This window comes from Chiloscyllium plagiosum, unplaced genomic scaffold (assembly GCF_037043375.1).
Source record: "Chiloscyllium plagiosum isolate Xiang-an unplaced genomic scaffold, Cpla_swu_hap1 HiC_scaffold_1, whole genome shotgun sequence".
In the NCBI taxonomy this organism is placed as follows: Eukaryota; Metazoa; Chordata; class Chondrichthyes; order Orectolobiformes; family Hemiscylliidae; genus Chiloscyllium; species Chiloscyllium plagiosum.
This window is the reverse complement of record NW_028270139.1, coordinates 92,915,215-93,037,110: the sequence shown is the minus strand read 5'-3', so window position 1 is coordinate 93,037,110 and position 121,896 is coordinate 92,915,215. Positions and strand designations below refer to the sequence as shown.

General features: G+C 39.9%; 2 protein-coding genes across 8 annotated transcripts; one reads left to right on the top strand and one right to left on the bottom strand.

Moving 5' to 3' along the window:
- The first annotated feature begins 917 nt into the window (after positions 1–917).
- setd9 (SET domain containing 9) lies at positions 918–27,262 on the top strand. The gene is made up of 6 exons (XM_043689064.2): positions 918–1,279; positions 7,873–8,240; positions 11,839–11,962; positions 13,225–13,340; positions 15,236–15,341; positions 26,605–27,262. The coding sequence occupies exons 1-6, from the start codon at positions 1,194–1,196 to the stop codon at positions 26,690–26,692; spliced, it is 888 nt and encodes a 295-aa protein (XP_043544999.1). The 5' UTR covers positions 918–1,193; the 3' UTR covers positions 26,693–27,262.
- Positions 27,263–34,938: 7,676 nt separating this feature from the next.
- LOC122549366 (mesoderm induction early response protein 3-like) lies at positions 34,939–113,510 on the bottom strand. 7 transcript variants are annotated; one of them, XM_043689098.2, is made up of 13 exons: positions 113,396–113,510; positions 103,281–103,305; positions 86,285–86,430; positions 81,433–81,561; positions 81,191–81,311; positions 69,780–69,862; positions 67,285–67,357; positions 59,908–60,059; positions 55,351–55,432; positions 54,550–54,644; positions 50,646–50,773; positions 47,431–47,573; positions 34,939–39,086 (listed from the first exon to the last, which is right to left on the bottom strand). In XM_043689098.2, the coding sequence occupies exons 1-13, from the start codon at positions 113,402–113,404 to the stop codon at positions 38,626–38,628; spliced, it is 1,647 nt and encodes a 548-aa protein (XP_043545033.1). In that variant the 5' UTR covers positions 113,405–113,510; the 3' UTR covers positions 34,939–38,625. The 7 variants fall into 7 exon arrangements, with proteins under 7 accessions (XP_043545033.1, XP_087845068.1, XP_043545040.1 ...); XM_087988942.1 differs by lacking the exon at positions 113,396–113,510 and adding an exon at positions 113,221–113,253; XM_043689105.2 differs by lacking the exon at positions 113,396–113,510 and adding an exon at positions 107,646–107,772.
- Between the last annotated feature and the right edge of the window lie 8,386 nt (positions 113,511–121,896).

The window sequence follows — 121,896 nt, the reverse complement described above, 5'->3', positions numbered from 1 at the left end:
GAAGAATGGTAGGAACCTGGGTTAAACAGACCTTAGTGTGCATGTCCACTGGTGTCTCAAGATTGTGGGATAGGTAGATGAACGGTTAAGAAGGCATATGGAGTACTTGCCTTTGTTAGTCAAGGCATAGCGTTAAAGAGCAGGGAGGTCATGCTGGAGCTATAATAAAAGGTTGCTTATGTCACAGTTTACATGTTGTGTAATTTTCTGGAATCCACAATATAGGGAGGAATGTGATTGCACTGGAGAGGGTACAGAGGAGATTTACCAGGATTTTGCTAGGTTGGAGAGTTTTAGTTACGAAAAGAAATTTATGAAGAGAAAGCTCAGCAGGTCTGGCAGTATCTGTGCAGCAAAATCAGGTCTGGTGACCCTGAAAGGGTTTTGTTTCTGATTTACAGCATCTGCAGTTCTTTTGGTTTTTATTGAATCAACTGGTGGCGTTTTCCTTGGAATATGGGGTTAATGGAGGGATGCGCAACATGATTGATATGTATAAAATTGAGGGACAAAGGGTAGACAGGAAGAAACTTTTCCCCTTTGCTGGAGGGATTGATGATGTGATGGGGTGGGGCGGGCGAGCGAGCTCGATTTATGGTAAGGGACAGGAGATTTAGGGGAGATGTGAGGGTAAAAAATGTTTTTTTTAACCATAAAGTGGTGGGAATCTGAAACTTTTTGTGAGGGTGATAGCTTCATAACATTTACGAAGTATTTAAATGTCCACTTGTGATGCAAAGGTATAGAATGCTATACTCCAAATGCTGCAAAGTGGAATTAGAATAGTTAGGGGCTTGTATTTGAGCAGCACAGACGTGATAGGCCAGAGAGCCTTTTTCTGTGCTGTAGATTTCAGAGAACGGAGGGGGAGGGGATTGGAAGAGAGTCCAGGCCTGGGAGAAGCAAAGACCGTGAGAGCTGGGCAATGAGAGCGAAGAGACAGTGATGGAATAAGAGCTGCGTGTGCTTTGAGGGTGGGAGGGAGGTCTCAGGAGACACACACTGATAGAGGAATGGCTTGGGAGGGGTGAGAGACAGACAACAAGGACAGAGGGGGAGGAGAGAGATACAGAGACAGCACGGGAGAGAGAGGGAGTGAGAGCAGAGACAGAGTGAAGGAGAAAGGGAACGAGCGAGTGGGACTTGTCCCCGTCCCGGGGCCGGCAGCGGGCCCTCGGTATCGGCCCGCGGCGATGTTGCAGAAACTGGTGTCTCGCTGGAATCGCTATAAGTACCGCCTGGTGCCTTGGATCGCCCTGAACCTGTGGAAAAACCAGAGGTAATACCGAGTGATCAACCTATCAATTCATAATTGAGAAGAATATTAAATACTGCCTGATTAAAACTAACATCTACACATCGCCATTGTAATAAGGCAACGCGACACTAAAATCCAGGAAATAGATAAACTACCCAATAAATACAGCCAGTCTAAAACACAAACAGCAAGATATGAAGTGCATTAAATATAACACCGTATGGTAACATTAAATATTGAAAAATGCACCAACTAATTAGATAAATATTAAACTAAATTATAATAAATATTTGAACAGTGTAAAAATGGCATTATGTTCAGATCCTGTGGACTGACTCCACATGAAGTGAATCTCAATAACAGGTCAAACCTGGTTAGAATAAAACTGGCAAGCAGCTTAACAGTGTAGCATTTGGTTTCCACACTTGAAACTCAAAGACTTTGTGTCATTTTTACACCTACATTTTTTAAAATTATGTAACTGAAGAAGAAACAGCCAGGTTTTTGCCAACTGTCATATTTTGAAAATCCCAATTTAATGTTTTTTGAAATTAATTCACGAGCTGAGAGCATCACTGACTGGGCCAGCATTAATTGCCCATCTCTAATTGCTCAGAGGGTATTTAAAAGTTAATTATATTGTGGTGGGTCAGGAGTCACATGTAGACCAGACCAGTTAAGGATGGCAGTTTCCTTCACTAAAGGCATTAGGGAATCAAATGGGGTTTTCCAACAAAAACCAATGGTTTCGTGGTCATCATTAAACTCATTCTTAATTCCAGATTTTTATTGAATTCAAATTCCTACATCCCTCTATGACTCTACCTGCCATTCCAGGATTTGAACCTGGATCCCTGGAATACTACCTGGATCCCTGGAATACTACCTGGATCAGCGGAATACTACCTGGATCAGCAGTCCAGCAATAAAATCATGAGGCCATTGTCTCCCCTCACTGTGGTTATGAGCATTTTAATTTTTACACTTGAAGAGTTGGACAGACTTTGTAGCTACATATCTGTTAATGCTGGTATTCCAATGAAACAAAATAATTCCAAAATGGCATTTAGCACAGTTAAGTGAGAGACTATGGCCTTTTAAAATGTTGATTGTCTTTGTTTGTAGAGGTGAGATAACGTACTTTCAATGAATAACGATGAACTGAATAGAATTATCAGATGATTGATACACAACTTGGTGGAGTTTTGGATAATGAGAAAGGTTGTCAGAGGATACGTACAGCAGGATGTCGATCAGTTGGAAAGTTGGACAGAGAAATGGCAGATGGAGTTTAATCCAGACAAGTGTGAGGTGATGTGTTTTGGGAGGTCAAATGCAAGAGGAAAGTACATGATAAAGGAAGGACCATTCGGAACATTAATATACAGAGGATCTTGGGATGCAAATCCATATATCCGTGCAAGTGGCAAGACAAATAGAAAAGTAGGCATATGGCATGTTCACCTTCGGTCAGGGCATTGAGTCTAAAAGATGGCAAGCCATGTTGCAGCTGTATAAAACTTTAGGCCACTTTTAGAATATTGTGTACAGTTCTGGCCACCACACTATAAAACTGTAAGGTATAGAAGCAGAATTAAGCTATTCAGCCCATTGAGTCTGCTCCACCATTCAATTACGGCTGATATGTTTCTCAACTCCATTTTCTTAGCTTCTCCCCATAACCCTTGATCCCCTTACCAATTAAAAACCTGTCTATCTCTGTTTTAAATACATACAATGACATGGTCTCTACAGCTCTTGATTACAATGAGTTCCACAGGTTAATCAACCTCTGAAGAAATTCCTCCTCATCTCAGTTCTAAAGAACTTTGTCCTGAGATTGTATCCTCTGGTCCTCGTCCCTAATACTAGTAAAAACATCATCTACATGTGGACTCTATCCAGGCCTCGCAGTATTCTGTACGTTTCATTGAGGTCCCCCTCATCTTTCTAAGCTCCATTAAGTACAGTTCCAGAGTCTTACCCTCCTCATATGTGACCAACCCTTCATTCCTAGGGTCATTCTTGAAAGCCTCCCCTGGACCATCTCCAAGGCCAGCACATCCTTCCTTAGGTACAGGACTCAAAACTGTTCACAATACAGCCTCAGCAGTACAACCTCACTCTTGTAGTCTAGCCCTCTTGAAATTAATGCAAACGTTACATTTGCCTTCCTAACTGCCAACTGAACCTGCATGTTAATCCTGAACAACTGCGTTCCTTTATGGTCCAGATTTCTGAAGTCTTTCCCTACTTAGAAAATTGTCTACATCTCTATTCTTCCTCCCAGAGTGATAACCTCACACTTTCATTTCTTGTATTCCATCTGCCACTCCTTTGCCCACCCTCCTAGCCAGCCCAAGTCCTTCAACAGTCTCCCCACTTCCTCAACACTATCTGTCCCTTCACCTATCTTTGTATCATCTGCAAACATCACAACGATGTTTCAGTTCCTTCATCCAGATTGTAAATATTTAACGTGAATGGTACTGGTCCCAACACTGATCCCGGAGGAACCCCACTAGTCACCAGCTGCCATCCTGAAAAACACCACTTTATCCCCATTGTCTACCTTCTGCCAGTCAGCCAATCCTCTATTCATGCCAATATCATGCTCCTAATTTTCTATATTGGAATTTAGTAGCCTTTTGTGTGGAACTTTGTCACAGGCCTTCTGGAAATCTAAATAGATCATGTCCACTTGCTCCCCTTTGTCGAATTTGCTCATTACATCCTCAAAACATTCTGACAGATTTGTTAGGCATGACCTCCCCTTGTTGAAGCCATGCTGACTCTGCCCTATTTTACTGTGCATTTCCAAGTACCGTGCAATCTTGTTCTTATTAATGAACTCTAAAATCTTACCAACAACTGAGGTCAGGCTAACCAGCCTATTGTTTCCTGTCACCTGCCCCTCTCTCTTCTTAAACAGGAGTTTTACATTAGCAATTTTCCAGTTCTCTGGGACCCTCCCTGACTCAGTGATTCCTGACAGATCACCATCAGTGCATCTACATTCTCCTCAGCTATCTCCTTCAGAACTCTGGGGTGTGGTCCATCTGGTCCAGATGATTTATCCACCTTCAAACCTTTCAGCTTCCCCAGTACCTTCTCCTCAGTGATGGTCACTACATTCACTTCTGCCCCCCTGACTGTCTTGAAGTTCTGGTAAGCTGCCAGTGTCTTTCACTGTGAAAACTGATGGAAAATACTAATTCAGATCCTTCACCGTTTCTTTGTTCCCCATTATTACTATTCCAGCCTTATTTTCCAGTGGGCCAAATGTGTACTCATAGCTCTTTCTTACCTTTTACACATCTAAAATAAACTCTTGGAATCTTCTTTTATATTACGAGCTAGCTTACTCTCCTATTTCATCTTCTCCCCAACTTATTGCTTTTTTAGTTAGCCTGCTATTTTTAAAGGCTTTGCAATCCTCTGTCTTCCCACTAATCTTTGTTGTACTGCATGCTTTTCTTTTGCTTTTCTGCTGTCCCTGACTTCCCTTGTCAGCCATGGCTGCCTCATCCTCCCCTTACTATATGTCCTCTTCCTTGGGATGAATTTCTGCTGTGTCTCCTGAAATGTGTCCAGAAACCCCTGTTATTGCTGCTCCACCATCTTCCCTGCTAGGCTCCCCTCCCAATCAACTCTGGCCAGCTCCTCCCTCATGTCTTTGTAGATACCTTTACTCATTTGTAATGCCGTGAGATCTGGTCCAGTCTTCTCCTTCTCAAACTGCAGGATGAATTCTCCCTAATCAGGTCTACCTCGTTACACATCACCAAACCCAGAAATACCTGTTCCTTAGTGGGCTCTACCACCAGCTGCTCCAAAAAAAGCATCTCATGGACATCCACAAGTCCGTTTGTTTGAGATCCTCTACGAACCTGATTTTCCCAATCCACCTGCCAATTGAAGTCCCCCATGATTATTGTACTGCCTTTCTTACGTGCCTTTTCTATCCCCTGATTTTCTTCCCCACGTCATGACTCCTACTGAGAGACCTGTACACAGCTCACATCTGGATTTTTTTTCCCTTTGCAGTTCCTCGACTCTACCCACACAGATTCTACACTTCTGACTCTATATCACTCCTTGCTACTGATTTAATTTCATTTTTTTTACTAACAAAGCAACCACGTTTCCTGTGCCCATCTGCCTGTCCTTTCAGTAGAATGTGTTTCCTTGGATATTTAGGCCCAGCTCTGACCTCCTCTCAGCCATGCCTCCGTGACATCCACAACATTGTACCTGCTAATTTCAAATGGTGCTACAAGCTCATTTACTTGGTTTCATTTACTGTGTGCATTTATAGAGTCATAGAGATGTACAGTATGGAAACAGACCCTTCGGTCCAACCCGTACATGCCGACCAGATAACCCAAACTAATCTAGTCTCACCTGCCAGCACCCGACCCCTATCCCTCCTAACGTTTCCTATTCATATACCCATCCAGATGCCTTTTAAATGTTGCAATTGTACCAACCTCCACCACTTCCTCTGGCAGCTCATTCCATACACGTACCACCCTCTGCATGAAAAAGTTGTCCCTTAGGTCCCTTTTATATCTTTCCCCTCTCACCCTAAACCTGTGTCCTCTAGTTTTGGACTCCCCCACCGCAGGGAAAAGACTTTGTCTATTTATCCTATCTATGCCCCTCATAATTTTGTAAACCTCTATAAGGTCACCCCCTCAGCCTCCGATGCTCCAGGGAAAACAGCCCCAGCCTGTTCAACCTCTCCCCATAGCTGAAATCCTCCAACCCTGGCAAAATCCTTGTAAATCTTTTATGAGCCCTTTCAAGTTTCACAACATCTTTCCAATAGGAAGGAGACCAGAATTGCATGCAATATTCCAACTTTGGCCTAACCAATGTCCTGTACAGCCGCAACATGACCTCCCAACTCCTGTACTCAATACTCTGATCAATAAAGGAAAGCATACCAAACGCCTTCTTCACTATCCTATCTACCTGCAACTCCACTTTCAAGGAGCTATGAACCTACACTCCAAGGTCTCTTTGTTCAGCCACACTCCCTAGGACCTTACCATTGTATAAGTCCTGCTAAGATTTGCTTTCCCAAAACGCAGCACCTCGCATTTATCTGAATTAAACTCCATCTGCCACTTCTCAGCCCATTGGCCCATCTGATCAAGATCCTATTGTAATCTGAGTTAACCTTCTTCGCTGTCCACTACACCTCCAAATTTGGTGTCATCTGCAAACTTACTAACTGTACGTCTTATGCTTGCATCCAAATCATTTATATAAATGACAAAAAGTAGAGGACCCAGCACCGATCCTTGTGGCACTCCACTGGTCACAGGTCTCCAGTCTGAAAAACAACCCTCCACCACCACCCTCTGTCTTCTACCTTTGAGCCAGTTCTGTACCCAAATGGCTAGTTCTCCCTGTATTCCGTGAGATCTAACCCTGCTAACCAGTTTCCCATGGGGAACCTTGTTGAACACCTTACTGAAGTCCATATAGATCACATCTACCGATTTGTCCTCATTAATCGTCTTTGTTACTTCTTCAAAAAACTCAATCAAGTTTATGAGCAACATCCTCCATCCTGCATTGACTGACCTTTTCTCATAGATGTCCCCTTATTTGCTGTGCCTGAATTTAGATTCCATAGTCTTGAGGCTTTGGGCAGGGACTAAAAGAGGTTTAGCTGGATGTCACCTGAATTGGAGTGTATTAACTATATTAAGAAGTTGGACAAACTTTGAGCGTCAGAGGTTGAAGGGCGACTTTGTAGAAAGATATGAAATTATGAGAGGCACAGTGAATAGTCAGATTCTTTTTTTCCCAGGATGGAATATTAAATACTGGGGACCATAGGTTTAAGTTGAGAGAGGGACCTTTTAAAGGAGAAATGCAAGGTTCGATGGTGTCTGGAATGACCTTGGGTGGAAGCATATACGATAGCAACATTTAAGAGGCATTTTGACCCACTCCCAGATAGGCAGGAAATAGAGGGATAACAGACCATGTGCAGACAGATGGGATTATTTTAGAATGGCATCGTGGTGGGCACAGACACATTATTCTGCTCTATATTCTACAGTGTCTGTTTTTGCTTACACAATGTTAAATCTGTGTCCGCTCCTTATTGATCTTTCTACTGTTGACAATCATTTTACTTTATTCATTCTGCCAGAAATCATTCATGGTTATCAATACCTCAATCAAATCTCTTATTAATCAGTGTCACCTCCGCTGAGTTGGGAGCCCCTCAGATTTGGGGATTAAATCCCATTCCACGTCTTTAGTTGAATAACCAAATGCCTGAACTGCTGTGCTCTTCCAGCACCACTAATCCAGAATCTGGTTTCCAGCATCTGCAGTCATTGTTTTTACCTAACCAAACCTGATAGTCCAGTGCAGTAATAGTACACTGACAATCAATTTAAGGTGATCAGTCAAGCTCATCGTGTGGCTCGTTTACACTTGTTTGAAATGGCACCTATTTGAATGTAGGACCTGTTTTCTGCAAATAAAAGGAAGATATTCAAATTCTGTGCCTTTGTAAAATCACCAGGGAACATGATGCAAGACATTTCAAAGTATGTGACTAATTTTTTTATTATTGATTATTGCAGGACAGTACGATTGGTTGCAGAAGATTCTTTGGATAAAGTTATTTCTGATCAAGTGGTTGAGGCGTCATTACTGAAGCTATTTCATGCTTTGTTCTTGAGTGATTTGAGCAATCAAGCTGAATTTCTTAATCTGCTGCCAGGAAATATCCAATCAAAATACAATGAAATGTTTACTCATTTTCAATCAACTAAACAAATTGAGAAAAAATCAAAAGGAAGCGAAATGGATTTGAACCCTAATGAGACAATATTTAAAACATTTGGATTCATTATCAATCGTGCAACTAGTTCACTTTTCTTTGCGGGAAGAGGGGTGTTTGTTACCACAGGCAGAGTGCCGAAAGGAGCCATTGTTTGCATGTACCCTGGTACAGAAGTCATTTTTCTTTTTACAACTTTAATATCCTGCAATTCTTTGTTAGCATTTTATACATGTTTTGTTAAGACATTGTTTATGTCAGTGTGACTGCTTTCTTTATTTTGTAAATTAATACCAGGCCACTTTACATTCTGTTTGCTGAAACCATTTGTACTGGTTGCTATGAGTGTGCTTTTCTCTTCTGGCATCTCTATCTTCCTTTGTCTCTATGTCTGGCTATTCACCTGGTCCTGCCTTGTTGCCTGCTCACTTGAGCCTTCCCTGTGTCTTTACATTCTCTCCTTTCTGGTTGACCTGCCCCAACATTCCCATCTCTTCCCTTCCATGCTCTTCCTCCTTTCACTCAATGTACAGCCGTCCCTTGCTCATTTATCCTGATCCCTTCCCCCCTCCTCATTCCCACTCCCTTTTCCCAACCTCGCCTTCACATCTCTTCCTGCCCCAGGGTCAGGAGGGCTTTCATTCAGAACAAAACCAATGATTAGTTAGGGAGGGGCACAGATGAGCTTCAGCACTATGCTCAAAGTAACTATCACAAGCGAGGCTGCCAGGGTTTAGTGATGCTCGGTTAAGAGGATTGTTGTGCCTGCCACACACACAGCATGTTTAACTTATGTCTAGCAAAGAAACTACGAGTCGATTCTTAATAATAGTAAACAATTTTATTTATTTATTTAACACAATTAATGCTAGAACAACAAAATACACCAGAAACTAACAATTTACACTTTAAATCTAATCAACTATCTTATGCTTAACTTAACTCTGGATGATCATATCCCACCACACTCGATCTTGGCCTAGATCTACGTGGTGATGACCATCTGGTCATCTTCTCTCCGTAGCCCCAGGGGTGTCATCTCTTCTCGTTGGTTGGTCTCGAGTTACCGCTCCAGAGGATGATGTTGCAACAATTCTTAGAGTTAGTAGATGCTCCAGTCCTTTTGGGAGGGCCTTTAGTGTCTTCCAGTGGATCGATCAGGGATTGGTCATCCTGATTGACAGACCCCAACAAGGCATTGATCTGTCGATGTCAGGGTTGTCCTTGGGCATTTATTCCTGGGGGTGTTAGGTGCATACAGATCAGGTAGCCCTCTCCAAAAAAGGGTGTGAGGCACCCCTATGTCTGACAAACAACTCAAAGTTCCAATTGTCCTGGGGATAGCAATCCGGTTGATTCTATTCAATTCAAATTCGAGTGTATATTGTCTGCAGCTGCGGGGTTAATTACATTCTGTCTGTAGCTGCAGCCTGTCTGGATTCTGGAACATGTTTATTAGCACAGTCACCTTGGCCAAGGCTTGCCTCAGTTTCCCAGCATGCTCATTTATTGTCAATGTTTTTGTAAATCCATCATTTTGAGTGGCCCATCCGGCCACAGGGTAATGGGGACGGGGTGGGAGTTGGAGGAGATGTGGTTCCAGGGCTGCCATTTGTTAATGGAAGATTGATTGGGAAGGTAAAGCAGCAGTGCCTAAACAGTGTCAAAAGGAAAAACAAGATGTCACTATTGTTGGATTGGCTATAATATCCTGCACTACTTTGGGAACACAGGGCGGCATTGGTGAAGACTCACAGTGAAGACTGGGTGGCTTTTGAGGGGAATTGAAAATTGACATTTTCTTATGGAACCATGGCACGCTGCCTCACAGTGCCAGAAACCCAGGTTCGATTCCACCCTAAGTGACTCTCATGTTCTCTCCTTGTCTGTGTGGGTTTCCTCTGGGTGCTCTGGTTTCCTCTTGCAATCCAAAGATGTGCAGGTTAGGTGGATTGGCCACGCTAAATTATCCATTGTGTTCAGGAGTATGCAGGTTAGGTGTGTTAGCCATGGGAAAAGGCAGGAATAGAGTTACAGGGATAGTGTGTCTGGGTAGGGTACTCTTTGGAGGGTTAGTGTTAACTTGTTAGGCCGAATGGCCTGCTACCACTTTGTAGGGAGTCTATGGTTTCCATGGTCTTCAGATACATGGGTGGGATGTGTGATCAGAGTTGACACTTCTGCAGAAGAAATGTAATTCCAAGTTCAGTATCTGATTGAGAGTCTAAGGAATTGGTGACTTTTAGATGCTGGGTGGTTTCAAATATCTCTGCAAAGTAGTTCTACACTGCTACCCAGTGGAATTTTAGTGGAGCTGCATGCTGCTGGCTTGAAGACCAACAATACAAATGAATGTGCTTAGTTTGAAGCAATTGCTAATATTAAGATTAAATTCTTTGATATTTAAAGTGGAAATCATAGTATAAACAGACAGAAGAGATAATGTAGGTAAATGTTGACAGTTTAAACATGGGATTCCTATTGACAAAGCTAGAAGGAAGTTTCACTTTAATTTGAAATTAACCATTGCATGTCACTCTGTATTTTCTGTGGGTGAACATGCATATATTATATGTTAATATTTTTGTACTGTAGTTTACTTATTTATACAGGGAAAATTTTTGCCTATTGCTAATGCTTTTGCTATTAACAGGTCTTATAATGAATATAGTAGAAATATTACAAATAGAATTCATGTCTAATTGACTTTAGATTATAACTTATTAGTTATGAATTATGGGTATGACCTTATGTGAGTTAAATGGACCATCCTGATGTTGGTGTTTACTATGAAATTGGTTGATGCAACACAAGTGTGTTAAAATTCTGCTTTCTGTTGTCTGCGATTCTCAACAGCTGTTTCTTTCAGGGTTTTAACTCTGTTTATACATTTTGAGTTAGTTGTCTGAATGTTTACACTTTGCATAAAAGTAATGGATTCCCAGTGACTTTAGGACTGTAAAGTCATTTTGGATGTTAGTTTGTTGTTATAAATTACATAGACTTCTGAAGCCATCACTCATATCCTTGTTTCATTTGATCTTGATTACACCAATCTGCTGCTGCTGTCCCACTACCTGACACCATCTGAAAGACTGAACTTGTCCACATCTGCTGCCTGTATTCGAATGCAGACTAAATGCTGTTAACCCATTGGCCCCATGCTTGGTGATCTGTATTAGCATACTGATGACACATTAGTTTGATAATTATTTACAAATCCTCAGCCATCCTCAACTGTACAACTATTTGCAGTTCTGGGGGTTCAACCAGTTTTGACGTCTTGCACATTCGGAGTCTTCATCACGCTACCAAAGGCAGCTGTGTGCCTTCTCCTTACAAAAAAGCATCTCCTTGACAATCGGTCCCTGCTGAGTTGCACTCATACTGGAAAGAAGCTTGTTCTAACGAAGGGCTTGTATCAAATTGGAGCAGTATTGTATATCATTGTATAAGAAGTAGTTGTTTCCCCTAAGTTAACAACATTTGGCTAGAAAATGAGTTCAATTCAATCAATAAAATAAAGCAGATTGCTTGGATTACAAGTCTTAGGATGTAGAACAGTACAGCATAGGAATGGTATTTGTAAGTGTAGGTCATCGAACAAAGCCATTGACTAAATTTGAAAACCTTATAGTGTCATTCCCCATTGAATAAATTGGCCAAACTTCCCTTCTCCTCAACAGGTACGTGTGTGTATTTGTGCATCTGTAAAATCTAATGATATTATTTGTATTTAACTAATGGTCTTTTTATGAGCTAACAGGTACTATCTATCAGCAATATGAACCTATCTTTTTCCAGTCAATGGGCAACCCATTTATTTTTCGATGTATTGATGGTGTGTTGATTGATGGGAACGATAAAGGAATATCTAAAGTTATTTATAAGTGAGTTTTAGTCACCTTTTAAATCGATTTGTGAGGTCAGATACTGCACTTATAATTTTGTGAAATTTGTCTTTGTGTGAAGTTATAACTGAATTCAATGACTTGCCCTTTCTTGCTCTGTATCTTCCACTAGCGTACGTCTCTCCCAATATCTGAACTTCTCCAGTTTGGATCTCCTCTATCTTCATTATTCCACCAAACCTTTGGTCACCTGTCCTAATGTCGTCTTATGCAACATGGGATCAAATATTATTTGAACCCTTCTTGAAGGAGGGTGTCTTTTTTAAAATCAAGTTAAATGTACTATATTTTTGTTGTACTGTCAGCCCAATGAAGAACTGTCAGTATTAGTTGTATAATTTGCTTATTATTGGAAGATTCCAAGCTTTTAAAGAATTTCTCATTAATATATAATTAATCTTTTAGTACCTAGTTCTAGATCAGAACTTCAGTATTGTGGGAATGACTGCACTGATTCATTAGAGCTTTACTGTTATGTTAGGCATGCATTTTCATGTTGCTAGTAACTAAAGAATTAAGAGAAAATTTAAAATAATTAATGAACTCTTCATCCTTTGAGCATTGCCCATTATTTCTACTAAAGGTTTGCTGATTGGTTTGAGCATCTAAGTGAGTTATATCACACTCTTGAAATGGGTGTTTATCATGTGAATGTCCAGAGATACATTTAAGCATTCATTTTTAAAAAGTGCTAGTTTTATTGCTCTTAACTTTGGTTGAATCTGGTATTGTACCACACCTGGAGTGTTTAACAATTTGTTCATGTCAACTGTTCCTCTCCTGATTGAAGTATATGATGTTTGTAGCCTTGTTGTCTCCCTTCTCCCTAGTTGTCTTTAGATACTGCCCATGGTCAAGATGAGGAGCAGATTACTTGATCTTGAATCTCTTCTTGATGAAACTTGGTGCTTTGTACAAAAAACATAAGACAAATTCACTGTGACTTATCTGCCAGTTCCCTTCCTTGGTTTCACTCAGCTCCTGCCCATAATGATATACCTGCAACTGGGAATTCTGGGTGTGGATAATTGGAGGTTCACGCTCAACTCAGATGTTTGTGGTACAGTGTGTTAAAACTGAGACATTGCAGTATGAGACCACAAAATTGTTATTTAATGGAACACTGCAAACCTTACTAGGAACGTTTTTTTTAAATGTAGAAGGTTTATCCTCTGCACAGTTTATCAAAATAAATATGTTTGCATGCATTGCTTTGTTTAAATTTCTCTGACCACTTTCAGATCATGCTGTGGGCGGGACAGGCTTGGCCCTTATAAAACAAATGATGTCTCTTGGCTGACAGAAATCCCAGTTAATCCGTTAGCTGTGGGTCAGTACGTCAACAACTGTTCTAATGGTATGTTGTTTTCATTTTAGGGTCTTTGTAAAACTTGTTGTTGTGCATGGCATTGGTATAATTAATGAAGCTGCAATTCACCAGCAAGAAAACTGAGACACTTGAAGACAGTATTAACAATTAAGAAGTTATGGGAGTGCCATCTGAGTTCAGAAGAGATTGTCTTGCTTTCATTATTAACATAGTCAACTAAAAATAGATCCAAAAGTGTATCTTGACTAGTACGCTAGATACTTGAGCTCAGCATCAAAGGCCTGCCAAAAGTGAACTGTGCCTACAGGCAGTTTATGACTCCACACATCTTATGCATCAGTAATTGTAACATTAAAATAAATGACACTGTCACTGTATTCAGACTTGCTATGTGCCCTTATGATCTCACATGATCTCTTTGACTTCAACAGACAACAAACTAGGTGTTTGGTTTGGACAATGAAGTACAATACCAATCCAAATATTTGGCAATACATAAACAAATAAACAGCCTATTTTGATGATACACACAACGTAGCTAGCTATTCTTTTTTCTGGTACTTGAAGCCCAGAAGAAAGATAAAAGCAAATGTAAAACTCTCACCTTGTTGACCTTCATGTTGTCCAGACTCAATAACTTTCACTCACTTCTCTCTCACTCAACCTTCAGGTTAAAATAGCAACTGAGGCTGCAATTACATCAATAGCATCCTGTCTGTATATTTGAAGCTGACAGGGTCAGCTTGATGGTTCACTTTACTAGATGGTAATAATAACACCAAACACACAGATTCATTCCAGTTGAAGTGGATTGGACACCATCTTCATTGTACACTCTGCCTCTGAAACAGAAGAACTGAGTTCAAGTCCTATCTGTCCTAGATGTGTGTTATAATATGTCCAAACAGATTGATAAAGGATAATTCCCCTGGCAGCTGCACACAGGCATACTTGCTGCCTGTAACTTAAACTTGCAATAAGCTTAATTGGAGCAGAAGGTAGTGGATAAGTCCCCTGCTCTATTGTAACTGGAAACTGGTTCAATCACTAATGTTTCTACACAAACATTCATCTATCCTGCATGGATAACCCTTATTTGAACTTAAGTACAAATGAACATTAATAAGAAAGGACCAAATGTGATGAATGTTAAATTTTGAATTTTGTTACAATTACAAGAAATTAGTGATGACCATTTGAGACGTGGGGGCACTTATTACCTTTCAGTTGATGAATGAGAGACCTTATCAATGGTGGCAAATGTACAAGTTGCAGATATAATTGGTGGCATTGAGATGTGAAAGAAATTGACAAATGCAGAGAAATAAATTTTTTGCATTTGTATAATGTTTGTCACTGTGTTAAGGCATCCACGTCTTTTTAAAACTAATAAAGTTTTTAGTTTGAAAATACAACAGTTAATTTATAAGTAGATAGGTAATTATGTTGTTGAGGGATACATATTGCCTAGGACACTGATGAGAACATCTTTACTGTTAGGAAAATAGATGATGAATGTAGGAGGTTATTGATGTTAAAGGAACACTGCCCTTAGCAAACTCAGTTAAAGATTTATTACAGAGAAGAAACATTTGAAGGGAAGCGAATTATAACTGTAAATTTGATGGAGGGCCATACAACAGAATTTTCTTTAAAAGTGAACCGTGTCAGACTCAAATCAGAAGTTTTGGCAATGGTCAACTAAACAATCATCATTACATTCAGGAATAGAATCTCAGGACAAGACCAGTGAAACGACCAGAAAATATCTTTGCTAAAGTTTGTATATTAAGCTAGAATTTGAAAGTTGGTAGCATGCTTCAAGTACAGTAATAAACAATTAAAGAATTATGGGAGAAAACTCTGCAAAGTTTGTTCATATGTTTAAGTAAAGACTAATCTAGTATGTTTTTTTGTTTCAGAGAAAGCAGCCAATGTGTGCTATCAGGAGTTTGATGTTCCTGCAACATTTCCTATAGAGCTCCGTCAGTACATTCCTAATGTTAATTATGGTCAAAATGTGGAAAGGTTGGTCCCAATTATATTTGAGCTAAGATTTATTATTTTATCATTAAACATCAGCATCACAAAGTCATAGAGTCCAACAGAACGGAGACAGGCCCTTTGGCCCAAATGGTCCATGCCGACCAAAATGTCCATCCACGCTCACCCCATTGCCCTGCACTTGGCCCATATCCTTCTAAATCTTTCCTATCCATGTATTTGTCCAAATGCCTTTTAAATGTTAATGTACCTACCTCAACCACTTCTGCTCACAGCTCATTCCATATCCGTACATATGGAATGTAAAAAAGCTGCTCTCAAGTTCCCTTTTATTCTTTCCCCTCTAACCTTAAACTGATGTCATCTAGTCCACAATTCCCCACTCTGGGAAAAAGACAATGCATTCACTCTATCCATGCCTCTCATGATCTTATGCACTTCTACAAGATCCCCCCTCAGTCTCCTATTCTCTAAAGAGAAAAGTCCTAGCTTGTCCAACCTCTCCCTATAACTTAGATTGTTGAGTCCAGGCAACATCCATGTAAATTCCTTCTGCGCTCTTTCCAGTTTAATAACATCTTTCCTATAGCAAGGTGACCAAAACTGAACACAATACTCCGAGTGCAGCCTCACCAGCATCCTGTCTAACTGCACATAACTTCCCAACTTCCCAACTAATGAAGGTCAGTGTTCCAAAAGCCTCTTTCACTGTCCTGTCCACCTGTGACTCCACTTTCAAGAGAACCATGCACCTGAACTCCAGTGCCCCTCTATTCCACTACACTCCTTAAGGTCTGACCATTCACAATGAACTCCTACCTTGATTTGACTTTCCAAAATGCAACATCTTACACTTATTTATATCAAACTCCATTTGCCATTTCTTGGCCCACTTCCCCAGCTGATCAAGGTCCTGCTGCAATTTTTGATAACATTCCTCACTGTCCCCATTTTCCCAATTTTAATGTCATTTGCAAACTTACTAATCATGCGTTGTACGTTCTCATCCAAATAATTGATATTAATCAAAATGTATTGAATAAAATGCTTTATGCATGTCTGTCTAAAGCCTTGTTCAGCTGAGAGATTTAACTAGTCATCACATATACAATGTGTAGAAGTAATACTACAGACTTAATCTGTTCATATTTGTCATTGTTTGATATTTATATTTATACAAAGTGTTTAATGGAAATCATTCAATTCTGTAATTAATAAGACTGCCAAAGGGTCTCTCAGAATGTGATGGAGCACAAAATACAACTGCACAACAACTTGCATTTTTATAGCATCCCTAAGTTACTGTATAGAAAAAGAGGGAAGTATGTTCTTTGATGGAAGAGTCTGAAATAACCTTAAAATTAGAGTGAACATGTGTGGGGTTATGGGTTAATTTCAGAAAATACATTTTCTCACAATATATATTAGAAATCTAGAAATATGCTTTGCTCCATAAACTGCTGTGCTTAAATTAATTGAAAATCTGAGAACAGATTAATGGATTTTTGTTTGGCAAAGTTATCAAGAGTTACAGGTGAAGGTAGTTAAGATCCAGGCCAGTTGTGATCTAATTTTATGGCAAAACAGACTTGTGGGATGAAAGTTGTTCCACTGTTCCTATGGTAAACCGATACCGAGATGTAATTGAACCAAAGATGATCAAAGAAATAGGAAAAGGTAGGACCAGTATGAAATTTTTAAAAATCATATTAGGAACGAAGTAAATAAAATGGAGGTGCAAGGCCAGGGGTGTTAGTTGCTTAAGGAACTCTGGCTCAGAGTTGATGAACTGGAATCTGAGCTCTGAAAACTCCGACACATCAGGAAAGGGGAGAGTTACATAGACACTGTGTTGCAGGAGGTAGTCACATCCCTTAGATTAACTACCTCCAATTCAGTCAGTGGTCAGGGATGGGAGGCTGTGACTACCTGTGAGGCAGGTAGAGGGATCCAGGAGATAGTACTGAAGGAGCCTCAGCCCTTGAGCTTGTCTAACAGGTTTGAGATTCTTGCTCCCTGTGTGGATAAGAACGGGGATGGAGGGAAGATAAGCAAACTGACCATAAGACGGAGATACAGGGAGCCATGCGAGAAGGGAGAGAAGAGAGAAATTTATTTGTAATTAGGGATAGTGTGGTCAAGGGAATAGACACTTTTCTCTCTGGCCAGGTTGAGAGTTTGAGAAGGTTGGAATTCAGATTAGTTATGGAGTTGATTATTGTCAGAAAATGAAAGGAAAAGACAGCATGTGTGAATGTCATATTGTACCAAGGAACCACAAAAATGGAGGGGAATTCAATAATAGAACAAACTTAAAAGTTTTCTGTCTTAATACATAAAGCTCTTGGAATAAGGTAGATAAACTGACAGTGCAGTCGAGGTAAATGAACATGATCTCAAAGCCATTATGGAAACATGGATACAAGTAGACCAAAACTGAGAACTTAACATTCAGGCATATTAGATCTTTTGGAAAAACAAAAGGAATGGGTAAGATGGCGGGTAGCACTGTTAGTAAGAGATTAAATGAGGACAGTTGTGAGAGATGATCCAGGCTCGGTGATGTAAACTCCATTTGGATGGTGGTAAAGGGAAGGAACTCATCGGTAGGAGTAGGGTACAAACCACCCAAACAGTAGCCACTCTGTGGGAAAAGCTATAAATAAACAACTAATAAGAACATGAAAAAAGCATAGAGGAAAAATTGTAGGTGACTTTAATCTTCATGTTAATTGAATTAATCAAATTGGAAAAGGTTGCTACGGCAATGAATTCGGAGATGCATTATAGATAGTTTTCTAGAGCATTAGGTCATGGACGTAACCAAGGAGCAGGTTACCTTGGATCTGGTAATGGGTAATGAAGCAGGTGTAATAAATGAATGAAAAATCCCTTCAATTGAAGTAGTATTTACAACATGATAGAATTTAACATTCAGTTTGAGATTGAGGAACTTGGGACAAAAACAACTGTGTTTAACTTAAATAAAGGGAATTACAATGAAATGACAGTAGAGTTAGCTAAAGTAAACTGGGCAGATAGATGAGCAGGAATGACTGTAAGCAAACAATGGCAGATATTTAAGGAGGCCATTCTTGACTCACAGCAAAAATAAATCCCTGTAAGGAGGAAGAAGTCTAGGAGAGGGATAAACTAACCATGGCTGACCAAGGAAATTAACAAGAGCATTGAGTTGAAAGGAGTAGCATATGAGGAAGCCAAAATTGGCGATCGCTCATAATGCTGGGATAAATTCAGAATCCAGCAAAGAAGAGGTATAAAGAGAATAAAGACAGAAAATAAGTTACAAACGAAAACTATGGAGAAATATAAAAACTGACAATAAAAAGGAAAAGAGAGGTCAAAGTAAATATAGAAAATGAATCTAGGGAGATGGCTTTTGGGAACAAGAAAATGGCAGAGGAGTTAAACAAATATTTATGGTGAAAGATTCTTTAAACATCCCATTAATGCTAAAGACAATGGAGGGGGAGTTAGGTAGTACCACCACTACTAAATAATTAGTAATAGACAAATTAGTGAGACAAAAGGTAGATAGATCCTTAGGCCCTGGTAACTCACATCCTAGGATCCTAAAAGAGGTACCTACATATACAGTGGATGCATTGGTTTTAATTTACCAACGTTTATTAGACTCTGGAGAAGTACCAGAGGATTAGAAAACTATTGATGTGACACCCCAATTCAGAAATGGAGGGAGGCAAAAAGCAGGTAACTACAAGTTGATTAGTCCAAAGTTAATGTCTAATGAGTCTGTTGGAAAGGTATCGGAATCAATTAAGAAAGTTGTAGCAGAATAATTAAAAAATCGTAACCTAATCCAGCAGATTCAGTATGGCTTCATGAAAGGGAAATAGTGTCTGACTAATTTATTAGAGTTTTTTTCAGGAAGTTTCAACCAGAGTGGATAGAGGGGAACCAGTAGCTGTGTTGCATTTGAACTTCTAGAAGGCATTTACTAAGGTTCCCACAAAAGATTAAGACATAAGAGCCCACGGTGTGAGAGGTAGCATTTTGGCAGGAGTAGAGAATGAGCTCATGGGCAGGAACCGGCGGGTCGGCAACCCCTGACCAGTGGGATTCTGCAGGGGTTAGTGCTGGGACCACAACCGCCTTACAATATATTATTGACTTGAAGAAAGGAACATAATGGACTGTTGCCAAAATTTGCAGATGACACAAAAATAAGTGGAAAGGCAGGTTGCAAGAGGGGTACAAACAGATACAGAGAGATATTGATAAGAAGTTGTCAAATGGATAATGATGTGGGCAAGTGCAATGTTGTTCACTTTGAAAGGGAGAACAAAAGTACAGAAAATTATTTAAATGGAGAAAACTTGCAGGACTTTGGAGTACTTGTGCATGAAACACTGAAAGCTACCACAGGTGCAGCAGATAATCAGAAAGGCTAATGGAATGTTGGATCTTATTTCAAGTAGATTGGAGTATAAGAATAGGATGTCTTGCTGAAAATGGTGAGACCACCTCTGGAGTATTGTGAACAGTTTTGGTCTCCTTATTTGAGGAAATTTATTTGATAGAGGATTGGCTGACTGGGAGAGGCAGAGAGTGGGGATAAAGGAGCCTTTTTCAGGATGGCAGCTGGTGTCTAGTGGAGCTCCACAAGACTCCATGTTGGGACCGCCTATTCATGTTATAGGTAAACAATCTGGACCAAGAAAGTGATGGCATTGTTGCTAAGTTTGCGGATGACACAAAGGTAGGTGGAGGACAAGTAGTGTTGAGGAAGTGGGGAGACTGAAGAAAAACTTGGACAGGTTAGGAGAGTGGCCAAAGAAGTGGAATATGAATTACAATGTGGAAAAGAGTGAGGTTATGCACTTGGAGAAAGAATAAAGGCATGGACTATTTTCTAAATGGGGAAAGGATTTGGAAATCTGAAATATAAAGTGTTTCGGGAGTCCTAGTTCAGGATTCTCTTCAGGTTAACAAAACCGATTTAGTTGGTGGTTAGGAAGGCAAATGCAATGTTAGCATTCATTTCGAGGGGACAAGAATACAAGAGCAGAGACGTATTGCTGGGGCTGTATAAGGCTCTGGTCAGACCGCATCTGGAATTCTGTGAACTGTTTTGGGTCCCGTATCTAAGGAAGGATGTGCTGGTGTTGGAGGGGTCCAGAGGAGGTTTACAAGAATGATTCTGGGGATGATGGGCTTGTTACATAAAGAGCCACACAACACCAGCTTATAGTGCAACAGGTTTATTTGAAATCACAAACTTTCCGAGTGTGCTACTTTATTGTCAAGTGATGAAGGAGAAGCATTCCGAAAGCTTGTGATTTCAAGTAAGTCTGTTGGATCATAACCTGAGTTTGTCCACCCCAGTCCAAAGCCAGCACCTGCATATCATATAAGGAGTGGTTGAGGACTCAGGTCTGTACTCTTTGGTGTTTAAAATAATGAGAAGTGATCTCATTGAAACATATAAGATTCTTAAGGAGTTTGACAGGGTAAATGCTGAGAGGATGTTTCCTCTCATGGGACAGTCTAGGACCAGAGGGCATAGTCTCAGAATAAAGAGGTAATAATTTAAGACGGAGATGGGGAGGAATTTCTTCTCTCAGATGGTTGAGTTATTGGAACTGCTTGCCACAGAGAGCTGCGGGGGAAGAGTCCTTGTGTATATTCAAGGCTGAAATAGAATCTTGATCAGCCGGGGAATCAAGGGTTATGAGGAAAGGGCAGGAAAGTGGATACAAGGAATGTCGGATCAGCAATAATCCCGTTGAATAGTGGAGCAGGTGCGGGGGCTGGACAGTCTGCTCCTGTTCCTATTTCTTATGGTTTAAGTAGTGAAGCAGAGATGTAAGGAAGGAAACCAGTGCATATCCATGGTGGCTGAAAACTCCCACCACAGGAAGCAGCAGTGGATAAGCTTTCAAATAGTATAGGCTTGGGTGCAACCCTTCAGGTAATTGCTACAGTAGAGTGAGGTAAGGCAATGAAGGAAATTGTAAACAAGGCCAAGATTTTGAATTCAACTCATTGGAAAGATAGACAAGAGGTGGTACAGATATAAAGCATTGGATATGGAGGTTGGAAATTTGAATTTTCGTTTTGAATGAAGCTCAAAGGAGAAGTATAAATAACCAGGTAATCTTGGAAGAAAGTGGTCTTTATAAAGCATCTTGTGTAGTTTTGAAGCAGTTAATAGTTCAGTATAGCTAAGTAATATGCCTGCCCATTTAACATTCACATCCAAAGTTCAATGCGGGGTGCATGTATAGATGCAGTTATAGTTTTTGGTAGAAACCACTTCTTTTGGAAGAAGTTGTAGTTTTAAGAATTTAGATTGGTGCTGCAGAATCAAAGCTAGTTCTTTTTGCAGACAGATGGAAAATTGTCAGTACATGTTGTCTCTGAGGGGCACGAATTAAAATAGTTATAAGCAATTAGAACAATAAGATTATAGATGTGAAGAAAAATATTGGTAAAAAGGCAGAAAGGTGAAGAATTTGTCACTTGTTTATTTAATTCTGTTAGTTAATAGTGGTGTTAGCACTATGTACAGGGATGATCTAAATGCAGGAAACTAACTGTGGAAAGAGTTTGGGTAAAGATGAGCAATGATAAGGGCAGGATGTCACTTGTTGGAGTGGTGTACAGATCCCCTAACAGGAACCACGTGGTGGGATAGATGTAAAGTATTGCCACAAAAGCACCACAGTAATCATGGGGGATTTTGATCTACATATAGACTAGAAAAGGCCATATAAAGAAGCAGGCCATTCAGCTAATTGAGTCTGTTCCACTGGTTAGTGAGATCATGGCTGATTTGATAATCTTCAAACCCACTTTCCTGCCTTGAATCCATAATGTTTGATTCTTTTACTGATTAAAAATCTGTCTATCCCAGCCTTTAATATACTTGATGACCCAACCTTGGCAGCCCTCCAATAAAGAACTCCATAAATACACTCTACCCTGAGAAAAGAAATTCCTCCTCATCACTGTCTTAAATGGGTGACCGCTTCTTCTGAGATTATGCTTTCTAGTTTTATACTCTCCCACCAGAGAAAAGAACCTGTCCACATCTACCTTGTCAAGTCCACTAAAAATCTTATATGTTTGATAAGGTTGCCTCTCATTCTTCTAATGAGTACAACGTAACCTACTCGACTTCTCATAAGATAGCCACTCCGTACCTAGGATCAGCGTAGTGAACCATATCTGGACTGCCTCTAATGCCAGCATATCTTCCTTCTGATAAGGGGCCCAAAACAGTTCAGTGTTTCTAGCTGTGATCAGACTAATGCCTTGTATCATTTTAGCAAATCCTCTGTACTATTCTGTTCTATTCCCTTTGAAATAAAGGCCAACATTCCAAATACCTTCCCTCTTACCTTCTGAATTTGGGTGAAACTTTTTATGAATTACGCACAAGGACTCAAATTTTTTCTGTTCTATAGCTTTTTGCAATTTTTCTCCAATTACATAATATTCATATCCTCAGATTTTCAAACACTATATTCCATCTACCAAGGCTTTGCCTACTCACTGAAACTGCCGAAATTCCTCTGCAGACCTTTTGTGTCATCCTCACCACTTGCCTTTCCAATATTTTTGTTTAATTTGCAAACTTGACCATAGCACATTCAATTTCCTCCTCCAAGTCATTAATATATATTGTAAATAAAATTGAGGCAGCCCTGGTATTGATCTCTGTGGGACTCCATAGTTACAGGTCACCATCCTGAAAATACCCCTTATCTCAACTCTCTGTCTTCTATTAGTTAGCCAATGCTCTATCTGTGCTGATATCTACCTCCAGCACCTTTGGCTCATCTTGTTAAGGAGTCTAATGTGTGATGCCTTATCAAATACTTTGAAAATCCAAATATATTACATTCACTTTATCTATCCTGCTTGTTACCACCTCAAAACATTTTATAGTAAATTTGTCAAGTATGATTTTCCCTTCATGAAACCATATTGATTTTGTTTGATTATATATTTCTAAATGCTTTGTTATTACATATTCAAAATTGACTGCAACATTTTCCCAATGATAGTTGTAAATCTAACTGGCCTTTAGTTATGTTTCTTATCTCATTTCCTTTTTAAATAAAGATGTTACCATAGCAGATTTCCAATCCTCTGGCAAGTCACGTATGCGAAATCTCCTTGGTGAAGAATTGTTTTCAGGATGGTTTCTTAGCACAGCATGTTCTGGATCTAACCAGAGAACAGGCTATAGTGAGACTGGACAATTAGTACAGAAAAATAAGGACCTAATCACCCCTCACCATTCTGACTTAGAAATTTTTTTATTCACGGGATGTGAGTGGTGCTGACTGGGCCGTCACTTATTGCTTATCCCGAATTTCCCTCAAGAAGGTGGTGGTGAACTGCCTTCATGAACTGCTTCAGTCCACTTGGAGTATGTATACCCACAGTACTAGTTCCAGGGGTTTGACGTGGTGAGTCGCTTGAAGGAGAACTTGAGGTGGAGGATGTATCTGCTGCTCCTGCCCTTCTAGATCGAAATAGTCGTGGGTTTGGAAGGTGCTGTCTGAATATCTTTGGTGAGTTTCTCCAATGTATCTTATAGATAGTACAAACTGCTGCTACTGAGCGTCAGTGGTGGAGAGAGTGGATGCTTGTGGGTGTGGTGCCAATCCAGTGGGCTGCTTTGTCCTGGATGGTGTCAAGCTTCTTGAGTGTTGTTGGAGCTGCACCCATCCAGGCAAGTGGGGAGTATTCCATCACGCTCCTCACTTGTACTTTGTGGAAGTCAAAAGACAAGCTACTTGCTGTAAGATTCCTAGCATCTGATCTGCTTTTGTAGCCACAGCAATTATATTACTAGTAATTTCAATTACAAATCAATAGTAAGGTCCAGGCTTGTTGACAGTGGGCAATTGAGCAATAGTAATAGAAAATTGCATGGGGTAGGCCATTCGGTCCTTCGAATCTGCTCCATCATCCAGTCCAATCATGGTCAATCCTCTGTCTCAATGCCATATTCTCACATTCTCTCCACACCCTGGATGACTTTAAAATAAAATGTATCTATCTCTTCATTGAATGTATTCAGTGACTTGGCCTCCACAGCCTATGAGGTTAAAAAATCCACAGGTTCACTCATCTTTGTATCCTCCTGTCATTTCTGCACACACCAACCAGTGAAATCAGCTCCCCGGCATCAAGTCTGTCCAACACTGTTAAAATTTTGCATGTTTCAATCAGATCCCCCTCAGCTGTCTAAGTTCTAGTGAATACAGACTCAGTCCAACCAAGTTCTCCTTGCTGGACAGATTGATTATCCCCAGTATCAAGCCCAGTGAACCGCCACTGCACTCTTTCTAGAGCAAGAATATCCACTCTTGGGTAGGAAGACCAACACTACTCTCGGCTTAGCCTTGCCAAGACCCTGTAGAACTGCATGGTACATCCCCACTTCTGAACTCCAATCACCTTGCAATGAAGACCAATTTGCTTTCTGCAGCAGCCAGCCTACTTTCATTGACTGGTGTACAGGACATCCAGAACCCCGTGTACATCCATGCTTCCCAATATATCTCCATTTAAATAATACTCTTCCTATCTGTTTTTGACACCAAACGTGTATATCTTCACATTTAGCCACATTGTACCGCATCTGCCATGTTTGCCCACTCATTCAACTGCCCCATTTTTGTGTCTTCAGCAAATGTGAAAATATTGCATTTAGTTTCCTCATTCAGGTCATTTACATATATGCTGTGAATAGCTGGGACCCAAACACTGGTCCTTGAGGGCCCCCACTAGTCACAGCTAGCCACTCAGAAGATCCTTGCCATGTTTTCCTGTCAACCAATTTTGGATTGATTTGGCTGGCTTTGTTCACTCCCCTTAATATTTCCCAAATGTTCTGTTATCACATTTTTGTTAATAGTAGACTCTAGCAGTTTTCCCATTACTGATGTTATTCTAACTGATCTGTAATGTTTTTAATCCCCTCCTTTTTGAAATAGTTGGGTTACCTTTGCCATCCTCCAATCCATACGAACTGCCTCAGACTTTATGGAATTTTGGAAGATGCCCATGAATGTATCTAATATTTCCAGGGCCACTTCCTTTATTACTCGCTCTGGGATGAAGATGATTAGGCCTTGTTAGGTTGTGAGACTTTAACCCTGTTAATTTCCCCAGCACAATTTTCTGACTAATACTGATGTCCTTCAATTCCACCCTCTCACTAGACCCTTTGGTTCCCTAATATTCCTGGGAGGTTATTTGTGTCATCCTTGTGAAGACAGAACCGAAGTATGGTTCAATTGTTTGCCCATTTCTTTATCCCCCATTATAATTTTCTGGATTTCATTTTTTTCTCTTTACATAGTTATAGAAGCTTTTAAGGTTCAGTTTCTGTATTCTCTTCACTCTATCCCCCCTCCTCCCAATCAAACCTGTTTTTCACTCTTTTATTGAATTTGCATTATCATTGAGTATTAAGAGTGATAGTTTCTGTTGGAGATGGGCAGTGCCTGGAACTTAGTGGCACCCTTCCTTCAGTGTTACTGGATCAAAATCCTAGAACTCCCACTGTAACAGCATTGTGGTTATACCTACAGTAAATGGACTGCAGTTGTTCAAGAAGGCAACTCTTAACCACCACCTTCTCAAGGACAGCTCGATATGGGCAATAAATGCTGGCCTCACCCATGATAGCTAAATTCCATGAATGAATAATAAAGAAAACAGATGGATCGAAACCTCCAATATATTTAGATCGTCATGCAGTAGGGTAAAGTGGTTAGAAAAAAAATCAGTGCAAAACTAATGGAAAAGAGGTTAATATGAATTCATTTAAAACATGCTTGATTGAGAGGGTACAACAGAATTATGAGGGAATACTTGACAATGTTACATTATTCAGATTTACGAAGGATTTCAGAGAGTAAGGAGTGAAATATTATTTCTGCTTATTAGTGAATTGGTAACATTTTGGATTAGTATTGAGAATGAAAATGGAAGTTGCATTAAGCCTTTTTCTTACAATAATAGTGAAAAAATATTGTTTAAGAAAATGATATTACTGTTTAAAGGTGAGTTGGTTAAACACTTGAATACAAAGCTCAAATGTTACAGTGAAAATCCAGGAAAACACAAAACTACTAACTTGAAAGCTAACACAAGGAATAAGGATTGAAATAGCTTCCTGGTGCACTTCCACGAAGATTTATGATACTCACAGATTTTGTAATCTATGTTTCATCTGTTTTTGTCCTTAAAATTTCTTATAATTTGATTTGTTTTGCAGGCCTTTGCGATGCGTGGTTCTCGTAGCACTCCGAGACATAGAAAAGGGAGAAGAGTTATTCTCTAATTACTACACAATAGTACATTGAAAGACTAGGACATGAATTACACCCAGAGCTTCATCCTAAGCAACATGGAGTTTCACATTTTAAATGTTGATTCAATGGAGAATTTGATTTTGTTTTGATGATGAGTATTATATGAGGAGGGAGTGATGCCAATGACTGCTAGTGTCCTCGTCTGCCTGCTAAGGCAGGAGGTCCGACTTGGTCTGAAGTTGTAGAGGATAGCCATTAATAAGAGTCTTTGTCTTAAACAAGACATAGTAATTGCACAGTAGCAATCTGGTGCAAAGAAAGACCTTTGGGCAACTCAGAATAACAGGTCTGTCCCTTTTGAGATCCAATGATGTTCTGCTTTTCTGTATCACATAATTAGGAAATGATCAGATTGTGTAAAAATTAATGCAGACACCAGATTAACCTTTCAAAACAATTGTTGCATAAGTTTGAGTTTTTTTTGTGAAATCTTATCTGGTTTTCAGACAAAATATAGACAGATGAACAGGCACGAGTGCACAGTCAGCTTCCATATGAGAGAGAGCTGTGATACTGTTTGAACAATGTAAAAGTTAATTAAATAAATATGCTTCTTTCTTGGCCTGTTACAAATATTCATTGGAGCAAAAGGACTGGGTGAATTGGGATAAATTGAACTGGCTAAGCTTCTGTAGACTTGATTTTCATCTTAATTGCAGTCCATTGGTGCTGCTTCTGAAAAGATGCAAGCGAACCTTTTTGCCAAGTTTGCAATTTATTTATTCATCATGTGCGCTGCTGCTCGAGTTGTGCAGCAATCCAGATATTGAACCCAAAACAAATTAAATTATAATGAGCTGTAACTTCTTTAAATCAGTTTATTACTAGTTTTAAATTCATTCATGGGACGTGGGTATTGCTGGCTAAGGCAGCATTTATTGCCCATCTCTACTTGAGAGCTAAGAGTCAACCACATTACTTGTGACTCTGGAGTCACATGGTGGCCAGACCAAGTAAGGATGGCCGCTTCATTTGCTAAATGATATTAGTGAACAAGATGGGTTTTTCCAACACTTGACAACAGTTCCTGGTCATTACTAAAAGATTGATCCAGATTTTTGTTGCATTCAAATTCCATAACCCATCAAGACAGCACCCCAGAATATTACCAGAGTCAGCCGATTAATATAAAACAAAGAACTGTGAAGAAAGCAGAGTTTTGAGTTTTACCTTTTTACTTTCATCAGGTACAACCTGGTGTTTATAACTGAGGCGGGGTGGGCAGGGGAGGATGTGGCAGTAAAGAGGGGAGAGGTGAGCCGGAGAACACAAAGCGATAGAGATGAAAGAGGTAGGTAAACAAGGAGATAATGGATAACAAGCCAGGACAGAAGAAAAGCTGAATGAGGTTATAAGAGCTAACAATGAAAATGTGGGTTAGCTGTGCTAAATGCAAGCCATATAATGTGATGATGAGCCAATGCGTATATCGGAACAGGTGACTGTGCTAAAAGCAACTCATGTCATAACAGGACCTAATGTGAGGTGGGTTAAAAAAAACATGAAAGGATGAAATCAGGCTCTATAGATATTGAACTTGATGTTGAAACCTAGAGACTGCAGGGTCCTCAAGTGGAAAATGAAATGACCTTTGACGTTGTGCCAAGCTTTACTGGAGCACTGCAGCAAGCCTGAGACAGTTGTTGGCCAGGGAACACAATCATGGCAGGCAACTGGAAACACATGATCAACTTTGCAGAACATAAATGTTCTGCAAAGCTGTCACCCAGCCTATGTTTCACCTCCCCAATGCAGAGGAGAGCACATTGTGAACAGTGAATACAGATAATGTGAAGAACAGGTAAATTGCAGCCTAATCTGGAAGGTATGTCTGGGGCCTTGGATAATGAGGAGGGAGGAAGTATACACTCCCGTGATTACATGGGAAAGGGTGTTGCGGGAGTGAGAGGAGATGTTAGGAATTGGAGTGTAAGAGTGTCCACTTCTTCCTGCTAGGCCAAATTCATCCTCACTTGGAACAACTACTCATTTAACTCCTCCCTCCTCACTGTCCAAGCTCACTGCTCACAATGTGGTGTCCTCCATACTGAAGAGAAGAAATGCAAGCTGGGTGATCATTGTGGAAATGCCTGCCATTCAACACACAACCATGTTCCCACACCAACATTTCAGTCTCAGGCTTGCTGCAGTGTTCCAGCAGGCCTCAAAAGTGAATATTTCAAGGTAATTCTTGGTTATGTGCAAGAAGTTGCTTAATAAATAACAATTGTTTTCTACTCTTTAAGTGAGTTAGATTGTGTCTAGGCTAGGAACTTAAGAAAGGAGAAAGTGAGGACTGCAGCTGCTGGAGATGAGAGTTGAAAATGTGTTGTTGGAAAAGCGCAGCAGGTCAGGCAGCATCCAAGGAGCAGGAGAATCGATGTTTCGGGCATGAGGAAGGGCTTATGCCCGAAACGTCGATTCTCCTGTTCCTTGGGTGCTGCCTGACCTGCTGTGCTTTTCTAGCAACACATTTTCAGCTAGGAACTTAAGAACACAAGACAAAGGAACTGGAGGCCAAACAGCCCCATTATTCAACGAGATCATGGCTGATCAGCCCAAGCCTCAAATCCTCTTTTGTGCCAGATCAGCATAACCATCATTTACAGCACAGGAACTGATCCTTCAAGCCTGCGCTGACACATTTTGCCTTTTCATATTAAAACTGTTTCATTTACACGATCTGTATCACTCCCTTCCCTTCCTATTCACGTTTTCATCCAGGTGTTTCTTGAATGCTGCTATTGTGTTTGCTTCCACAACCTCTTCTGGCAGCACGTTCCAGGCACTCACCACCCTTTGTGTGAAAAACTTGCCCCGTTGCACCTTGAATTGGTGTCCCCTAGTAATTAACCACTCCACACTGGAAAAAAGCTTCATACTTTCCTCTCCATCCATACCATTCACGATCTTATAAACTTCTTTCAGGGTCACCCCTCAACCTCCTGCGTTCCAGTGAGAACAAACCCAGTCTATTCAACCTTTATAGCTAAAATCTCCTTTATCAGGCAGCAATCTGGTAAACCTTTTCTGTACCCTCTCCAAAGCATCCTCATCCTTCCGATAGTGTGGGGACTAGAAATGTATGCAATATTCAGTGTGGTCTTGTCTATACTGAATGCTCCCATGATGATTCTGCTCCTTTAACAAGGTTTTGCAGTCCTTTGCTGTTCCCCCACTACCTTTTGTCTCCTTCGACTAAGCCAGTTCTGTATCCATCCTGCCTGATGCTATGTGACTTCACTTTTTGTATCAGTCTGGCAATGAGGGAGCTTACCAAAAGCTTTACTGAAGTCTGTGTCGAGAATATTAGCCACTTTTCCCTCAATCATCTTGATCACCTCTTCAAAAAACACAATCAAGTTGGTGAGGCACAACCTCCCTCACACAAAACCATGTTGTTTATCGCTGAATTAGACTATTTGCTTCTAAATGCTTATACATCTTGTCCCTAAGAATCTTTTCCAGTAATTCCCCTACTGTTGACGTGAGGTTCACAGGTCTGTAATTTCCTGGATTATCCCTGTTACTCTTTTTAATCCAGTCCTGTGGGACCTCACCTGTGGCCAACGTAGGTATCAAGATACCTGTCAATGCTCCAGCAATTTATTCTCTCGCCTCTCTCAATATTCTGGGATACGTTCCACCAAGGACCTGGGGACTTCTCCAACTTAATACTTTTTAAGAGACAACTCTTTCTTTCTAATAGCAATATTTCAACAATCTGCATATCTCCTTTAAATACTGTAATTCAGAATTCACAATTCAGGTATAAGACAATTACTACCCTGAGAGAAGATATTCCTTTTTTAAATGAGATTCTGTAACACCCCTTAGTTCAAGTTAGCGTTACAGGTGCACAATCCTTTATCCAAAATACTCAGGACAAGCTGGTTTTCAGAATTTTTCGAATTTCAGAATGAGAGTTTGATGGTGAAATTTTTAAAAATCATACCAGAGGAGCATGACTCACTGAGTAAAATGGACCCTGAAACAGAATTGAGACCTGCTGGTGCTAGGCTACGCCCCCGCACCGCATGTGCGTGACATGCATCGAGTGATTGTGGAGTTGGGTTAACTGCACGCAAAACAACCTTGTTAAATGAGGAAAAAAAATTTCCCAAAAAAGCCCTTCAGATTTTGGAGCTTTTTGGGTTTCGGATGAATGGTTGTCTACCTTTACTAGCAGAAACATTTTATCACCTAACTTTGGCAAGCCCCCTCAGAATCTCATATGTTTCAATAGGATCACCCCTCATTCTTCTCCACTCTCATGAATAAAGACCTAACCTATTTAGCCATTCTTGACAAGTCATCTCTTTCATCCTAGAAAGGAACCTAGTGAATCATTTTGAACACTCCAATGTTGTTATATCCTTTTTTACATACGAGGATCAAAACTGTACAGAATCCCAATGTAGCCTCACTAACACCTAAACAGTTGTAATAAGACATTTATCTTTTTACCTTATAGCAAAAAAGCCCAGATTCCATTCTTCTTAATTGTTTGCTGTACCATGTTTTTGTGTTTCATACACAAGAACACCCAAATCCCTAAATGCTGCACTTGTTTGGAATCTCTCCCTATTTCATAGTCTATCGTTGATCTTTCCTACATTAATTTTCATCTGCCAAGTTTTTGCCCACTATCAACCCATCTATATCCCTTGCAGATCCTTTAGTTTCTCATTGCAACTCTCACTTATTTTTATATTAGCAGCAAATTTGGATACATTAGAGTCTGCTCCCTCAGAGTCATTAACATAGATAATAAATAATTGAGGCCCTAGGATTGACCCTGGAGACTGCTCTCCACCAGTTGCCTCTTCCCAACCTGAAAAAGATCCATTAATTACAATTCATTACAATAACAAATCCTCAATCCATGCTAATTACCCCAATACAATAAGACACCCTGGTGTTCTACTAACAATGTTTGGATCACCAGACTTTACACATTGGGCAATTTTACAAGGCAGTGGAAGTCTGCAGCCAGTCCAGAAACTAAAGAATCAAGTGAGATAAAATATTCCAAATGTTAGAATAATACAATTGCTTAATGTCATCTGCTAAGGTAATGAACAGAAAAGGTAAAAGGAGCAACACATGAATGGAGTAAGTGTGGAGTGAAGAATTATCACTTTAGGAGTCATACCAGGCTCAAAACATTAACTTTTCTTCTCTCTTCACAGATGCTGCCAGACTTGCTGAGTTTCTCCAGCACAGCTTGTTTCAGATTTCCACCATCTACAGTATTTTGCCTTTGACTGCAGTAAATCTGACTGCATCCAACCAATGCAGAATAGCGATTAAAGCAGAGTGCATATTGTGCTCAAACAGTAGAATACACATCAAAGGAAGTGATGATCAAACTGGGTGGTGCTCTAATCAGCCTACATATTAAGGGCTGTTCGTGGTTCTGCTCACTGCAACGTTAGGGAGATATTCAAACACTGAAGGCAGTGTAAGGAAGAAGACTGCTCATACCTTCAAAGATCCAAGTTATGAGCAAAGACTGAAGAAACTTGACCCCCCCAGCATTGAAAGATGGTGATTCTTGGAGGCGTATGTAATTGCAAAGTATGAAAAATTATATTTAAGAGGAGGCAAATGTAGACTTTATGTTAAGATCTTTACATTGGATTCTGTGTGGATGGCAGTTTAGTTTATTGCAGGCAAAGAGCTCATCTTTTAAGAATCAAGTAGACATTGCCAACTATTTTGCTATTAAACCAATTAAAAAGGTGCCCAAACTACGGCCTGCAAAGACATCACAAACTCATCTTTCTTGAATCAGTATATTTTGCCATTACTATTTTCAGTTATAGGCCACTGTTTCCCACTTGAAATCACATTTATTTCAAACAACTCCTACATTGATACAAATTGAAGCTCAAGAAAACTTGTGGTGTGAGCAAATGCTAAAATTGCCTGCAGTTCCAATAAAGATTAAAATTAACTAGAAATTTTCATCTTTAAAATCAAGCTTGTATTGTTCGAAGTACAAGGTGAAAATCCTGGACAACACTTTTTTTCAGCTCCTACATGGTACTAGATTATTAATGGAAGACAGGTGAGGTGTATCCATCCTTTTTACAACACTAAGTACCACATTTGGGTAAATTTACATGAAAAGTATAAGGAGGTGACGTTCACAAAGTCACAGGGAGTAAAGATGAGAGCAGGTAATGTGCGTAAAGAGCTTGTTGTTAAATGAGTAGCTTGCAAGATTCTTGAATGGGTTTGTGGGTCAGATCAGGAAGGCAGTCATAACATCAATGTGAATGATTAGGGGATCAATTATATAGAGTCAGAGAGATGCGCAGCATGGAAACAGACCCTTCGGTCCAACCCGTCCATGCCGACCAGATATCCCAACCCAATCTAGTCCCACCTCCCAGCACCTGGCCCAAATCCCTCCAAACCCTTCCTATTCATATACCCATCCAAATGCCTCTTAAATGCTGCAATTGTACCAGACTCCACCACATCCTCTGGCAGCTCATTCCATACACGTACCACCCTCTGTGAAAACATAGCCTCATACGTCTCTTTCATATCTTTCCCCTCTCACCCTAAACCTATGCCCTCGAGTTCTGAACTCCCCTACCTCCAGGAAGAGACTTTGTCTATTTATCCTATCCAGGCCCCTGATTGTGTAAACCTCCATAAGGTCACCCCTCAGCCTCCAACGCTCCAGGGAAAACAGCCCCAGCCTGTTCAGCCTCTCCTATAGCTCAAATCCTCCAACCCTGGCAACATCCTTGTAAATCTTTTCTGAACCCTTTCAGGTTTCACAACATCTTTCCGATAGGAAGGAGACCAGAATTGCACGCAATATTCCAACAGTGGCCTAACCAATGTCCTGCACAGCCGCAACATGACCTCCCAACTCCTGTACTCAATACTCTGACCAATAAAGGAAAGCATACCAAACGCCTTCTTCACTATCCTATCTACCTGTGACTCCACTTTCAAGGAGCTATGAACCTGCACTCCAAGGTCTCTTTGTTCAGCCACACTGCCTAGGACCCTACCATTAAGTGTATAAGTCCTGCTAAGATTTGCTTTCCCAAAATACAGCACCTCGCATTTTTCGGAATTAAACTCTCAACTTCTGAACTCACTTCTCAACCCATTGACCCATCTGGTCCAGATCCTGTTGTAATCTGAGGTAACCCGCTTCGCTGTCCACTACACCTCCAATTTTGGTGTCAACTGCAAACTTACTAATTGTACCTTTTATACTCACATCCAAATCATTTATGTAAATGACAAAAAGTAGAGGGCCCAGCACCAATCCTTGTGGCACTCCACTGGTCACAGGCCTCCAGTCTGAAAAACCCCCCACCACCACCCTCTGTCTTCTACCTTTGAGCCAGTTCTATCTCCATGGTTAACTAGGAGTTGCACCTTTTTCTTTCTTAATATCCAGACACATTAAGTCAAAACCTCTGATCTCTCTGACTCTAAGTTAATTGGGAGACTTCTTTGGAAACAGGGGAATTACGGATCAGAACTTCAAACTTTCCAGACAAACTTCCAAGGTTTCCCACATTGCATCTTTCAGGGTATGTCCTGTCTCCAATTATCCACAGGCTGAAAGATGTGGATCAATATTTCTGAAAGACATAATATAATGGGTGGGTTCTCCTTTAAACTGTTTAAATGGCTACAGAACATCAAAGTTAAGTAGGACATTAATTTCAACTACCAGCGAGCCAAGGGACTAAGCTCCTTGGCCACAAAAATGTATTTCTGGTGCAAAACCATTGAAAATTGCAAATATTGCCTTGCAATAGCCATTCAATAGGTCCATCAATTAATGCATTAAATTGGTTTAAAAAGAGGTTGAATAGTTTATAGATACAGCTTTTAAAAATATCACAACTTCAGACCCAAGCCTTCAAATATATTAGGAAATATGGTTCTGGTTGTAAAGGTGATAAGACCATGTTACCCTAAGACTATGAAGTAACACTCGGCATTTCAATGGAGCTCTCTGTGTTAGTGAGAGCCCACCATCTTGTAATAGCGGCAATGAACTGTAATACTTAATAGTTCATATTCTCTGGTGATCAAGCAGATTTTTCTACTACATTTCTGATCAAAAACATCAGATTTTGCTTGGGTTTCTTAAATGTAATTTAGAACATTACATCATATTCCTGTGGGTAAGTTTTAAAACACTGTATTCCTCATATCAACTTTGAAGTTACACTTGATTAAAATAAAGATGAGACTTCCAGACCTTTTATTTCTGGAATGGTGTACACCACATATCAAGATACAACACAAGTACAAAATAATGCTGAACAAAAACCTTCAATGTTTATATACAAATATTAAAACCAAATGCAACATTAGAATATTCCCCTTGAATACCTTCAAAACTAAATGCTGTCTTGATTGTCACTAATTAGCCCATATTCTTTCACTGGCAGTTCTACTAACTCTGAAACAATATAGAAGAGGAGCTGTAGCACCATTTCTTCAAAACAGCATTGCTGGTGTTTTTATTTTACCAAAACATTTTCATCAGTATAGATCACCAATACCATGTTGTTCACAATTTTTTCACATTGTACAACCGCACTTTTGTGTTAATGTATTAATTTTTCAGATGTCTGTTACAATTGCAATAGTTAGAATGTCAATTAGTCACTATTTGTCATTCAATAAGTAATTTTAATTCAGACTACAGACTTCAGTTAAAAATAAATATTACGAAGCTTGAAATATTTGCAATAGTTATCTATCCTCAGCCAATAAGAAAAATTGCACAATTTTAAATGACCTAATTGTATGTACGTTGCTATCCTTAAGCCATATTCAGCTTTCAATTAAATGGAATTTATATCAGGAAACCAATTATTTAGACTAGTGAGAAAAAGCTTCACCTTCATTGTGAAGTATTGCTATATTCTTTACAGTACCTGTTACACTTCCAAACAAATTAGTATATGAACTGACTTCTCAACATGGAAATGGAACACACAATCTTTGGCCAGCACTTTAAACAAACCCAACAATAAACAGCAAGATCTGCTAAACCCCAGTGGTTTAAAATGATGAGATCGTCATTTAGAAAGAATAAACTAAACAATGTTTCATGGCACTAAATATTGGGGACTTTGTCTATTATATGATGAAATTGAACATAATTATATTCTCAAATTATGGTCCTCTTTAGTATGAACACAAGAAATTTACAAAATTCTAAAATAGCATTTCCCAACAAGTATTTGGTTTTAATTTTGGTAAGTTGCCAGTATCATACACATCGCAATGATCTTGGTTTAGCATATGTTGATGAACGTTTTGCTGAACATGTCAAACACAATTCTGAAAAAAAGTAAGAATTAAGTTGATAGCAAATAATCAATAATAGACCTGACTAAATGGTTAAAAAGTAGTTTAAATTTCAGTCTATTTGGCAAAAACACCAAACAATGCTTTTAAACAAATTGCATTATTCAGTCAGAAGAGTTAATCAATACAATTGGCAAGACAATACATACCCAATAAGGATTTGTGGCTCTTTATTTTTTTTAAAAATCACAAGCAAATCAGTTCTAGGAAATTTTAAATTAAACCCTGTAATAAAATCACACACTTCTGTTTACCAAGGGAACTTACAAAGTCTGAATGCATAGTTAAATTCTGTATTTATAATGCACTAGGAATGGTTTTCAAAATTTCAGAAAGTGCAACTGATGTGAGTGATCAGTCATAAACCTGTGTGAACATTACTACAGACTAGCCTTTGCAAATCCACAGTCACACAAATATATAAATGAAGGGATATGTATAGCATTTCCACAAATACATGACTAGTTCAGTTAACATTAAGAAAAAAACTCACAAAAGACAAATGCATAGATCAGCACATAAACACAGCTACAAGAAGCTGATGACTTGGATTACAATTCCACGCAATACTGGCAAGAGTCAAGGCTACCCGTTACTTCTGTGTCTTGTACCTTTATGCCATTCTGTATCATCTCAGAACCTAAAGCTTTGTCTATCATACAAGATTCCTGCATTAAAAAACTGAAAGACCATTAGATTATGGCTGTACAGTTAAACACATCTACATAGAAAAATCAACCAATCTCTCAAACCATAGTATCTATTCTTTAGCATTTAGAATGCTAACTTGGCCAACCTTCAAAATAATTAGATACAAATTCATTTTTTTAAAAAGAGATTGCGAAAGGTATGGGTGGGATAAAGAGGATAGATACTCTTTTCAGACAGAATATAAATATTTACAATAAATGAAAGCAGTTCATCATGTTGTGTATCCAAATTACTTGGCCTCCTTCACATCTTCATTCCCTTGCACAAATCAGTAAAACTTTTCTCAAATACGATACAGTAAAACCCTGGAATTTTAACAATACTAAATAAATCTAAAGGTAACTATCTGACAGGGATTAATATCTTGATATAGCCATAACTGCATTTTTCAATAGTGTCAAATCCAGAGACCCACAGAACAAGTTTAATTTTGGACAATAATGGCCTACAATGTAAATTAGAAACTTGAGGAAGAGGAGGTGTGCAGATAATAGAAAAAGTTACACTATGAAATATGACTGCATGTACTGTAAATATGTAAAAAATACTTGTATATTTAAGGATGCTAAGCTTTTCCTACTTCTAAATAAGACAAACTTCCCAAGGTGCCTTAATCAGCAGCTGCCAATTTCCAGCAATTTTACACACAAATGCACCTACTTCAGGATTTGTAAAAATGGATACTAAGTATCTCTAATCAGTACTAATTACTATAATCCAACATTGAACAGTTGCTTCTTGCTTCAGTCTAACAAGTGTTTTATTTCAAAACCTTTATCTTCACAGTCACATTTAGAACAGACTAAAAAAAATGGAATGCACTGGGGAGGAGATAACTTCAATCTGGTTCATCAAGGTTTTGCTGTATTATATAGATATGGACACATTATTTTGTACAAAACACAATGAACTGCTGCAGAAATTTGGCTAGACTGTCAAATTAGAATTGTGTTTAAAAGTGGCAAGTCCCAAGCGGTGTGAAAACAGTTTCAGCTGCCCCAGGAAATCTCATAAGATATACAATGCACTGCGCAGTTTGAGATACACTATAATACAATCTTTAAAGTCTTTAAAAAAAATAAACATCCATATACAATTATCACAAAATTCAATATTTAATCTAATCAATAAAAGCTTGAAGAGTTTTTAAGCACACAGAAATCTGGCAGTAGTTGCAACCCGTTTACAGATGGCAGCCATGCCCAACTCTTGCGAGACAATTGCATGTCTGTAGGCTTCCTCCCACTTGTACATCATCCAGCAATCTTCGTCCAAAGGATGCACTCACGGCACTGTAAACTGAAGTGCTCTGCTTTAAGTCAATGGATGAGAGAAGGCTCTATTCATGCAGGTCTTTGCACTGATAGGCGCAGTTCACTTCTAAAATGCTACATTAGCCAGGGACAAGGCTAGGTACCTGTAAACATTAGTATTCCTCTGTACCCACTACTGTCACAGTAGTGTGGACTCATGGAAGCCATTTCTGTTGTTTCAGATTCCCAATGTTGGTTTCAGGAGGTGAAATGCTTCCTTTGTCTACTGGCTACAAAGGAGATGCAATGGCTTGAGACTTCAAGACTGCATCATAAAGTTCAATTTTAAGTCCCCAATTCTGCTATGTGAACATAATCTCTGAAATTTCTATGTTATTAGGGACTGAAAATAAATGGCTATTTAACTCTTGAGAAATCAAGATTAGGTTCAATAAGTAAAAAGACATCACTGATGTCATAGTAAAAAAATTCAAACTTCCAGTGAATGACTGAACAAACTTGATGGCTCACCCACCAAGTTCACTGTTACTGCATACCACCATTCCAGAAGAAGTTTCAATGCAGAAGTCACTCTGATTGTAGAGCTGTGTGCTGGTGTAGTGCATGAGGATTGATGAAGCCATTTGCTTCACTACCAGACAAGCTGCTAAAATCTGCAACGGAAACAGACATTTTGGCACTAGTGATGTGATGCGTACGATTCTCGAAATCCACACCCAGGTTATTTACAGAAACGTCATTGATAAAAGATTCTTGAACAGCAATCCCCATTTTCAATCTCTTTGCAGGTCTTTCAGATTCGTCGTTGCACATGCTTATCTGGTTTAAATCAGAATGGTAGAATCCAGTCTCAAATAAATTTAGACAGTCTGTGTCACCATTTGTAGGCAAACCAAGTGACTCTTCTATTAAAACAGGCACATGGGTAGTTGGTCCCTTTGAGTGTAAACTGTCCAATGGAGGAAAATTATAGGAATCCAAACAGTTTACTTCTGCCACACTGCATGCTGTATCAACACTGGTCAGTGCTAAAAGAGAAATAAAATATTAATTTCCGTCAAATTCATAAATATGATCTAAAATAGCTTCATAGTTTAATAATTTTAATCTGTAAAAATAGAAACAAAGAATACAAGAGCTACTCGAATCTACATGTACTGATATGCATGGACCTGTTCCCGACAGACAGACAGAACATATACCATTATGCCTCTTTCAATTTAAGAAAACAGCTGACAATTACTTTCCGGTTCATTTCCCAGGGAAATACTTTGAAAAATGATCTATGAGGATTTAAATCTAAACAAAGCTCAACAGTTAAGTGTCAGTCATCATTTAATTGGTGCATTCAACATGGTAATGCTTCTACCAATCCACTTGCCATTCAATCAGCAATCTCGTCTCACGCAGTATAAAAATGTTACTTTCCCTTTATACTGGAATTTTTTGCAAACTATCCTGAGAAACACAAGGCAGAAAAGCATTGACAAAACGTGTTTTGCAAACAGTACCATTTACAGAACAGTCATAACATTAAACACCTTAACTGGAGTATGATGTCTCGTTCTGTTTTAGGAAGGGTGTGATAACATTCGTGAGAGTCAGAAAACAAGGATGAGGTTCTGCTTCTTGGCCTAAGCAACTTTAATTACTAAGACAGATTTGAGAAGTTGAGGCTGTTTTCTTTGTAAAGGAGTGAAAGTTGATTTGATAGATATATTCAAAATCATTAGGATTTGAACAGAACAAAAGAGAGAAAAATTGTTCCCAATGGCGTTCAACAAGGTTATCCATGGGAGACTGGTTAGCAAGGTTAGATCTCATGGAATACAGGGAGAACTAGCCATTTGGATACAGAACTGGCTCAAAGATAGAAGACCGAGGGTGGTGGTGGAGGGTTGTTGTTCAGATTGGAGGAGGCCTGTGACCAGTGGAGTGCCACAAGGATCGGTGCAGAGTACACTACCTTTCATCATTTACATAAATGATCTAGATGTGAGCATAAGAGGTACAGGTAGTAAGTTTGCAGATGTCAGCAAAATTGGAGATGTAGTGGACAGCAAAGAAGGTTACCTCAGAATACAACAGGATCTGGACCAGATGGACCAATGGGCTGAGAAGTGGCAGATGGAGTTTAATTTAAATAAGTGTGAAGTGCTGCATTTTGGGAAAGCAAATCTTAACAGGACTTATACACTTAATGGTAAGATCCTAGGGAGTGTTGCTGAACAAAGAGACCTTGGAGGTTCATAGCTCCTTGAAAATGGAGTCACCGGTAGATGGGATAGTGAAGAAGGTGTTTGGTATGCTCTCCTTTCTTGGTCAGAGCATTGAGTACAGGAGTTGGGAGGTAATGTTGCGGCTGTACAGGACATTGATTAGATTAGATTAGATTACTTACAGTGTGTAAACAGGCCCTTCGGCCCAACAAGTCCACACCGACCCGCCGAAGCGTAACCCACCCATACCCCTACATTTACCCCTTTACCTAACACTACGGGCAATTTAGCATGGCCAATTCACCTGACCTGCACATCTTTGGACTGTGGGAGGAAACCGGAGCCCCCGGAGGAAACCCACGCAGACACGGGGAGAACGTGCAAACTCCACACAGTCAGTCGCCTGAGTCGGGAATTGAACCCGGGTCTCTGGCGCTGCGAGGCAGCAGTGCTAACCACTGTGCCACCGTGCCGCCCACGGTTAGGCCACTGTTGGAATATTGCATGCAATTCTGGTCTCCCTCCTATCGGAAGGATATTGTGAAACTTGAAAGGGTTCGGAAAGAATTTACAAGGATGTTGCCAGGGTTGGAGGATTTGAGCTAGAGGGAGAGGTTGCATAGGCTGGGGCTGTTTTGCCTGGAGAGTTGGAGGCCGAGGGGTGACCTTATAGAGGATTATAAAATCTTGAGGGGCCTGGATAGGATAAATCGACAAAGTCTCTTCCTGGAGGTAGGGGAGTCCAGAACTAGAGGGCATAGGTTTAGGGTGAGAGGGGAAAGATATGAAAGAGACCTAAGGGGCAACATTTTCACACAGAGGATTGTATATGTGTGGAATGAGCTGCCAGAGAAAGTGGTGGAGGCCAGTACAATTACGACATTTAAAAGGTATCTGGATGGATATATGAATAGGAAGGGTTTGGAGGGTTATGGGCCGGGTACTGGCAGGTGAGATAGATTGGGTTGGGATATCTAGTTGGCATGGACATATTGGACCGAAGGGTTTGTTTCCGTGCTGTACATCTATGGTCAAAGGATCGAAACAGGAGAACATAAATTTAAGGTAACTGGCAGAAGATAAAACACAGACAGAAGGAGCAATCTTTTCATGCAGCAAGTGGTTAGGACCTAGAATGCATTAGGTTCAAGCACGGTTTCTCACAGAATTATTATTTGAAAAGATAGAATGCGCAGGGTTAAGGGAAGGAAAAGTATTACTGAGGCAAAGACATTTTGTCAAAGTTTTGCACTCATCAGGACAATTCACAAGAAATTCAAAGAGAAAACCAATGTTTACATTGCATGAAAGAAGAGTACTATTTAAACACACTGTCCTCTAATGCAGAATTTATGTTGGCTTTTTCTTTCACTTTTCACTTAATTCACAAAACTACAAGAAAAAGTTTCAACAATAATGTTTTTTTCATGAATACTCAAATTCAATACAACTAAACAAATATTTGGCAGAAAATGTGGGGGTATGCACAAAATTCATGGTTCTTCCAATATGCTGAATGACCTTCAAGGTCTATCCCTCAAGGAATAGAAGCCTGATGTACTAATCGCCTCTCAATCTCACCCTTGGATGCAAGAAGCACAATGTGTAATGCAAACTTTCCATGCCCAGATCCAAAGACATATGCCACAAGTCATAGAAATGTACAGCACAGAAACAGACCCTTTGGTCCAACCCGTCCATGCCCACCAGATATCCCAACACAATCGAGTTCCACCTGCCAGCATCCGGTCCATATCCCTCCAAACTCTTCCTAATCATATACCCATCCAAATGCCTCTTAAATGCTGCAATTGTACCAGCCTCCACCACTTCCTCTGGCAGCTCATTCCACACACGTACCAACCTCTGCGTGAAAAAGTTGCCCCTTAGGTCTCTTTTATATCTTTCTCCACTCACCCTAAACCTCCTCCCTCTCGTTCTGGACTCCCCCAACCCAGGGAAAAGATTTTGTCTATTTATTCTATCCATGCCCCTCATAATTTTGTAAAACTCTATAAGGTCACCCCTCAGCCTTTGACACTCCAGAGAAAACAGCCCCTAGCTTATTCAACCTCTCCCTATAACTCAAATCCTCCAAACCTGGCAACATCCTTGTAAATCTTTTCTGAACCCTTTCAAGTTTCACAACATCTTTCCGATAGGAGGGGGACCAGAACTGCACACAATATTCCAACAGTGGCCTAACCAATGTCCTATACAGCCACAACATGACCTCCCAACTCCTGTACTCAATACTCTGACCAATAAAGGAAAGCATACCAAACGCCTTCTTCACTATCCTATCTACCTGCGACTCCACTTTCCAAGAGCTATGAACCTGCACTCCAAGATCTCTTTGTTCAGCAACACTCCCCAGGACCTTACCATGAAGTGCATAAGTCCTGCTAAGATTTGCTTTTTTTTGGGAGCAAATTTTTCTATATATTCTAGCCTTCTTGTTATAGCCTAACATTTCATAGTTTTTAATTTTTTTGCATCTGACAACTAGAGTTTACCGTATTTTATAAATGTTACTATCCCTAATCTAGCATAACACTGTGGAACACAAATGTCAGTCATACATATGTGTATTTTTAATGTGTGTTCTGGACATAAATTCAATTATCAATTAAAAAAATTAAATAATATGTTCTTCTGCCAATTCAGTTTAGAAACATAGTATTTAGGCCACACAGGCCTGCTCTGCCATTCAATATAATGACTGATCACGCAACTCAGTACCCTGTTCCTGCTTTCACCCCTTTAGTCTGAAAATGTGTATTTATAACTTTCTTGAAAGTATTCAATATTTTGGCCTCAACAGTTCCCTCTGGCAGAAGTCCACAGGCTCACAACTTTCCGAGTGAAGAAATTTGTCATCTCTGTTCTAAAAGGCTTACTCCTTATCCTTAGAAGTTGACCCTTTGTTCTGGACTCCCCAACCTTCATGCATCCTGAAGAAGGGCTTATGCCCGAAACGTCAATTCTCCTGCTCCTCGGATGCTGCCTGGCCTGCTGTGTTTTTCCAGCATCACATTTTTCAACTTCATGCATCCACCCTATCTCATCCTGTTAGAATGTTACAGATTGCTATGAAATGCCCCTTCATTCTTCTAAACTCTAGTGAAGATACTCCTAACTGATATACAATCGCACTCGGTACACCAGCCTTGCCATCCCGTGAACCAATCTGGTAAACCTGCTTTGCTCTCCCCCAATAGCCAGAACATTGTTCCTCAGATAAGGAGACCAAAACTGCACACAATATTCCAGACGTGGTCTTACCAATGCCCGTACAGTTGTAACAAGACATCCCTGCTCCTGTACTCAACATTGTTTTGCTATGAAGGCCAATATATAAGGCGAGTTTTTTTTCCACTGCCTGTGGCATCTTCACACTTACTTTCAGCAAGGACACCCAGGTCTTGTCACATCTCCCTATCTTAGTCTGTCACCACTTAGATAATAATCTGTCTGCTTATTTTTGCTACCAAACTGGATAATCTCATATTTATCCATATTGTACTGCACCTGCATATGACGGATTCTAGTATCTTCCCAATTCCAATATTGAGCGAATTCCATCATTCCATAATTCACTATTTTCTCTCTGCCTCCCTTCTTAAATAATGGGATTAGGTTAGCTACCCTTCAATCCATTGGAACTGTTCCAGAGTCTACAGAACTTTGGAAGGTGACCACTAGCACATCTACCTCACCTGAAGCCAATTCCTTAAGTACTCAGGGATAAAGGTTTTCAGCTCCTTGGGATATATCAGCTTTTATTCCTGCTAGTTTCCCCAATACCATTTTTCCACAAATACAATTTTTTCTTTCAAATCCTTCTCCCTATTAGACAGAGTTCCCCATATTTCTGGAATGTTATTTGTATTTTCCTTTGTGAAGACAGAACTAAAGTGCGAATTTAATTGGTCTGCATCTCTTCATTCTTGACTATGAATTACCATGTTTCAGACTGTATGGACTTCGTACCATCATAATTTCCTTTATTTAAATTGAGGAGCCTAGTCTAAGAAACATCATTCTCCATCTGTGAAGAATTCAATACAATTGTGGTCACTCATCCCTAATGGCCCAATTAGATTGTCAATTATTCCTTCCTCATTACACAATACCCAGTCAAGAATGGCCTTTTCTCTGGTTTGTTTCTCAACACATTGATCCATAAAACCATAATTTATACACTCCATGAATTCCTCTTCTATTGCTACAGATTTGATTTGCCTAATTACATGCAGATTGAAGTCACCCATAATAGCTGGATCTTTCTGATTTTTATCTCTAATTTCCTTTTTAACGTCTTTGCCAATATTACTACAATTTGGGTCTATATACAAACCCTATATTTTTTTCTGCCCCTATGTTTCTAAGCTGAGTCCCTTCTAGATTCTACTTCAGAGCCGATATCCCCTATCACAGTCACTTCTTTTTAAATCAACAGTACTACACCATCTCCTTTTCCTTTTTTGTCACTCCTTTCTAAAACCTGAAACCCCTTGAAATTCAGTTCCCATTCCGGGTCACCCTGGAGCCACATCTCTCTAACCTTCACTATATCATACCCACTTAGAGATCGGAGAGATCTGGGAGAGAGTTTATAGTGAACAAGTTAATTCAAAGGATTCTTGCCAGTGTTTTGCATTTCAATTATTGGTCTTTTCACATTTTAGGCTTTGCTAAAATACTTTTCACAAACACTAGTGATATCCCATTGTACTATCTGCAGAACAGGATTTAATTCAAAAAGCTAAATTACTATTTTAATGCTGTCACCTAAAACTGCAGCATTGTCACATCATTTCAAAATTCCAATGTATTAAATGTTGTGCAACTGCTAAAAAAAAGGCTTTCTGGATTTATGGGAACAGGCTTTTTTCAGAGTAAAATGCACCAGACAACTTTAAAAACAACGGTCATACAAACTGTAGCAAGTGTAAAGTGCTCAGAAAACCAACAATTCTACAAAGAAATAAAACCATGGGGATGAAAGTGGTTCATCAATAAAAAAGTCTAAAATTTTTGTGCAAAAAGGTTTGTACATATTATAGTGCAAAGTGACAAAGACACTGTAGTGCAAGGGGTCAAAGAACTCTCCAACAACTTTCAAAAATCTGTGTTGACATGCAAATATTTCTGTGACACATCAAATGGTTACGTGAGGTGGAGGGGAGAAGGAAAGATGGTGGGACGACAAAGGATAGGCAACAAGGGCAGCAAAGCAGCAGGTTTCATTGCACTTTTCCCTCTCTCAATTTATAACTTGTCAGATAAAAGTCTGCCTTCCTGCTTTTGCGACCAAAGTGGATAGTCTCACATTTTTCTACATTATACTGCTATGTATTAGCCCACTTAGCTAGTTCAAATGAAGAATCTCTGCATCCAGTTTTGGGTCATCTACAAATCTGGAGATATTACAATTAGTTCCTTCATCTAACTCATTATATATTGTGAATAGTTGGGGTGTGGTACCGATTCCTGCGGTACCCCCAGTCAATACTTGCTATTCAAAAAAAAAAGACCTGTTTACTCCTACTGTTTCCTGTCTGCCAACCAGTTTTCTACACATCTCAACATACTACCTCCAATCCACGTGTTTTCATTTTCCACTCTGATTTCTAATGTAGGACTCTTGTCAAAAGCTTTCTGTAAGTCAAATAAACAATATTCACTAGTTTCCCCTCATCAAATTCTACTAGTTACATCCCTCAAAAGAACTCCGGTAGATAATGTCAAGCACGATTTCCATTTTGTAGATTCATGCAGGCTGTCTCATCCTGCCACTGTTTTCCAAATACACAGCTACTAAATCTTTGAAATGATCTCTAGCATTTGCCCCATTACTGATGGCAGGCTGAGTGATCTATAATTCCCTGCTTACTCGCTACACCCCTTACTAAACAGAGCTACCCTCCAAGTTATAGGAACTGTTCCAGAGTCTATAGATTCATTGAAAATGACCACCAGTGAATCCACTATTTCTATGCCCACTGGGATATGGATTATCTGGCCCTGGGGAGTTTTTCAGCCTTCAATTCCATCAATTTCCCCAAAACCATTTCTTTATCAATACTGCTTTTCTTCACTTATTCCTGCTAAAGTCTGCATTCCCCAACATTTCTGGTACGTTATTTATATTGTCCTTTGTAAACACAGAACCAAAGTATGTATTTAGTTGGTCAGGCATTTCTTTGCTCCCCATTGTAAATGTGGAGAAGTATAAAATTATTCACTTTGGTGAGAAATATAAAACAATTCTTCAACATTGAGAAGTGACAAGTGTTGCACTTCAAAGGGATTTTCATGTTCATATGTCACTGGAAGCTAACATGCAGGTTCAGCAAGTAATTGAGAAACCAAGTGGTATGTAGGCCTTTGTTAAAAGAGCATTTTAGTATAGGAATAAAAATGCTTTATTGTAATTATATAAAGCTTTGGTGAAACCACACAAAGTAATGTGCGCAGTTTTGGCTCCGTGGTTAGCACTGCTGCCTCACAGTGCCAGGGACCCAGGTTTGATTCCCGCCTCAGACGTCTGCCTGTGTGGAGTTTGCACATTCTCCCGTACCTGCGTAGGTTTCCTCTGGGTGCTACGGTTTCTTCTCACAATCCAAAGATGTGCAGGTCAGGTGAATTGGTCATGCTAAATTGCCCATTGTGTTAGGTGCATTAGTCAGGGGTAAATATAGGGTAGGGAAATGGGTCTGGGTTGGTTACTCTTCGGCAGGTTGTTGTGGACTTGTTGGGTCAAATGGCCTGTTTCCATACTGTAGGGAATCTAATCTTTCCAATCTTGAGGGCAGGAGGGACTGTTTGATTTTCAATGCCCCTATCTTTCCAGGTAAAATGTTTAAAAAGGTTATTTTGTCCTACTGCATAAATCCACTTACTTTCTGAGTTTAAGGGATTGGCCTGGATTGAGATCTCACAATTTAATAAATTCTGAACCGAAACATCAATATTCTTTCATTATCATCAAATTGTTACCATGTATATCCACAAAGACAAAATCTTGATCATTAGGTGTACTAGGTCTTCTCCCATTTACATAATAAAATCTCTCAGTTACACTTTTAAGTATTTTGAATCCTCAGCCTTGAATTTTATGAAAACACTAAATGTGAACAGCTCTTACCAGCAAACTCATGTCCAGAGCTCATTATATTGTGATCAGAAATGGTTTCAGGTCTGTTGACTGAAGAACAGATAGATGGAGAATGCACTGATCGACTTAACATTCCCATTTCAGCCTCATCTACCAGACGATCCATGTAATCCCTGAAAAGAGATATCTTATTGTTAAACAGGGCGCTGTAGTTTAAAGTGTATTGAAATACAGACTTGATAATTCCTGAATACAAGGACATAATGGACTCACTGAACTGACAGATGGTATTTAGAACTACACTGCAAAGTGGGACACAATTAATCAGCCTGCACTGCATTTCCAGGCAATACATTCCATAATAGATCAAAGCATGATCAATACTTATTGTTCTGAGTTGGGTGGTGAGCCAAAAGTACCAAAAAGAATGTTTATTCTTTTAGTTTGCCCCCTCATTTTATAAAGTCCATCCTTGTGAAGGTCTGTATAAGAATATTTTATTGATTTAGGAGACATCAAGACAATATTTGACTGAGTCCAGAGCATCAAAGAGCTCTAGCAAAATTGAAGTCACCAGAACTGGAGGAGGTAGGGAGATAAAATTCTCCCACTTGGTAGTGTCAAACCTAATACATACAAAACTAGTTGCACTTGTGAGAAGCCAGTCTTTTTAATACCAGATCATCACTGCTGGACTTTCTAGTGTCCAAACAAGTGACCTCCACCACTTAAAATGGACAACAGACGCATGAGAACACACCCGCAAAAAAACCCAAAAACTGCGGATGCTGAAAATCTAAAACAAGAGAACGCTGGAGAAACTCAACAAGTCTGGCAGCATCCGCAGAGGGAGAATCAGAATTAACTTTTCAAGTCCAGTATAATTCTTCTTCAAAACTGCCACCTGCATTAACCTCTCCAAGTCATTCAGTATCCTGAATTGGAAGGGCAATGTCTTCCCCACACAGTCACTTGGTCAAAACTTTGGAACACCTTTCCTAGCAGCATAATAGTGGCTCACCACCCAACTCAGAACAATAAGTATTGATCATGCTTTGATCTATTATGGAATGTATTGCCTGGAAATGCAGTGCAGGCTGATTCAATTGAGATAGTAAGGAGGTCATTGTCATAGAGCGTAACAGCACGGAAACAGACCCTTCAGTCCAACTTGCCCATACAGACCATATATCTTAAATTAATTAATTGTGTCCCACTTGTGAGTATTTGGCCCATATCCCACTAAACCCTGCCTGTGCATGTACCCATCCGGATATCCCTCAACCAAGTAGCCATTCAAATATAAACTTTAGTACTGAATGTCAATTGGCTATTCAACATAGATGGATATTCACAGCACAGGTTGAAGGTTCACAATAGATGTTTAACCACAAACTTTCAACTTGTGTCACTTGATGTTACTAGGGTGACGCAACCATGACTGGTCTTACCTTTCTGAAATTCTGCTATATGAAGACATTTAATGTTTGGGATATTTTATTACATTGAAGCAATCTATGCAAATTGTTGTTTCTTCTACTAAGGATTGGGAGGCCAAGATCACTTTACCCATTATACTCTAGCTGACATTTACCAGTACAAGAGAGATTTCACATAGCTCACATACCCCATCTCAAATGGTGCTACGTTGCACTGAGCTGCATTTTTAGCCAGTGTTATCATGGAAGTGCACCTTTTTGGAATCAAAGTTTACAAACAAAGATACTTGATGATCATCTTGAGAAAAAAGAATGTGCAAAGGTATGGGGAGAAAGCTGGAGACTGGCTCAAGGTAATGATGCTCTTTTGGTCAGCAGTTGCTGACACAATGGGCCAGATGGCTTCCTTCTGTAACGTAACAATTCTATGATGCCAGTGAAGTTCAGATTCCAAGATGAAGGTATTGTCTTAGGAAGAAATACTGAACAGACTGAAGTTTAGGGAAATGAGATGTGATCTTATTCAACTATAAGGATTCACTTAACAGCTAAAGAATTAAGCGGATGCTTTGAGATCCACCACCGTAATGAAAAAAAATGATTCAAATTGACACTCTTCTCAATTTTCCAGGACCACGGGAGTCTATTGTGCTGTGTGTGCATGCATGCTTGCAAAAAGTTGGGGGGGGGGGGGGGGGGGGGGGGGGAGAAGAGAGAAGCAGTGCCCAGACCTCAGGGACACAGTTGATAAACTACAGGTTCTCCCATTTAAGATGGAGATGGGGAGAAGTTTCTCTTTCAGAAGATCATTGTCTGTAGAATCCTCTTCAAAGAGTGCGGTGCTGGAAAAGCACAGCCAGTCAGGCAGCATCCGAGGAGCAGGAGAATCGTCGTTTTGAGCACCAGCTCTTCATCAAGAATTCTCTTCCCCAAAGATGAGTAGGGGCTGTTCATCTGAATATGTTCAAGGTCTTGCTTGGGAGATTTTTAACTGACAAGGTGCTCACACAGGAAAGCAGAGTTAAAGCAGTGGTCAGAATTCCATTGTTTTTTTAAAAACAGAATGGCAGAGCAGGCTTGAGGGGTATAATAAGCTACACCTACTCCAAATTCGTGTCATGTGCTCTACAGTTCCCCATTACAGTGCCTCAGCCAATTTGACCTTTTCTGGCAGATTGCCCATAGTTTTAACCTCCAGATTTAAAGAAAAATGTAATCACATTGGAGGCATACAGCAAAGATTCATGAGACTGATAACCAAAATAAAATGATAGTTCTAAAATGAGGGACTAAGTAAATTGCAGATGTCTTCACGCAATCTCTTGAAGCACTCAAGATTTTGAAGGGGCTTCACAAAATTGCACATAGATTGCTTCGCCCTGGCCAGGGAAGCCACAAAACAGGGGTGTGGCACAATCTCAGGAAAAGAAAACAATTTATCATTTGGGGAGAAAATAAAGAGATATTTGTTCAAGTGCGTGCAAATCTTTAGAACTATCTAACCAAAAAAGTTGAGGACACTTTCACTGAGTAAAATTAAGACAGAGATATGACAACGGGTGTTAGAGTTGGTCAGGAAAGGTAGATCAATTCTGGTCACATTCAATAGTGACAGAACAAGCCTGAGTCGCCAGATAATCTACTCCTGTTCTTTTTCTTATGTTTGGACACAGTAAAAATGTGAATTAACTTGGCTAAAGTACTTCAGAGTAAAAACGTACTAATATTATTTGGAGTCACTCAACACCATTCAGCTCCATCTTAAACCATCTTGTCCAGTAGCACAAACAACTGTTGTCTACTTACGTAACTCCAGGATGAAGATTGTACCTCTTCTTCCCAAACCTAGTTTGCTGTGCAAAGTAATCATATCTTTCTGATTTCTTCCACATATAGTAAAAAGCCACACACTCGCCCACCGTTCGACTCTTGACCTAAGAACAGAAACAAATACCTTAAATAGAGATGGAAACCGAAGATACGTTCAGAACAAGGCTCTTTTTCCAAAACTATCTTCATACTTCAACAAATGAAATGCAAATAAATCTCAGTTAAAAGATGTTAAATTTAAAAGTTGTCACATTTCATCCACCACCCAAAATATTTTTGAATAGGTGGGCAATAAGGACAGTTTATATCGATTTCCTTCATGTGTGTAATTCAGTACATCAGCCATGGCAGAATTCTTGTTTTTCAGTCATAAGATCATGGGTTTATGTCTCACTCTATCACAAAGCTGACACTTACAGTATACCATGAGTGAAGGAGTACTGGACTGTTAGAGATGCCACCTTGCAGATGTAATATTAAACCAAGTCCAAACTGCTATCCCAGATGGATGTAGAGAATCGAATCATACTATAAAAAAGTAGAGTAGGCTATTCCTGCCCAGGCCAATATTTAGGCATTAAACACAACTGCAAGAAAACACATCTGCTCATTACCACATTGCTATTAATGCAAAATTTCTGCATTCAAACCTTGACTTTCTAGATCTGAAATGGCTGTGTCTAAATACAGGAACAGTTACCTCGGAAATCAGCAAGCTGCTTCAAGTTAAGAATTTCCTTTGTTTACTATTTATATTAAAGTTTGGAGGGGAAAGTCTTAAAAGGAACTACTTTCCTTACATGTTTGTTCACACAATCAGGAAAAAAAATTAGTCTGTGTGGCATCATTTTTAGTGGGTGGAGAAGCTGGTTTTATGGTGTGCCTGGTTGATTGCTGTGGATTTACCTCATGGAATACAGGGAGAACTTGCCACTTGGATACAGAACTGACTCAAAGGCAGAAGACACAGGGTGGTGATGGTGGAGGGTTGTCTTTCAGACTGGAGGCCTGTGACCAGTGGAGTGCAACAAGGATCAGTGCTGGGTCCTCTACTTTTTGTCATTTATATAAATGATTTGGATGCAAGCATAAGAGGTATAGTTACTGAGTTTGCAGATGACACCAAAATTGGAGGTGCAGTGGACAGCGAAGAAGGTTATCTCAGATTACAACAGGATTTTGAGCAGATGGGCGAATGGGCTGAGACGTGGCAGATGGAGTTTAATTCAGATAAATGGGAGGTGCTGCATTTTGGCAAAGCAAATCTTAGCAGGACTTATACACTTAATGGTAAGGTCCTGAACAAAGAGACCTTGAAGTGCAGGTAGATAGGATAGTGAAGAAGGCGTTTGGTATGCTTTCCTTTATTGGTCAGAGTATTGAGTACAGGAGTTGGGAGGTCATGTTGCAGCTGTACAGGATATTGGTTAGGCCACTGTTGGAATATTGCGTGCAATTCTGGTCTCCTTCCTATCAGAAAGATGTTGTGAATCTTGAAAGGGTTCAGAAAAGATTTACAAGGATGTTGCCAGGGTTGGAGGATTTGAGCTATAGGGAGGGGTTGAATAGGCTAGGGCTAATTTCCCTGGAGCATCAGAAGCTGAGGGGTAACCTTATAGAGGTTTATAAAATCATGAGGGGCATGGACAGGTTAAATAGACATGATCTTTTTCCTGTGGTGGGGAAATCCAGAACTGGAGGGCATAGGTTTAGGATGAGAGGGGAAAGATATAAAAGGAACCTAAGGGGAAAGCTTTTCACTCAGAGGGCGATGGATATGGAATGCGCTGCGAGAGGAAGTGGTAGAGGCTGGTACAATTGCAACATTTAAAAGGCATCTGGATAGGTATATGAATTGGAAGGGTTTGGAGGGATATGGTCCAGGTGCTGGCAGGTGGGACTAGATTGGGTTGGGATATCTGGTCAGCATGGACGAGTTGGACCAAAGGGTCTGTTTCTGAGCTGTACATCTCTATGACTATGACTCTAATGACAAGAGACTTTGCCTTTTGGATTTCTCCACATTTCTTCACTGGCAAAACATAGGAGTCCAACTTACAGGCTCTGAGATTGGGTTTCAGATTATTTTTGTAACAGAGTTTGGGGACATCCAATGATGAAAATACCTGTGCTCAGCTTGCTGTAGAACACCACTTTTGTCACAGGCAAATATTCTATGTGAATAACACAGTCAACCAAATGAAGTTGAGCTGAAGTAAACATGAATTAGACACCAGGTATGCAACACAAGAACTTGGGCATTAGGGATTGTGTCCTTCTCCTTTCCCTTCATACTGCACATAGATCTTAAGCAGCAATGGTGGAACAATTCTGGTTGTATCATGGAACACTGCAAGATTGCCCATTTCTCAATCGGAGAAGTCACAAGAGGTCATCATTTGGAACAAACTCCCTGCTCTTTCCAAAGCCTGTGGGGAAGTCTGCTAAATGTTCAGCTTAGTTTCACCCAAGAATGGGAAACTTCATCATCCAATAGGCTATTGTAGCAGAGGATATTGCCAAGATAGTAGAACCTATGAACTGACTGGAGGTGTATCGATTGTCACTTGTAAAATGTTGTCTTGGCATTTTAAGCCAGCAGAATGTTGGTAAAATTGACTTTTTTTTCAGACACAATTGTATGGCTGATGTATATGGAGGCTTGGACAAAGAAATCAACAAGCAACCGGATGTCTTTCAGCATGTGCGATATAAAAGCAGAGTCATCAGCAAACAAGGGTTCACTTCGCAGCTGTCTGTGATTTTTTTTTCCCCCCCACAAGCCAAGGGCCTTTGCAGATTGAAGAGTTTGCTGACTGTCCTGAACGGAGTGCAAGGGATATCACGTCTCATAAACTAGATTGAATCTAGTACGGAAGTAACCAAAAAGATGGATGAGGGCAGAGCGGTAAACATTATATACACAGACTTTAGTAAAGCCTTTGACAAAGTTAGATTACATGGGACGGTGACAGAGGTTGTTTTTCGGACTGGAGGCTTGTGACGAATGGTGTTTCACAGGGATCAGTACTGGGTCCACTTCTGTTAGTCATTCAAATGAACGATTTGGATGAGGATACAGGAGGCGTGGTTAGTAAGTTTGCAGATGACACCAAAATTGGTGGAATAGTGGACAGAGAAGAGTTGGGTCAATGGACTAAAGAGTGGCAAATGGAGTTTAATGTGGATAAATGCGAGACTTATTTTGATAAAACAAACACGGGCAAGACTTATACAGTTAATGGTGGCCCTGGGTAATGTTGGAGAACATACAGGCTCCTCCACAATATTATGAATACCCCAATCAAATCTTTCAGACTCCTCTCCTCCATACCCTGAGGAAGTCTTGCAGAGATCTCCTGCAGCAAAGAAAACTGACTTATAATTAACACAACCATTTTCCTTTGTGTCAGGTACAACTCCAATCAGAAAGATTTCCCAAATTCCCACTGATTACAGCTTTCATAAGTCATCTTGATGTCATACTCAGTCAAATACTGCCTTGTTCACCAAGGTCAGTTCACCCTCACTTCCCTTCTTCAGTTCAACTTTTTATCCATGTTTGGACCAAGAATGTAATGAAGCCAGGGGCTGAGTGGGTCTAGTAGAAGTCAAACTGAGCCTTGATGAGCAAGTTATTGTTGAATTATGTATTACTTGGTCATGCTATTGGTGACCCTTTCACTACTTTGCTGATAAGTCAGAATGGACTTATGAGCAATAACTGGGTAGATTGATTGGTCTTACTTCTTGTGAACAGGATATACTTAGACAAATTTCTACACTGCCAGGTCAATGCCAGTATTGTAACTGGCAGCAGATCTAATTAAATAATCATAAACACAATTTAAGCTCTAATATACTCACAAATCTATCTTACCTTATTTGCCTGTATTTGGTGAAAATCTTTACCGTAGAGTCGAAGTGCAAGTTCAAAGTTTCTGCACTCCTCTTCTGTCCAAGCAGACCGTTCATCTACGGATTATGTGAACCGGAATTAGGATCATGGAATACAACATGCCACAAGTGCTACATTCTTAAGTTCCAAGCAGGTTACTATTGGGCTGGATTTTGTGTTCAACTCCAACAATTCAACAATTTAGCATTTATAGCTGGTTTTCAAGAGAGCTGTGCACAAAGTTACAGCAACCTCTGTGGCATTTATATTCCCGTGTGGATCATAGTTTAATATAGTGCCGTGGCAAGAATTTTTCCAAGGGTCCAGAAACAGGGATAAAAACACAGAATAAGCAGCCAATTACATCGAAGTATTTTCACTGACAAAGCCAGGGAAATAAAACAATTAATTAAATAGCTTAACTTCAAAATTTCACGCACTGATTACTTAATTACAAAACTAAAATATTAATTTTTAAAATGTGCGCATTTGTTAAAAATAATTACAATAGTTTAGCTTTTCAAGAAGTTTAGGCACAAATAAAGAATTATCAGTTACTATGAACCAAGTTAGATCTCATTCAACAAGGTGGACCTTTACAATTTTTTTAAATTGGGATTTTTATAAAGCAAAGAGGAATTTTTATTAATTCCAGTTGTTTAGGAATTGAACTCAGAACGTTAAAATGCATCCTACAGAAGAACACAGAATTAGTGACAACTGCTTATGGATTTCATATATAGGTATGAACTCCCACAACTGCTGTTGCTTTTGGGCCCTTACCTCGTGTTGCCTTTATATTTGAGTGGTAACTTCCAAGTGCCTCCTTAACAACATAGTTACATTTTAGAAGTTCATACAGTGCCTGGAAAGAGTTAAAATAAAAGTATTAAATCCACATACAAAACAACTTACTATTAACCTGGAGCAACAATGGCAGAAGTTTCTGGGTGTAATTGAGGACACAGTTCAATCCAAAGAAAAGAAAGATTATCCGGGGAGGGCTTAATACAGCCATGGTTGACAAAAGAAGTCAGGAAATGTATCAAAGAAAAAGAGAGAACCTATAAAGTGGCCAAGAGCACTGGGAAATCAGAAGATTGTGAAGTCTACACAAACAGAGGATAACAATGAGAGAAATAAGTAAATAGAGGATCAAATACGAAGGTAAGCTAGCCAGTAATATTAGAAATGACAGTACAAGTTTCTTTCAATACGTAAGAAGCAAAGGAGAGGCAAAAGTAGAAATTGGGCTGCTCCAAATTGATGTTGGAAGGCTAGTGCTGGGAGATAAGGAAATAGCTGAAGAACTTAACAAACGCTGTGTCAGTCTTCACAGTGGAAGACATGAGTAACATCCCAACAATTAAGGAGAGTCGAGGGCAGAGTTGAGTATGGTAGCCATTACAAAAGAGAAAGTGCAATAAAATATAAAGCTCTAAAAATCGATAGATCTCCTGGCCCCAATGGGGCTATACCATAGAATTCTGAGAGAGGTGGCTGAGGAAATAGCGAAGGTGCTGACTGTGATCTATCAAAAATTACTGGAATCAGGGAAAGTCCCAGATGACTGGAAAATCGCTGTTGTAACCCCCTTGTTCAAGAAAGGATTAAGACAAAAGATGGAAAATTATAGGCCAATTAGCCTAACCTCAGCTGCAGGTAGAATTCACCATTACGGATGAGATTTCTAAATTCTTGGAAGTGCAGGGTCAGATTAGAACAAGTCAGCATGGATTTAGTAAGGGGAGGTCGTGCCTGACTAACCTGATAGAATTCTTTGAAGAGGTAACAAGTAGGTTAGACCAGGGAAACCCAGTGGATGTCATCTATCTGGACTTTCAAAAGGCCTTTGATAAGCTGCCTCACAAGAGGCTGCTGAGTAAGGTGCTCGAGGTGAGCTGCTGGCATGGATTTGGGATTGGCTGTCTTACAGAAGGCAGAGAGTTGGGATAAAAGGTTCTTTTTTGGAATGGTATCTGGTGACAAATGGGGTCCTACAGGGTTCAGTGTTGGGCCGCAGCTGTTCACTTTATATAGTAATGACCTGGATTAAGGGACAGGGGCATTCTGGCGAAGTTCATGATGATACAAAGTTAGGCAGACAGGCAGGGTGTACTGAGGAAGTGGGGAAGCTGCAGAAAAATTTAGAGTTTCGAAAAGTGATCCAGGAAATGGTTGATGAAATTCATCGTGAGCAAGTGCGATGTCTTGCACTTTGGTAAAAAGAATACAGGCATGGATTATTTTTTAAATTGTGAGAGAATTCATAAAGTCAAAGTACAAAGGGATCTGGGAGTGCTAGTCCAGGATTCTCTAAAGGTTGATTTGCAGGTTGAGTCTGTGATTAAGAAAGCAAATGTAATGTTGTCATTTATCTCAAGAGGGTTGGGATATAAAAGCAGCGATGTGCGACTGAGACTTTATAAAGCTCTAGTTAGACCCCATTTAGAATACTGTCCAATTTTGGGCCCCACACCTCAGGAAGGACATACTGGTACTGGAGCATGTCCAGCGGAGATTCACACAGATGACCCCTGGAACAGTAGGCCTAACATATGATGATCCTGGGATTGTATTCATTAGAGTTTAGAAGGTTGAGGGGAGATCAAACAGCAACTCTCAAGATAATGCATAGCTTACAAAGGGTGGACGCTGGGAAGTTGTTTCCATTCCAACGGGGAGACGAGGACCTGTGGGCATAGCCTTAAAATTAGTGGAGGGTCAATTTAGAACAGAAATGAGGAGACATTTCTTCAGCCAAAGAGTGGCAGGCCCGTGGAATTCATTGCCAAGGAGTGCAGTGAAGGCAGGGACGTTGGGTGCCTTCAAGGCAGAGATTGATAAATTCTTGATCTCGCAAGGAATTAAGGCCGGTAAGTGGAATTGAAACAACCATCAGCCATGATTAAATAGCGGAGTGGAGTTGATGGGCCGAATGGCCTTGCTTCCACTCCTATATCTTATGGTCTAACTTAACAACGGAAGGTGATTACCTCTTAGAAATGCACCAGAAACAAAAGATTACCATTTTAGAAACAATTACGTTTCTTCCAATATTGAACAATTCTAAAATAAAACCGACTTGGAGATATTCCTCAAAGCGGTTGCGTTTACTGGCTGATGTTGAAAGCTTCCTCAGATAGCTAATATTCTCTGGTTCACTGCTTACATGTAAATTAACACATCATTTTGTTTTATAATATTCTCTATTTTTCACAAATCTCCTCCAATAATATCAGTGATGACTGCCTATTCATTGAATACTCATTTTTTAACAAAAATAGTTTGTATCACATATTTTGGACTGCATTGAATTGTGAATAAATTAATAAAACAGAAAGTGTTTTAAGGGCTACTAACAAAATTCCTCACTACAAACAATACCAAATGAAAAAATACATTCTGTTAGCTTGTGTGAGGCTCAAGATAATTTGCACCAGTGTCTAACGATACAATTCAAAAACAAAGTTTCTGACCTTCTTGACTCAGGTACTATAGAAAGGTTTTTATTATATGGATCCCCTTGCTGAGAGCAGCTTTTATATGCCAGGCTTCCAGAAGTTGAGGAAGCCCAGATGACAAGCTAATACCAGAAACATGCAACCTCCTTAAAAGGCTTTAAATGACAAGTTGCCTCCTAAAAATTGAATGATAGTCCTCATTACAAGTCCCTCTTCCATACCAACCCCACAAAATTAGCTATGAGCAGCTTATAGGAGCATTGGCTTTTGGTTAGATTTTAGTATTTTAACTAATCCAAAAAGCTGCATGTATTGATTTTAAAACTAAGGATCTCTTGATTTTAAGAAAACAGCCCTCTCAATTTGTCCTCCCACCTCCAAAAGGTGTATGTACAAAAAAATTACAGTTTTAGCAAAAAATTTAATCATGAGGTCAGCATTGTTGATTGGGCTGGCATTTACTGGCCATCTCTTGTTGCCCTAGTGCCAAGGGGTGAACTGACTTTTTTGACCGCTGCAGTCAATTTAGAGTATGTAGATCCACAAAACAATTAGAGACAAAGTTCCAGGACTTTGATGCTGACCCAGAAGCATTGAAAGAATGGCATATAATGGCATATATCACTGTGCAGTGTTAGAGAGACTGAGAGGGCACAAGGTTGCAGATTGTACTGGGAATACAATACTGCACACAGTGCCTCACGGATGCCTTGTGTTGAGGAGTTGCTGGATTTGTTTGAGGCCTATCCCATTTCACAGTGATAATGCAATACAACACTATTAAGGGTAACCTCAAAGTGAAGATAGGACTTAGTCTCCACAAAGATTGTGCAGCGGTCACTCATACTGATACAATCAATGCAAAGAGGCACCTGCAATAGATAGTATGGTGAGGATGAGGTCAAATATCTTTGTCACTCACTGGTAAGGAGGAATGTGCAGGATTGACAGAGCAACATTTGCCATTGTTGTTTCTGATACCTTCATCCTTGCCCAGCTGGTCTCTGTCTTTTTTCAAAAGCTTCCTAATGGTCGATACGATTGAATTTCTTGCTGGACCAATTCACAAGACAAGACATTTCAGACCCTGGAATTTTACCAGGGTCTCTGGATTACTAGATTTGCCACAATACTACAGTGCCATCACTTCTCTTTGAAATAATATAGGGAGACTGATTTCTCTATTCCTGCATCCCAATGAATGTCTTTTATTGAGTTTTCTTATCAAAATGCAATAGTCGATACACTTCCCTACATTAAATTTATAATTGCACATTTACTGAGTTATCTTTGTTCTCACTGAAATGAGCTTTCCTCCAACTGGGCATTTAGTGTTGAACTGTTAATTGCCCTTTAACTAAAGGTTAGAAAAGATTCAGCTATCTTCTTCCCCATTGGGCTGGAAACAATCAAGAATTATCTCTTCTGTACATTTCATAAATTTCTCCTGCTCTGTGAGATTCACTGTTATTTTCTGAATCTATATTATTAAGATAATAATGCATCTCATTATTATGCTTTGTAGATTTTGTATCTTCTGACACTCCTCTATCTTTTTCCATTATTTGGTGGACTACACTATACAACCTAAAGTGTAATAGATCCCCTTTTTTTAATTCTACTATATTTTTCTCTTTACTGTTGAGGACATGTTGCCTTCTGTGTGTTATAACAGTATCTCTGATCATTACTTTTGACAACCATCCAACAGTTCCTATTCCTTTCTCTTTTCTATTTTGCCTTATAGTCAGAAACAAAAGTGGCAAGCCTCCAAATTGAGACAAAATCTATTATGGAAAATAAACTACCACACAGTCTCTAGTGGACTTTATTCAGGTCAGTCATATATCAGATCTGTAATCAAGCATATATTCACCTGTTCATTGTCCCTTACATGTGTCCCTTCAGGTATACCACCAATGCCTTTCTCATCTGCAGATCTCTTAGCTGCTTCATGCAAGAACTCCTTTACCGTACTTTCAGGAAGCAAATAGGGAGTCCAAAGTAATTGGTCCTCATTTTCATAGACTAGAAATAAAATAAAGAAACAAACTTACTAATAAGATTTCATGTAACGAGTATTTTCAATCCATGAAATTAAAAATACAAAATACATTGAACACAAGTGTGAACCTGTCAGTAAGAGCTCTAATGCAAGTATTTCTCCAGTACCTAGCTTATATAAATTTACCATACAGTATTTTATCTGGTTTATTTTAGAATTTTGATTTTTTATGTTAAGTCATGAGAAAGACAGACACTCAATTCACTTTCTGGTCAGAGATCACCTGAACATCTACAGAAACTCTGTTCTGGGTCCACTGCTTTTTATCATTTACATAAATAATTTGAATGTGAATATAGGAGGTATGGTTAGTAAGTTGATAGGCGGTGTAGTAGACAGTGAAGGAAGTTATCTCAGAATACAACCAGACCATGATCAAATGGGCCAACAGGCCGAGAAGTGGCAGATAGCATCTAATTTAATAAGTGTGAGGGGTTGCATTTTGCTAAGACAAAAGGACTTGCACAGTTAATGGTAGAGCCTACGGAGTGTTGCCAAACATGATGTGGAGGTGCAGGTGTGTAGTTCCTTGAAAGCAGAGTTACAAGCAGACAGGGTGAAGGCTGTAATGTTTGGTATGCTTGCCTTCATTTGGTCAGTGCGTTGAGTGTTGTAGCTGGAATGTCATGTTCCAGCTGTACATGACATTGGTGAGGCCACTTTTAAGAATACTGCATATAATTCTCGTCACCTTCGATAAGAGTGTCATGAAACTGGAAAGGGTACAGAAAAGATTCACAAGGACTTTGCAGGGACTGGAGGGTTTGAGTTATAGGGAGAGGCTGAATAGGCTGGGACTTTTCTTCCCTGGAATGTCAGAGGCTTAGGGGTGACCTGAGAGAGGTTTATAAAATCATGTGGGGCATGGATAGAGTGAACAGCTAAGGTTTTCTTTCTTAGGATGGGGGAATCCAAAATTAGATAACATAGGTTTATGGTGAGAGGGGAAATATTTAAAGAGGACCTGAGAGTAACATTTTCACACAGAGGGTGATGGGTGTATGGAATTAGCTTTTAGTAGTATTGGTGGAGGCAGGTACAATTTAAAAGGCATCTGGATGGATACATCGTAGTTGTGGATATGTTTGCTGAGCTGAGAAGTTGCAGATGTTTCATCCCCTGTCTAAGTGACATCTTCAGTGCTGTGGAGCATCCTGTGAAGCGCTGCTGTACTGTCTCTTCTGGAATTTATTTAGTTTTGTTCCTGCTGCTTCCAGTTGCTCATTGTAGTGGCTGATATATTGCATCGAGGTTGATTGTGTTTGTTGATAAAGTCTGTGTATGAGTCCCATGCTTCTAGAAATTCTCTGGCTGCCCTCTGTTTGGCTTTTCCTATTACTGTTGTGTTGTCCCACTCAAATTTGTGGTCCTTATCATGTGTGTGTATGGCTACTAGGGACAGTTGGTGTTCGTAGATGCGGATTGCTAGTTATTAGCTAGCTTATTCTATATAGCGTTTTGTTCAATCCTTGCATGGAATCTTGTAAATTAAGTTTGTCTTGCACATGATGGGGATAGGGACTTTTGTTCCAGCAAGTTGTTGTCGGAGTGTGGCTGTGATGAATCCCAGTGGTCAGAGAAGTCTGGCTCAGTTCTGAGACATTTTTTATGTAAGGTAGCGTGGCTAGTGAGTTAGGTCGTGGTATGTCCTTGCCGTGTTCTTTGTCTGTTAGGCATCTGCAGATGAAGTTGTGAGGACATCCGTTCTTGGTGAATACTCTGTCAAGGTGTTCATTCATAGGTTGAGTGCTGCAACGCATTGTAGCCCTTTTGAACAGGGGCCGAATGCAGCTTCACTTGTGTGTGTTGAGGTGATTGCTGTTGTAGTTCAGGACCTGGTCGGTGTGTGTGTGTGTGGGGCTTTCCTGTACACTTTAGTGGTACATTCACCATTCTGTGTTCTTTCATCCATCATAAATGACGGTTATCATGGACAAGACTGAATATATTCACAAAACAGAGTAACTACTTGCAGATACTGACACTTACCTACAGAGAGACTGTGACCCCACTCCACAGCTAACCAAGAGAATAAACAGCACACGGGTGAAAACAATGACTGCAGATGCCGGAAACCAGAGTCGAGATTAGAGTGATGCTGGAAAAGCACAGCAGTTTAGGCAGCATCCGAGGAGCAGTAAAATCGACGTTTCAGGCAAAAGCCCTTCATCAGGAATACAGGCAGAGAGCCTGAAGGGGGGAGAGATAAGTGAGAGGAGGGTGGGGGTGGGGAGAAAGTGGCATTGAGTACAATAGATGAGTGCGGGAGGGGATGCAAGTGATAGGTTCGGGGGGAGTGGATAGGGAAAAAAGAAGATAGGCAAGTAGGACAAGTCATGGGGACAGTGTTGAGCTGGAAGTTTGGAACTGGGGTGAGGTGGGGGAAGGGGAAATGAGGAAACTGTTGAAGTCCACATTGATGCCCTGGGGTTGAAGTGTTCCGAGGCGGAAAATGAGGCGTTCTTCCTCCAGGCGTCTGGTGGTGAGGGAGCAGGGGTGAAGGAGGCCCAGGACCTCCATGTCCTCGGCAGAGTGGGAGGGGGAGTTGAAATGTTGGGCCACAGGGCGGTGTGGTTGATTGGTGCAGGTGTCCCTGAGATGTTCCCTAAAGCGTTCTGCTAGGAGGCATCCAGTTTCCCCAATGTTGAGGAGACCGCATCGGGAGCAACGGATACAATAAATGATATTGGTGGATGTGCAGGTAAAACCTTGATGTGATGGATGTGGAAGGCTCCTTTAGGGCCTTGGATGGAGGTGAGGGAGGAGGTGTGGGCACAGGTTTTGCAATTCCTGCGGTGGCAGGGGAAGGTGCCAGGATGGGAGGGTGGGTTGTAGGGGGACATAGACCTGACCTGGTAGTCACGGAGGGAACGGTCTTCCGCAAAGACCGTCACGTTCGAGACACCACCCACGCCTTCCATCTCCTCCAAGACTTCCGTTTCCCCAGCCTCCAATGCCTCATCTTCACCATGCATACCCAATAACCTCTACACCTCCATCTGCCATGACCAGGGCCTCCAAGCCCTCAGTTTCTTCCTCTCCCAATGTCCCCAACAGTACCCTTCCACCGACACACTCATTCGTCTGGCCGAACTGGTCCTCACCCTTAACAATTTCTCCTTTGAATCCTCCAGACCAAAGAGGTAGCCATGGGCACCCGTATGGGCCCCAGCTATGCCTGTCTCTTTGTTGGCTACGTAGAACAGTCCATCTTCCATAATTACACCAGCACCACTCCCCACCTCTTCCTCCGCTACATTGACGCCACCTCGTGCTCCCGCGAGGAGGTTGAGCAATTCATCAACTTCACCAACACGTTCCACCCTGACCTTAAATTTACCTGGACCATCTCTGACACCTCCCTCCCCTTCCTGGACCTCTCCATCTCCATTAATGACAACCAACTTGACACCGAGATTTTTTTTTTTACAAACCCATAGACTCCCACAGCTACCTGGATTACACCACTTCCCACCCTACCTCCTGCAAAAATGCCATCCCGTATTCCCAATTCCTCCGCCGTATCTGTTCCCAGGAGGACCAGTTCCACCTCAGAACACACCAGATGGCCTCCTTCTTTAGAGACCGCAATTTCCCTTCCCACGTGGTTAAAAATGCCCTCCAATGCATCTCGTCCACATCCCGCACCTCCGCCCTCAGACCACACCCCTCCAACCGTAACAAGGATAGAACGCCCTAGTGCTCACATTCCAACCTACCAACCTTCGCATAAACCAAATCATCGGCCGACATTTCCGCCACCTACAAAAAGACCCCACCACCAGGGATATATTTCCCTCTCCACCCCTTTCCACCTTCCGCAAAGACCGTTCCCTCCGTGACTACCTGGTCAGGTCGACGCCCCCCTACAACCCACCCTCCCATCCTGGCACCTTCTCCGGCCACCGCAGGAATTGTGAAACCTGCGCCCACACCTCCTCCCTCACCTCCATCCAAGGCCCTAAAGCAGTCTTCCACATCCAAAGTTTTACCTACTCATCCACCAATATCATTTATTGTATCTGTTACATTGGGGAGACTGGATGCCTCTTAGCAGAGCACTTTAGGGAACATCTCTGGGACACCCGCACCAATCAACCACAACACCCTGTGGCCCAACATCTCAACTCCCCCTCCCACTCTGCTGAGGACATGCAGGTCCTGGGCCTCCTTCACCGCCGCTCCCTCACCACCAGACGCCTCGAGGAAGAACGCCCCATCTTCCGCCTTGGAACTCTTCAACCCCAGAGCATCAATGTGGACTTCAACAGTTTCCTCATTTCCCCTTCCCCCACCTCACCCCAGTTCCAAACTTCCAGCTCAGCACTGTCCCCATGACTTGTTCTACCTGCCTATCTTCTTTTCCACCTATCCACTCCCCCCTCCCCCCCCACCCCAACCTATCACCTTCATCCCCTCCCCCACTCACCTATTGTACTCTATGCTACTTTTTCAACACCCCCACCTTCCTCTCACTTATCTCTTCACCCTTCAGGCTCTCTGCCTGTATTCCTGATGAAGGGCTTTTGCCCGAAACGTCGATTTTACTGCTCCTCAGATGCTGCCTGAACTGCTGTGCTTTTCCAGCACCACTCTAATCTAGAAATAAACAGCACACTATGGAACCTACAAAAAAAATGGACTAATAACCAGGATTCACCTACAAAGGAATGAAAAAAGAAAGCAACAACACCCCAAGATTATACAGATTACGCAAAGTACACAAACCAGACATCACTTAGACCCACTGTGGCACTCCCTGGAACTCCATCGCATAAACTTGAACAAAAACAAAAACTAAAACATCTAATCAGCTGATCGAAAAACTCCATGGACATAGACAAGGATGAAACAACAATTTCATCTGTTATAGTAGCACTGTTCACTTCAATTGACAAAACTCTAGCCAGAGAGACAACAGCCAACCTCCTGGACAGGCAGAACAGACAACACTACAGGGAACCTATCAATTAGGACTGCATATTCAAAATCCTAGACCTGTGCTTGACGACACACTTTACGTTCAACAATAATATACCTACAGGCTCACCCATCTCTGGGATCATAGCAGAAGCAGTGATGCAAAACTGGAACAAATAGCCCCCCCCACAAATCCAACCCAAACTCTGGTAGATGACACTTCGGTTCTCATTAAGAGAACAGAAATTGAGAACACTCACCAGATTATCAACACCATGCTCACACGTTCAGATTTACAAGAGAGGAGGAAACCAACAATTAACTCCCATTCCCAGACATGATGGTTGAAAGAACACAGAGTGGTGAACGCACCACTAAAGTGCAGAGGAAAGCCACACACACCGACCAGGTCCTGAACTATAACCACAACTACCCAAACATACACACTAAAGCTGCAGTATTAGGACCCTGTTCAAAAAGGACTACAACACACCAACACTCCCCAACTTACGAAAGGAAAGGTAGAACATCTCTGCAGACTATTTGCCAAACAGAAGGTAGCCAGAGAATTTCGAGAAGCATGGCACTCACTCACAGACACCATCAACAAGCACATAGACCTAGAACAGCTACTACAACAAATAACCAGAACCGGCAACCAGAAGCAGCAGGAACTAAATTCCAGAAGACACAGCAGCGCTTCATAGAAGTTTCCAAAGCACTGTAGATGTCACCTACACCGGGGACGAAACTCCTGCAAATCAACTTGCCAGCTCGCGAATATACCCACAACTACAACTGGTGCCTGAGCTACAGATCTTTATGCAAACCTTGGACGGACCTAAGAATAGAAAGGCTTTAGAGGGATGAGAGACTAGAGTGGGATGTCTTGGGTCAGCGTGAACAAGTTGGTCCAAAGGGTCTGTTTCCGTGCTGTATGACTCTACAACAGAGGTTTCAGAATTTCGCAAGCCCGGAGAAATAAATTAAGGATTTTTGATGATACTTCATGGAGATATTTTTAACTAGGAATTAACAAGGTTTCTTCCTCATGAAACGGAAACGATACTAAAATCTTTCATTTTCAGTCAGAAGGGTAGCACAGTGGCTCAGCGGATAACACTGCTGCTGCACAGCACCAGGGACGTGGGTTCGATTCCAGCCTTGGGCAACTGTTGGTCTGGAGTTTGCACATGTCTGTGTGGGTTTCCTCCAGGTGCTCCAGTTTCCTCTCTCAGTCCAAAAATGTTAGGTGCCATGCTAAATTGCCTATCGCGTTCAGGGATATGCGGGCTATGTGGGACAGCAAAGATGGGTGAGTCTGCGTGAGATGCTCTTCAGAGGGTCCGTGTAGACTTGATGGGCCAAATAGCCTGCCTCCACACTATAGGAATTATATTTTGTTCTAAGTTCACATGCTATCAAATTATTACTGTAAGAATATTGTTGGCATTATGGAATTACTGCCAGAAACTGGAAGATTATCTTCAATATATAACAACTTTGATAACATCTTTCATATAGTAAAATGGATGAAGGCATATTATAGGACAATCAACAAAAATAAACATCAAGCTAAATGAGACATTAGGTGAAGTGACCGCAAACTTGACCATATGACTTAAGAGGGCAGCTCAAAGGAAAGAAAGGAACAGGCAGAGGGGTTCGAGGGGAATTGCAGAATGTATCGACAAGAACAGCTGGAAAGCATGAAGAAGGGTCACTGTATCTGAAACATTAACTCTGCTTTCTCCTCACAGATGCTGGCATACTGAATGAGTTTTCCAAACAATTTCTGCTTTTGTTTCTGATTTCAAGCATCCACAGTTCTTCCGTTTTTGTTTTTTTTTTGCAGCTGGAAAGCATGTCTCCCAGTAATGGGAAGGCAGTGAGGAACGGAGAAAGGGCCAGAATTTAAAGAATGTAGAGTTGTGAGGAGGATTTTGGATCTGGAGAAGATTGAAAATATCATGAAAATAAAGCCATGGACATAACATGAACATAAGGATGAGAATATTCAAAGAGAGGCCAATACTGAAGTAGATCAATGAACAAATCAGTAATCGACAAATGGGACCTGGCACTAGTTAGAACATCTAGATTTCCCAAAGTTTGACAGTGACTTAATGCATTCACTTCATCCCATACCACTAATAAAAAGCCGTGAGATCGAGAAATAATGGTGACTGAAATAAAAAAAACACATATGGAGCACACATATGTAGCACTGATTTAAAGATAGAGTTAATTCATAAACACATGCCTTACCTCGATCACCATCTTCATATCTACACAGGCTAGACGGAATTTCAGCTTGATACTCTGAACCCACCATTATTTCCTAAATAAAGGCAAATGAATATTACCTAATGAAGGCAGCCATCTAAAATTCTACAAAGTAATATTATGATTAGGCAGAATCTGGTTTAATACAAACTAAAGTTACAACAACCTTCTCAGATATTTCCTACAACGATATTAAATCATTTTAATTCAATGAAAAGATTATCTACAGGTGGTGGTTCACCTTCTGAAAACTGGATAAGATCTATCTCACTTATAACTGTGATTCTCTTTCAATTTATCGCTCCCGTCAAGTTACACTGCAACAGATTTTGGATTTGCAGTGGTTTAGACATAAATGGTAAAAGCCAACACTGCAGTCCAAACATAAAAATCAGAATTAGAAGTCACTCTCTCTCTCTCTTTCATGGATGCACACACATATACAAGTCTATGGGCTGAATTTGTATTTGCAGAATTATATTTGTAAATACTTCTGTTTTGCTCAAAAAGCAGACAATCTGCAGGCAGTCCATTCATGTAATATTTTGTATATTCCACTTTGAAAACAGAACCAGTCTGATTCAAGATTGGGATACAAACAGACTCTGACCTCACACCTTTAATGCATTGACTGAGCGGAGATGCCATCTTTTGTTATAAAACTTTAAGTTATCTCAAGAAGGTGACTTAAAACAAGGAATGGATTAATGAACCGAAACCTGCATTCTAAAAGGTTAAAGACTTAACACTCTAGGTTTGTTCAATATACCATTGTATGACACTATAATCTTTCACTATAAATTGTGTCTTGTGACCTTATATCCACAGCCACCTGATGAAGGAGCAGCACTCCGAAAGCTAGTGCTTCCAATTAAACCTGACTGACTATAACCTGGTTTTGTGAGATTTTTAACTTTGTACACCCCAGTCCAAAACCGGCACCCCCACATCATAAAAATCACACATGACTTCAGAATTGCATTCTACTGAAACTCATTTTCAGTTCCATCCACGGGAAATAAAGTCACTTTATATTGACACAAGAGTTGAAATCAGGAAGCAAAACTATATGACATGTAGAAATTGACACATCTATAAGAATCACAGGTGAAGTTCAAAGTCAAGATATTAAAATAAACAGTGTAAATAGCTGTCTTTATTAACAAAGATACAGAATTCATTACTAAAATGAACATCTATTGCACTCAAATAATAGTTTCATCATTTATCTAAGCTATGGATCACAAGCAAAAATTCTCACAATTATGAGAAGCTCAGTAACAATACATAATTTTCTTTTGTTTTATCCCACAAGGAATGTACTTGATTGTCTCAAGGCAAATATTTTTACTCTACACCATGTTCAAACTAAGACAAGTACTTCAAAGCACCTGCAGATCAAAAAGTTGCTTCCATTCAAGTTGCTTCCAATGCTAGTAAGTTAAACTTTTCTGGAATCTGATTTTAGATGATGATCACCGGTCAGAGTCAAATCTCAACTAAAGCAGAATAGAAGTGGTATTCGACAATGGAATGCCAACAACCAGACTAATGAGGAAAGCAACACAGCCATCATTTCACTCTATATTACAATCTAGGTGACTCCTGTTGGATGCACGGATGCCAGGTGAAGCCATATCAGTTAAGTACTTTGACTGAGGAAGAATCAGAAAGACATGCATCAAGAAATGCATGAATGAAATTTATTACAAATCAACAGCAAAGGCCCATCAGCTGCTGTGAATCCTCTCCAAATACAAGTTAGCATATTTAGGAGGGAAGCAGGGAGTTGCAAAATAGAAATGTGGGTCCCTATCTCTGAGCAATCAGGACACACATGACTGCTCTTGGCATTCAAAAATGGCATTTTTGTAAACACAAAATTTGTAAGATTCAAGACTTACGCAATCTTTGGGAGTATAAATAGAATTATTCATATGCCATTAACTTACACTGAATTGTTTTGCCTAAAATAATGATTTTAAATTATTTTTTGGACGCCAGAGCTTCAAACTTTCTTTTATAGCAGATCATCAGAAAAACTTTGTATTGTGCACCGACAGAACAAACTATTTTTCACTTGCTGCTTGCTTTATTAAAAAAATATTAAGACGACTATCATTGAGGATAAATAACAATCTTATACTCATCATGTGTACAGTGACCCCGAATTCTTTTAAACTGAAATAAAATCCATTGCATCGCCCTTACAAATGAGTTAAGAACTAACCTTCAGGAATATCTACACAAGGAGTTCAATTTAGATTAATTCATCCTATGTATTCATGTAAATAACACTTAAATTTATTTCAATTCTAATAGTTAAAGAATCAAACACAAGCTTAATAAATTTTATTATACTATATCTGACAAAGTTATTACTCATTCTGCTGCACAACTGCTGAAAGAGATCTCACTTATTTTAACTGATAATACACGGTTAGAGGTCAGATTGAATAATGTTGAGTTTACAGTACCTTTTTTAAGTCTTCAGGTGGTACACAATCATCTTGTCCTTCTTCATCTTCAGATTCTTTATCACCATCAAACGTGGTGCTTGCTTGATGTGAGAAATTTAAAGATTGTTGTCAGAAAACAGCCAAAAACATATGTTTTCATTATGCTCAAGATGGAAGAAAATGTTTTTCTTGACCAAGATTCAAATCAACCACAAGTGCTAAATACAATACCCAGAATGCATATTAATCATGGATTTTTTTTATTGATCCATGGTGAGATCATTGCTGAAAAGGCCAGCACATATTGCCCACAACTAACTGCCTAAGTGGTAAATTGTCTTCTTGAATTGTTAGTAGTTTGAGAGATTTAGGTACAAACACGTTTCAGGTGTCTGAGCTTGTAACAGTGAAGGCACAGTAAATCAATTCCAATATCTAGTTCTTTAGGCTAAGGGACAAATAACATTCACATCACACAAATGCCAAGGAAAGAACAACACCCAACAAGGGAGAATCTAACAATCCAACTTTTGACATTCAAAGGCATTACCAGTGCTGAATCCCCCATTATCAATATCCTGGGATTACCACTGAACACTAAATTAACTTGACTAGCTATATAATTAAATAATGTGGCTATAGGAGCAGGTCAGGGCTATGAATCCTGGTGTAGTTCATCTTCTGTTGCAGTCTTGATGCAAATATAGCAAAATAACCTTCAGAGATTAGTTTAGAGTGACTGCCCATAAGTCTGATCACCATCTATAAAGCACAATTCAGCAGGGTGATGTGATGCACCCCTCTTGCCTGGATGATAGCAGATTCAACAATATTCAAGCTGGAAATGACCTGGTACAAAATCCACTTAACTGGCAGCATTTTCATGAACATTCGCTCCCTTCATCATCAAAACACAGCGGCAGCAGTGTTGACCATCTACAAAATTAACTACAGAAATTCATGAAGGCTCCTCTGATTGCATCCTCCAAATTTGGCAACAATATCATCTAGAAGGTGGCCACCACCTGCAAGCTTTCTTCTAAGCCACTGACCAGCCTGGCTTTGAATTATATTGCTATTCTTTCAATGATGCTGGGTCAAATTCCTGGACTCACCTGATCACTCACTCCCCAATCATCACAGCATTCTCAGCCTCTGACCTGCTCGTGTAGCTGCTATAATAACAGTTAGACCAGTTCAGTTTCTGATCAATGGGAATCCCCAGAATTTTGAGAATGAGAGTTTCAGTGTGGATAAGGCCATTGAACGTCAATAACAAATGGTTACAATTTCTTTTGCTGGAGATGGACATTTCCTGGCACTTAAGTAGGAGTGTGAATTTTAGTTAAATTTACTAGCCCAAGCCCAAATATTGTTCAGATTTTGCTGCATATGGGCACTAACTGGTTCAGTATCTGACAAGTTGTAGTGCTACCAGACAACCTGCAGTCACCAGCAAACATCTCCATGTCCGCTCACCAGCTCCCGTTCCCCAACTCAGTGGAGAGTTTTTCCTAATTCCAAATTAACTTAGGTTCCACTAAAGCTTCTTGAGATTACACTCAGTTAAGTGCTGCCTTGATTCCAAAGACAGTCACTTTAACCTAATCTCTGAAGGTTCTTTTGCTATATTTGCATTAAGACTGCAATGAGCCCAGGAGCTAACTGAGCCTAACAGAACTTAAACCATACTTTGATGAGTGGGTTATTGTTGAATAAGTGCCATTTGATAGCACCTTCAATGTCACCTTCCTTACTTGGCTGATGATTGAAAGCAGACTGATAAAATGTAATTGATTGGATTGGATTTATCTGTTTTCTATGGACACGACATACATGGGCAACTTGCTATGTTATTAGACAGATTGCAATAATACATGATTCTTGGAACAGCTTGGCTCGGGCTCTGGCTTGTTTGGAAAAACAAGTCTTCACCACACAGTGACATAATCAGGGGCCACAGACTATACTGTATCCAGTACCTTCAGCTATCTCATCATCACTGATCAAATCAAATTAGCCACAGATTAGCATGTGAGGATGGGACATTATGAAGAAACCAAGATGGAGCATCAACTTGACACCTATGGCTAGAAACCGCCTTCATTGCTCCTACTTCCATTTCCTCAAATCCTTAACTATTCACCAAAGCTAGCAGCTTTTGTCCACTTTATTTCTTCCCTTGTCAACCAGCCATAGTACTACACAAAACAGTTAACATCAGGTACTGTCTCAGGTAAAGGAGAGGTTAGGTGATCCACTAAACCCAAAGCAATTCAGTTTTTAAGTATCACTTTTATATTTCCATTTTAACTTCCAAGAACATTTATAATAGAAATCCTGTATAATTAACATTTCAATTATACGTTTGCAACAGTAGCAGCATCACAACTGTTCATAGGATGCAATTACAGCTTGACCATTCTGGATAATTATAAAATGTTGCTTATGTTGATGTTTATAATGCTATTGGTTCAATGGCCGAGAGGTATTAATTGCTGAACCATTAATTCAAAGACTGAGGTAATGTTCTCGGGACCTGGGTTCCGATCCTACTTCAGCAGATGGAATTTGAATTCAATAAAGAACTGGAAATAAGAGTCAGGATGACCATAAATCCATTGTCGATCGTTGAAAAAAACTAACACCTTTTAGGGAAAGAAAACTGCTATCCTTACTTAGTCTGGCCTAATTAAGGATGGGCAGTAAATGCTGTCCTCACCAGCAATGCCAGAATAAAAAAGATTGAAGCTAACAGGAACTGTTTGAGAAATATTCAAAATGTTCAATGATGAGATTTCAAGTAAGATCTGTCAATGAAGATGTGTCCTGCATAATTTTGAAGGACACAAACATAGCTATACATCTGGAAGAATGGGCACCTTTGTAGGCTTTGCACTTTTTACTCAAAGGAAACATCCAATATGAGTAACTTTAAGTAACACACGACCATGCCTTAATTAGTCAAAAAGATCTTAAAAAGCCTTAAAAAAATCATTAAAAATACAGGCTCAAAGCTCTTCTTAATGACCGATCTTACCTTCGGGATTACATGTAAACTATGTGCAATTCGCCCTCACAGTAAATGAATTGAGATGCCAAAATGTCTTGGAAGCCCTTCAGTGACATCATTCTCATTCTCAGAATACTATAAATTATCCTATTTTATTTTGTCAGGCTATTACAGTGGTCCAATCATTGTGCTTCAATTTTATAGTGTAATATTTTACAGTAACTATTTTGAATCATTATCATAGAACCATACTTTTGGATACCTATTTGTGTCACTGAAAAAGACATCATTGCAGAAAGGAGTAAAGTGCAGTTTTCAGACATTCCTGCTTTTGAGCAGAGTCGGGCTATAACCATAATCAGAAGCAATAAGTGCCCCTCGCAAAAGCATCTAAATGCTGCATGCTACCTATTCAAACACAGTTAAAATTAATTTGTAATTAGGGAATAGTGTTGTCCAACCATTTGTACAGTACCAATATCTCTCTACACCAAGTAAAGCACAATTTCCAACAAAAGTGACAAAAGGAGCAGTCTGCTAGATGACAATGACTGCGAAGAGAAGTCAGAAAACTCAGCAGACCTGCTTTGTCTTCACAGTCTAAGTTTTTTTTTCCACTGTGAACAAGGCCAGTTTCAGATTAATTTGAGCTCTACTCTGTTATAATGTCTAAATTACCAACATTACATTTTTAAACCAAATAAAAGCCTCCCTTTCTGGTATCAGGGACACAATCAGATAATTTCACTAACTGATCTTTGGTAAACCAACATTTCCTCACAGCTATCAGTTAATAGCTAACAAGTATGTTCATACAAAATAAAAATCTAAATCTAAATACAGCAATATCATAATTAATAATTGTAACACTTGGGATAGATCTCACCTACTGTTGAATGATTAATCAGTTTCCAGGTTCAACAGGAGCTAACGAATACAGAAATAGTATCAAACTTGCTAAGTAAGTTACAAAGGCAGGACCACTATTTTTGTTCCTGCATACATCTGAACGCAACCAATTACAAGAACAGCAATATTTCAATGCTAAACATTGCTTTCACTACAACAGGGAGCAAACTGCTTAGTTTTCTTGCTTTTTAGCATCCATCTTGTATCACTGGTGTATGCTGTCTAAGACTTACAAACAAGATGACATGCTTGCCTGAACAAAAGCGCGAAGTCAAAACATGACATGTCAACAACTACGAAGACTCTTTCAAGTAGCCCTTCAACAGCTATGCATGCAAGAAAAGATAGCTGACCTCTGCCAGTGTTATATAACAGACAATACGAGATATTTCCACATGATATAAACTGTCCAGTTTCATGAACTACCTTCATTGAAGAAAAACAATTCTTCTGTCATCCCTGCAATGAAACCTGAGCTGTTCTTCCACTTCACACGATTGTTGATTTAATAGCATAAGGAGTGACTACTACTGTTGATATTTACAAATCCACTTGACTTAAAAGAAAGCATGTAGTTTATCAAGATTAAGTCTGCATACTAAATTATTGAGGGTTCATTAGCTTTTTAAGACTTATTTGTTCACAGGATATTGGCATCACTAGCTAGGCCACCTATACAGTTTATTGTATAGCTGTCTACCACTGAACAGTCCGAGGTGGTGGTGATGAGGCACATTGTTGAACTGCTGAGAGTGTCTGTCAAAATTAAGGCCATCAGAAGGACAATTTTCCATTCAGAAATTATCATCTCCAGGAACACTTAATTAAACAAATTTAACATCTCTGGACGAAGTAACATTCATTTACAAAGGAGAAATTAAAGCAAATCGGTTTCAGAAGACACAGGAAAATGGATCTCAATTAAATTCTATAAAAGATTGGTTTGTAAAATCTGTAATAGATCAAGTTGAGCCAGTGTTTAAGATATTTCAGAACAGAAATACCTCATGACCACAAATCATTGTAAATCAGATGACCAGTTTCCACTGGAGAGTGGCTAATAAACAATGTATTCCATTATATAAACTATTAAAGAAAATCTAGTTGGTCCAGATGTGATTCTGAAGGTGATAACCCTGCAGTGAACAAGTAAATTCATCATAGATCATAAGATCAAATTAAGTACAGCAACTGCTTAATGTCCAAGCTATTTTTTTTTCCTTGAACAGAGTTTTGGAAGTAGATTCCTGCTTAAAGCTGCAAGAAAATGCAAATTTTACCAGATCTTGGGCTCTTGCACCCTGTTATATTTAAGTGTCCTAACCTGACATGAATGCAATCATTATTAGGTTGATGTTTTCGATGCCGGGTGTTGGGGGGGGATGGTGGGTGGGGGGAGAGAAGAAGGATGAAACATGAATCAGAAGTGTATGCAGTTTTTAAATCTTCACCTCAAGACTCAAGGACACACCTGGCTATACCTCCAGAACACAAGTAGTTGGTCTCCAGATGACCAGAGAAGATCTTAAATGGAGGACTGAAAGAACTTTGCATCCAGCTAATTCAAAAGTTAACCAATCATACCAAGAATACATACAGCTTTGCTGATATCCCAGCCATTTATAAAACTATAATTCATAAGAATTATGTGGCAAACAAGCAAAACAAAAGTTGTAATACTGACAGAGGGGGTTTTTCTAAGTTTGTGAGAAGTGTTTGTTGATTGGAGCTGAGCTTCCTGCTCTACATAACATGTCATCTATACCACCTGATAGTCCTCAAATACATTAGTTTCCAGAAAGTTGTTGCAATCCTCTTTGAAGAGCAAAAGAAAATTTACAGCTCTTCACCCAAAAACACACATGCACAAACATATGAATCCAAGAGAGTAAATCTCCTTTATAACCCAGTGATCAAAATGCATGTGCAAACCTTCTTTGGTCTTTGCTTTAAGGCAATCATTACAAGTTATTTTAGACCAGTTAATGACTGCTTTATAGCAGCACACAGAAACATCAGATATGGCATGATATAAAATAAAAAATTAATTCAAATGTCTCTATAGCCTGTTAGAAGCCCCAAATTTCATAAGAAAGTGTGCTTTATTGGGGTCCTGCTGCAACTTGAGGGGCAACCCTGCTTAGTTAATCATCAAAAATGGAAGTGCTGAAACACAAAATAAAAAGTATAATTTCAGGTCAGAACTGATGAGGAGAGAAAGTATTTAGTTCAGAAGCATTTTTTTCCTAATGTGAAAACTCAGAAACTTCCGCCATATAAACTGGCATACACAAGAAAAACATCAGCCAATCATCACAACAACCCTTGAAGAATTGGACTAATGTCCAGACAAAGTTTAATTTGCCAGGATGGATTCAAAACTCTTTTTTCAACATAAGCAAACCAGGTTTCGTTAGCATCAGAGGTTTTAACAGGGACAACAGCATAAAAATGGCAATATTCTCACCCACTCTGGAAGACAAGAGATTCTGAAGTGTGGGGAGAAGAACAGACTGAAGACAACACGTGAGGATTTCTTGTCTCCTTTGATCCCAAGTGAGGTAAACTGGTTAAAGTGATGGCGAAAGACTAGAAAGAACATTTAAATACCACCCCATCATGGATGAAGTCTCACTTCCAAGTACTGTCTGGCTGATCCTCTAATAAAGGAGCATTTGATTAAAAGTCGGCATGAGCTAGCTCCGTCTTTGGCACTGTGAGATAAAGTTCCACCTGTTAAGGTTATTTTTGAGGAACCACATAAATTACTTGGCTGAGTGATTAAATTATCAAGAAAAAATGCCTGCCAGCAATGGAGCATTTGTCAATATCAACTTCTCACTATATAGAAGTCTATATAAAAGCAGAAATGATGCAGTTATGGACTGATGGTTGGCCAAGTGCTTGCAAATCCCAGGCTATCTTGTTGACTGAGACCGCCTCTCAACAAAAAGGGTTGGATAGGGTGGGTTTAACAGTAAAAGGTGACATCCTGGCACCAAGCTTACTTGACACCAGACTGACCGACTCCTCAGACAAGCCATCACCAAACTAAGCTGAGCCACCGCAGGAGGGGTGACCTGACAAGGACCATTCTTTTTGGGACCTGTGGAGCAGGTTTCTGGTGGGGGCCAACTTACCTGGCGCCCAGACCTCACTCCTGCAGTGACTCTTTTCTTGGAGGATTGATGAAGACTCTCCCGTCTGGTGCGGGAGGAGACGTCCAATCATAAATTGCACAATGCCAGGTTGTGCTTCAACTATAACTGCAAGAACCTGAAGTGGCCAGCTGCCACCACGAAGATGCCATTACATTTGTGCAATGTTTTAAACCAGCAGACAACTTGCTTGAAGATCAATGATCTTTCCAAGCTGGAAAACAAGAGAACACAGAGCTCAACCATGTGAGAAAGTAGCGGCTAGATTTATGCTGCTGGGGGAAATGTTACGATACATCAGACGAAGGGCAGAGTCTTTCAATGACTGATGAACGGGAAATAAAGTGGAATTGTAGCCCAACTAAAAAAGGGATTTAATCAGCTATGCTCATTGCTGGAAAAGGGAGATTTTTCCTGTTTGAGGAAAAATAAATTACTTTTTTGACCTATTTATAAAAATTGTTTAATCAAATAAACTACCATCTGGGTTATCAGCTTTGAGTTTTAAAAATGCATCCTAAAAATAATAAATTGCTGAAAAATAGACATTTTGTCTGAACTGTGTGTCTTGCACTGAAGACATTTTGCAAGAATTCAAATTCAAGGAGAAAACCATCATTTATACCACATGAGAGGAGAGTGCTGACGAGATAGCAAATGCATCGATTGGAAGAGGAGTTGCCATGAAAATTGCACCCATAAATGGGGATAAATATTTTATATACAGCCAGATTTTGTTAAATTTAAACACGGTGGCACAGTGGTTAGCACTGCTGCCTCACAGCGCCAGAGACTCGGGTTCAATTCCCGCCTCAGGCGACTGGCTGTGTGGAGTTTGCACATTCTCCCAGTGTCTGCGTGGGTTTCCTCCGGGTGCTCCGGTTTCCTCCCACAGTCCAAAGATGTGTAGGTCAGGTGAATTGGCCATGCTAAATTGCCCGTATTGTTAGGTAAAGGGGTAAATGTTGGGGAATGGGTGAGTTGCGCTTCGGTGGGTCGGTGTGGACTTGTTGGGCCGAAGGGCCTGTTTCCACACTGTAAGTAATCTAATCTAATCTAATCTAAACCAGGCAGGGTGACTGAGTGGTCAGGGGATTGCCCTGAAAAGTAACCAGTGAATATTTGTCTTCTAGTTTGCTGAGTTGAAACAGGCAAACCAACATAAACAAGTTCTTTATGTCTGCAACATGTATTAATACATGCAGCTTTCATTACACATAAGTGCGCGACACTGCAAGCCCAAATGACAATTGAACATTGTGCAAGGAATTATCGTGACACCATTCAGGATTATCTGGCAAATTTTGTCCAATTGCAGAATCACATTAAAATGCTGATGGATCCAACCAGCCCATGCTCATAAACTGTGCCTATTTCAAATCAATTTTGACTAATTTCTCAGGGCAATATGCTGACCGGTTTTAATTATCCATGGCAATAACACTTATCAGTTAAAATTTATATGCCAAACAGTCTTGAAAAGTGCCCATATTACAGAGAGGTGATGCTGGAGGTCTTAAATGCATTAAATGCATTATATTACAAACAAATTGAAGAACAGCTTCTTCTCTACTGTTATTAGACTTTTGAATGGACCTCTTTCATGTTGATCTCTCTCTGCACCTTCTTCACAGCTATAACATTGTATCCTGTACTCGGTTTGGTTACCCTAATGGACTTCTATTTTACGATCTGCCAGTAAAGCAGCAAGACAACACTTTTCACTCTACTTCAGTGTATGTAATAACAATGAACCAAATCACAAAATTTCCAGAACCTAATCAGTGTATCTCAGAACTTTGTGGGATGCTAGGGAGGAGATTCCTGATACCTTTTTTTTCCACCGACAGCCACAGATGAGGTACCAGAAGATTGGAGAATGGCTAATATCGTGTCATTACTTAAGAAAAGGCTGGGGACTATAGATAAGTGAACCCGATGTCAGTGATGAATAAGGTGAGGGGATTCTGAGGGACAGGATTTATATACATTTGGAAAGGCAAGGATTGATTAGGCAGAATCAACATGGTTTTGTGCATGGGAAATCATTTCTCAATAACTTGAATGAGATTTTTTGAAGAGGTGACTAAGAAGATTGATGAAGGCAGTGTGGTAGGTTTTGCTCACGTGGACTTCTGTGAGGCATTCAACAAGATTCCATTTGGTAGACTGGTTAGCAAGGTTAGATCACAAAGAATTCAGAGGAAGCTCGCCATTTGGATACAAAATTGGCTTAAAGGTGGAGACAGAGAGGAGTAGTAGAGGGTTGTTGTTTAGACTAGAGACCAGTAACCAGTGGTATGTCGCAAGGTTCAGTGCTGGGTCCATTGCTCAGTTTAGAGTATCTGGTCAACGTGGACGACTTGGACCAAAAGGGTCTGTTTCCTTTTGCTGTATAACTCTCTGACAATGGCACAATTAGCACTCCCATCTCATGCAGCCTAAATGTTGACTTTTCCCTTGAACTTGTATTCTTGCAAAATGTCCTCTTCAGTACAACACAAAATGTGTCTTTTCTCAAAATTATCAAACGATTATGTAATATGAGCTTGGGCAGTTATTGAAGATAAAATTCTCATTTATCTCAAGTCTGTGCTTGATTTCTTCGCCCCACAAGTTATCACAGACAAACTTAACACTGAGTAATCAAAATCTAGTCAAATACTCAAATCAATCCAGAAAAGTTTAGATCCCCAATTACAATGGTGTATTATGGTCTGGAAGTTGTTTGCCAGTTCGTGACGACTAGCAAAAAAGTACTTCAGTTTTTGATCCAACAGAAATTTTTCTGAATTGCATTTGCAGAAACTGATTAATTTCAAAGTAAGTCTGCCAAATACTTCATCACCGTTTGATCAGAGAAACAAGTAACTCAGTCATAGCCCATGACGTCAAGGGACCATACACACTGTTCTTGGTATTTATACCTGCATCCAAAATATAATGGAAGCTCCCACCTTTCAATCAATGCTGTAATTTTTACAAACCAAAACTGGTTTTGGTTTACAATACTAGACAACAAACTGACAACTTCTAGGTTGCAACAAACCAACAAGACCTTGCCTCCAATTCCATTTCGATATTAGATTCCCCAGCAACAGATACAATGGTTGCACTGAAATCATGCCCTACATGTCTTTGATGATGCAACTGCACAATGCAAAGGCACTTATTAATTTACTAACTGGCAACGAATTCCATGTTTTGAAATACTGTCAGGATAGCAGTTTTATGAAGTATCATGTTGGAGAGATTAACAAATAATCTATTCCAACATAGAATCTGTCTCTCTCTGGAACACAGGAACCAGAGTTGGTCATTCAGCCCTTAAGCCTGTTCTGCTGTTCAATGAGATCACGGCTGATGCGTGATCCAATTCCATGTACTTGGCTTTGGCCCATATCTCTTAATATTTTCACTTAACAAAAGTTTAACTATATACGATTTAAAACTAACAACTGCCATTTGTGGAAAACGGACAAAATAACTGAAAAATGCACTGGTAATAACGTCAAGATCAGAAACATTTGAATCAAAGAACTCAAAATTCCTTTACAGTCACAAAAGACAAATCCTCAACTTCCAACCAAGTTCCTTTGGAAACAGCACATAAGTAGAGGTGGTTACCTACGCAATTCAAAATCAACTATCCAAAAATGTATACGAATCTGATGTGAAAACATAGGTACACTTGCAAGCATTGGACAGGTGTGGTACTCTAAGCCTCCTGAAAACCAAAAATTGTTTTGCTAGAATCAAAGGTTTCGCCTCAGCAGTTTCATTATCTGATCCTTGTGGGAAATGACAAAAATATATCCACTAGTCAAGTTAAGCCAGTGCCTAGTCAGTAGGTTGAGCGACTGGTCAGTCATTTTTGCATGTGTTTGCGCAATGGCATTTAACACTGACATAAGATACAGTAAGGTAATTTGGTATGAATTTTGCTTGAGTACGAAATTAAAGACACAGAGGAACCTTGATTATACGAACGACACAGGCGGGGAGAATTTTGTTGGGATAATCGAATGCCGGATGACACCGTTTTGCCAAGCACTGGAACCCTGAGCTCTCGTTACGATAATCGAGATTCCTCTGTGCCTATTAATTACGAGGTAAATATTAAATACGAGGCTTGATTAAATGGAAGTAGAAGTTAGTTTCTTAACTTGCCCACTTTGTGACAATTTCATTTTGCAACTTAGCTGCTCCTTTTCTATTCCTAGCAACACACCTCAAAACTTACTTGATGAGATGGTTTTTTAAAAACCACAACTTCTGAAAGTTCCACTCTAGCCACAAGGTGTTTTCTTTTTTAAAATCAAGCTTTCATTTTTAATCCATAGACTTACATCTCAAGTGTCGGGGAAATAAATCTGTTGTTTCGTGAGAAGTAACAGATGGGGTCAAGTCATCAGCAGAAGATTGGGTTTCTTCATCGTCACCTGAAAGTAAGTCCTTTGCTATTTCCTCCTATCCGGTTCAGATAAAAAGAAATTATATTTACTAGTCAATCATATTACACACTTTGAGTAAAATTTTTCAAGGAAATTTTCACGCATCAATATAAAAAGATGGTTGTTACTAAACTTGCCTTATCAAGAGTCATGTCAGGTAACTCATCAGCGAGCTCACTTGGCGAACTCTCAGGATTTTCAGTTTCAATAACCGGAGGTTCACACCCATAAAGTGCCAGCAAATCATCAAGTGGCATGTTGCTCTCCTGTTGAGCACAAAGAGTTGCACTCCATAAAATTTTAACGATGTAATTTTCAATAAAACATTTTCAACAGATTTAATATACATGTAATTTGCTTAAGCAACAACTCACAGACCTCCAAACTCTATTACTGTTAAAGACAAAAATAGCAACAGGGTGTGAATTCTATTAACTAAAAAAGATTTCTCTCAAAGTCTCATACAATTCTGATTTGGCCACAGTTTACAATTCCTTATTTTTTGTCAGAGAAATAAACGCAGACTTACCAATTGCTCACATTCAAGAAATAAAAATCAAATCACTTTCAATGAATCTCAATCCAAATAAGTAGAACCTACTGTACAAAATCTGATTGCCAGAGTAAGAAACTCGATCGAGGAAGAATGAGAAAACCTACATTTTTAATAGTTCTCATGGGCAAAGGTGCACGCTAGTATGTTATCACTGTAGACAAAACGTAAACAAAGGAAATGTGCAAACCAAATAAATCAGGCAATAGAATAGTGAACATCTGAAGGAAGAGTCTAAGGAAGACTAAGGAAGTCTAAGGTCAAGACTAAGGAATGATGGGGGAGAAGGCAGCGGGAGCAGGAAAAGGAGCGGAAAAGGCAGGGGGGGGGGGCGGAGAAGTGGAGCAAACGCTAAGGGGAAATTGGCCCACTAAAAATGTAAAAGTCATCATAGCATGTAACAGGAGTAATGCAGTTACCATAGAGTACTAAGTTTCATGTGAACTGGGCAAACCAAATTTACGAGGATGTATTGGTGGAGAGTATCTTGAAATGCATTCAGTATTTAAAAAAGAATACCATGGAGCCAACTAAAGAAAGGATCATTTTAGATCTTGGATTGTTCAAGAGGCAAGGTAAATTAGTAGCCTCACAATTAAGGATCATTTGGGGAAGAGTGATCATAACAAGAGAGTATTTCATAATATTGAAAGTGATACAGTGAAGGCTGAAACTATGGTCTTAAATTTTAAAAAGTCAATTAGAGAAGGGCAGATGTATATTGGACTATTTATTTTGTATGTTGACGTATATTGGAATATTTGCCGAAAATATCTGCAGAGACAAACATTAAAAGAGACAATTTATAATGCTCAACAAATACGTGCCCTTGAATAATAAAAGCTCCGCTGGTAAAATAGCACACCCGTACTATATGGGAGTCAAATCATATTCTTGTATTACCATTAGTCAACAATATGGCCAAAAGCAGTGACAAGTTAACAATTTAAAGGATTTTATGCATTGGCAAAACGTATCGCATATTGGAACTTAAAGACAAAGAACTACAGAAGCTAATGCAACTAATCCAAAAAAAAACACCCAGACTTGACAGCTTACACTTAAGGTTTCAAGAGAAAGTGGATACATTGAATAAGTTTCTCAAATGCCCACAGATTCCGAAACATTCCCAATGGATATGACAATAACTGAATAACACATCAACAGTTGCTCGACAAAGAGAACAAAAACAAAGAACCTACAAGACAATTTCTTGAAACTTAGGAGAGAAATTGCTAGCATCTATTATTAAGAATGTGGCAACAGGGCACTTGATAAATGTGACAATATATGCCTTTAAGAGGGAGTTGTTCTGTCTTGTTTCTCTTGAATAGGAGTGTTGTAAACTTGGTGCATAGGTTGCTGCTCCATGGAGAACAGAGTAAATAGTTTTGGATTTTTAAAAAATTAGACAAAAGAAGCATGAGTGGATGCAGTCAGGCTCACGCAGACAGAGGACTTGAGTTTTTGCTTTCAGTTGGGGTGCTGCTAGATACAGCTCTCTGTTGCTGCAAACGCTTAAATTCTCTCTGTTGCTTTATTCATTGTTGGCGTTCCTTCTCCTGGATTGTAGGAGATGGCAAGTGAGGAAATTGGTTTTGCTGAATTTGTCTTTGCCAAGGCTGTGTTTATGAGGTGCTGTTATATTCGAACAGTTGATGTAGTTAATTGTTATTTTGCTCAGTATTTCGATAGGGTTAGTTACATCAATTTTATTTGTATTTTAAACAGGGTGTATGAATAAAATGTATTTTGCTTGAAGCTTGACAGTATGACCAAGCAAATCACATCTGTAATGCAGTTCTGTATACTTGCCATTAAGAAAGATAAACGTTAGAGTCTAAGCTGCCTGGTCTGGTCCATAACATAAACCACAATATGAATTGACAGTCAATAGAGTCAGAAAGCAGGGTTGTGTTCTGCAAATTTCAGATTATTCAATAATCTGAATGGACGGAAGGGGAGATAACATTTGCAAGAGGTTATGAAACAAGGTTCAGGTTTATAAGGTCATAAGTAATAATATTAATTGGATTGGTTAATGGTCAAAAACATAACCTATAAACTAGGAATTATTTAGGTTGGCTTGGTGTTACAATATCTGGATCAGCTGCTTAAAATCTATATCCATGATTTACAGATGGAATGAATATGATATATCTAGGTTGGTATTGAGGTGGCTGAAACAGTTAAGCTGTGAAGAAGCTGCAAATTGATATAGACTAGTTAAGTAATTAGGCAAGAAACTGACAAATGAACATTAATGTGGATTAAGTGCTGAATTCTCAACTCAATTGTGAGGTTTAAAATTCTGCTTTTCCAAAGTGAAAGAAAAGCAAACATTGCTATTCAGAGGATCTGTGTATCTTTATACATAAATCAGAAAAGAACATACAACTCCAGCAAGCAATTCATAAAGAACATGGTACATTAGCATTTGTCAAAAAAGGGACTGGAGTGCAAGGATAAGCAATTAATGTATAGAGGTATAGGGCTGTCATGAGGTTATAGTTACAGTGATGTGCAAAATTTTCGTCTTTACCAGAGGAAGGATGCAAATGCTTTAGCAATGACGGTTCATTATATTGATGCCTGGATCGACAGGTCGTCCCATTAAGAAATATTAAACAAAATGGCCTATATTCTCTGGAGTTTAGAAGGAAAGTGATTAAATTGAACAGTCCTCATTCTAAGAGGTCTGACAAGATAGATGTCAAGATGTGGAGAGGCCACTTTTGGACTGGGGTGGACAAACTCAAAAGTCACTTGAAACTGCAAGCAAGATAGATGACCTAACACTGTTTTCCTCAGTTGAACCACTAAAAACTACAATACCCTTGGTTTCAAGAAAACCAAGGGGCAGTCATTTTTCAACAAATCTTCTTTACTCATTGACTCGAGTATTCATAGCCTCTGAACCTATTCATGACCGAGACATTTTTTTCCCACTAGGGAGTAAATCAAAGGGTGGTCTTACATAGGAGTTTCAGCAGTGAATAGATAAAAGCTAATTGATACCACAGTTCAAACAAAGGCTTCAGTGATGGGGTGATTGTGGAGAAAGAAGCTAAGCAAAGACTCCATACTAATAGACATTGTCTGAAGAAGGAGTTTTAAAACCTTTAGTTTCAAACATGTCTAGCATTATTTACATGATACCATACAAACTGAGTAACTCCAGCTACAATTTCGCTCAAAGACACTGAAGACCACAGTATTGCAGGTTTCTACGATGTCATGCTGATTGAGCTTTTTTCTTTCTCCCCACTCAAAGCAGCATGTGGTCGCTAACTTGATACATCTTCATGGTGGCACAATTGATAAATGAAAATCATAGACACACACAACCGTAAAGCTAAAACATACTTGTTCATCAAGTGTTGGCACATTCATTGACTCCAATAGTATAGGAACTTCAAGCATATATTTTGCAAGTTACAAGTCAGAGATTTGAGCTTTAAAGGATTGCCATTCTTGAACAAGTACCATTCTGCGCTATGCAGCAACAGGGAGAGTAATTTTGCTTTCCCCCACCTTTATGTTCATAATTCTCAGTATTTGGCTTCATCAAAGGTACAACCTGAAGACTTGCTCTGAACCGATTTGCCAAACATTAACTAGCTGATCAACAGATTTTGCATACATTTGGCAGAAGGTAACTGGATCTCTAGTTTCACCTCTCCTTGAGGAGCACTTATGCTCAATCCTGCAGAGTGAAGGCTCATACACTCTGGAAAGATATCTCAGTGTGAAGCTAAGCATAAAAGGAATTCTGTTCAAAAAAAATTCTGATCTTTGTTTAGAAAGAAACTGACTGAGAAAGCTGAACGAGGAGGAGTTAGCTCATGTCTCCTAATGAAGCTCTTATAGCATTTTCTCTTTTACTTGAAGAGTACCAAACTTAATTGCCTTGTATGAAGGCAACAGTGTAAAGAATAAAATTTTTTTTTAAATAACCTCATTTGATGCTACCCAAGAGTATCAACAACTGTTTTGCGCACACTATTGACCCCTAATCACAGAGCATTCTCACAACCTTACAAATCCTTATTTTAAATCTGAAAGACTACTGATCAACTTCATAACATTAAATAGGACTATTTCGACAACAGCAGAAATTGTTGAAGAAATCCAGGAGTTCTAGCAGTGTCTGTGTAGAGAGATAAAGAGTTAACTAAGAACTATTGTGGTGAAGGGTCACTGGACTCAAAACATTAACTCCGCTTCTCTCATCAAAGATGTTGGTAGACCTGAGTTTCTTCAACAACTTCTGTAGTTATTTCAGATTTCCACCATTTGCAGTTTGGAGATAGTGAGAATTGCAGATGCTGGAGAGTCAGTGCATAAAGATGGATATCTTCAACTTGTTTTATTTTACTGGTTCAGCAGTTTGACTTTAACTTTAATTATTATTAAGGAAAAAAAACTTCAGATACCCTCTCCAAATCTTCAATTTCAGATGTGAAATTCTTCCCTCCCTCTAACATTTCCTCTTCTTCAAGTGTTCGCTCATCATCATACTCATGCACTAGCATTTCTGCTGTAGGGTCGAAATCATGATCCTCAGAAGACAATGAGCCAACTATAAAAGTAAAAACAAATCAAATGAGCATCCTAAATCTTGGATATATGTTCAGCTTAGTGTTCTAGGTAATTAAATCACATCAAAAATAGATATCATGCTAACATATTGGTAACCAATTTGATTTGCATTAGATGGCTCTAAAGATCAGTTATTTAATTTAAAAGCACAGGGAGTTATAATTCCTTTGGTATTAAACATGACGTGTGTAAATGTACCACACAAACTTCTATACAAATACATTTACAATAAAAATGACAGTTCAAAAGGTGGAAGCAAATGGGTAAGAGAACGAGATAGGAGAAATTGATGTTTCGGCATGCAAAATAAATTATATTCAAATGAAAGAATCTGAACCAAAATTAAGACAATTAAGAGCAAATAAGAGATGTAACACTATAAACCAGCACTAGAAACAAACAAAAGTAAGGAATGAAAAGTTGCAAAAGAAAGATCATGAGCAATTGAGTTGACGTCAAGGATTCCCATCACTCTGTGTGCATAATGGGTCGAATGGCCCCCTTATGCACTAAATCATATGATTCTGACACCATTCAACTTAAGTCGACTGCAAAATTCATACTGTCTTCAGGTCAGGCAATAAGGGTCCAAAGCTGCTGAAGAGTCAATACCTTGCCCCCTTTTTGACAGCTTAATGCATTGCTCATGAACTAAATCTGTTGAAATTGTCTTGCAATCCCAACAATAATGCATGGTTGAGTATAATAATAACCTTGAGTACTACCCATATCACAATACAGAAGTCATACAAAATGGAACACCAGAAAGTTTGAGGGGGTATGCACGCTAACCATAAAGTTTGACACGGGATCTTAATTTGCCATCAGTCACAGAGGTTTGAGAAATGTAAGCTCAATCTTGAAATTATTCTCCTGAAAGTTTTAGGTGATAACTTAAGCAATTTTCCTACAGATGCCAAATGGTGCTCACGAAAAATGTTTCAATTCCTGAAGTTAAAATGCACTTCCACAATCATGCATGGTAACCGAGAGCTGCAGATTCACAGTTGGTAGTTGTGGATTCTCCAGCAACAAGCAAGAAAATTGCAAAGACTTTGACAACGTTGGTCCTGTATTTCCTCTGATTGCCACTCGACTCTCCCATATCTTGATGCAGTGAGTCTTCAGTGGATGTCATTGTTTAGGCATAGCTGAATAAAATAATATAGCCTCCTCCATAAGAATTTGCGGTTTTAGACAATGTGTATAATCAAGTACATTTTGTATTATTTTATACAGGCCCTCTGACTTTTTGCCTTCCTGTGAGAGAAGGGATGGTGGGTGCATGAAGGTAGGTTTAATGATTTGTGACGTGATTTTTCCGTTGGATTCGGAAGCATTTCGGGCATTCTGCATATACATGTTTTTTGCAGTAAGATACATAATCAAAACTTAGGGTGGCAAGGTTGCTATGGTTAGCACTGCTGCCTCACAGCATAGGATTCCACCCTTGGATGACTGGGCAAACCCAATCCATCTTCCCAGTGTCTGTGGGTTTCCTCTGGGTGCTCTGGCTTCCTCCCACAACACAACAATGTGCAAGTTAGGTGGGTAGACCATGCTAAATTTCCCATTGTATCCAGAGGTGTACAGGCTGAATGTATTAGCCATTGGGAATTGCAGGATTACAGGGTTAGAGTAGAGGGTTGGTCTTGATGGGTTGCTGAGGGTCGATGTGAACTGGAATGGCTTTCTTCCACACTGCTGGGATTCTATGATGATTCAATAGAAAGAATAAGTTCAGAATAACTTCGCCCCATCAAAAGAACTCTCGAAAGTTTCTTCATTGCTGACAACTGAAAGCATGAAAGTCAGACTAAGAACAAGTAAAAGGGAAGACCAAAAGAGGTATCTCTGTTTGGTGGGGGTTTTTTTTCAGATTTAACAAGGCAGTCTTTCACTGAAACACACACGCAGTGCTGTAGATTCAGGTTTAACATTAAAACAGAAGTTCATTTTACAAAAAAGATGATAAAACAGAACAATGATCATTCACATAAAATAAAATTTAAAGACTTTGAAACACTTGGTAAGATACTATCCAAGTAATCCCCGAAAAACCCTTTGCAATACTCATAATTGAGAAAATTCCCTTTTCTTTCACAACTACAGAACTTAATCCTGAAGCTTTAATTCTGCATCTTGAGAAACTTTGTGAAATCTTCATACAACTGAGCTTTGACTTTCTCAACTTCTAATAATCTCTTGTAACTGAATAGTTCTGGTATGGAATTTTTAAATTAAGCTCCTTTCACTGAAGCAATCCATTTCTTAACAGTTGTAAATAACATCTCTTTCTCAGGAAAGAAGTTGTATAACCAAGCTTTCAGCCAAGACGTCTGCAAACTGCTCCGAACGAAACTAAAAAGTGGTTTTTCTACCCCTCGCCCAAGCAAGTAGCATTTCCCTTCATAATTCCTCAAAATTCCACAATTTTCTATCTGAAAGCATAATGCATTGTACTAATTGCATGCTCACCTGTAAATTCTCCCAATGTAAACAAATTCCTATTATCCTCCCAACACACAACATACACAATTTAAAAAAAAACATGGCTACAGAAATACCTACAAGATAATAATTAAACATGGAACTAGTTTAGGTACACAAAAATCTATGTGCCACTAGTTCAAAACTCAAATCCAAAATGAATATTAAAATATATATAAGCCACATTTTATTCCCCCACTGAAAATTTGTCTAAGAAGCATTTTAATTATTTATCAAATATTATCCTAACACTAAACAATCAGTTTGACAGAAGTAATGACAACATGTTAAAACTATGACTTACACAGCAACCTTATTTTACATTAGGTCATGAGCACAACATCAATCTCCTTGGCAAAGCTCTTGATAAAGCTTCCACAATAGCATTTACTTTTCCAGAAACATGACCAATTTTTAAAACAGACAATTGGCGAGTTAAACACCATTGGAATACTTGACTTTTGGCCACAATTTTTGTCTCAGAAGGTAAAAAGGACAGTGGTCCATACAAGTAAAAGTTTCTTCCACCTTGGTGGTCCATGCACAAGAGAAATAGAATGACTGGGAATGTCGCTCATCATCTAGCAGTGAAAAGATCTCACAACTATTCTAAAATATCTCTTTACAATGGAATTAAGAATAATTTAGGCATATTCTACAAACAGGTAAACATTTCTGCCTTCTTCGTGTTGGGGAGGTGGGAGCAAATTTGTTGAATACAATTCAGGTACCTTGCACCAGAGGTCAGTAAGACCTTCAAATTAAAGTTTGCATTTGTTAATGTAAAATATTATTTAGGAATTGTGTTTTATTTTGTAGGAATACACTGTTCAAATTATGTGTCTTTCCTCCTCCTGTATACTTTGGTACTGAGAGGAGGTTATATGCCTGCTCTCTGCTACTACATTCTGATTCTCAACAATCCATTCTGGTGTAATGCCGTTCCCCTCAAACCTTTATATACATGTCATTAGTACTATTGGTGATATTGCACTCACTTATTAAAAATGCTACTCAAATTTAGCGTTGCTTACACCTGATAACGTTTTGGTTTTAACATGCAGTTTTTAGATTTTCCTGGCTATTCAGATGAAGCAGTTGTTTGACAAGTCATTTCAGCTGTTTCTTGCACAGGAGTCCTTAAACTCGTCCTCTGAAATCGGCGACTCAGCAGTTAGCACTGCCTCACAGGGCCAGGGATATGGGTTCGATTTCAGCCTCGAGGACTGTCTGCCTGTATGGAGTTTGCACATTCTTCCCATGTCTGCGTGGGTTTCCTCTGGGTGTTCCTGTTCCCTCCAACAATACAAAGATGTGCAGGTTAGATGGATTGGCCATGCTAAATTGCCCATATTGCTCAGGGGTGTAGGCTAGGGTCATTAGTCTGGGGAAATGGAGGGGAATGGGTCTAGGTGGGATACTTTCCAGAGGGTCAGTGTGGACTTGTTAGGCAAAATGGCCTGTTTCCACAGTGTCGGCATTCTATGATCAACAACCATCATCTGTTATGGCCTTCACCTCAATAATTTTCTGCAAGGTATAACATCTAACTTTTTAAACATCTCTGTGCTTGCCAGTTTGTCAGAGAATCAAATTTTAAGTTTTCAGTATCTGAACTGCTTCTCAATTAGGAAAACCAGAAGAGCTTCCAAATTTTCAAAGACACTTTGAAACATTTTTAACATAATCAAACCATGGTATAGAACCATCACAAAACTCAATGGCTCCTTTTCCTTTAGAATATCCTTATTTAAAATACTTACTTCAGAACATACATGCTAACATTTTTTTTGTAAAGTAACCGACAGACTGATCAATTCTAATCTCATCACCAATGTTCCACCAACAGCTGGTCAGTGGGTCTGTGCATACCAAATCAGTATGTTTCCAGCACTGACTTCTGGCTTCAGAATCTGCTCCTGTACACGAACTACAGAGGTTGACTCAGAAAAATAATTACAGGGACTATAACTTGTCATCTTGCAGTGGAACAAGTCAGTTTGAAGAGTATCTCAATTAGGTTCTGCCAAAACTGCACATTTGTTAGCACAGCTTTTAAGTTTTCAAAGACATGTTAATACTTGTGTCGATTCAAACTTCCTGACTTTCTTTAACAAATCTGAAGGTACAATGACAGTGAACTTAGGAACAAACCAACCATAGAATTAATCATATCATCATAATGCAAAATTTCACATTTTGTCCTAGGCACAGGAAAATCCAAAATAGCCCTCAGGCTTCTCGAGATGCTCTTTGCTGTTGTTCCACATGACCTATAAAAAGACACCTTTGCCTTGCCAAATTCACCTTTACCATACTTGTAATCAAATCAGTTATTCTCGAAAATCAAAGTTTGGTCAGGTGGTGTAAATGCTCTTTCCAGATGTGGCCAAAATCAACTCAATTGTCATAAGCATAGCCAAATAATCTTAAAACTCAATGACGTTACTAGTTAACTGTTGAATGCTGTTGCTGCATTTCTCCTAACAAATGGCATCTCTTTGCATTGATAAACTCCAACCGCTATTACAAAAAGTTGATATTACTTTGGCTCGATCAATCAGCGTAACTTGTTAATATCCTTTTAGCAAGACCATACTTTATAACAAATGGTACTCGCCCAACTCATTCAATGCAATCCTCCTGTCTTGGCATAACATACAAGTCTGTCTTTGTCATCATGTTGTTTGCATAATAACAATAGAGAATCTTTGTGATCCATTCAGTTTCAGCACCATCATGATAGCTACTATGACTCAGTTCAACAACGTTGTTGTCCATCGTCAACTTAATCTTTTTCTTCACTTGAGCTAATTGGATCAGATTGAGTCTGTAAGGGTGTTATTTTATAGGTAACTGACTCCCAAATTAAAATGATCAGTCAAAAGTTCTCTCTGGCACATTGCCACAAACTGGCTTACAATTCGGCAATAATCTTTGTAAGTCACCTCGAAAATCTTTTGGAAGATAGAACATTTAATCGTTTAAGTACCTACATGTTTACTAATTTGATTACTGGAGGATCAACTTCTGAATTTTCAATTTCTTACTCATTCTCCAGTTGTTCTTATATTTCTTTCTCACTCCCTATTTCTTTCACTACTGTATGTACATTTTTCTCCTGACTATTGCCCATCACACTATCTTTTCAACAGATTAAACCATACACTCGCTAATTCTCTCTCCTATGTGGAATATTCACCACATAAAAAACATCATTTAATTTCTTTTTGATTTGACAAGGTTCAGTGAACCTTGATTTTAATGGCTTCACAGAGATAGGTAACAAAACTAATACAGTGGAAACTCGATTATGCAAACAAGATGGGCAGGCACTATTTCGTTCAGATAATCGATTATTTGGAAAATCGATTAAATACCTTTCTGGGGCTCTGAGTTTTAAAGTCTGCACCCGATTCAGGAGACGAGCAGCAGCACACAGCGCGCGAGGCCCCCCCCCCCCCCCCCCCCCCTGTCCAGCACTGCCCCACAGCCCTCCCCCCTCAACCGGGAATCCGGTCTAACCCCACCCAACCCCCCAAAAAACTAGTCCAACCCCACCCCCCAACTCGGTCCAGCTCCCTTTGTGGGGCAAGTTTCCAAATAGCACTCACACTATTTACTGCAAATTTTTGACAGGTTCTATGTTTGCCCTGCATAGGACAATGTTAAAGACATTATGCCTGGGAAACTGGGGGGGGGGGGGGGGAGAGAAGAGATTAGGGTACACCTCTCTGCAGAACTCCAGGGAAAGGTGTGGGGAGAGAGAAGGGGCAGACAGTCAGTCATTTGGAGACGGTGCCTGTTTAATCACTGTAACAAAAGGCGCGATCACTGTTGAAAACAAGTCTTTGATATAATGTTTCTATCGGGATCTCGACATCTCCTTTGGATTATCCGATATTCAGATAATTGGTATTCGGATAATCAAGGTTCCCCTGTACACAGTCGTTCGGAAGGTCCACGCTTACCAATCGACTTCTGGCTTCAGGATTTGCTGCCATGCACGAATTACAGAGGTTCACTCAGAGAAAAATAAGTACAAGCAATGAAACTTGTCATCTTGCAGTGAAACAAGCCAGTTTGAATAGTTTCTCAGTTAGGCTCTGCCAAAACCTCATTTGTTGGCACAGCTGGACCCAGAGCTTCCAGTTACCTGTCACTTCAACACCACCTTGTTCCCTGGCCAACATCTCTGTCTCAGGCTTGCTGCAGTGCTCCAGCAAAGCTCAGCATAAGCTGGAAGAACAGCACCTCATCTTCCACTTGGAAATTCTACAGCCTTCTGGACTCAAAATCGAGTTCAACAATTTTAGGGCTTCAGGCACCTTCGCTTAGGTCCTTACCTCAAACACCAGGCCTTATTATCACGTGGTTTATTACACACATTGAATAGCTACTAACGGATACATCGGTGGCTAACATACTCCCAGGCTAATCATTATCTACTCCTTTGTCTATCCAACTCTTTTCTCTTCCACCCTTCCCTCCACCCTACGTTCTGCAAAACAAAAACTTTTTCTCAGCAACCACAAGTTCTGAGGAAGGGTCACTGGACCCTGTTATGGACCAGTCCAGGCACCCCAAAATATTTTAAAGTAGCCTGTTGAGTGCCTGTTCTAGATATAATGCATCTGGTAAACTACTTGACATTAAGCAAAGCACAATTTATTTGAACACTGTAGCGAAAGTTCGACTAAAGAAAGAAAAATTTAGAATAACTTTAACTATTGAAAAACTTAACAGAATAATAGATATGGTAACTATTACTAAATAACTGTTCCAATATAGTAATATACCTTAAACACATCCTTAGTCAAAATTGCTAATTCGGACACATTCTCATATGTAGTTCTCCAATCCAGAAAGAAAAATGACACAGAAAATTCAGAGAGAGCAGTAGCCAGGAGAAATTCACTGAAGCTTCCAACTCTGTTGAGGTCCCAATAGTTTCTGATGCTACTGAAAAACCAAAACCCAGAAATCCTAATCTAAGAGATGGCCGCACACATTCAGGCTGTTAAAAAAACCCAAGGCCTCCCATGCAGTTTACTCAAATGGTCTTATTTAGTCAGCTCGTCACCTCTTGTTCAATCTCTCTCGAAAGAAACCAGGACAAAATAACCTCTATAGCTACAGCATTATCATAACCCGAAATGTCAACTCTTCACAGATGCTGCCAGACTTGCTGAGCCTTTCCAACAATTACTGTTTTTGTAATACTAATCGTGTCTTCCATAAACAAAACTGAACTTCAGCTTTTTTTATGTACTCATCACTATGTTGATCACCTTTCAAATTTTGTTTAACTAACTCATATTCCCCTAAAAAGCTTCTCTCAAACTTGAAACATGGGTTGGAATCACCATGAGCTTCAGTTTATAATTTTTCTAATCAATTTAAGTGCTCCTCTTACCTTATGTCCATATCTCATTTTAAAACTACTAAATCCTATGTTCCTGATAGCAAATAGTACCAAAGCAATTTGTTTAACCCAAACATGAGGACATTCTTGGCAACAAACTTTAATTGTGGTCTTCAATTTTGATGCAATCTTTTTCAATCACCTTGCAATTGCACATGATGAGCAGAAGATGCAAATTGTTTTATTCCTAAGTATTCATTATTTCTTTTGTGACAATATTTGTGACGTAAAAATTGAGTCCTGATCTGACTGTATTTCTTTGGATAATCTTTATCTTATTTAAAAAGAAAACTAACCTTTTTACATTTACATTTTTTCCAACTGTTTCAGGAAATCTTGTGAAAAAGTCCATAATCATTAAAAGATACTGGTTCCCATTCCAGATTTTAGGAGGCCAACACAATCTGTTGAGACTCTGCTAAATGGTTCTTCAAAAATTGGTATTAGAATTAAAAATGCAGGTTTAATTAGGAGTTGGGTTTTCTGACTAATTGGTGTGTGTCATGACTGACATCTAGTCTTTCATGTCAACACTAGGTCTATACTTCATCCTCATCAATAAAAATGTTTAATATAATAGCTGGTATTTCCCTAATACTTAAGTAACCTGCCATTTTGAATTGTGTAAGCCAATAGTAAAATTTAGTTGTGATAATCAGATAGAACTACCACCTGATGAACTACAGTTGGTTCCTCAACGACAGATAAGATATTTGAAGTGTTCTCCATTTTCTCATTAGTACTCTGCATTTTTAAAAACACCACCACTCAGGTTTCTGATTCAATTTCTGAGCAAGCACTGGATGCAACATTTTCAATGTCAAATCCACTTGTATTTCAAGTGAAGAAAACAGTTAAACATTGGATTCTTGGTCTTTTCAACTTCATTTTTTTTGTGAAATTCCAAAAATTGTTTCTTTTCACACCATTTCCAAACCACCTTCCTGCTTGAACAAGTCTTTTTTTTTTAAAATCACCTCAATGGTCCCAAGTTGGAGTTCCAGAAAATAATCCACAAGGTCAGAAAATAATCCACAATGTTCCTCCTATAACAATTTGGTTTCTTTTACCTCAATTGGTTTCTTCACCACGCCTCATAAAACTAATATTCTTGACCTGCCAGATCATTTTCTTCCACAGGAATTTGTTTTGTTACTCCTACTTCAACCTCTCAATTTACAAAGTCATTCTATAGTCCAACTCTGTAATAATAAGGCAGGTTTTTAATCTCCAAGAATGCCTTCAATGTTTTCTTTATCCCTTCATTAACCCCTCTGGAAGACCAAGAGTATCATCAGGCAGCATCAATGACCAATTTGCTCAAGTGTTTCTCGGTATCTTTATTGTTACCTCTTTGACTTGAAGCATAATGAACTACCTCCCCTTTTAAGATAATATCCAGAACAACTAGTTTTGATTCTCCTGGTCATTACTTCAAAATGAAATTTATGACTATCCTGAGCCATCTCTCCCTTCTTAGTACATTCTCAGGATAAATGTTCACTTTGAACTCCCACTACAGTTTTAATACCTAATTCCTTTACTGACATCCCCTTTTCTGAAGATTCCTTAAATATTCCTTCCACTACAATGAGTTTCCTATTTAACTTCAAGCAACTGGCTTTGCTATGTCCTATCTTATTACAAAAGATACATGTTATACTTTTATGTAATTTCTTGGTCTAACCATTCTCCTCCGGTGAGGTGGTGCCCTGTCTATTCTAAAATTATTAACTTTTCACTCTCAGATTTTCTCAAATTTCAGATCTTCAACCTTCAGATCTGCAAACTTCTTTGTGGATTTCTGTGGGTCCATTTCCTGCACAGAGGATATCATAGATATCTGCCAGAACTGCTACTTCTCTGATCTTGAATACTTGACACTCACCCAAAGAAGTTGTTACATTTCTGGGAATATTTTATTTGAATTTTTTCATAATCATGATTTCCTTTGCGTTTTCAATCTTTTTTTCTCTAGATTAAGTGATCTAAAGCAATGTTCCCACAACATACATTTGTCCTTCACAAATTCTGCAAGTGTCTGATTAGGTTTCTTTCTCTTGTAGTCCTAAATTTTAATTGATAAGCTTCAGGCATTAATTCTTCAGCATTGATTACTGTCTCGGACAGTTTGCACTCTTCAGATTTTTTTTTGACCAGCTGAAGAACAGAGTCACAGCTGTACTCTTCTAAACTTTTGAAGGTCCAAACCACTTCTGGCCATTTCATCTGTCCGGCTATATTCCCCAATGAACTAAAAATACCTTTCAACTCCATCTTCAATAAACTGAGGCGTTAATGATGGATCCTTATGTTAAATCAAATCCTTCTTCGGCAACTCATGTTCTCCAAGGTCCCAAACTCAATTCCATCTTTCTTTCCATTTTCTCTGCTTTTCTTTTTCCTCTCATATGCCATTTCTCTGTTTTCTTCTTTCCACCATTTCCAATCCAAGTTTTCTTAACTTTGCATCCCTTTGTCTGTCTTAGTTTCTCTCTCTCTCTCCTCTAATCAAGTGTTTTAAGTTCTACCATTATCTTGGGTAATCCCAGCTGTTACAGCTCAATTTCAGATTTCCGTTCTTCCAATTCCAAATGTTGGATAACCAGATAAATGCTTGAGGCATCTCATTCTCTCGAGATCCTGATTTTACTTCTAACTTCAGCTTATCTGCTACCTTTCTCAGTTTAACTTTAATCAAAGACTTCAAATTATTCACTGTTTAATCTTCCACTTCAGAAAACTCTTGGCAATATTCATAACCGTCTTCAAACTCCATACAACGATCCTATGCAGAAGACAATGGATTCTATGTCTAGAGCCACCACTCAGCTGTTACTTTTAAAAAGACACTGAACTTCCTTAAACCAGTGATTTCAAAAATCCCACCAAGCACCCCCACTGGAGAAGTCAAGTCCTAGGCTGAAACCTGGCTTGATCAATCATATTTTGGTTTTATTGATTTTAAAGAGGTGGTCTTTCACTGAAACAAGCATGCAATGCTACATTTTCAGATTTAACTATAAAACAGAAATTGCCTAAGTAAAAGAAACAAAGACAAAACAGAATTAATCAATTATTTACACAATCACAAATTTAAAAGATTTTGAAACTACAATCCCAATAATCCCAAAAACATTGCTTTCCAGTACTCTAACAGAGAGAAGTTCCTCTGCTTTCAGAACATTCAGGTTTAAACTAACCGTGGTTTCAATTCTCAATCTTGAGGATCTGATAAACTCTTCCTGAAGACTTCCATGCAACTTAGCTTTCTAGCTTCAAATAACCCCTTCAGAGCTTCAACCAAACAGTTTCGGTCTGTCACATTTTTAACTAAACACCTTATGCTGAGATAATGTTTTTTTTTAAACAGACCTATCTCTCTTTCTCAGGGGAATCAGTTTGCCACAAGCAATTTTGACAAACTGCTCTCAACTGAAAGGAGAAAAGTTGATTTTATTCTCCCCAAATAAATAAGCCCCTCAAAGCAATCATTAAAACAGCACACTTCAAACCAATAAATCAAAACAAGAAAATGGGGGAAATACTAAATTCCCCATTTACTGTGACAGTATTTACTGTGGAAAAAGATATGGAAGATATAGAGTGTAGGGAAATAGATGGTGACATCTTGCAAAGTGTCCAGATTACAGAGGAGGAAGTGCTGGATGTCTTGAAATGGTTAAAAGTGGATAAATCCCCAGAACTCGGTGGGAAGCTAGAGAAGTGATTGCCGGGCCTCTTGCTGAGATATTTATATCATCGATAGTCACAGGTGAGGTGCCGGAAGACTGTGGAGGTTGGCAAATGTGGTGCCACTGTTTAAGAAGGGCGGTAAAGACAAGCCAGGGAACTATAGACCGGTGAGCCGGACCTCAGTGGTGGGCAAGTTGTTGGAGGGAATCCTGACCGACAGGATGTACATGTATTTGGAAAGGCAAGGACTGATTTGGGATAGTCAACATGGCTTTGTGCATGGGAAATCATGTCTCTCAAAATTTATTGAGTTTTTTGAAGAAGTAACAAAGAAGATTGATGAGGGCAGAGCAGTAGATGTGATCTATATGGACTTCAGTAAGGCGTTCGACAAGGTTCCCCATGGGAGACTGATTAGCAAGGTTAGATCTCATGGAATACAGGGAGAACTCGCCACTTGGATACAGAACTGGCTCAAAGGTAGAAGATAGAGGGTGATGGTGGAGGGTTGTTTTTCAGACTGGAGGCCTGTGACCAGTAGAGTGCCACAAGGATCAGTGCTGGGCCCTCTACTTTTTGTCATTTACATAAATGATTTGGATGCGAACATAAGAGGTACAGTTAGTAAGTTTGCAGGTGACACCAAAATTGGAGGTGTAGTGGACAGCGAAGAGGGTTACCTCAGATTACAACAGGATCTGAGGATTACAACAGGATTTGAGAAGTGGCAGATGGAGTTTAATTCAGATAAATGCAAGGTGCTGCATTTTGGGAAAGCAAATCTTAGCAGGGCTTATACACTTAATGGTAAGGTCCTAGGGAGTGTTGCTGAACAAAGAGACCTTGGAGTGCAGGTTCATAGCTCCTTGAAAGTGGAGTCACAGGTAGATAGGATAGTGAAGAAGGCATTTGATATGCTTTCCTTTATTGGTCAGAGTATTGAGTACAGGAGTTAGGAGATCATGTTGCACCTGGACAGGAAATTGGTTAGGCCACTGTTGGAATATAGTGTGCAATTCTGGTCTCCTTATCGGAAAGATGTTGTGAAACTTGAAAGGGTTCAGAAAAGATTTACAAGGATGTTGCCAGGGTTGGAGGATCTGAGCTACAGGGAGAGGCTGAACAGGCTGGGGCTGTTTTCCCTGGAGCGTCGGAGGCTGAGGGGTGACCTTATAGAGGTTTATAAAATTATGAGGGGCATGGATAGGATAAATCGACAATGTCTTTTCCCTGGGGTCAGGGAGTCCAGAACTAGAGGGCATTAGTTTAGGATCAGAGGGGAAAGATATAAGAGACCTAAGGGGCATCTTTTTCACGCAGAGGGTGGTACGTGTATGGAATGAGCTGCCAGAGGATGTGGTGGAGGCTGGTACAATTGCAACATTTAAAAGGCATTTGGATGGGTATATGAATAGGAAGGGTTTGGAGGGATATGGGCCGGGCGCTGGCAGGTGGGACTAGATTGGGTTGGGATATCTGGTCGGCATGGACGGGTTGGACCAAAGGGTCTGTTTCCATGCTGTACATCTCTATGACTCTTTGACTCTAATTTCACTTCAAACATATGCATAACTATCACTCCAGTTCGAAAAAAGCTGGTTTTCACTGATGACTAGCTGAACTATGAATAATAAATTTGGAATAATATCCTCAGAACACTAATCCTCTCAAAGAATGAGCAAAGCAAACAAAAGTCTAATGCTGCATATTATAGGAGGGATGTGATAGTGCTGGACAGGATGCAGAGGAGATTTATCAGGATATTGCATGGGCTGCAGAGTTTCAGTTATGAAAAGAAATTGGAGAGACTGGGATTGTTCTGCTTTGAGCAGAGGAGATTCAGGGTGGGCATGATCAAGATACGGAAACTTAAGAGGGCAGACAGAAATATTTTTTTTTCCCTTAATGAGGGTCAGTGACCATAGCTTTAAGGTATGGGCCATAAGGTTTAAAGGAGATGTGAGGGAAAAACCCCATTTCCGCCCCCCCCCCCCCCCCCAAAGAGTGGGGTGGGTTATCTGGAATTCTGGAAAATGGGTCCAGTCCGCTGAAAGCGACGTCAAACATGACTAAAATAAGACCGGGGATGCAAGAAAAAAAAAAGGACGGAGGTCATGTTTTGAAGCTGTGCAACTCAGTATTGAGTCCTAAAGACAGTAAAGTGTCTAATGAGAAAAATAGGTGTTGTTCCTCCGGTTTGTGTTAAGCCTCATTGGAATACTGCAATAGGTCCAGGACAGAAATGTTAGCATAGAGCAAAATGGTTTAATGTAATGATATGGTTGGGGTCATTCCTACAGACACAGCAGTGGTGTTCCACAATGTGCATTTTGTCTCTCCAATGTAAAGACCACAATATGAGCAACGGACATAGTAAACTAGATTGGAGGTAATGAAAGTGAAATGCAACTTTTCTTGGAAGGTGTGTTTGGGACCTTGACAACAAGGATGAAGGTGGTCAATGGACAAGTCTTACACCTTCTGCTTTGCATAGGAATTGTGTGCGTTTTGGGTGTTGGTGGGGAGGGGCCTCAACCATAGTCAGGACCACAGTTGAAGGTGACAATCAGAACAGATGCAACGGAGATGGCAAATCTGGAAGAATGGAATGGATCCTCGTAGGAAGCAGGGTGTAAGGAGATGTATTGAGTTAACTGCGGCAGTTGGTGAATTTGTAATGGATTTGGTGGACAGCCTATCCCTAGAAGTAGAAGATCAAGAGGTCAAGGAAAAGATGGTAGAGCTAAAGACAGACTAAGTGAAGGTGAGAGAAGGATGAAAGTTGGAAGCAAAACTGATTTAAGTTTTCCAAGTCCAGACAAGGGCAGAAAGCAGCATCAGTGACATTACTGATGTACTAGAGAAAGAGCCAAGTGATTCCCCCAAACAAGCAGTTCTAAAACAAGGAAAGTTCTACATACTCCACAATTAGACAGACATAACTGGGACCAAAGAAAGAGAGATGAGAAAAAGGAATCGTTTTTCAAAGTGAAAATAAGTTTATCCAGGCAAAGGAGGGTGGTCGTGGATAGAGACTGTTCGACCAAGATCTGGAGGCCTTCAGACCATCCTGATGGGGAAAGAAAAACTACAATGGATGCAGAAAGCTTACAAAAATCAGAGGTGCAGAGATTTATTCAATGTACTACAACATTAAAATCTTTAGTATGTGAAATATCTCACTTGCTACTGTTATCCCAACTGTGCATGTGCTAGCGACTGAACCATTTCTGAAGTGAGAAAGAGTAGGAGAGACAATAGCACCATTAGGGATAACTACGAGAGTATTACAGGTATAAGATTCATTTCTTTAAAAAAAAAACTTATATCTACACAACTTCCATGAATACTGATAAATGAAACACTTCCATAGAATTAGAGAACATTAAATTAAATAAACCTACAGAATCCCATTCGACAGGCAGATATAATCAGAGTGCTGCCCAAAGATAAAGATGCATTTGACTCAAATTAAATAAAATTGAAGGTACATGTTTTAAAACAGAATATGCAAATAAGCAGAATATGTTCATGAAATATCTATTATCAAAAATTGTTTAATGGAGCCTGAATCCAACATTCCAAATTTATTTTTTGCTCATGCAAGTACTGCATTTCCTTTTATGTACACACAGACTCCTTATTCATGCAGGGTTAAAGAATATACATATACAAAAGAAATACATTGCTGAATGGTAGATGGTCATTCAAGTTAATTCAAGATATACTTGATTGATGGGCAGTAACAATATCACCGATCTTTCATTAATAAATGGACTGGACCCCTGCTGACCAATCTTTAGTACTTCAACAGATGTAAATGCTACATTACCTTAATGGCACTTTAGCCATACGCGAAAGAGGGCTGCTTCACCACTAAGCTGATAACCTGCACTTTTGATTTAGTAAGATATTGCAATAAAACTAAGTTTGGGAAAACTGTAGTGCCTGCATCATACACACCCTTTGTTGTAGATTACCTAAAAACACATGTTCAATTTATTCAAGAAACATACCCATCAGACGAAAATTTAAACTGGAAAACCACAGCTCAAATATGGTTTCTATTCTTTCATGGAATGTGGGAAGCACTTGCACAATAATCATTTGTCACCCACAGCATTGAGTGATTTGGGAGGCCATTTCAGACGGCAGTTAAGTGTCAACCATACTGTTTAGAATCACAGGTAGGCCAGCCTGGGTAAGGATGGCAGATATCTTTCCCTAAAATGAACTAAGTGTATTTTCACAACAATCAATGACAGTTGTCGCAGTCATTATTAGTGACACTAACTGAATTGAAACTCTACGAGATGCCATTGTGGGAGCTAAATCCATGTCCCCAAACCAATTCAAATTTTAACGACATAGCTATATTTGCAATGATTTGTACCAGTGGCTACAATTATGGAAAAAAACCAGTCAATCTCAGGTGTACCTGCAGTTGCTCATTACTGCAAAGTCAAAGTAACATCAAAATAAAATCTTATCATAAACCTAAGAGCATCACTCGCCTCAACTTCTTGCGAATTTAATTAGAATCTCCGCTTTGTTCCTCCCTCACACAGTGTTAAATGTTTCATATTTGCAAGAGGCAATCAGTATACATACTGATTAAATGCCAGAGCCAAGAAATTTAATAAAAAGCTTAAGAGTTTCTTTGCCTGAAAGAGAGGTTGCTAAAGTTATACTCCATTTTCAAATATTTAAATATTAATATTTTATTCAAATTCTTATCTAACCTTTTTGTTATAACTATCCTAATTTTAAGAGCAGCATCGACATCAAGAGAATGAATAGATTATCTTTGCATTTATGATTAAAGTGGATGGCCAAAGATTAAAGCCAGAACTGTACATCCTTCACAATGCTGTCAAACAATTTTCACAAAATCCAAACAATGCAGTTAATTTGGTTTGAAGAAATCTCGTCTCTGTTCCCATCATTGCAAAATAAGAGATTTGATTGAATTAGCTCAATACATAATTGTTCACAAATACATCTAACTGTTCATTTATGATTTCAGTTGTAACTTATTTGTTGTAACATATGATCTAACCCGCATTTCACTCTTACTTTGTAGGATGGAGCCAATAATAATTTACAAAAGAAAAGTTGTTTCAAACTATTGAAACAATGTAAAAGGGTGATACCCAAACACCTTGAAAATTGATTTCTCACTATGAGCAGGAATGGAAGTGAAGGAGATAAGCACATACCTGGACTTGAACTTCCATAGGAAGCCTGAAACAAAGTTTTAAAAATATGTATTAATTAAAAATCTTCACTTTTCTTGAATAAAGATGTGTTAAGCACTAAACATGGTTCAAGGGTTTCGCTTTGACTCCAATTGGCAATCTGGACCTAAATTGTACAGATTTGTACTAATGGATTTTTTTGTAGCTCAAACTTAATCTCAAAATAATTTATATCTTGCCAAAAGTAGAATCTTCCATAAACTAAAAGTGTTTTTGGAATAATCAGACAACCATGATCTCGTTGAATGGTGAAGCAGATTCGATGGGCTGAAAAGTCTATTTCTATGACATCTTATGGTCTTTTCAAAATATATTGAAAATACAAATCAAATATTTAGGACTGGTAAAAAATGCTGTACAAAAACATGTAAGACAAGGTTTATCACAAAAACAAACTTTTTTTTAAATCAATGTCTAACCCACCACTTGCAAAACTCTGTAGTGCTAAAAGAGAACACTGTATAGAATTATCTTTTTAACTTCACTGGCAGTCAGGTTTGAAAAAAAGCTTCTCAAACATACATATCCATGTCATTGTTGGATTTTAAAAAAAGCTATTGGCCTTTCCACTGCCCACAAACTGGCGCAATTAGTACAAACACTGCATGGTAATTATTTTGTTATGGGGCATTATCAGTTTTGGGTCTAGTGCGAAATCTCACTTCACTGCATTTTCTCCTAATAAAGTTTTCTGCAATTTATCAATTCTATGTAGTTGTCCCATACTTTGTTCCATCTTTCTCCTACCTTTTCATGTCTGCTCCCACTTGGAACTTTTTTTTTAGAAAAAATGAGTTACTGTAAAAGATCATGGAACAGTGCTTGCAATTTCTTAGACATTAGTACTGGTCCGCCATTGGCTGAACTGCACTGGAAATACAATCACAATGGAGCAGAAACTTCAAATTTGGATAGGAGTCAAGGTATTTATTTTTTCTATTCATCCTGCCTCTCTATGTATTCAAAATTGGTCTCTTTTCCGCTTCACTCCAAACTGGCAGATATTTTTAATGAAAATATCTCTCTGGTCAGCCTAGTGTTAACATATTTCCTCTTCTCATCAGCTTTTCTTTATGAGCCCTCATCACTTTTCTCCACCATCTTCTTCAACCCCCAGCACTGTTTTCTGCCAAAACAGTTTAGCTCTGGTTCTATATTATTATATCTCTACCCTAGAGTCTCTCCAGTTCTGATTAAAGATCACCTTCCTCCACAGGTTCTGCCTGACCTATTTAAAAGCATTTTTAATGATTTCAGATTTCCATTTTTTGCTTTAGTCTCTCAGTGTTTTTAATGAGTGAATGCTTTTACTTTCCCATTAATGCCAAGTTTGACCAGCACTTTATTTTGATGTTAAACTAATCTGGCATCCAGCATGGTGCCTTGAGCTTACTGCAAGGACTGATCCCTCCAGGACACCCTGGTCCACTCCCCCTCCATTCCTAACACATTCCTATGCAATCGGAGGTGTAATGTAGGCCCATTAATCTCCAATCTCCTTTCTTTCGACACCCCAGATATACCTCCCAGGTAAAGCAGTAATTGATCAGCACTTCATTCAATCTCATCTACTATATTCACTATTCAGTGTGGTCTCTACGGGGGGGGGGGGGAGACACTGAACATAGGAGTGGGTGATCATGTTCCAGAACACTTACGTTCTGTCCAAAAAAATTAAACAGAGCTTCCAGTGTCTGCCACTTCAAGACACTGCGTTCCCACTCCAATGTTTGTGTCTCAGGCTTACTGCAATGTTTCAGAAAGCCTCAGCATAAGCTCGAAGAACAGCATCTCATGTTCTCTTGGGGACTCTCCTGCATCGCGTTCAATAACATTACAGCCTGATTATGTCCTTCCATTCTTTTGAAACCCACCTCTGGACCTGTCATGAAATGCATTGCTTACAGCACAGCCTACATATTCTCTCCTACTTTCAGCTCTCATTACCAATTCAGCTTCTCTTCTATACTGACCTGCTATCTCTAATCCCCTTGTTTACCTCCCCCTTTCATTTGTCACTCTCTCAACTCGATTTCCACCTCTACCTCATACCCCTCAACCTGTTCTTCAGCAGAAATACCACTTTTCATTCACTGCTATTAGTTCTGAAAAAGTCACCCAATACAAAACTTGAACACTACCTTCTTCCATTAGATGCAGTCATACCTATGGAGTTTCACCTGCAATTTACTTCTGTTTCTGGTAGAAGCTTGCCTTGTTGTCTGACATTTAATTTTCACTTTATCCTTAGATGGAATGCGGACAGTACTGGCAAGGATGATTTGTGGTAAATTCCTAATTGTCCGTGAACTTAATGGAGTGCTTGGCCACAACATAAGACAGTTACAAATCAACCATATTTTCTTTTAAAACTCTCGTGGATCCTGGATGTTTCTGATTGGCCAGCATTTCTTGCCTGTCCCTGGTTGCCCTTGAGAAGATTGTGGTGAGATGTATTCTTGAACACCTGCAATAGCCTTAGGGAGGGAATTCCAGGGTGTTGACTCAGTGACAATGAAGGAACGACAACACATTTTTAAGTCATGACGGTGAGTTGCTTGCAGAGAAACGTGCAGGTGATGGTGCTGTTCCCATGTATCTGTTGGTCTTGTCTTTCTAGATGGAATGGTCATGCATTTAGAAGATGCTGCATAAGGATTTTGCACAAAGATGCGGATTGTACACATGGCTGCTACTGAGCATGTAAGAGAAGCAATGGGTGCGGATGTGGTGCTCATCGAGTAGGAGGCTTTGACCTGGATTGTGTTAAGTTACTTGAGCTAGAGTCTTGACAGAGGTGCACGCCTCAAGATTAGTATGGATTATTCCATCACACGCCTGATTTATGCCTTGTATATGTTGGACAGGCTTTGGGAAGTCAGGAGGTGAGTTACTCACTGCTGTATTCCTAATACCGTGAATAAAAGCTTTCAACCATCATGTTCCATGCAAAATAGAAGAGACAAAGATCAATTTCGATCACAGGCAGTATCACAAAACAATGCGTTGGCAACTGCAAATTTAATATCTTCAGCTGCCAAGATCCTTTCACTGTAATTCATTCCTTGGATCTCTACACTTTTCCTCCTCAATTCCCTCCTTGAACATACACTTTCAAATGCACCGCAGCGAGAAAGCCTTTTGTTAACTAACCTCATATTTTCGTATCTGGCCCAGTATCAAAATTTGTCTAATACTCCTGCGAAGGGTCTTGAATCTTGTTTTGCCTCAAGTATCTGTTTTTGTTTCCCCCTATCCTCCTCCTCCCTAATTGGTCTATACTGTCTCCACATTTCTCTCCCAGCTGCTTCCAAACGTCTTTATCCACCTTTATAGCTGTATTGTCATCTCACTTCACAGTTTTCTCTCACTGCTTCCCAAGGCTTCTACTCTGTTCGAACAGTTTTATTGCTCTCTCTCTCTCTCTCTCTCACATCCTTTCCAGGAAGTTTTCTATTTACTCTTTCTTGGAAAAAGCCCTCCTCTCCCAGTCCCGCACATACAGGTCATTCTGTTATAACACAACAGTTGTGTTCCTCATGCTATAGAAAATCGGACTACAGATACCTACTATAGAAAATCACGCTGTAGAAGATTTGTATTAGAAAACCGCTATACCCGTCCAGTAGAAAAGCTTGCATTATCCAAACAACATCAACAATTCATCAAATCATGTTACAGCCAATTTGCATTGACAAAACATAGCAGGATGACCTGTATGTTTACTGTTACCACGTTTGTTATTCTGCCTCCTCTCCTGAACATTCTTTCTCCCAGCTGTTCTTTCCCCCAGTTGTAATATTTTTCTACAGTTACTTTGTATCAAATTACCACCTCTACTTCCGAGCTGCTTTCTCACTCCGCCTTTTACGCTCTGCCTGTTGACTCTTAATTTCTTCTCTCTATCTTACCAGCCCACCTCAAACCCAGTCCGTCTCTCATCTGAGAAGCACTTAGGGGGGCTTATCTCACTTACCCACAGAACCAATTCCCCACCACCAATCCCTCAGTAGATCAGAATCAATCTATGTTCAGATGCAACATCCAACCTTGGGCTGATTGTATGGAAAGTAACATTTGTGCCATACAAGTGCCAGGTAATGACCATGTCCAATAAGAATCTAACCATCATCCCTTGATGTTCAATGGCATTACTGTTGCTGAACTCCTCACTGAGATTTACTAATAATCAAAAACGGAATCAGCCATATATATACAGTGGATACAACAGATCAGAGGCTGTAAATTTTGCAGCCCTCGATTTCCCAATGTCTATTCACTACCTTCAAGACAATTCAAAAGTATGATGAAGTACTCTCCACTTGCCTAAATGGGTACAGCTCCAACAACACTGAAAAAGTTCAACATCATCTCAGAGGGTGGACAGCTGTTGGAACTCCTTGTCACAGAGAGCTGAGGGGGCAGAATCCTTGTGCATATTAAAGGCTGAAATAGATAGATTTTTAATTAGTAGGGGAATCAAGGGTTACAAGCAAAGGCAGGGAAGTGGACATGATGAACGCCAGAACAGTCATGAACCTGTTGAATGGTGGAGCAGGCTCAGGGGATGAACAGCCTTCTGCTGGCCCTATTTCTTATGGTCCTACCATCCAGGGCAAAGCATCCCACTTGATCGGCATCACATCTACCAGTTCTTTCATTTATTTACTTCACTAATGACACAGTAGCAGGAGTGTGCAACATTTACAAGATTCAGTGTAGTAACAACCAAGACTCCTTAGATAGTACATTTCAAATCCAAGACCTCTACTACAGAGAAGGACAAGAGCACAAGGGAACTTCACTACTCTGCACCCTATTACCCTTCCAAGCCATATACAATAAATAAATTGGATCTGGATCACCACCATACTTTCATTTGTTGCTGGGTCAATAACCTGGAATTCCTTCCCTAATGGCCCTGTGGGTCCATCACAAGATCAGTTAGAGATAGACAATAAAAGATGACCTCTTGAGTGATATCCACACCTCAACAAACAAATAGTAATGTAGGGTATTCAGGTTATTTTGATCTTCGAGTAGGATAAAACGCCAGCACAACATCGAGGGCTGAAGGACCTGTATTGTGCTGTACTGTTCTAAATCCCAGTCCAAGGATCTACATCTCACCCACAAGCTGTCTCTTGGCACATTCACTCGAAAGTATATCAGGCTCCCCCCAACTGCCCAATCTGTCAAACTGCTTGTCCAGCATCTCATATTAGATGAGATGAAATTTCCTCCAATTAAATTCCAGGAAGAGCAAAGCAAAGCAAATCTATCCCCCTCCCTGGCCACCATCCAAGTTGAAACTGAATATTTGCAAGCTGTGTCCCACCCAACCATGAAAACAGCTTCAATTACATGTTCACTCCATCACTAAAACAAATTACTTTTACCTCGCCCAACCCAGACTGTGACCAGCTCAGCTGCTGCAACGCTCATCCATGCCTTTGCTACCTCGAAATCTAGTGACACTCTCTTGATTCAAGTTCCAGTTTACATCCTAAATAAACTGGAAGTCCTTGAAAAGTCTACTTATAGTACTCACACCAAATCCCATTTACTCATGTGACCACCTGACAATTTGATTTTAAAATTCCTTTCCACAAATCCCATTAAAATGCTCTAACTTTATTTCATACCAATTTAAGTTAGTAGCCTTTTCAGGTTTTTTTTGAGTAATTAAATAAGTTGACTTGTGCGTGGCCCATATAGGAACTTTTCGGTTGCTGCAGAACTTGGAGGAAATATTGCTCCGCGGCCTCTCAATTCTCCACCTCTAAAATATGAACAAAAATAGCTGGAGAAATTCAGGTCAGGCAGCATCTGTGGAGAGAAACCCAGTCAGCTTTTTGGAATGATGACCTTCCAACTGCATTATTTCGCTTGTAACCCCATCTCTGAAAGCTTCTCCTGTCCTGAAACTCTCAAAGTCTGGCTACGCATCTCCAAATTTAGCCCAATTTCAATTGCTCCACCACTGGCAGTTGTGCTTTTGCTACATCGGATGTCCTTCAAGGCACTGCTCAACAGTTACATCTTCCTGACTCAATATCTCACTCTGTGGCTCACTATCAAATTTTGTTGGTAAACAATGCTACGAAGCACATTAAAAACTCTAAAATAAACGCAAATGTCGAAATGTTGTTTCTTCTACCACTTACCTTCCTTGCTACCTACACACCTCCCTCCCCATTCTCATCCTCTCTCCCTCTGCATCTTTCCTCTCTACCATTCTCTACTTTTCTCCCTTCACTGCTCATTTTCTCATACTCTCCAACTATATACCTGCTCCAATGTCCAATATGGTCATTTTCTCTCAATCCTCTTTTCTCCTTACCAGATTCCTCTTTCCCACTGTCTACCCAATCTCAAGCCCTTCTTCTCACTTTACCTCACCTAAATGTTTTTCCCATGACTCATGCCCCTCAACCTGCACTGCTTCTCTTCCTTTTTCCTGCCCAATTCTTCTCCCTTACCTATTCCCCTCACCATTCCCTGATATCCTCCTTCTCCCTATTCCTTTCCTGCATTCGCCCAATTCTTCTCTCTCCCACACCCTTCCTCTTCCCACACAATTCCTTTCCTTCATCTTTCTGCCTGCTCAATAGCTCTCTTGGACCCCACCTGTTTTCTCTGCTTCCCATGCCCAATTCTAGAGCAGATTGGTAGTTCGCAAATTTAACCTTATTTTTTTTAAATTGAAGAATAGAAAGCTGTGCACAATGGGCCAGTTATCAGTCAAGCACTAGAATTTCTTAAGAAAGTCTTAATTCACAGTGCACAGATAAACAAGATCATAGTCAACATGGTTTATAAATGGAAATTGGTATTTGATAAATATAGTAGATTTTTCAGAATGCAATTAGCAGGGAAGATGAACGAGGACCAGTAGATGTTACATACTTGAATCGCCAATAGGTATTCAATAATGTGTGACAAAATGTTCATACCCAAGAGAAGGGTAACAAGTAATATATTAGCATGCAGAGAGAGATAGCAGTGATCAGCAGGGCAGATACAAGTTGGCAGGCTGTGAATAGTGGAGTGGCACAAGAATCAATGCTGGATCCTCAGCTATTTAACATCTATACTCATGATATAAGCCAGGTTTAGTCATAGAATCCCTACACTGTAGAAACAGGCCATTTGACCCAATTGTTCCACACCAACTCTCCGAACAGTATCCCACCCAGATTCTATTGCTTTACATTTCTCTTGACTAATGCATCTAGCCTACACATCCCTGAACACCCGGGGCAATTTAGCATGGCCAATTCACTTAACCTGGATATCTTTGAACTACGGGAGGAAACCAGAGTACCCTGAAAAAACCCATGCAGACACAGGGAGAATGTGTAAGCAGCAGCCCTGTTTCTGCCCAGTTACAAACCAAGGACATTTTGTCTATTTGAAGAAAATAATAACCACAAGACATCAGAAACATATTTATTGACCACATATATCTTTCTTCAAACATGGAGACCAAAATTGAGCCACTGCTCCAAGTGTGACCTCAGCAAAAAGCCATACAATTATAAGAAGATGTTCTTAACAGAAAGAAAATTACAGCACTGGGACAGGCCCTTTGGCCCTCCAAGTCTGTACCAATCCAGTTTCTCGATCTAAACCTGCCACCTATTTTTTAAGTTTCTATATCCCTCTGCTCCCTGCCCATTCGTGTATCTGTACAGATACATCTTAAGTGATGCTATCGTGCCAGCCTCTACCACCTCTGCTGGCAATATATTCCAGGCACCCACCACCCCTTGAGTAAAGAACTTTCCACACATACCCTTCTTAAATTTTTCCCTTCTCAACTTGAACTCATGAAACTTAGTAATGAGTCCCTCACTTTGTCCACTCTGTCTATACCTCTGATGATTTTGTAGATCTTAATCAAGTCCGCATTCAACCTCCGTCTTTCTAATGAAAATAATCCTAATCTACTCAACCTGTCTTCATCGCCAGTGCTCTCCATACCAGGCAACATCCTGGTGAACCTCCTCTGCACACTCTAAAGCATCCATATCCTTTTGGTAATATGGCGACCAAAACTGTAAGCAGTATTCCAAATGTGGCGGAACCAAAATCCTATACAACGATAACAGGAGCTGCCAACTCTTGCATTCAATATCCCATATCAATGAAAGCATGTCATATGTTTTTTGACCACTTTATCGACCTGCATTGTCATCTTCCGGGTACAATGGACTTGAACACCCAGATCTTTCTGTACGTCAATTTTCCCCAGGGCTTTTCCATTTATTGTAAAGTTTGCTCTTGAATTGGATCTTCCAAAATGCATCACCTTGCATTTGCCCAGATTGAACTCCATCTGCCATTTCTCAGCCCAACTCTTGGAATCTTGAATTCCAATTGCCTTGCAATAAAGATAACTGTGTCATTTGTCTTCTAAAGGTGCCTGCTCGGTCTACATGTTGATCTCCTGTTTATGTTGTGCAAGCTCACCCACGTCTTTTTGAACATCAACATGTAGAAGTATTACATCTTTGAAAAAATGTTTTACTTCCGTATTATTTTTACAAAGTGAAGAACCTCTCACTTTCCCCATACTCCGTCCATCACTTTGTCCACTTTCTAATTTCATGCAGTCTGTGTTGTCTTTGCAGTTTACGTTCTCACCTAACTTTGTATTGTCTGTCACAGCACCAGAGACCCGGGTTCAATCCCAGCCATGGGTGACAGAATGTGTTGAGTCTGTGTGTTTTCCCCATTTCTGCATGGGTTTCCACCAGGTGCTCCAGTTTCATCCCACAGTCCAAAGACATGCAGGTTAGGTGGACTGGCCATGGTTATTGAGGTGTGGGGGTCTGGGTGGGATGTATCTCAGAGGGTTGATGCAGACTAGACAGAGCGGAAAGAGGCCAGTCGCCCAGTCGTTATTTTATGATACTCGGAATGGTACCAGCAAAGTTCAGGGATGGGGTGGGAGCTGTCCTACCATGAGAGGCTGAGTTACTGAAGAACCATAGAAGGATAAAGGTGAGTTGAATTCAAGAGAAGAAACCTCTTCACTCGAAAGGATTGCGAATTTTGGAACACTATCCAGGGGAGAGTGGATGTTGCATCACTTTTAAGACAGAGATGTTTGTTCCCTGGAACTGGTGTGCTGTGGGAGACGGGCGAGAAATTGGGAGTTTGATCCAACCGAGAATCAATCATAAATTTTAAATAACAACATGAAGTGCTAACGATGATCAGCCATGATCGTACCGAACGGTGGAGCAGGCGAGAGATTATACTGTTTACTCTTGATCCGATATCTCAAGTTCCTCTCTCCCCGCTGGTTTGGTCGGCACTTCTGCCCACTTTGTTTCTTTGCCCTTCTTGACGAACCTACAGCGCCCGTATTCGCTCCTCTGCCTCTCCTCCTCCGTGTGCCCCTTACCTAGCTTTGCTCCTTCGTTTTTCTTTCGCAGGACGTTTTGCGCCCAGCTCCCGACACCCACCCGCCCGCCCACCCATCCAGCCTTGTCGGGACAGATTCCCCTTGAGCCTTGGCCGAGACTAAAAGTTACCGGGTCCGCCGCCGCCAGCGGAGCGTCCTCCTGATGGGCGCCGGCAGTGAAACAGCACCGGGCGCTCCGTCTCTCGCAGCGAAGGGAGACTGCGATTGACCGAGGGTCGGTGGGTGATGATGGAGGAGGAGGAGGAGGAGGAGGTGGTGGTGATGGAGGGACCGGCCGGGGCCTAGCGGCGACCAGCTTCGGCATCGACAACAACAAACAGCCCCAACCCACCCGCGAAAATAACCCGAGATCGACCCCCTCCTCCGTACCCCATCCCGGGGCACACACACACACACGCGCGGGGAGAAGGGGTTTCGGGGAAGCCGGCGGCGGTGCCCGCTGCTCTCCCTCCATCTCTTATTTACCCGCAAACCGGAGTCAGCGCTCGCCGCTTCTCGGAGCCGCGGCCGTCTCCGGTTGCGGGGGGAAAGAGTGCGGGGGGGGGGGGGGGGACGTTGGGTCGAGGTTGTCGGTTTCCCCCTCCCCCCCCAAAGCCTTGCCCGCCTCGGGTCGGGTCGCTCCGCTCCGGCGTCTCCTTACCTCCGCCATGTTTGTTCGCCCTCCCGGAGAGCGAGCTGGCCAGCGCCGAGACCCGGATGCAGGCAGAGCCAGGGCTTTCCCATTGGCGGAGCCCGCAGCAGCGGAGCAAACCAAAAGTGTCAGTCCAACTCCAGCGCTGCCCTTGTCCCAGCCACAAACATCAACCAGCAACTTCTCCCTCCCACCTCCGCAAAACCCATCACCACCCTCCTCCCCCCAAAAAAAACAAACAGAACACGCTAACAAAACCCCGAAATTTTGTTTCTGAAAACTTGAACTTAAGTCCTCCCTCGCCTTTTCCCTCAAACCAACCTGGAGATGCTGAGATGACCCGCCCTGCGCTCAGCGGATTGGCCGCGCTTGGTTGCGGTGCCGGACCAATAATAATAATTGAATGTTGTCTGAGTCCAGATACATGAGATGACTATCTCTCAGAGTGACTGCGAGTAATCCCCGGGACAGGTTTCGCTGACTCACGATCTACCTTTAGGGTTTCGGCTGATTAAAGCGATGGGAATGCAGCATTTTTTGTTTTGTTTCTCCTTTCTAGGAATGCAAAACCTGTTTTCTTTCCAAAGCAAAACATGAGTGCGTCCATCATGCCTGACCTGGAGATAGAGGGAAAATCACGCATTGTGTGAACCCTCATGTAAAACCATCTGTGTGTGTTTTTAATGGGCCTTCGCGCAGGATACTTAGAATAAAGGTGTTGCTTCTTCTTCCAAAAATTAACATTGACTTTCCGTTTTCACTCCAACTTCATTCCCTCAGTTATGTTCAGCCATCAGTTTGCACGATACAACCAACGGTCTACAAAGCAAGGTGGAGTAGGATAACTTCAACAATACACCCCCTCCCCAGTGAAATCAATGCATTCTCTGCTCGTTTCGAACAGAAGGTCAATGAAACAATGTCAGCTGCTCTGACAGACTCCGGCGCACCTGTACCCACAGTCACCACCATAGATGGCAGATCAGCCTTCCTGAGAGTGAACCCATGGAAAGCAACTGGCCCAGATGGAATCCCTGGCCCTGCCCTCAGATCCTGCACACACCAGCTGGCAGAAGTATTTGCAGACATTGTTAACCTCTCCTTACTCCAATCTGGGGTTCCCATCTACTTCCATCATTGCAAAACTGCCATCATCTTGGTGCCAAAGAAAAGCTAGGCAGCATGCCTTAATGAGCTGAAAAATGTGTTGCTGGAAAAGCGCAGCAAGTTCAGGCAGCATCCAAGGAGAGGAGAATCAACGTTTCGGGCATAAGCCCTTCTTCAGGATTCCTGAAGAAGGGATTATCCCCGAAACGTCGATTCTCCTGCTCCTTGGATGCTGCCTGACCTGCTGCGTTTTTCCAGCAACACATTTTTCAGCTCTGATCTCCAGCATCTGCAGTCCTCACTTTCTCCTAGCATGCCTTAATGACTACTGCACAATTGCTCTGACATCCATTATATATGAAGTGCTTTGAGAGAGGTTAGTAATGGCATGTATCAACTCCAGCATCCCAGATTGCCTGGGTTCACCTGGAGTTCACCTAGCCTCAGAACAGGTCTTTGGCAGATGCTATCTTCCTGGCCCTACACTCATCTCTGGAACATCTGAATAACAAGACACCTACATCAGACTCCTAGTTACTGACTTTAGCTCTGCCTTCAACACCATAATTCCAACCAAACTCTTCTGCAAACTCTGAGACCCACGTCTCTGCACCCCCCCTCTGCAACTGGATGCTTGACTTCCTGACCCAGACACCACAATCTGTTAAAGATAGGCGACAACACCTCGTCCATGATCATCCTCAACACTAGTGCCTCACAAGGCTGCGTACTCAGTCTCTTACTATACTCCTATACATTCACAACAGTGTGGCCAAACTCAGCTCTAATTTCATTTACATAGTGGGTCAGATCTCAAACAATGCTGAGAAATAATATAGGAAAGGGATATAGAGCATGGTGTAAAGACAACAATCTCTCCCTCCATGTCAGCAAAATGAAACAGCTGGCCATTAACTTCAGGAAGTAGTGTGGAGGACATACTGCCATCTGTATCAATGGTGCTGAGGTGGAAATGGTCAAGTCTTTCAAGTCCTCAGGTGTAAATATCACCAACAATTTGTCTCAGTCCATAAGTGTCAATGCCACGCTCAAGAATGCACACCAAAACCTCTATTTCTTCAGAATGTTATGGAAGTTCGACATGTCCACAATAACTCTTACCAATTTTTATTGATGCATCACAGAAAACATCCTATCCAGATACATCACAGTTTGGTATAGCACAGCTGCTCTATCCAAGACCAGAAGAAAATATCGTGTTGTGAATGCAACCCATCAAACCAGTCTTCCATCCATCGACTCCGTCTATATTTGCCGCTGCCTTGGGAAAGCAACCAACTTAATCAAAGTTAAAAATCACACAATACCAGGTTTTAGTCCAACAGGTTTAATTGGAAGCACACTAGCTTTCGTAGCAAATCATAACTTAATCAAAGACCCTTTCCATCCCGGTTATATTCACTTTGACAATTTTCCATTGGGCAGAGTATAAAGAAGTTTGAAAACATTCCAACAGTTTCAAGAACAGTTTCTTCCACCCGTTATCAGACTTTTGAATCAATCTCTCATGTGTTAAAGTTGATGTTTCTCTGAACCTTCTCTATAGCTGTAATACTGTATACTCCATTCTGTTCTATTACCCTAACGTTTTTATGTAAGGTATTATTTGCCTGGGGAGCGTGCAAAACAATACATTTCACTATGTCTCAGTACCTGACAATAATAAATCAAATCAAATCAAATCAAATCAAAGTCACCACTTGCAAATTATTTCTCGCTGAGATTGAGTATTATAATGTTGTTCCTCACAGAGCTTCCTTTTTATTTTAATGATTATCCCCATCACACATGCTTAAAAGGAGCCAGACATTGCTTTGACAACTGTGTAAGATACTCCATATTTGCCAGTCAAGTTTGTCGACATTGACCATGAATTTAGTGTCCTCCTGGACCTTAGAACTATAAATAATACAAATTCTGGAAGTTTGATTTTGTTTTGTAAACATACAATAACAGTAATGAGCTGATATTCATACATCTAATGATTTCCTCAGATTCATAAAGGGGATAGAGAGTACAAAAGCAACACTGGTTGAAATTCAAATGAAATATTGAATCCAATTATGAGAATCATTGCATTCAAGAAAATGTGAAGGCATGAGACAGGGTACAGAAAATACTTGCAAGAATAGTTTCAATGGCTAGCCGTATTAGACTCTGATTTGGGAATTTCACCTTTTCTTCCATTACCAAGCTGAATGCATCTCTTCTAATTCTTTACTTAAAGTGTTCTCTCAGTTTATTGGAGACAAGCCCTTCTTTCAAATCACAATCTGGTACTGCAAAAACATTCCTCACAATGATACCTTCTAGCCTTTGAAGCACAATGTTCTTTAATGGCAGAAAATAAGTTGGTTTCACAAAAAAAACTTTCTTTTAAAAAGAGGCCATAAAGCTATAGAAGACAGTTTGAAAAGATATTAACACAGAGAAAAAAGTAAAGTTTCAACCTGTTCTCCAAGCCTATCCATTGCAGAGACTCAAGTCCAGAGAAATTATCCTTCTATCTCATGTCTGTAAATTTTGGCTTAACTGACACTTCACAGTTCCTTTTCAATGAACAGCATTTTTTGTTTCCATTCTGAGTCAGTCAGATTGTGAACCTTCCACAATCCTAAGGGCATAAACTTTTTCATTCTTTTAACTTGAAGATATCTATATAAGCATTACTGGCTCAGAAACTCCACAGAATGCAACCCCTGCTATTGAAGAGATTGGTTTAACTGAAGTGAACTGGAAAAAAAAACTTGGTTTCCTGCTTGGAGAAATTATTCTTTCTTCTGATTTAACTCCAGATTCCTTTAAACCTAACTGAAAACATTGATTCATCTGCTCTGAAGTCAAAACAAAAGTAATGACTTTGTTCTATTTAATCTGCCTGTCATAAACATATCATTATACATGTATTATCCAGTAACATCACAGAGGTCTATGCAGTTGGCTGAAATTACATGCTGTCTTTGAACTAATGTATTTACATCACTGTCCGAATGGCTTCCTGCCCTTTTGATAACACCTTCCCACAAATTATCAAAATCCCCCTGCCTCAACTTGAGTGTCAAATTTCCAAAAATTATATAAAATGTATCTGTAATATTCAATGTCCATCTTACCACTCTACAAAGAAAAGAAATTCTTAAGAGGCATTTTTAATTCCTATCAAAAAGTTCTTATTGACACTATTTCTGTTACATTAACTGTTACATTAAACACACAAGAATTTCCATAACATCCATATTCTAAACAATTCCATTTTCAACACAACATTCTCATGTCCTTCAATGTGCTTTTGACAAAATGTTGACAATAACATTGTCCTTTAAAACCAAATGAATGAGTTTTAAATTTCATAGCTGGAATATTAAACTCCAATGAAACACTTTTAATGAAATCGCTCAAAGCTTTCCAAAAACCTTAAGGCTTGTGACTCATTCAAATAATGGTACCTTGACAATTATTAAATATGCAAATTTCAAGTTGTTGAGGAACCAACACAGTGCTGAGGGCAGAACTGTCTCAGTCCCTGACTAACAGGAACCATGTGAGAAAGTTGGGAAAATAGAGTGAGATGGCCAGCAAAGAGCTTTTTGGAATCAAGACCAAAAATCCCATTTGCTGATATATTGTTGAGCAGTGAGACGAAAATCTCACTAGTGAGCAAAGAGAGGCCTAGTGTATGCATTAGCATATTTTGACATCTCATTATTAGGTAATCTCACCTCATTTATATGCAGTTTAGCATTCTCCTATTCAATAGTGAAATTCAGAATATTTACCTTAAAAGGTTAGTTCATTGTTTGCTCCTGCTGATTTCTATTAGGGCATACTCCATGGGCAGCAAGTGCTTGCCAGTCCCCATCCACAGACCTGAGCATCCAAAATGTATCAGTCTCACCCCATCACCATGACACATCTCTAATCCATCTATTGTACTGCCCTGCGCTTTTGATCACTGGCACACTTCATTGCTATGCTGCTACCAGGACACTTTGCATGCAAGAACAGGCAACTCTCTCATCGATTCAATCAAGCAGCATCTCAGGGATCCTCATTCACTCTCTTAAAGCTCATTCACTTCGCACCTACTTCAATGCCCACAGCATTTGTGTCTAGACCTGATATGCAATGTCTTTTTGTAACTTTTTGAGTTCAATCCTCACTTTACATCTATCTTGACTTGTCTTTTAATACAGACACAAAGCTGGCAGCTTGATTATTGATCAAATCCTTGGTTGCCAGCAGTGATTTGTTAAGGTTGTGGACATGTTGCTGAACATCACAGTGCTACATTAATCTCAACTCTCACCATGTGCCAACAGCTTATGTGGCCAATAGCCATGTCTCAAATTCGAAGGGGAATAGACCTTATTTGAGTCAGGATGTGTGTGTGTGTGTGCGTGCGTGCGTGCGTGTGTGTGTGTATGTGTGTGTGTTTGGGGGCAGTGCGGGGAGAAGGTGGTGGGGCAGGGAAGTGGTGTCTGTCATCAGTCAGACGGTGCAGGTAAGTTAACATCAAGGGCTTAGGGACAGTCAATCTGTTATTTGAGTTGGTCAGGAAATCCGTACCACTTCAGTCTGGGAAGTCCACAGTCAGCCCTGTGGTTACAGTGTAAGAAATCTGGGAGTCATGGAAAGTCATTGTAGTGACCACTCCCAGAGTTGGCGGTGCAAGTATTTTACTCTCTGAGGGAGGGTCTTCACTTTTAAACAATGTAAAGGGCAACAGCATCACATAGGCAAATAGTACAGGTCAAAGACTGCATTCTATCTGAATTATAAGCATTAATCTACTGAGTGGCTGACCCAAAGCACTCAAGGCCACATCATGCAGTATCAGGAGTCAATCTCACCAATGGCTGTGATGCACAAGAAATGTTTTGCAGTGTGGAAACATTTACCCTATTTGGTAAAGTCAAAGCAGTTTGCATGTTCATGGTGCAGCAGATGCTCACTTTGCATCTTGAATTGGAACCAGTCTGTAGCATGCTGGATGGCTCAGCTCCACATCTTCAATTCTGTTACAACTGGACAGACATTCTGTCACACACCCACTGGTGAGAAGTGAATACTTATTAACAAATGTGATACAATCACTCACACCATCAATGAATCCTCAGACGTATTGTTCTTTCTTTCCTTCAGCTATATCTTGTAGCACTCTTGGGGTCTTCATTTGGGGTAGAGGGAGCCTGCTCCACCATATAGCCAGTTAGCCTGAGGGGTTTAGGTGGATGGTGTCACCCACAAACTTGACAATAGTACGTTCACTTTGCTCATCCATGTCTTCAACATATATTGTAAATAATTCTGACCCCAGTACTGATCCTTATAGCACTCCACATTTTCCATCAATGCTAATATACTATCTCCAATGCCACTGGCTCTTTTCTTATTAAGTACTCTAATATATGGTATCTCAACAAATGCTTTCTGGAATCTAAGTATATTACATCTGTTTATCTATCCTGCTGTTCCCTCCTCAAAGAATTCCATTAAATTTATCATGATTTCCCTCTCATGAAGCCATGCTGACTCTGATTGATCATACGATGCGGTTCTTAATTCTTAATTTGGCATGTCCACAATGAACCTTACCAATTTTTATGTAGAAAGCATAGAATGCATCCTATCCAGATGCACCACAGCTTGGTATTGCAATTGCTCTAACTAAGACTACAAGAAATTACAAAGAGTTGTGAATGCAGCCCAGTCCACCATGCAAACTAGCCATCCAGCTTGATTCTGCCTATACGTCCTGCTGCCCTGGGACATCAGCCAACATAATCAAAGACCCCATTCCACCCCGATTATACTCTCTTCTGACCTCTTCCATTGGGCAGAAGATGCAAAAGTTTGAAAACACACAACAATAGATTCAAGAACAGCTTCTTTCCTGCTGTTATCAAACTTCTGAATGGACTCATGGTCTCATATATTAGAGTTGGTCTTTCTCTGCACCTTTTCTATTACACTATATTCTGCATTATATTCTATTACCCTGATGTATTTATGTAAGGTATGATAGCATGCAAAACTATACTTTTCACTGTATCTTGGTACACGTGACAATAATGAATCAAATCACAAATCAAATAAATGCCCTGTTGTTACATCCTTTCTACCAGACTGTAACATTTTCCCAATAACAGATGTTAAGCTGACTAGCTTATAGTTATCTGTTTCTTGTCTCCTTCCCTTTTAAAATTTTCCAATCCTCTGGCAGCTTTTTATATCTAAGGATTCTTGGAAGATTATCTCTGTATTTAGTTCTTTCACTGTCCAAGAACGTATCTCATCAGGTTCAGGGGACTAACCTGTCTTCAGCAACATTAGTTTCCCTAGTTTTCCATAGTGATAGGTACCTTTTGTGTTTATGTAAGACACCTTTTGTGTCTTGATTATTCAGTAATGTTGGAATGCTATTTGTATCTTCCACCGTGAAGACTGAAGCACAGTATTTATTCAAGTCCTTTGCTATTCCTCTATTCTCTATTATTATTTCTGCAGCCTCATCTTCAAAGGGGCCTATATCTCTTTGGCTTATCTTGTTTTATACTTAAAGAAGCTCACACTGTTTCTCTTGATATTATTTGCAAGTTTACTGTCAAAGTTTATTTTCTCCCTTTTTTAATTCATTTTTTTAGATGTTGGCTTTGCTGGCTGACCAGTGTTTATTGCCCATCTCTAACTACCCATGAAAAACTGGTGGTGAGCTGCCTTCTTGAACTGCTGCAGTCCAACCTGTTGACCCACAAGCCATTAGGAAAGGAATTCCAGGATTTTGACCCAAAGACAGATAAGGAATGACAACAAGTTTGCAAGTCAGGATGGTGAATGGCTTGGAGGGGCACTTGAAGGTGCTGATGTTCCATTGTCCTTCCAAATGGAAGTGGTTGTGGATTTGGAAGGATATTTGGTGGATTTCTGCAGTGCATCTTGTAGCTAGTACATACTGCTGCAACTGAGCATCAGTGATGAAAGGAGCAGATGCTTGTGGATGTGGTGCCAATCAAGCAGGTTGCTTTGTCCGCAATGGTGTCAAGCCTCTTGAGTGTTGTTGGAGCTGTACCATCCAGGCAAATGGGGAGTATTCCATCACACTCCTGACTTTTTCCTTGTAGATGAGGGACGGGTTTTGGGGAGTCAGGAGGTGAGTTACTTGTCACAGTATTGCTAGCTTCTGAGCTGCTCTTTTAGCTACTGTGTTTATGTAAGAATCCAATTGAGTTTCTGGTCATTGGTAACCCCCAAGAAGTTGATAGTAGGGGATTCAGTGATGGAAACATCATTAAATGTCAAGGGGCAGTGGTTAGATTGTCTCTTATTGGTGATAGTCATAGCCTGACATTTGTATGGCATGAATGTATTCTTGCCACTTGTCA

Excerpts from the sequence above, each read along its gene's own strand:
- LOC122549366 (XM_043689080.2), bottom strand. The coding sequence starts at position 105,655 with ATGTTGTGGCCAAGCACTCCATTAAGTTCACGGACAATTAGGAATTTA. Across the intron at positions 103,306-105,499 it reads GAAACAGAAGTAAATTGCAG|GCTTCCTATGGAAGTTCAAG; the intron begins GTGAAACTCCAT and ends ACTTTGTTTCAG. Across the intron at positions 81,562-86,284 it reads AAATTGAAGATTTGGAGAGG|GAGAGCAACATGCCACTTGA; the intron begins GTATCTGAAGTT and ends TGTGCTCAACAG.
- setd9 (XM_043689064.2), top strand. The coding sequence starts at position 1,194 with ATGTTGCAGAAACTGGTGTCTCGCTGGAATCGCTATAAGTACCGCCTG. Across the intron at positions 11,963-13,224 it reads ATATCTAAAGTTATTTATAA|ATCATGCTGTGGGCGGGACA; the intron begins GTGAGTTTTAGT and ends GACCACTTTCAG. Across the intron at positions 13,341-15,235 it reads CGTCAACAACTGTTCTAATG|AGAAAGCAGCCAATGTGTGC; the intron begins GTATGTTGTTTT and ends TTTTTGTTTCAG.